At 37.9% G+C, this 144,179-nt stretch overlaps 2 protein-coding genes and 1 pseudogene across 3 annotated transcripts; 2 read left to right on the top strand and 1 right to left on the bottom strand.

The window, feature by feature from the left end:
- Window positions 1-11,898: 11,898 nt before the first annotated feature.
- On the bottom strand, window positions 11,899-12,949 carry LOC148789981 (uncharacterized). Its single transcript, XM_088893833.1, has 2 exons — window positions 12,317-12,949; window positions 11,899-12,090 (listed from the first exon to the last, which is right to left on the bottom strand). The coding sequence occupies exons 1-2, from the start codon at window positions 12,947-12,949 to the stop codon at window positions 11,899-11,901; spliced, it is 825 nt and encodes a 274-aa protein (XP_088749959.1).
- A 32,189-nt stretch (window positions 12,950-45,138) lies between these two features.
- LOC148789980 (putative U3 small nucleolar RNA-associated protein 7) lies at window positions 45,139-78,682 on the top strand. Its single transcript, XM_088893722.1, has 9 exons — window positions 45,139-45,406; window positions 58,335-58,422; window positions 60,004-60,069; window positions 60,163-60,252; window positions 61,178-61,310; window positions 64,666-64,784; window positions 75,489-75,556; window positions 77,054-77,102; window positions 77,615-78,682. Exons 2-9 carry the CDS (start codon window positions 58,366-58,368, stop codon window positions 78,629-78,631), a joined length of 1,599 nt encoding a protein of 532 aa, XP_088749848.1. The 5' UTR covers window positions 45,139-45,406; window positions 58,335-58,365; the 3' UTR covers window positions 78,632-78,682.
- A 7,557-nt stretch (window positions 78,683-86,239) lies between these two features.
- Window positions 86,240-122,820, top strand: LOC104609036 (uncharacterized; annotated as a pseudogene). The gene is made up of 13 exons (XR_016079527.1): window positions 86,240-86,803; window positions 86,952-87,092; window positions 87,216-87,320; window positions 97,471-97,556; window positions 112,330-112,446; window positions 112,601-112,710; window positions 113,794-113,912; window positions 114,049-114,146; window positions 119,767-119,854; window positions 119,940-120,074; window positions 120,160-120,265; window positions 122,016-122,146; window positions 122,622-122,820. The product of XR_016079527.1 is annotated as an uncharacterized LOC104609036 (transcript).
- Window positions 122,821-144,179: the final 21,359 nt, after the last annotated feature.

The following is a 144,179-nucleotide window of genomic DNA, read 5'->3' as shown; positions in this document are numbered from 1 at the left end:
CGTTTCAGTTGTGTTTGCATCACCAACGAAAAAGATGAAGTCACATCCTTTAACTCTTGAAAATTGTGATTTTCAGAAGCTTCACAAGAAAATGGAGTAATTTTTTAGCAGCGAGAGATCCAGCTGGTGATCACTTAATTGCCTAAAATAGTTATCGTTGTTACCAGTTCCTCCAGGACAATTGCACTGCCCAGTTGAGCAAATACCATAATTCCCACAAACAGTTGGGTAGCTATACTCTCCATCAGATAAATCTTTTGTCAGAAGATCGCCCACTTCTGTCCACCCTGAGGTCGAGTTCCACTCGTAAACTCAGATGCCCATCTGACCCGAATTTAATGTACTGCATCGAGGTTACTAGTTTCACAGGAATTGTATCATCAGGCTGGTGTGGCTCAGCGGACAATATGTAAAGAGAAAGATTTCCATTCAGGAATCTATATTATATGGCTCGGTCCTGCATTTAGAGCAAGAGCAAACAAACCATTACTAGGACACCTGTAGGGCACTTGTAGACCAGTTCGAAGAGCAAACAAACCATTACTAGGACACCTATATGGCACATGTAGACCAGTTCGAAGAGCAAACAAACCATTACTAGGACACCTATAGACTAGTTCGAAGAGCAAACAAACTAGACGGCTCCATTGCTAGTAATGAAAAGTGATAGGACACCTGTAGACCAATTCAAAGTTGAGATGCTAGTTGTGAACGTTTGCCCTTCTACTACCAGACAGATCCTTTGTTTCCATCGAAGAGCATGGGATTTCCTGTCTCCATCATGTTTAAGCCCACGACAGAGTTGCCGGTGGATGGTTTCCATCATTGTTCCCATTGGTTTTTGAAGGGGTAAAATAGGCATCTTGAAAAAAATTATTATGGGTTTAACGTTTTCCATCTTGTTCATTAACGGAAGGGAGGTTTTTATTGATTTTTTTGAAAATAAAAGGGAGGTTTTTGTTAAAGTAAAATTATAGGGGGATGTTTTTATGATTGTCAGAAATTTCAGGGAAGGTTTTTGTATTTTACCCTTTTATTATTTTTGAGAATCACATTTTTTGGGGTTCTACTTCTCACCCATAAGGGTAATTTTTGATCGTTGATATCAATAAAAATAACCTTTTTAAGTTAATATAATCCCTGGATTAAGTTAATTTTCTTGAAAAATATGAAACAAAGGAGCAGATGGTGTTCGCCTCCTTCCTCTTCTCAAACGGTGAACGGAACCAGTTATCTTTTCTCATTAATTCTCTCTCCTCTTTCTCATTAAATCCTTTAATTATCTCTTCTTATTAATTATATCATTAATTATCTCTTCACTAATGAGAGAATGATGGTTCAGCCCAAGTCATAGGCCCAAAATACAGTTGGGGTAGGTGCCAGCTCAGAATTGATGCTAATTCATGGGCGCATTGATGCATAGAGTGGGGGTAATTGACCTTTTGAAATGCTGTAGATCTGCAGTGGAAATCAGAATCCTGCAATGGGCATGTCCGTACTTCTTCGTTTCAATAACCTTTTTTCTTTATTATTTTATTAAATTGCTTAAAATTCATTAACTTTATCCATATCTATATTCATTTCAATTTAACTTTAACTTTATATACATTAAATTTATTTATATTAGATTATAACTATCAATAAAAAAATAATTATATTGAAATGGAGATATTCAATGATATATTATTAGGCTAAATAATCTACTTCAATTTAAAAGATAATGATTTTTTAAGTTAATTAATGTAATAATTCAAAATAAATATTATTTAATTCACTCAACAAGTAAAACTAATGTTTTAAAAATCAACTTGGAAGTTGAATAGTTTTCACCTCTAGGCCACGGGTCAATGGTTCAACTGTATAGGTTGAACAAATCAAACCATGGCACATCATTTAAGACCACAAAATAAGCTTTTTTTTTGTATGGTAGGTTTTAAAAATCATGAAAAGTTACCCAAAATAAAAGATCACCCCAATCAGACAATTGAACACAACGGTGAGTCCTCTAGAAGTTTTCAATACATTGTACAGGTGGAACAAATCAAACCATGGCATATCATTTAAGACCAAATAAGTTTTTTTTTTTTGTATGGTAGGTTTTAAAAATCATGAAAAGTTACCCAAAATAAAAGAAGATCACCCCAATCAAACAATTGAACACAACGGTGAGTCCTCTAGAAGTTTTCAATACATTGTATATTATAACCTATGACCCAATGATTAGATCAAAAGGGTCAATAGTTCAACCACTTAGGTTGAACGAATTTTGCCCAAATCAATGGTTTTTGACAAAACAATAGCTTTTAGGAAACATAAAATTAGAAATAGGACCGAGTGATGGTTCAAATGGTTTAACTATTTCAGTCAATGACCAATTGAAAACATTGAATAAAACATCATAAAAATTATAGTACTTTTGTATTCCATTTGAAATAATAAAAATTAAATAAGCATAGTAAAAGTAATTTATTAAATTACTTAAATAAGATAAAAATAAATTAGTAAAAGAAATAAGATAAATTAAAAACTAATATCTATTTAAAATTAATATAAGCATAATACAAGATGGTCTAACAATTGTTAGTTTTATAATTAATTTTTATTAACGAACTTAAATTCCACTGAAAAGTAAAATTTAATATAATCGATTAAATTTAATAAGGATCAATAAAAAGAAAAATTAACAAAAAATATTAACCTTAAATATAGTTTAATTGATTTAAAATCAACTTATATTCTATTTTAAAAAAGTGAAATTATAAAAACCTCCTTGGGTTTTCTAACAATCCTATGATCCTCCCCTATATATGTTTTGACCTTAACAAAAATCTCCCATATTGATTTGAAACACGGTGAAGATATTTTCCTTCTGTTAGCATTTGAATTAGAAATTGTTGATGTAATGCATTAATTTTCTATAAATACCAACTTTACCGTTAACTAACTTTATTAAAAAATAATTACAAAGAAAAATATATATTGGTAAAAGAATATTTTTACCTAGAAATATTACAGAAATAATTACAAACCATAAAATTGTAAAAGTTAATAAAAAATTTAGCACTAAAATACAAAAAATAATACAAAATCATCTAAAACATAGGAAACTAGCCACTCTTACTTTCTTAATAAAACTCATGTATTGCACAGGTCCCAACTAGTTTCTCTCTAAAAACACAATTAGGAGAGGTGAAAAAACCACTTAGAATCGTCAATTCTCATTACATATTTTTAATATAAAAAACACGTGTCACACGTGAAAATGGGGTTTTATGGTAATTATTGTTAATCCTCAAAATAATTGTCTATTTTATATAATTATTATTTTATTTAAGACATCATGCATTAACTCATTTGACCCATGTAATTGAATTATTAACTAATAACTTGATTCTTTTAATATCATGAATGAATATATAATACTAGATACATGATAGAAATAATCCTTCTTTTGGGCTTCGATCCACTATAAAGACTTCAGATTTGGCCCTAAGGTTATGTTTTAGGCCAGAGCTAAAGCCCATATCTTAGGTACTAAGCCCGTTCCAAGCTTGACCAAAATGGCTCTTAAGACATGCCTACATATTTCCTATACTTTTTGTATCTCTGTATTTTTATATATTTTAAACGTTTTATTAATGACGTTTTTTATTTTTCTATGATTTCTATTTTATTTATGACATAACAAGTTGATTCATTTTATCACTTCTAGATGGTTGACGTGCTTAATCGATTGCACTTTTATTTATGTCTAATTATATTACACGTTTTTTGTAATTTTTATAATTTTATTTTTTGTGTTATTTGTTATGACATTAATTAGCTATTTTTATATAAATTTTATTTTATTTATGATGGGCAATAATTATTATAGCTGGAATGAAATCCGAGTAATTTATTATCATGAGTTACTAATAAATGGACATTTTACCGTTGTTGAAAAACCCAAGAAAACAGATTTGAAATGGCACTCAAATGAAAATAAAACAGAGATAAAGAGAAAGCAAGCACAGAGAACACACATATTATGTGGTTCGGCTTATAACCTACGTTCACGGGGGAAGGAGGAGCATAAATCCACTATATTGTAGGTAATGGAGAAAAAATACAGAGTTGTACTTTCACAGAAAACCCTGAGCCCCAAATACACTCAATGTCTCACACATCTCTCTCAAGACTCAGACTCTTGTATACAAGAGAAAAAACTCCCGAAATACATGACTCTTTGTATTTGGTTCGGACCTATAAGATGAATACAGATCGAGTCCATATCCCCTAGCAGCCCAAGCCCTACGCATCCACCACAAACCACTATGAAATTTTGCTTTCAGATTTTTCTTAAATTAATTCGGAGCAGATTCATGAAGCAGGTCACCACAAAGAATTCAAGGCATAAATATAACATTTACAAAATCAGTTATGTTTCAAAACCAAATTACAAAAATGATAAGAAGAAGAAAGTTATTTTATTTTACCATATACTTTGGAGTTAGTCTCACTTTAATATTCGAATTTCAATAGATGTTGTTGTATTACCTGAACTCCTAAACATTTCCTCGGAAAGTCACAAATACAGAAGGTTGGAATACGGACGCATTTAACATTTCCTCGGAAAGTCACAAATACAGAAGGTTGGAATCAAAGCTTAGAGATGACCTTTACTAAAAAAACAAAGCAACAAATTATCTCAATTCCACATGACCTTTACACCAAAGCAGCAACTATCACAGTCAACCGAGGAAGTCTATAAGGCCAATAATCCCAATCTCATTTTTGTAATGTCGTAGTGGGATCACCTCAATTGATTTGGGTGCTTCGGCTTGGATTTGTTAGAGAGGGGTCCCCCAGTTGGCTCTTGACAAAGATGGTCACCAGTGGTTTGAAGTTTAGAATAAAAGGTCCAATAAAGCTTGTCTCTACTACATGGGGACTTTGTTGCAATGGAAAAGTGGGAGAACAATGGGAAGGAGAGAAAAGAAACATTGTTTTAAAATCTTAAATCTTGATGTATGAGGCATACGCCTTGAGGCAAGATGCACAGATTTTTTCTCAAGGCTTAAGCCTTTGTCAAAATGAGCATAAGCCTCAGGCCTCAAGATGTGATGTATAGCTAGAGGCGTAAAAAGGAGTAAGCCTCAATTATTAATGATTATACATCAAATAAAATAAAAGAATAAAGAAGAAAAACCAATAAGGAAAATGAAGTTCTATTAGTTTTTCTTAGTGCTTTAAGAGAGTTCAATGCAAAAAGGGTTAATGAAGTTCTTAGTTTCTTTTGGATAAATCAAGTGAGATTTTTCTTATTATTCCAAATCTAATATCCCAAGTATTTTTATTTTTCTCATTCCTTTTCCAAATGAATTATTATTATTATTATTATTATTATTATTATTTGCATAGATCAAATCAACTAATTTGTTACCTTTCTTCTAAATTAGTTGTTTGAATAGTTTGAGAAGTTTGCATTTTGAAACATGAAATATAAAATGTTTTTAATTATTAGTTGATTAATTACTAGTTTCTTTAATGCTTATAATGCCGAAGCTTATTGCTTATAAATTTTTGTTTAGGGATATGTGTACCTTCTATCATTCTAATTTAGTATATTATATGTTATTTTTTCAATGAACAACTTTAATTAATTTTTTCCCTAAACCTTAATGATTGTGCCTTGAGACTTATGCCTCACCTTTTTGGGTCATTATGCCTCGATTATGCTGCCTTTAACCTTTTAAAATCTTGAAAAGAAATGTGGGGAAGATGTAGTAAGTTCACAGCATAAGGTGGAGGGAAGAAGAAGATGATGATAGGGGAAGATAGAGAATAATAGAATAGTGAGAAGATGAACTGGTGGTGGATTTGGGGCTATTCACCGTTGTTTTGGTTTAAACTTGATTCTTGAGGAAGAAGATGATGAACCTTATCTTCTTATGAAGGGTAGTTTTGATACTTTCAAAATTTTTGAGTTGCACATGTTATCACGTGATATAGATAATTGTGCAGCATCACAATTTGAAGTTTAGGTACGTACTAAAGAGAGACTAGCCCCAAGACATGGCACGTTTTGATTCTTTTCCTCGTGCTAAATATAGGAATCAATGTCATGTTTCTCATAGTTTTATTGACTTAGTTTGTGATTTTGAACTTCAGGAGTTGTTTCCTAGAAGGGGTGGTATTTCTTGGTTTAAGTTTGTTCGTGGTTTAGGGAATCTATCTAGGAATTTAGATAGTTTTTTGCTTCATCTTCTTGACTTTCATTGTTTGCTAAGGTAGATTTAAACCCTTTAGCTATGTAGAAGCCTAAGCCTTTTAGGTTTTATAATATGTGGCTAAATGTGAAAGGTTGTAGTGTTGTTATTGAGGATGCTTGGAATTTCCAGATTAATGGTTTTGTGGCTTACAGGGTACAGTTAAACTAAATCGTATTAAAAATGATGTTAGAAGATGAATTGGAATAGCTTTGGAGGCATTAATGCTCAATTGGCTTTTATTGAGGAGATTATGGAGATTGAAGCCATGGTTTTCAAAACTGGAAGCCAGTCACCTAACTGGTTTCATTTTTCCCCAAAACCGAATTTCTCTCTAAAATCGTTGATTTTGGTCAGTGAATCGCTGGACTGGACGGTTAATCGTTCGAACAGTTTTGACTGTTTTTTATTTTTTTGAAATTTTTTAGTTTTTTATTTTTCTGTCAGAATGGGCCGAGCATTCATTTCAAACAGTCAGACTGTTTGACCCGGTAATTGGACCCCTGACCGGTTCAGTCACCGGATTGGTTTTAAAAACCATGATTGAAGCTTTAGCTAGTGATATGGATGCTAAACGGTAATTGTTTAACTTGGAAGCCAGAAGGAATACTCTTCTAAACTAGCAAGAATCTTATTGGAGGCAAAAACTATAAGCAGCTGTGGTTGGAGGAAGGAGATAGAATACCCATTTCTTTCATCGGGCTGTTACCATCAGGCAAAATAGAAATTGTATTGATTGTCTTAGAACATGGAGGATGGTGAATGGACTTGTGATCAGGAACTGATTGTTATTAATATTGTGTCTTATTTTAATAATGTGTATTCCATGAACGGTGTTCAGAATTTGGATTGTTTGGATAATCTTTTTTTTTTCCTATCACTACTGAGGAAGAGAATGCTAAACTTATCAAGGTTCCTAAGAAGGGAATGTTGAATTAATCATACTTTTATTACTTTGGTTCTTAAGGAGGAAGTAACTGCTTTCAAGTTTATGTAATGTTGCTTAAAATGTATTTCTCATTTTCAAAATGCCTTTGTCCCGGGAAGACAGTTAATCGATAATGTAATTACAGCTCAAGAGGTTTTGCATTTTATGAGGAAGTGTAAGAGAGGTGTTGTGTTCTTAGCTATAAGTAATGGAATTTTCTTATCTCTGTTATGAAAGCTTTGGGTTTTTCTAAGCATTGATGTTATTTGATTTATTTTGTATCTCTGTCGTTACTTATTCTTAGTTAATAGTTCTGTGGAGGGCGGGCATATTTCTCCTTCTTGTGGTTTAAGGCAGGGGATCCTTTTTTTTCCCATTTATTTGTTTTGGGAATGGAGGTGTTTTCTAGACTTTTGGTGGAGGAGGAGTCAGTTGGTAGAATCCATGGAATTAGGATTGCTCGTAATGTCCCTTCTATATCTCATTTATTGTTTGAAAATGATGTTTTAATTGTATTTATAAAAGCTTCTAAGGAGGAAAGAACTAATTTTTTGGATGTTCTTTATCTCTTTCAATCTATGTCAAATCAAGCTATTAATTGTAGTAAATCCAGAGTGTATTTTAGTTGTAATGTTCATCATATTTTAGTAAATCCAGAGTCTTGGTGTTCCGCTTCTTTCTCAAAAGAATAGTGTCTTGGGTTTCTTTTCTGTTGGATAAGATTCATTCCAAGTTAAATGGCTGGAAGGCTGATAAGTGATAATCTTTCTCAAGCAAGTAGCTGATTCTTTTAAAATCTACTCTCTAAGCTATCCCTAGTCATGTTATGTCTGTAATGCAACTTCCTAAGACTGTGAATGACAAAATTGATCCGATTCAAAGCAGGTTTTGGTGGAATTTTGGAGAAGGTAGCAAAGGTTTTGTCCGGGCCAATTGGGACCTTCTTTATTCTCCTATGTCTCAAGGTTGTCTTAAGGGGCGTTTGGCAAGTCTTTCTGAGTGGTCTTTCAAGCTTTTCAAAGCTTATAAAGACCTGATTTTGAGTTTTTTCATTTGGTAAATATCGCAATTTGGAGGGAGAGATAATTCTCTTTTTATTGATTTCGTAAACATTACAAAGATATATATATATATATATATATATATAGCAAATGAAGAAACAAAAAAAAAAGAAAAAAGAACAAAAAGGAAAACTGATAAATTGTAAATTACAAGTTTAGTCTTCTAATAGCCCCCCTCAAGCTGGAGCATACAAGTTTTGAATGCCCAGCTTGTAGATTGAGCTATTGAATGAGTGAGGTGGCAAGGGCTTAGTGAAGTAGTCAACTAATTGGTCTTCAGAAGTTACTGGCATCAGGTGGATCAAACTGGCTTGCAATTTTTCCCTTACAATGTGGCAATCTATGTCAATATGTTTTGTACGCTCATGAAAAACTGGATTACGAGCAATGTGAATAGCTGATTGATTGTCACAAAAAACAAGAGCAGGAGCAACTTGTGGGATCTGCAAATCTTTTAATAAATAAGTAAGCCATTGAACTTCACATGTAACAGCAGCAAGGGCACGATACTCAGTTTCAGAGGAAGATTTGGAAACAATTTGTTGCTTCTTGGATTTCCAAGATATTAGACTATCTCCCAAAAAAACACAATGGCCAATGATAGATCTCCTGGTATCAGGGCATGAAGCCCAATCTGAATCTGAGAAGGCTTTCAACTATAGAGATGATGAAGCAGAGAAGAACACTCCTTGTCCAGGACTAGCTTTTAAGTATCGAAAAATTCTATGTATGGCTTGCATATGAAGGTCTGTAGAGCAGTCCAAAAACTGAGAAAGATGTTGGACAGCAAAACAAATGGCTGGCCTTGTGCTACATAAATAAATTAGTTTGCCAACCAATTTTCTGTAAGAAGTAACATCTGTTAGAGGAGTACCACCATCTTTATCAAGTCTTTGAGAGGTAATCATAGGAGTAGATACTGGCTTGCTGTTTATAAAACCTGTTTCCTCCAAGAGATCAATCACATACTTCCTTTGGCTGAGATTAATGCCAGTCGTGGATCTGACAATTTCTAGGCCAAGAAAGAACCTAAGTTGGCCGATATCTTTAATTTTGAAAGTATCATGTAAGAACTTTTTGACCTCATTTATCAATTCAATGTTGTCACTTGCCAAAATGACATCATCAACATAAATTAGCAAGGCTATAAAATGAGAACCAGCTTGTCTTGTGAACAGAGAAGTATCAGAAATTGCCTGAGTGAATCCTTGAGACAACAAGGCATCAGTGAGTTTTTTAATCCATTGTCTACTTGCCTGCTTGAGACCATAGAGTGACTTAGTTAATCTATACACTTTTGAAGGGTCAGAAGTTTCAAAACCTTGGGGAAGAGTCATGTAAACTTCTTCATGTAAGTCACCATGCAAAAAGGCATTGTTAATATCCAGTTGCTGCAAATGCCAATCTTTAATAGCTGCAACAGCAAGTAAACATCTAATAGTTGTTATTTTTGCAACTGGAGAAAAGGTATCAAGATAACCAATGCCATTCTGTTGAGTATAGCCCTTGGCAACTAATCTTGCCTTGTATCTTTCAATGCTACCATTTGCATGATACTTAGTTTTAAAAACCCATTTGCATCCTACAGGTTGTTTTCCTGTAGGTAAATCGGTTAAATCCCAAGTATTATTTTGCTCTAATGCTTTGATCTCAAGTGCCATTGCATCCTTCCAGCATTGTGATTTTATAGCCTCATTATAGGTTCTAGGATCTTTAGTTTGGGAGATTTGAGTAGCAAAGATTCTATGAAAATAAGATAATTTGTGAGTGGAATAGGTAGAAGATATGGGGTGAGGATTGGAGGTTTTGAAAATAGAATTGGCTTTAAGATTTGGTATTTGACAGTGATATTGGTCAAGATATGAAGGAAGTGTATGAGGTCTGAATGATCTTCTAGGTTGGGTTTCAGAATGTGTACTTTGTATGGGATCTGGTGAAACATTAGTAGAAGGGGTTGGATCAATAGTGGTATTATCTGAAGTGGTAAGTGGTGTTGATTGATTAGTAGATGAAGATGTGAAAGAAGGTGGAGAGGGTTTTTCTAAAGGAACTGCATATTCTGTGGGAAGAACGAAGTCCGAATTATCTATTGAGAAAGAATTAGAATGAAAAGGAAACGAGTGTTCATAGAAATGAACATCTCTTGAGACAATGACCTTTTTAGTTCTTAAATTATACAAACGAAAATCTTTAGTAGCAGAAGGATAGCCAAGAAATACACAGGGATCGGCTCTAATATCAAACTTAGTTCTATCTGTATCAAGTATAGAAGCAAAACAAATGCATCCAAAAACTTTCAAATGATCAAATGAAGGAGCAGCATGATAAAGAAGCTGAAATGGAGTTTTGATTGAAATGATTAGGGAAGGAGTTCTATTTATTAGATAGATTGCATAAGAAATACAGTCAGACCAGAAGGAAAGGAGAAGTTGTGATTAAAACTTGAGAGCTCTGGCAACATTCAAAATATGCTGGTGTTTTCTCTCAACAATAGAATTTTGTTGAGGAGTATACACACATGTAGTTTGATGAACAATACCTCTTGAAGCATAAAAATCAGGCATGTTAAATTCCATAGCATTATCAAATCTGATACACTTTACTTTTGTAGAAAATTGAGTTTCAATCAAAAAACAAAAGTTTTGAATATGTTGTCTAGCTTCAGATTTAGTTTTCATAAGGTATATCCATGTAAATCTACTCTTGTCATCAACTATTGTCAAAAAATATTTATATCCATAAAATGAAGGAATAGAAAAAAGACCCCATGTATCAATGTGAATCAAATCAAAATAGTTGGTAGAAGTGGATTGACTGATGGGGAATGAAAGTTTTCTTTGTTTGGCATAATGACATATAGAACCATAATTTGAAGACAGTAGTGTTATAGAATGATCCAATGCTCTCAAAAGTTTCAATCGAGGATTGGTCAAATGCCCCATCCTAAAATTCCATATATCAGTTGCATTAGGCTTATTACAAAAAGGAACAGAAACAAAATTACAAGTAATGAAAGAATTACAAGAAACATAAGGTAGGATAAGCTTGTACAGGTCATTGACCTTCTTAGCTAATCCAATCATCTTCCAACATTGATGATCCTAGAGGATACAAATATTGTGTTGAAAAATGAGACAATAAGGGTATGAATCAGTAAGCTTGCTAGTAGATATAAGATTGAAAGAGAAATGAGGTATATAAAGAACATTATGAAGTACAAAATTGGAAGAGAATATAGCAGTTCCTATGTAAGAAACTAAAACATTTTGATTATTGGGTAAAATGACATGTGTATTTGTGACAGGTGTATAGGTTGAAAAATTGGATAAGCTATTGGTTATATGATCAGTGGCACCGCTATCAAGAATCCAGTGTGTTTGATGAGACTCATTATCATTAATGGTGCATGAAAGAATGAATTTACCTGACTCGTTAGCAATTGGAGTAAAGGTTGATGTTAGCTTATTGACCTGAGGTGTGGAGAAAGATGCTAATGCAAAACCAGGAGCAAGGTTGACTTGCTAAAGCAGACTCATGAGTTGATTGTATTGATCCTGAGTAATTGGAGAGGTGGCCATATTATTGGCTGAAGTGAACTCATTATGACCTCTAGATGCAGAATTAGGAATTGAAGAATCCGCAACATCTGTGTCTTCATCTACTAATTCACTGTTATAAGAAATTTGATTGGCATGCGCAGCTTTTGAACCAAATCTGCCTTTTCCTCCTCTGTAGCCAACTGGATACCCATGCTTTTTATAGCAAGTTTCAACTGTATGTCCTGGAGTGTTACAATAGCTACAGATTGGCTTGGATCCTGTATTAGCATAGGACCTTCTTGAATTAGTGGTTCCTGAACCAGAGTTAGAAGAGGAAAAAATTCTCTAAGATTGCTGTGAATTTTGTAGAACAAATGGTCTTCAATTGTAATTAGATCATTGTCCTTGGGTTAAGAACACAGAGGCTGGTTCCTCAAGTTTAATCATAGGATTATTGAATTGTCTTTCATGCTGAAGCACTAAAGAAAACAATTTGTTAATGTTGGGCAAAGGATCCATCAAGAAGATTTGTGACCTTACTGTTGCGAAATTATCATTGAGGCCTTTCAAGAATCTGATAGAATAATCATTCTGATAAGCTTTCTTAACATCTTTGAGTGCTTGACAAGAACATTGGGGCTCACAAGGGCAAACTGGAACAGATCTAAGAGTAACATATTCATCCCACAGAATCTTTAATTGTGTGTGATAATCAGTGACAGAAAGTGAGTTTTGTCGAAAGTTATAAATCTCTTCTTGTTGTTCTGACATTCTTATAGCATCTCCTTGAGAAAATTTATCATGCAAGTCCTTCCAAATATCCACAGCATTGTCTAACCACAAAATACTTTTAGCAATTGAAGGTGATAAGGAACGAACTAACCATGAATATACCATCGTGTTGCATCTTTGCCAGGCTGGATAAGTAGGATCATCCTTCGAAGGAATTAGTATGCTTCCATCAACAAAACCAAGCTTATTCTTTGAAAGTAAAGCCATTCGCATGGATTTGAACCATGAATGAAAGTTAGGCCCTGATAAAACCGGTGAAACTAACACCAGGGATGGATTCTCATTCAGATGAAGGTAGAATGGATTTGATGGTGTATCTTCAGGCCTTGCTGTAATTGCAACTTGCTGTTGCACAATAGGACGAATTTCGTTGTTTGCCATGTTGATTACAGCAGAAAAGTGATGTATGCAAGCGGAAGACTGAAAGGACGCCTACAAACAGAACAAGCAACGATAATATTTCCAATCGTTCAGTAGAACTTCAGAAGCGGAAGACCGAAGGGATACCAACAAACAGAACAAGCAACGATAATATTTCCAGTCGTTCAATAGAAATTCAGAAGCGGACAGTAATGGAGAGCCCTTCTCAGATGTTCAAACTATTCGTTAATCCAATCAGTATTGCAGAGTATGGAGGACGTTCTTGATGGATTCATGTTTCAGCTTGCTCAACAGCACTAGTAGTAGCAAGAGGAAGAAACCAGTAACAGATTTTTTGATCTGCAAAGCCCTACTGTTGCAAACCCCAATCAATGTCGTTGAAAGCCGTTCGAATCTCCATTCAAAGACAAATATTGGAAACCACAAAAAAAAAATAGAACCAATGGAACAGATCAACGTATTCTTCGTTTTATAAGAGATTAGAAAGAAAATAGATTGATGGAACAGATCTTAAGAAAAGCCAGCATTATCAAGTCAATAATCTTACCCGGCGAGATTGTGAAGCAGGACTCCCTTAAGCACTAGATCTGTCTGAACCTGCTGTTCAGTGCCGCAGAAAGACTGTGATGAAGAAAACAGATCTTGGAGAAGACCCAAAAAGAAAGAACTAATAACCTCATCCGGCGATCATCAGTGAAGCGGAGATACGTCAAGAATGCCGTTCTGTACCGTAGGATAATATATCTGCCAGCGAATCCTTCTCAGTTCAGTGCCGTTGGGAAAAGAACAACGAGATACTCCTATTTCGTCGAACACCACAAAGAAGCAAGAAAGAGGAGCGAGCAACAATGTCTCTTCGACCTAGTTCCCGAACCGACGTTCGCAAGAAATCCTACAAGATTGGCATTGATGCAGACGAGGCTTAGCGAGCAACAATCTTGTCGAGATCAGAAAGAACAAACGAGAGGACAACCTCCCAAAGAAACGCAGAAAGAAAGAAAAAAAAAAGAGAGAGAGCCTATCTTTGAAGGCGTATGTGACAATGGCGACGCCGGAAAACGCTGTAGCAGAAAATTTATGCAGCTCTGATACCATATCGCAATTTGGAGGGAGAGATAATTCTCTTTTTATTGGTTTCGTAAACATTACAAAGATATATATATATATATATATATATATATATATATAGCAAATGAAGAAAAAAAAAAGAAAAAAGAACAAAAAGAAAACTGATAAATTGTAAATTAAAAGTTTAGTCTTCTAATAGTAAACAAAAAGACAGGCCCCCAACCTTTAGGGATGTCGAGTAGTGCAATATCTAGAATGACAGAATGAATCTTCATCTTGAAACTCCTTTTCAAACGTGTTTCCACTGTCCAAAACCATACTTCTATTTAAAATTTGAAAAGCTTGTTTCCGCCGTATCAGACTAGCTCACAGAATTTGTTTCCACTTTCCAAATGAATCAACATGCAGCTCGGACCAATCCAAATTGATATCTGGAAGCTTTTAATATATTTGCATCATAATATTGGACCCGGTGTATGTCATTTTGAGCGTTGCATCAAATGTTTTTCTGTTATACTTGAGTAGGTAAAATTTTCTTGGATTTAAACAACTTCTGGACTGGTATCTATAATAAGAGTTTGCATAGCCTATTCTGAATTGGAATCCATGAAGTTGGAGCAAGGAATAACCACTTTAACCTATCATCTCATGGGATTCAAATATTATGTTCATCTCTGATTGTTAAAATTCTGGTGGCTTGAAACTCCAAGAATTTTTGGTTTCCCTTAAAGGCTTAAAACTGTTTCTATTTATCTATTTACCTATTACGTTTGTCTAATAGTTAATTCCATGTATTAATTATTGAGTCAATAATGAAACTAATAATCTGTCTAAGAGATTGTAACCATATCTAGGCTTAACAATAATGAGATATTGTAAGTATGCCTTTTAGCTGGAAGAGAGATAATGAAAGTGATAAATCCTTTATATGCTATTCTCTTATGATTTATAATCGGTTCTTTGTGTGCTTTCGAAAACTTGAAAACTTGCAGCCTTAACTATGAATTGTGGTAAACCATGCAAGTTCAAACAAAAGGAGAAGAAAAGGAAAGGAATGTTATTCAAATGTATGTGTGTGTGCAAATCTGAAAATTTTCGTGTGATTTCCTCATGAACTCGGTACTATGAATTACTTTTTCAGACCTAAAATCTCCCGTTTTGGTCTGTAACATGGCTTGGATCTTGCTCTGTTTGCATTTACGAAATACTACTATTAATTACCTTTCAAATCTAAAATTTCTCATGCTCTACTATGAGTTAAATTTTCTAGACCTAAAATCTACCATTTTGCTTTGTGATAACGAAATACTACTATTGCTTTGTAAAACTATGGTAGTACAAATGATTTGAGTGAAAATTCTGAATTATTTTTGTTTAATTCAAATTTTACCTTATTTTGTTTTATCGCAGTATAGATGAGGTAAAATAAGACCTAAAGCAATCTGTTACCAGTCATCGCCCTTGCATTCTGCAATCATTAGCTGCAACTTTGAGAAATCAAATCAAAACGTTCATCATTCTTAGTGGCTGCAACATGATTATGGGACCTCTTGGGCAGTGTTGATTCAATCTACGGATCGTGTTCCCGATTCAACATTGATTATCTGTACTTTACTAAAATTTTTTGCGTATGTACTGTTAGGAACAAAGACAAGTGGGTATTATAGCATAGGTTGGACAATACATTCAAAAAACCAACAATTTTTTTAAGGGGGAACAAACCATAAATTTCTCTTTTTTATTTTTTTGTGATACCATGTATTGGATTGTTTGTATTGAACTAATTGTTGGAAGTATTCATATTAAACTAATTTCATGTATTTAAATAATTACTTATTATGTGATGAATTATATAGGGCTCACATTGATTTTTTGCATAGGTGAATGTGTGAGTGGGGCCCATAGGTGATGACCACATATGTCAATGTATAGATGGAGACTACATTGATATCTTGCATAGTAAAATGTATGAATGAGGCCCAATTTAATATTTTGCATAGGTAAGTATGTAAGTGGAAGTGTGGAACCCACAAATACTATTTGCATGTTTGAATGTATTAGTAAGCCCCACACATGACGTTTCACATGCATGTAAGAGGGACCGGCAAGTATGTTTACCAAATACTCTTTGGATCTTTTTAACTTTTGAGAAAATCATTGGAAAAAATTACAATCAAACGGTTTTTAGTCTTTAAAGATCTATTTATGAAAGTTCATCAATCTTTGGAGGTCTTAAATTTTTGGAAGATCTTTTAAAGAAGACTTTCCAAACGCCTCCTAACTAATCTTCTATCTAGGGATTTAAAGCATCTTGTTTTCAATATAATTTATCTAAATTTATTAATACTATTAATGTCATTTATATGGAGTCTCTTGTCATTTCTTCTAATGCAGGTATAAGGGGTATAGGTCGAATAAGGGTGAGACCATCTTTTTATAGATCATTATGTGTACCCGTCTTGTGTTCTATCATGTGATGGAGGCGTTATCTCCCAATCCTGTGGTTCTTTTGGTGTGGTGGGTTATAATTCTGACGGTGTTTTCTGGTTGCTACAGGTGGGCCCTGCTTGTTCATGATGGTGCTACTGAAGATGAACTTTTTGCTACTTGGAAGGCTATGCTGTTGTCTAAGGAATGTGGCTTTTTGTCTGTTTTAATTAAATCTGTTAGTGAGGTGGTTATGAAGGCTTTGAATTCGACCCTGTCTAAGCTTCCTTGGTCTTGTTTTAAGCTTCTGAATAGGATTTTAATGTTGAAAATCTATTTTAAATATATTAAATTTGTATTTGTAAATAGATCTTTTACAATACCTAGTCATGTTATGCTAGGCAGGTAAGATGTTTCCTATGGACTTATTTTTGGGAGGGGTCTCCCCCTCGCTTCCTTTCAAACTTTTGTACTATGAATAATATATTATAATGATATTTGGTTTCTAGTGATAAAAAAAAAATGAAATTTGAAATGGCCAACCATGGAGAAGAAAAGAAAACATAGAGGAGGGAGGACAATGCTCCCCCATTAGACCTGTTTATGGGTCGGGCCGGGCTTTTGTTTTTTATTAACAAGATTTTTTCAGGTTTGAGTCCGAGCCCGGCCCTCATAAAAGCCCGAAGCCCGGGCCCGACCCTAAAGTCCGACCTAACAGAGGCTGAAATGCAGGGCGACTGAGTTCACTGGTGGTGCGGCTAGCGTCGGTGCCTGAGTTCGCCATCACCGGTGCTTGAGTTCACTGGTTCCTGAGAATATGCAACAATGTATGAGAATGAAAACTGCGAGAGAGACAAGAGAGAGAGGAATGGTGGAGAGAGAGAAGATTCACCGCCGGAGAGAGGGGCGATTGAGTTCACTCGTGGTGCGGTTGGCGCTGGTGCCTGAGTTCACTAGTTCCTGAATCCTAAGAATATGTGAGTGCGTGCGAGTGAGAATTGTGAGAGAGACAAGAGAGAGAGACAACCGGTGCCTGAGCTTGCCTATCACCCCTGAGACTGAGAACAATGGCTGCTTGCTTAGATTTGCGCTGATTATTGAGAGTGAGAATGAGGAGAGAAAGATAAAAGATGAAAAGAGGGAATAGGAAAGGTTAATTGGCTAGGGATTACAATAAAATACAAAATGTTGAGTCGGGCCGGACTTTTGTGACAAGTCCCGAGCCCGGCCCGTAAAATAGTCAGGCTCGGGCTTTTAGGCCCGAGGTCAAGCCCGCAGGCTAAAGTTCATGTGCAAGCCCATCTAAGAATCGGGCCAGGCCGGGCCGGCCCGTCGGGCTACCCAGCCCATAAACAGGTCTATCCCCCATCCATCCATGAAGAAAGAAAAGCCAAAGACACAACCCAACCACAAGAATTCCAATTGCAACTAACGACTATTCTCAATCATGAAGTGATAACTCGGAAGCCATCCGAGAGAAGAGGGAGTGATGGACTCCCGGTGTAGAAATAATTTTTTATTTGTTGTGACTCCAACAACAGGATAAGGGCTATCTGGGTAAGTTAGGGAGAAGAAAAAGGTGTTAGGAACCCTCTCTTCTTTCAATGTGAATGCCATTCCCCAAAAATGTGGTAGACCTCTTGATGAATGTAATTACTCACTTGATGGGTACGAGCTTCCTCGGATTTTGGTGAGTTTCCTAAATGTGCAAGAACTCATTTTTGGTGAGTATGAGCCGAGTCCCAAAACCTCTTCGAACTCTGATAAACTTCATAAATTTGCCAAAACTCACATCTAATGAGTACGAACCGAGTCCAAGAGCCTCTTCAAACTCTGATAAGCTTCCCAAATGTGCAAGAACTCACTTTCGGTTAATACGAACGGAGTCTGAGAGTATTTTCGGACTCTGGTAAGCTTCTTAAATGTGTAAGAACTCGATTTCAATGTGTATGAACCAAGGCTCAAAATATTGATACTCCATTATGCCTATAGGGACGTATTGGCATATCGGAAAGCCACCAGTACGACATGTATCGGCCCATATCAATACTTTGAACCTTGGTATGAACTGAGTCTGAGAATATCTTCCAATTCTGATAAGCTTTCACATGTTCAAGAACTTACTTTCGGTGAGAACAAACTGAGTCCGAGAGCCTTTTCGGACTCTGATAAGATTCCTAAATATGCAAGACTGAATATGCCTACACTGCTATCACCACCATTATTAAATTCTCTACAAGTCTACATTCATTTTATTTATTGTTCACGTTTTTGTTTGGAAGAGAAAACGTCTACTCTAATGTTGCATTCGGTAATAGAGCTTAGACAGAGCTTGAATTCTATACCTCTCAATCATTTCATCTTGTAAGAACCATTATGGGCTTATCCTTTCTACAATCCTAGAATGATTCAGGTTGGAGACCAACGAGTGCGATAGTGCTGGGGCTCCCCCTTCACGTCTCTCTTAGTACCAAGCCTCTACTTGGGTTAAATCCAAATCTGATGGGATTGTATACAGACCCAGGGGAGCGAGTTTGTGCTTTAGAACTCCTCCACTTCAAGCCAAAACCCAACGAGTGGGGCAGTAGTACCAGGGTATTAGCGTACTAGAAAGACTGTCGCTATGGAATTCCTCGCTTTTCTTCGCTTTTCTTCCGCCCGAAAAATCGTAAAGATTGTCGCTATGGCACCCAAGAGAAAGGTATTAGCGTACTAGAAAGATTGTCGCTCCCTGTCTGGATTTTTTATTTCAGCAGGTATTGACTATTGAGCATGACACCTGTTCATATTTCCTTATTTTGATGGCAAGTGAATAGATACAATGAGAACTGGCAGAAACAGTGGTATGGGGTGGGATATTTGCTAAAGGAAGAGAAGAAGTGAAACTTGACATAGTCAAGAAGCTGGAGAAGAACGTTCTGAGCAACGTAGAGAAGGCCGGATTGCTGTCTAGGGCCGAGAAATTAGGGTTTACTTTGTCTTCCATCGAGAGATTGGAGGTTTTGTCCAAGGCAGAGGAGTTTGGCTTGTTGAACTTGATTGAGAAAGCGGTGAGCTTCTCTCCGGCAACGTTAGCATTGGTGGCGTTGTTATTCTTTGTCGCCGGTGTTAATGGATGCTAAATCACTGCTGGTGGATGGAAGAGAGAGAGAGAGGGAGAAGAGAACGAGTATCTCGTCTACGACAATCACTCATGAGTGTCTCATGGGAGAAAGGAGAGGAGAGGAAAATATAACGATGTTTCGTTTTGATTAACTAACGGCGTGAAACATCTTCACATGCTTCAACCGTTTATACGATTTGAAGGACGCGTGGCATGTTTTCAAAATGCGCGAACGGCGCCCTGACTGAGGCTGCTGGACTGAAGCCAAACTCCTCCCCTAGCCTGATTCCATGCTTTCTTGGGCTCATAGCTTAGGGTAGGGGTAGTTTGGAAATTTCAAAAAGGTTTAAGGATAGGAGGGTCCAAGAATTTGATAAGTAAGGGCACTCTGGGATAAAGGAAAACTGACGGCAGCTTAGGTATTTTGAAAGTGACAATATAGATATTTTGAGAAGAGGGATGGTGATTGAGTTTTTGAGGGTTTCGGACTTGTTGGCGGGGTCCAATTGGTCCAAAGAAACTTGGATACAGGGGATTCAAGGTTTAGAGGTCCCAGTCAATAATGTGAACAGAAAAAGAATCTTGACTCCAAGATATTTTGAGGCGAAACTTGATAGGATAGGGTTTTAAGGTATGTAGAGTCTTCTAATAATGTCCAATTAATTAAATAAAGTGTCTATATGGGTGATATATGGTTTAATGGGTGAGGTGAGGTGTTCAACTTTGAGTGCTGACACTACCCATTCGAGCTCGATTCGTCCACATTCTGGTGATGAGGAGGAAGGAGTTCGGATTTTCTACTCACTTTTTTTACCACTCTCTATCCGTCTTGAATTGCAGCCACACTTTGGGTTGATAGCACGCTCCCGATCCCTTCTTCGCCCCCTACCTCGACCTCGAGCTAAATTGTTAAGGCAAAATAAGAGCAGAAACAAAGAATTTGGGAAACAGAATTCAAAGACAAGCCTTTGAAAGTTTTTTTCATCTTCCCCCTTCATTGCTCTAAAATACTGGAATTTATAATTTACAGGCCCAATAAATTTAGCAACTACTAAAAGATAGCAACTACAAAAAATAGCAACTTCTAGAAAATAGCAGTAACTAGAAAATAGAAACTAAAAGAAATAGCAACTTTAGTTCACTACAGATAGTTATTTGGACTGACTCAATAAACTAAAATAAATTAAAATTGCTGCACATGACACACACATCTCTCAATTCATAATAGAGATGTATGGCTCCAATTCACAATGGGTAAAAAGTGAATAGGAAATTCCGACTAAGGCCAAAGGCATTGGTTTTAGCAGCCTAAAAAATTTCAACCTAGTGAGCTAGACATCCATTAACACTACCCGGACCCAGAGGTCATCGTCCGGCAAATATGCATATAAACTTGCCCGGAGCTCAGACAATTGGCTTTGATCATCCTCTAACCACCTTACATACTCCTTGTTGAAAATTGCAGCTGCTGCACAAATAATCAACAAGTTACTTGCTTGTATGGACCCCAATCTAGAGATAGACAAATAACAACAGATTACCACAAAAATGAAGCAATAACTATAAAGAATTTCTATCACTTTTTTTTCTTGATTTTTGGCTTCTAATATGTTTAAAAGAATTGTGATTTCAAAAGCTACCGCAAAAAAAACCCATCGTAACTGATATTTCCTCCCATGCAGCTCCTAAAAAGAGACCATACAAATCACCAAATTCAATAGAAAAAACACACCAATGTCTTAGACATTGCACAAAGAAGTAGACAAGGAACTTTCTTTCTTCTTTGCTTCCTTCTCCATTTCAATGGCTAGACCCAGAAAAGATGAAAAAAGAAGAGATATAATAAGGGGTAATTTGGTTAAACAAAATTTCAAAATTATCATTTTGTCATGTACACTGTTTTTGCCATTTTTTGGGTAAATTGCTGAAACCTCCCTTGAAGTTTGGTAACTGCAATCATCATCTCTAAACTTTTTGGCACAGTTTCAATAGACCCCTTCTGTTAGAATCCTCTAACAAAAAGAAAGAAAATGTCCCAAAAACCCATATAATTACTACCAAAGCTAGTTTCTAAAAAAATAATACAAACTTTATAAACAACAAAAAAATAGAAAATTTAAAATTACAACTTCAACTTTGACCGATCGATATGAAAGGTTAGAAAATAATTGAATTTCAGCGAAGAGATTGGAAGGGCTTGGACTAATGAGTCATAAGAAAAGAAAATTTGGAAAATAAATATTATGACAAAAGTAACTTCATGGGTATTTTAGACATTTTCATGCCTCTTTTTAGAAAATTATAACAAAAGAGGTTTACTTGCAACTAGGGGTGGCCATGAGCCAAGCATTTCATGAGCTATGCTGAGTTCAAGCCCAATTTGCAGGCTCATTTTCCCATCGAGACAAGCTCAATCCTTATAAAGTTTGGCTTATGAGGCTCGCGAGCCTAATCGAGTTTCTACATATATGTATATATGTATACGTACATACACACATATACACATACATATATATAATATTTTTATTTTTATATATAATAATAACAATAAATAACTATTATAATTCTTGATTTTTTAAATATCAAATAAAAAATAATTTTTTATTTTTATAAAACATTTGGCTCACAGTTGAGCTCGAGCCTCATACTTTCTTGGCGAGCCAATCTCGAATAGCTAGCTACTTGGCTCGGCTCAACTTGAACCAACCCCTACTTGCAACTATGTCAAAAAATTTAAGAGAGGTGATTGCAATTATCAAACTCTATGGTGGTTTCATCACCGATCAGAAACTTCATGCAAGGTTTTAGCAATTTACCCTTTTTTATTCAAAACATAACTGATTTCAAAAGCCCCTACCCTAATAAATTGTTCCACCCTTAGAGTTTATTCCTTTATCCCCTTCCGGTGTTTATTTCGAGCACTCTTTACTACTATCCAATTTCTTTTACTTTCTAAGGTATGATGAAGAGAGCTAAGTGAGTGGTGGTTGGGATGGCATGTTAATTGGGTAATCCCAACAGAGTTGTAGATTCGTGTCCCAGTATTTTCACCTAAGGGTGGATTTGATCCAAGCCGAGCCAAATAGTACGAGGCTCAAGCTCAGCTTGAGACTTTTCTACATGGCTTGAGCTCGAGCTTCGCTTGAGTCAAAAATTCAAAAGCTTGAGCTTGGCACCATCTCGAATTTGAGAAAAAATATTTTATAAAAATAAAAAGCTATATATAAAAATATTTTTTATTTTATTATATATATATATATATAAAGTTGGCTCACAATCTGAGCTCTAGTAGGCTCAAGCTCAGCTCGTTTCATAATCAAGCCAGTGAATTGGGCTCAAGCTCGGTTGAAACCAAGCTGAGCCGAGCTCGAGCAGCTCGTGAAAAGATCAGCTCGTTGCCACCCCTATTTTCATCTATGTTGAAAAGTTAGTTTGTTGTGTTAAATACCAAAAAAAGAGTAAATTATAGATAAGTACCCTGTACTTTGGGATAGTGACAGATAGGTACTCTAAACTTTCAATTGAAACACTTGAGTATGCCAAACTCTCAAAAATAGATACTTGGGTCCATCCGTTAGTATTTCGTCAGTTAAACATGACATAATGTCAAAAATACCCTTATTGTGTATTTTTGAAACCATTCTACGAAATAAAGAATGTCATCGTTGAAAATTTTGAATCTATTATGTGTTATCCATGTGGGAATGTCGTTGGGGGAGACACGTTTGGTTACCTAAGAATGATTTTAGAAATATATGAGAATGATATTTTTGACATTATGTAATGTTTAAATGATGGAATACTAACAGATGGACCCAAGTATCTATTTTTTAGAGTTGAGGGCACTCAAGTATTGCAATTGAAAGTTCATATAAAACATATATATCTATCACTATCCCAAAAGTATAGGATACCTATATTTAATTTGCCAAAAAAAAAGTTACAATAAAAGAGGCATATATAATGGTTTACATGTACATCTTTCATCAAGGGTCCATTCGATCAATCACTTGACTAAATTTAACAAGATCTTGATGTAGGAACTGAACCACCTACATGGACAAAAAGTCCAGGTTGCATGCATCCACCATCTGATTGGAATACATTCATATCCAACAGTTTCAATTGAACCATACAAAAGGGAAAGCAACTGATTCTCATGATCCTCATGATCCTTTCAATTTCTCCACATGTCAAAATGATCAATCAGTTGATTCTCATGATCAAATAAAATCTTGGGAGAATGACGGTTCAGTTCAGTGTCAGAATTCATGGGCCCAACATACAGTTGGGGTAGATGCTAGCTCGGAATTGATGTCAATTTATGGGCGGGAATTGATGTACAGGGTAGGGGTATTTGACATTTTAAATTATTGTAGGTCTGAAGTGAAATTCAGAATTTTGCAATGAACTATAGCATACTTTTCCCTAAAATCTTTTTGATGACACTTAAAGAATATTATGAAGTTTGATTTGATATAGAAAGAGGTGACGGTTGTACCTATATCTGTTTGTGGGAATTTTTTTCACCCCAACCAGCTAATTAGTATCTATATTTCATATTCACTAGTGGGTTGGTTTTTGAAATGGATGTCATTTTTATTGAAAGATGGTGTTACGTTAATGTCACATTTTTTAGAAAAAAAAACATTTTCTTGAACCACATTGGAAATTGGGAAAGGTGTGGTATGAGAAAGTCTTTTTTTGGTGTTTTTTCATTTATATTGTGCAACAACAATATGCTTATATGGCGTTAAAAAGCATCTATGTGGAGTAATCAGCCATAGTCCCAAATTAAAAAAAAAAAAAACATTTTAAAAAAATATACATTAGCATAGCACTGTTTTCTAAAAAACACCTCTCAGGAAAAGGATATTGATTTCACCATAGTTTAATCATGGCGAATTTTGAGGGATGAACCAAGGCATTTTCTCCTTCCACTTCTCATCCTTTATTTACCTAACTCTCCCCTAGGGGTGAAAACTAATCAAGATTTTTCATGAGTTATTTCAGCTCAGTTTCAAGCCAAGTTTGAACCTGAGCTCAGTTTCAGCTCAGTTTCAAGCTCAGTTTCAAGATTCTTATTATTTAGTTAATTTGTCAATTAATTAAATAATAAGAATTATATATATATATATATATATTATACCCTTACTATTTAACTATTGTCTTAAACCACCCCTACTATTCTAATAATTGACTACATTTTCCCCAATTGTTAGTGTCTATTAATATTCCGTCAAAATCTATACACACGTGACACCATGTGACATATAATTTTTTCTAAAACTCCTAAAAACAAAACTCTGAAATATGCCCTGAACGCCTGGTATTTACTTCAACCTAGCTAATGACAAATATGGGGTAGGAGAAAACTCAGATAGATTTGAGTAAATACTAGATGTAAATACCACTCTACCCCTACCTGGTATTTACTTCGAGCTCATGATGCCCCAAAGCAAGGAGATATTCAAGATTTAGGTGGCGGTGGTGAAGGAGAGAGGATCAGAGAGATTTTTGCCATGTATTCAAGACCCTGTACCTAAAACACCACCGCCTGGTATTACCAAAATGAGTGAAAATCTCATCTGAAGATCAATTATGCTCTATTCGAGGAGAAGAAAAAATAGATGGGGCAGCTAAAAAGGGAAACAAAAATAGAAGGATAGCTCAGTTAGATTCGAGACAATCTCTTGCTTAAAGAGTATCCATGTTTCCGATTTTAGGAGGAAACAATAGATGGGGTGAAAATCCCTTACTTTAGTAAGAGTATCCAACGAGTATTATCCTCTCGATATTCTCGGCGAGGTGACTGTCGTTAGAATTCCGTTAACTTGTTTAGGGTGGAGGGTCTAGTGTGTTCCTCACTACAAGCCATTATTGACTTGGACCTTGAATTTATAGCCCAAATCATTGACAGACACAAAGGGTGGAACATGGGACAGTGCAGAGCATCCGCATCGGCTTTGCAAGTGATGCTCACCAGAGCTTGTTCACAAACCTCGCTTGTGCCAAGAGGCAAGCTTGTTCGCAACATGGACCTTTGATCACAGCTTATGCAAAGAAATGTCAAGTCTGTTGGGAATAGCTCCTGCTATGGTTACGCGCTCAACTTTTTCATCTTCTAGAACTTTTTATTAGTTGGATTTTATTTTGAAAAATTGAGGAATAGTGGAGGGTAAAATTTGACATTTCGTTTTTGTTAGTGCTTAACAATAATGTCAATTATTAGAAACAGTAAGGTACTTTAATACAAAAAAGTAAATAGTAAGGGTAGAGTTAGTTACTTAGCTAAACCATAAGGGTAGTATAAGAAATTTGCCCTTTTATTTTATATATATATATAATAATAAATAAGTTTATATGTTTAATTTTTATATTTTATAGGCTAATTGGCTCATAATTGAGCTCGACCCTAACATCGTTTTAGTGAGCAAAGATCAAATAGTCAAGTATTGGGCTCGACTCACTTAAAGTCACCCCTACTCTCCCTCCAAAACACCCTCTTTTATTAAATTCCAATAGTAAAATTCTCAAAAAACAAATCCATGATTAGCTCACTTGACCAAAGTCAAATAAGCTCACTCCTAACAAAATCAAATATCAATAAAAGGAGTTCAAATATGTGCCCCACAATGTCCCACAGATCCCCACCCTATATTGGGGACATTGTCCCGATGACAGTACCGAAAAAGATGATGTTATCATCGGGAGATGTTCCCAATACAGGGCAAGGATGTGTTGTGAGACATTGTGGGGCGCCCTCTTGTGGGGTGCAGATTTGAACTCCAATAAAAGGGGGATTAGGATTTTTCATAAATGTCATTTCTTGCATGGATTCTTCCATCTTAGAGGTATCCCTTCTAGTGTGGGATTTGGATAAAACAATGAGGGAGACTTCGGCAATTTAATGGCTTTTAGAAAAGGTATGAAAAGTTTGAGGTTCCTTTAGGCTTCTTTTGGCTTTCCCTAGAAAGACAACCCCATAGTTCTCCAATACCAAATCTTTACAAGATCCCTTTTCTTGTCTCAACTATAAAATATTTTATGTTATTTTTTTTTAATTTTCTGTTAGTTTTTTTTTTTTGCATTTTAATATTTACCTCATCTATCCATAAGAAGAAACTACAACTAATATCCCTATTATGCTACAAGAAATTGCACATGTAACTCATAAAAATCACTTACATAATAAAAGCATGCATGATACAAGTGGCCATTATTCTCTAACTTTCCATTTGTAGACTTCATAGTGATGCCTTCTCTACATCCACAAGGGCATATAATCTTCATAGGTAATGGTTGATTTTCTTTGAGGGAAAAAGAACTGATCTACATCCACATGGGCATCTTCACAGTGATGCCTTCTCTACATCCACTTGTTCCTCCTTGTTCACAATGGCATGTATAATGGATGTTTTTCATCCACATCAATTATAGCCCTATATTTTACCTTGTGTTGATGTATGCACTTCATAAGTCCAGTGAATGGGCATTGCCCTCCTTCAACTAGTCTCAACTAGCTTCTTCTTTCCACTCCAGGTTAGATCTATTATCACATGTGTCATTTACATAGAAGAATCTAGAATGAACAAATTGAGTCTGTTAAACAGTTAGAAGAAGTTTCTAGATTTTTCCAGCTATACTCTTGAATGTTGGTTATCTATCTTGCATAAATTTCCATTTGGATATTAAATAAACTATGTGTGTTATTTTGTCTTTTGGTATGAGAGTGACATCTGATCTTGTCTCTTTGCTTCTCACATGGTGACCGAAATTGACCCCTCTTCTCTATATTTTCTGAACCCATTGGATAACCCAAGAGTGGTGCTTGTTTCAAATCCTCTCACTGGCGACAACTATTTGACATGGCAACGAGCAATTTGCAATGCCTTGCAAGCAAAAAATAAATATGCTTTTGTCAGTGGTTTAATTTGTTGCCAAGACTAGAGGATTCCAAGAAGGAGCAAGCTTGGGTGAAGTGTAATTCCATCATGATCTCTTGGTTTTTCAATTCTTTGGAAAGAGAACTCTATGAAAGTTGATGAGGGCGGATTTGGCCCTCCAGTGAAATTGTGACACCTAACACCTCATGCAAACCAAGTGCAGCCTCTTGACAACTGGGTAGCTCGGCATAGCTCGCCACAGGCAGCTCGGCAGAGCTCGCCACAGGCAGCTCGGCAGAGCTCGCCACAGGCAGCTCGGCAGAGCTCGCCACAAGCAGCTTGGCATAGCTCAGGGAGCTCGGCATAGCTCCCCCCCCTAGGCAGCTCACCACTTGTAGGGTAGCTCGGTACAGAAGAGCAGTTCGGCATATCACAGGAAGATCTCCTGCTTGACAACCATACTTAACAGATCTGGAGACCTGCGCCCACGTCTCTTGTCAAGCGGCGCCGTGCTTGTCAGCCCTAAGAGCTATCCCTTGCCTAATAGAGTCGTACTCTGCTTGCACCCGCCACCTCAGCTCTGGCAGTAACAGCTGCGGCAGAGAGACAGAAGCGGTTATGCCTGACTTGACAGAGGTTGTTACTCCTGATTTGACAAGACACCACTATATAAGGACTCCGACCCCGAAAGACAACGGAGATGGAAAAAATGGAGGTAATCCCTGCTCTCTAGCTCTCTCATTTCTCCAATATCATCTTCAAGGTCTATACAATCAGAGTGCTAACTTAAGCATCAGAGATTCCCCGTCGGGTAAATACCCCCGGGTCCTCTGATTCAGTTCTCATAGGTTCCTCAGCTCCCACCGCCTACAAAGAGGAGCAAAAGATGAAGTTCTCGCAGGTCCCTCAGCTCCCGCCGCCTACAAAGAAGGGAAGATCACCTAATGCAGAGGGCAGATGGGTTGCGCTACACCAGGGAGCTCCACCATCCTCTGAGTCGTAGGCCGCCTAGGAGTAGGTCAAATGATGAGTCCACCAAGGCAGTTCGCCATCAGGGAGCTCAGCATAGCTCTCCCCCAGGCAGTTCGCCACCAGGGAGCTCCACCATCCTCTCTTGGGAGCAGGTCAAATGATGAGGTACTTAGCAAAAAATAAAAAAAAAATTGGTATGTGACCAGAACCGGTTACATCAATTGGCATCGTCTGTAGGAACACGCTACAAAAACCTAAGTTCTCATCCTACAAAAGCTAAGTTCTCATCCTACAAAGGCTAAGTTCTCATCCTACAAAAGGCTAAGTCCTCTCCTCCCGAAAAACTAAGTCCTCACTTTTTAGAAATTGAAGCTCTCGCTTTATAGTTTACATTTTTTATGAACTCAAATACTATGCAGTGAGCTAACAGACTAAATAACTTTACTTTCAATTCGGATAAAGCCTCATCAGTCCTCTTCGCAAGGTCCCGCCTACAAAGATGAGCTCTTCGTGGCTTCCGCGGGAGTTGGCGGCCAACAGACTACATAGGCGCCCTTATTGGTCGAGCCTTCCAAGGCTCCCGTGTGAGCTGGCAACCTAAAGTTAGTAGTGCTGCCCCCGAAGGTCGAGCTCCTAGTAGCTTCTTGTAGGAGTGGGTGACCGGCATTGCGAAGCCGATGCAGCGCAATCATAGCTCTAAGGCACCCACCTGGTCAGCTCGACACCTGGTCAACTCGGCGCCTCACAGGTAGCTCGGCACTCGGTCAGCCTGACACCTCACTGGTAGCTTGACACCTGGTCAGCTCGGCACCTCATCAGTAGCTTGGCACCTCGTAAGCAGCTCGGCACCTAGTCAGTTCGGCACCTCACAGGTAGCTCGGCACCCGGTCAACCTGACACCTCACAGGTAGCTCGACACCTGGTCAGCTCGGCACCTCACAGGCAAAGCCTACGGGCCACATTACTGCTTAAGACCCAGTCGCCTCTTCGGCATGGGCAAAATCAAGAAGAGTGGACTACGAGTCTCTACGGGCCACATTATTGCTAAAAACACAGTCGCTTCCTCAACATGGGCAAAATCAGCAAAAGTGAACTATAAGTTTTCCCCCCAAAGCCTAAGGGCTACACTACTGAACTGGCGGAGACCTCCTCACCTTACGAGCAGCTCGCCACTTGCAAGCAGCTCGCCACATACAAGCAGTTCCCAAAGCCTAAGGAATTGGATCAGCACTTACTAGCTCGTCAACTTACGGGCCAAAAGAAGAAATCTACTCCCTTCACTGAGTTACTCTCAGCTCGGGAGTAGGGGGCAAATGATGAGGGTGGATTTGGCCCTCCAGTGAAATTGTGACACCTGGCAACTCATGCAAACCAAGTGTAGCCTCTTGACAACTAGGCAGCTCGGGCAGCTCGACATAGCTCACCCCCCCAGGCAACTCACCATAGGCAGCTCGCCACTTGTATGGTAGCTCGGTACAGAAGAGCAGTTCGGCATATTGTAGGAAGATCTCCTGCCTGACAACCGTACCTAACAGATCCGAAGACCTGCGCCCACGTTTCTTGTCAGGCGGCGCCATTCCTGTCAGCCCTAAGAGCTGTCCCTTGCCTAGCAGAGTCGTACTTTGCTTGCACCCGCCACCTCAGCTCTGGCAGTAACAGCCACGACAGAGAGACAGAGGCGGTTATGCCTGACTTGACAGAGGTTGTTACACCTGATTTGACAAGACACCACTATATAAGGACTCCAACCCCCAAAGACAACAGAGATGGAAAAAATGGAGGTAATCCCTGCTCTCTAGCTCTCTCGTTTCTCCAATATCATCTTCAAGCTCTCTACAATCAGAGTGCTAACTTAAGCATCAGGGAGTCCCTGTCGGGTAAATACCCCCGGGTCCTCTGATTCAGTTCTCGCAGGTTCCTCAGCTCCCGCCACCTACAAAGAGGAGTAAAAGATGGAGTTCTCGTAGGTCCCTCAGCTCCCGTCGCCTACAAAGGAGGGAAGATCACCTCATGCAAAGGGCAGACGGGTTGCACTACACCAGAGAGCTCCACCATCCTCTGAGTCGCAGGCCACCTAGGAGCAGGTCAAATGACAAGTCCACCAAGGCAGTTTGCCATCAGGGAGCTCGACATAGCTCTCCCCCAAGCAGTTCACCACCAGGGAGATCCACCATCCTCTCCTGGGAGCAGGTCAAATGACGAGGTACTTAGCAAAATATAATAAAAAATTGGTACGTGACCAGAACCGGTTACATCAAAAGTGTTGTTTACAATGAAATTGCGCAAGAAATTTGGAAGGATCTTGAAGATGTTTCTCTCAAAGCAATACACCGCATATACATCAACAAAAAAAATGACATTGCTCTATTACAACAAGGCTGACAATCAGTTGTGGCTTATTTCACAAAGTTGTAGGGGCTTTGGGATGAGCTTGTGGTTTTGTAATTAACCCCTACGTGCACATGTGGTGCTACAAAGGAATTTCCTGCTGAACGTGAATGAGAGCGCCTTGTTTGACTACTCCCCTACTGAAGATCATATATGTGAAGTGTGTTACCAAGCAAAATTCACTTGGCTACCTTTTACTCTTAGCACTTCCAAGATGGTTGCACCTTTTGATTTGCTATATTGTGATATTTGGGGTGCATACCAAACCCCGTCTATAACTAGTGCTCATTTTGTAGATGACCATTCTCAGTGCACTTAGGTGTATGTGATGAAAAATAAGTCAAAAACTTTTTCTCTTTTGATTGCTTTTTGTGCTATGGTCAAAAATCAATTTGGAACCTCAGTTAGTCATCTATTTTGATAATGCCTCCGAATTCACATCTAGACCAATAATAGAGTTTTACACAACAAATGGTATTATTTATCAACATTCATGCGTTGATACCCCTCAACAAAATGGAATTGTTGAGCGAAAACATCGACACATCCTGAAAGTTGCACAAGCTCTTCGGTTTCAAGCATCATTGCCCTTACATTTTTGGGGTGAATGTGTTCTAATAGATTCATACCTCATCAACTATACACCCACATCTACATTGAATGGTTGCACACCTTATGAGACTATTTCACAAAACCCCTTCATATGATCATATCTGTGTGTTTGGATGCTTGAGCTTTGTTAGAGCTACTTTAAAACTACATGACAAGTTTGCTACAAGGGCATGAAGATGTATCTTTGTTGGTCATCCTTTTGCTCAATAAGATTATTGTTTAAATGATCTTAACACCCATCAAATATTTGCCTCACGAGACATCACATTTCATGAATTTTCTTTCTCATTTGCTACCATCTCAGATCAAGATACTCACATTCAGTTTCTAGTTGTGCCATTACCTAGCCTTGATGATGACCTACCTATAGTTTCTCACCCTCCATCTAAACCAATTACCAATTCTCATATGGAATCCTCAATAGCGCCACTACCCACTTCCAATCCTACACTTGTCATCCCTATTGAACCCATTAATCAACCTACTAAATCTAGGCCCACACGTGCTCTATGGACATTGTCTCATATTCAAGATTATATTTGTTCTCTTCTTGCTTCCTTAATTCAGCCTTTCATGCCCATATCTCCTCTCAAATTGAACCCCAAAACTACCATCAAGTAGCCAAACATCCTAAATGGAAGCAAGCTATGGCAATTAAAATAGATGCTTTGTTACGCAACAATACTTGGAATATAGTAGATTTACCCCTAGGGAAGCATGCCATGGGCTCAAAATGGGTGTACAAAATCAAAAATAAAGCAGATGGATTTGTTGAGCGCTATAAAACCCGGCTTGTAGCAAAGGGTTACAACCAAGTTGAAGGGTTAGACTATCATGACACTTATGCTCCTATAGCCAAATTGGTCACCATACGGGCTCTTCTTGTTATTGCAGCTAAACACTGGGATTTGCATAAATTAGATATAAGTAATGTTTGTTTACATGGTGATTTACATGAACATGTTTACATAACTATTCCTCAAGGATTTGAACAAGGTCAACCTAATAAAGTTTGCAAAATACATAACTATTCCTTGCTTAAAAAGGAATGCGCCTCGCCTTGTGAGGCGCAAATTGGCCCTTGCGCTTTTAAAACACTAGGTCTCCAATCCTAAGTGTACGGTGTACCCTGATTTGCACACCTATTATTAAATTTGCATAGCATATATTATGCTATAGTCCTACCTATTTTAAAACATCCTGTTTCTAAGTTATTTGTTGTCAAACTTAATTTCACATTTAACCGTTCATTAGTTTATCAATTAAAACAATGTCATCATCAGACAACATACACCATGGGACCTCCTCCTGAACATGTTTAGTCAATTGATCAATGCTAAACAAGGGCTAATTGTTGAACCTTGGTGAAGACCCACCTTAACTGTAAAATAAGAAAATTGGAAAATAAATGGACCAAAGTAATGGTGGTCTTGATGTGAGGCTAAGTCAAGCATCAGCATTATATAGTAAGGATTTTACTTCAGACATACATTTATAAGTACATAGGTACAGAGGTTCTGTGTGTGCATTATTCACATTGAGTTTGAACTCTTGACATTGTTAAAATCTCTAGCACAATCTCAATTTTTCTACCATATAATTCAGAGCTAATAACGGGACTAAGTCTTAATAATTTCTTGTAAATAGCTATATATTCATGCATGCCTATGTTTTATGCATGGATACCCACTCACCAACATGTATCCAAAAGAATGTTCTGGTTCTGATAATGGATTGAACATGATTAGTTAATGATGATGCAGATAACGTTGGTGAAGATGGTGAAGATATGAAAGCAGTTCATTGGAAGAGGGAGAAAACAGGTTCTCAGCGAAAGATTAAGAGGGAGGAACCTGGTACAAAGTTGAAGAAGAAAGCAAGGGTGATTATTGAGGTATATATCTATCACATTCTTGTTATCCCACATCCATGCACATGAAAAGCTACTTTCACTGTATTGCACAAGCATGCAAAAAGGCATGGTTCACCCATGCACACATGCATCACATATCTCACTACTAAGGAACAAAAAGAAGAATCAAAGGGAAAAGGTGGTCATCAACCTGACTCTGAAGGAGTATATCAATTATTGATTGAGGTCCTCTTGGAAATGTATGCAAATGTGTTATACTACAGAGCTTTCTCCCATAAATGAGAAATAAAAAGTTTGTGTTAGTGGCCAACTTGGTTAAATGACCTACTTGAGAGAAATATGCAATCTATTCACCAGGAAACCCTATAGCTATGCATCTGGAAGGTGGACACCACGGTGCAATTGATGGGCAATCACTTATTTTATACTGTTTTTACCGTTAAGAAATCCCTGCTAACCAAACTAAAATCTAAAATTTTTGTTTTGTCATTGTCAGGTTGAACATGAAGATGCTGGTGCAAGGCAAAAGGAAGTCCAATGAAAGAGTCTACGAAGAACATCTGAAATTAAGCTACCAAGAACAAGTGGTTATTGAGCCATATACAAGTTGTATCGTCTCATGGCTCGCTTGAGGGTGGAGAAATGCTTAGCATCAGATTTTCTATTTAGTTTTGACCGTGATATATAGTCACATCAGATTTTGATCTTTGAAGATAACAACAAAGGCAAAATGTTCATGAGATCTGTTACACAACATTTATGAATGGAGGTTTTGATTTGTATATTGCTCTCTCTCTCTCTCTCTCACTCACTCTCTCTCATGATATTTGATTTAATACAGAACTCATTTTCACCCAACACACTCAATCGTTGTTGCTGTTTCAGACCTCTTGATGTAATCTTGTTATGTTAGGATGACAAATTAAGCTCAATTCCCTACAGGTTGCAGCTTATGCAACCAGACATGAAACAAACTGTATACAAGATAATTAATTAGCTGGTAGTTAAACAATAGTGTTAAAAGGATTAAATAAAGCCTAAATTTTCTTTTCTGCAAACACAAGGCGTAATACATACTGTAAACAGAAAACAACCCTGCATCGTGGACAGTCCCAAGGAAAGTGCAAATTGCAAGATCTAAATTGCCTGAGACCATAGGGAATAAAAACAAATTGAATAAGGCATGGTAAGCAACCGTGACAAGGAGATTAGGAACCATTGATATCACTCCAATACTATCCATCTATGATGAGTTGATGACTAGGAGACCAGTCTTGTAGGTGAATGGTTGGTTTGGTACATTCCAGGGAGTAAGCAATAGGATCGCACAACGGCACAAGAATCCATTGTCAGACATTGGGGAAGTTGAAGGACGTGGATTGTGGAACACAATCACCAATGGTTAAGAGACACTGAGCTGGGGAGTGATTGGTGAGGGAGGGACTTTAAATTTCTTGAATTGGATTTTTTAAGTTGGATCTATCACCAGAGAGCATTGTTTAACCATAAAGAATAATTTGGCCTTCTTTATAAGCAACCTCCGAAAGATTGGACCCTGACTTCACATTGAAGGTCAATGAGATCAACTATTATATTTTTTGATAAATAAGTGGTATTTTATTAAGCATAGAACAGAAAAGTATACAATCCAAGGATGCAAATGGATTGGATCGGATTTGAATTAGGGTATATCTGAATCTGATCTAATACTGTTCATGACGGATTCAATCTGATCCAAAATTCTGATTGGATCTGATAGGCAAGGATCTGAATTTGAATCCAATTGGGAAGTCAGACCTTCGGATCTGATCCAATCCAATTTGTTTTCTTTAAAATTAATAAATCATTAAGAGAAAAATAAAATAAACCAATTTAAATAAAGAAAAACAAAAGATACAAGTATTTTTTTAATTATTTTCATCATATATACATGTTTTAAAAAAATAAAAATATATAAATTTACAAAAATACAATATAAATAATATATTTATAAACAAATAACATATATATGTATTATATATTTATATAGATAAATATATAACATATATCGGATTGCATCTTCTCGGATCAGATAGGGGCGATCCGAATCCGATCTAAAGATCCAAATAGGGGTCATCCCTAAGGCTGTGTTTGGTTTGAATGAAAAAGTAGGAAAAGGTAGGGAACCTTTACAAACCTTGCATAGGTTCCCTGCCTTTCCCTTCCTATCCCTACCTTTTCCTTCAAACCAAACATAGCCTAAAGGATCTTAATGACAGATGTAGAATGGCATAAGTAGTCCTTTTAACAATTTACATATATACTGAATCCTTATGAATACCAACTCTGGCTCAATTCGTATTTTATCAATATTGGCCCTCACCTTCATGTTTAATATATGATCATCCAAAAGCAAAATGACACTTTCAAATTCAATCTATTTAATTTTAAGGTTATTCTACTTGAGCTTAATGCCCTATTGATAAATAAATTACAGATGGAACTATCTATCTAAACATCTTGATTCCTAGCAATATATCAAAAAGGGCATTTTACATGCAAAAGTTTTGGTGATTCTAGAAGGTTTAAGACATGGTTTTCAAAACCAGACTGGACCGGACGGTCAGACTGGAAAAATCGGGAACCAGTTTGGTGATCGGTTTCATTTTACCTCAAAACCGATGATTTGATCAGAAAACTGTTGACTCGGGCAATTGAATCGTTCAAACCATTCAACGATTTGGCCAGTTTTTATTTCTTTATTTTTTTTGTCAGAATGGGTCATCCGTTCGGTTCAAACTGTTAGACCATTTGACTTGGTAACCGGACCCTGACTGATTCATTGGCCGAATTGGTTTTAAAAACCTTAGTTTAAGAAATCTTAAAAAAAGACCCTTGTCCAAAGTTATCGTAATTGGTTGATTGTTTGCAAAAAGGAAATTGTGTTCCTCGAAAAAAAAGTTGGGTTCCTGTTAGAGAACATTAAGATTCCACATAAGATTGCTTGTGAAATCTTGGAAGTCTCTTTTCTTTTTATCCCTAGAAGTTTCAATAGGTCAACTCACTTGTTGGTTAGTTATGGTTTTGTGTATTTTTTGTGAGTTTGAGGGTGTTCTTCCTGTTTTGTTGTCCAAGTCTTTAGAAGATGTAGGTTACAACTTACAACATGATTTTCAAAACCAGACCGGATTATAGACAATCTGATCAGAAAAATTAGGAACTGGTCAGATAATTGGTTTTGTTTCACCCCAAAAGCACTTTTCGGCCAAAAAACCATTGATTTTGTCAACAAACCGCTGATTTGGGCGGTTGAACCATTGACCCAAACAATGCTTTTTGGCAGTTTTTTTTTTTATTTTTTAAATCATAATGGGTCATCCATTCAAATAAGAGTATTGGACTATTCACCCCAGAAACCAGTCCCCATAATGGTTCCCTGTCCGATCTAGTTTTAAAAACTTTGGGTTACAAGCTTTGTCTGAATAAGGTTAGTTCTTTTAAGTTTGTTTGCCTTCGATTTGTGTGCTTCGATTAGTGTGATTTCCACTTAGTCTTGTGTCATTTTTTCTTTTATAATGAATATATATTTTCCCACCAAAAAAAGTAGTGTATTTATGATCATCTAAATTAGGGTTATAATTTATAACTTCTCTTCACTTTTCTATTAAAAATGGTTTACTATCAGCCATTATTACTTTTCAATGGCAAAAAATAACCCAGTCTCATCAATATACATTCTATCGATCTATCCTATTAAACTTGTATTTTATTTCTCTCTCCTATTCCACCTACTGTTGTACACTAGTCTCACAACCCACTTACCAAAAAAATATCTCACAACCCAACCAACAATTCAATTCGGGTGAATGTATGAGCCTATTTCCAAAATTTTGGTTCAAAAGGGATAAGGTTGAAGAGAGGGGTATCACTGTAATCTTGCAAATATATTTGTGTATTTAGTCCACCAAAAAACAGGTACTATTTGTTATAATAGAGAAATGTTTGATTAAAGGAATTTGTCCAGACTTGGCCCATTGCAGATCTCACAAAATGATTTGCAACTGGTTTTGGGTTTGTGATTTTGTCCCGATGATTCGGAATTGGTTCTACATTGATCTAACCCAGACTCAATCCGTTAAGAACCCTATTTCAAATGTGACATTACCTTATTATATTGATCTCTCAACCAATGGTCAAATTTAAAAATAAATGGTCTTCTTTTTTTTCTGATGATTCTCCGTTGGTATTTTGGTTATACACCGAATCTCCCACAACGGCAATTTGAATAGTGCAGCACCACACTAATAACCATGATTTTCAAAATTGGACTGGACCGGATGGTAGATCAGAAAAATTGGGAATCAGTCAGGTAACCGGCTTCGGTTTTTTCTCAAAATTGGACTGGACCGGATGGTAGATCAGAAAAATTGGGAATCAGTCAGGTAACCGGCTTCGGTTTTTTCTCAAAATTGGATTTTCTTCAAAAACTATTGATTTTGGTCAGCAAACCGTTGACCTGGTAACCATTCGAATGGTTTTGACCGTTTTTTTATTTTTTAAATTTTTTTTGTCAGAATTGGTCGATCATTCAGTTCGAATCGTCCGACCATTTCACCCAATAATCGGACCTCTGACTGATTTGATCTCCGGATTGGTTTTAAAAACCATGCTAATAACTCCCTTCCCAAAAGTCAATGGTTGTAGTAATCAAATTCATATCTCTACTGAGAACAAACCTGCTAATATACCAATTGAGTCATCCCTCAAATTGGCACTTTTTCTAATAATTGGTTCATTTTTACACATGGATTAACATATAGACTTAGATTTAATTTGTTTAGATTGGATTTTCAGATTGGGCTTAAAAGTGGAATTATTTATCTACTTTGTTTATATGATTGGATGCCCATGCCTTAATCTTAACCCATCTTGAAGTTAGGGTTCGTACTTTTTAACCTTAACCTAAGGCTCCGTTTGCTTTTTAGTAAGTTGGTTATTTAGGTAAGTGTTTATTGGGAAACATTTGTCCAGGTAAGTGCATTTACCCATATTTTTTTGTTTTCCAGGTAAATAAAATAATGATCACTTTAGCCATAAAAATTCAATTATCAAAAGGGCATTTTTGTCCCATCAAAGTGTTGGCAACTTTCCCTCAAGTGAGAAAGTTATTTACCCACTTGGTAGATGGTTGTCACTTACGTAATTGATACCCAGGAAAATAAAATTTCCCTAATCCCCACATAAATCTGAAAAAAAAAACATATGTTCCTTTCAAAATCCCCCCCCCCCCCAAAAAAAAACCTACTTCAAACCCAACTTTTAAATACGCTACATAAAACTTTGCCTAACCTCCATTCTCCCTCGCATGTGAATGTTGTGTTGTGGGTAGGGTAGTTAATGGGTTGATTAACCCAATAGTCCCAAACTAATTGGGTCAGTTCCGTTTCTTGATATATTGTCTCGATTCCTTTTGGTTTGGAATTGGTCTCACCTAGTCCCAAATCGATTTAAACTCGACTCAAGTTATATTAATTGAATATATATATATATATATATATATATATAACATTTTTAGTAGGATTATTATAATTAAGCCCAATCAGGTCAAACCCGATTGTCCTAAAAACCAATTGATTCAATTATGGGTCTAAAATTACAGACCCTATTAGGTCTGGTTCAGTTATGGGTCTTTATCGTTTCTTATAGGCCGGTTCCAAATCTATTTGGATCTGACCCCTAATTGTTGTAGGGGTGGGGGTTTGCAATTTTTAAAATTTGTCGATTTGCATGAAAAGGAGTCAACCTCTAGTTCGGTTTTTAAAACAATGGCCAAGGTTTTAAAAACCAGACTAGACAGAATTGTTATGGGGACCATTCCTAGGTTGAACGGTCCAACCATCTGGTTCGAATGGACAACCCGTTCTAACTTAAAAAATAAATAAAATAAAAATGCTCAAAAACCATTGTCCGAGTCAATTTGATTGGTCGGGTCAGTATGTCACTGATCAAATCAATGGTTTTTGGCCAGAAGTAGTTTTAGGGTGAAACGAAACCAATAATCTAACTGTTCCCAATCAACCGGTTTGACTGTTTGATTCGGTTTTCAAAACCATGACATTCGCAAAGAGTCGACCTCCGACTCAGATTTTAAAATGTTAATGACGCAATAACATCCTTAGGGGTAGTGGTGCAAATGAGCCAAACTTTTTACGAGTTATTCGAACTTGAGTCGACTCAGACCAAGTTGAACTTCGAACCGAATTCGAGCTCAGTTCGAATAAGATATGGCTTGGCTCGTTAAGCTCGCGAGCCTAATCGAGCCTCTGTGTACGGTGGCCCCATTCACATTCTAAAAGCAATTACCAAATATGAAATCAAAGAGAGAGAGGGAAAAAAATCAATCGAACAAGCCAAAACCCTTTCAGTTTCAACCCTCCCTCTCCCTGCGAACGCAACTGCAACTCTGCGAGACTGTGAGGTGCGGCCTGCGACCCTACCTCACCCTCAAGTTCTCTCACTCTCAGACTCAGTCGAGTCGACGCCCGACGGTATTGTTACTTCACAGTCTCAGTCTCTTAGATTTTTCTTCTTCTTCTTCTTCCTGATTTTGGGTTTCTCTTTGTCCTTTCTACAACTCTGAGAGTTCGAAGTTGGAAGGACTAATTGGCTCCCAATCTCCCATCAACTACTCTGTAATCAGCCGTTCAACATTCAAAGGTAACAATCAATCCCAGAACCACAAAGACCACCGCACAGGAAATATAGAACACTTGATAGGAAATATAGAAAGAAGAGAGTTCCCTCGTCGTTTTTGTTGGTTTGTTCTTTGGCCCCTTCTTGTAGTATAGCTCTGCGACAACCTATCTCTTGGACTCAGGTAATTATTGTCCTTCTTAATTCGTTTATGTTTCCTTGTGTAGGATTACCTTGTGCTTCTGCAACTTCTTTTTATTTGCATCTTTTTTTGAAGTGATTGTTTTTTTTTTTATGAATAATAATAAGTTTATTGATTCATAAGCAAATTAGAGTGAGTTCATACATCATCCCAACGAGAGGCACGAGCTGCAACCCCTCCTTGAAACTTACAAGTAAACTAGGAAAGAAAAACAAGAATCATAACTGAGCCCAAAATAATTTTCCCTATTTACCCCTTGCTTAGCTAACACATTTGACAAGGTATTTGCTGATATCCCCACTCACTGTACAGTGACCAACATATTCCTTGTCAACCAACTAAATTTCTTCATTTCATACTTGTATCGCCACATAGCCTCTTCAGAAATTTTCAACCAACCCACCACCACTTTGGAATCCCCCTCGATTATTAGGTGTTGTACCCCCAGCTGGTTTGCAAATTGGACCCCTTGTATAGCAGCTAAAAGTTCTGCCCTGATGGAATTCCCAATTCCCAAGGGACCTGAGTAGAGCAACAAAATCTCTCCCTTCTCATTTCTCAAAGCACCCCCCACTCCGGATAATCGTGGATTACCCATGCTACTTCCATCAAAGTTCAACTTTATTGAGCCTTCGGGTGGAGGAGACCAGCTTGTAATTGATTTGCCCTTTAGAGATGAACACCTTGCTACTGCTGACAAATTTCTCCAAATGTCATTAAAGGAGAATTGATGAAAGACTTCCAAGGTCTTCAGCCAATGTATTGCCTTGTTTAATACATAGTCTTTCAAATCTTGGTTGTTCCTTTCCTTATCTTGAAAAATTCTGAGATTCCTTTCTTCCCAAAGAGTCCAAGTCAAGGCAGCACGAGCATATCTCCACATAATTCTCCATATTTTTGTAGGCCAATAAAAGGTAGAATGGTTGAAGAGCATGTGAACTTCTGCTAGTAGATTCCAACTACCCCCAAACAACGAAAGTAGCCAAGCCCAAAGGTCTGCAGAAAAGGGACAAGATACTAATAGATGGTAACAATCCTCACCATGATCTCTACAGGGGATACACCAATTAGGAGAAATACAGAGAAAATGTCTTCTCTTTTGTAGGTTGTCTAAAGTGTTTATTTTCCCATGGAAAACTTCCCAACAAAAAGCCATAATTTTTGGGGGAACTGGCCTACACCAAATTTCTTTTGACGGAAAGGGTTGGTGAGTAGAAAGTTGAGAGATGGACTTGAAGAAATAAGCACAAGTGAAGGTTCCATTGGGTCTAGGAGTCCAAACCCTCTTATCTGGCTTGGAGGGATCCAAACAAACTTGATTAAGACAACCAAGCAAAATAGAAAGAGACTTAATTTCAGCATCCCTAAGTCCTCTACGAAACCCAAAATCTCAAGTAGGATCTAAGGGTGTTCCCAAAGGTGAGACAAATTTTGAGACCACCTCTTTTTTGTACAAAGAAATAGAAAAAAAAGCGAAGGGAACAAATCCTTTAACGATGAGTCTCTTACCCAAATATCCTCCCAAAAAAGGATAGAATTGCCAGAACAAACTTCATACCTGATAAAATTGAGGAATTGAGGAAGGGTGTTGTGAATAGCCTTCCAAGGTGCTGATAGGTTAGCTTGCCTCGATACACCAGCATCCCATCCATTCTCTGACCTCCCATGAATGCTTCCCACCACCTCATGCCACAATCTCTCTCTTTCCAAAGGCCATTTCCACAACCATTTCCCTAATAGAGCTTGATTCTTTCTAGTTACCATCTCAATTCCCAAACCCCCATCTTCTTTAATTCTGCACACAGTTTCCCAATTAACCAAGTGATCCTTTTTTTCTTGTCCCGGCTCCCATAAGAAATCTCTCATCAACTTCTCCAATTTCCTAGCTTCCCTAACTGGTATCCTAAAGATAGACAAATAATAGGTAGGTAAGTTAGCCAATGTAGCTTTTATTACGATAATTCTCCCTCTTAAAGAGATATAGTTTCTCTTCCATGAGACTAATCTCTTCTCAAACTTTTCTAACATTGGGGTCCAAAATCTACTGTCCTTAGGATTTGCCCCTAAAGGAAGCCCTAAATATGACATAGGCCAAGCAGAGGTAGAACACTCAAGACACTCCGCAATAGCCTCGACCTCTCCTACCTCCAAATTTATACCTACTATGCTGCTTTTTTCCAGATTTATTCTTAAATTAGAGACACTTTCAAATCCTTTTATTAGCTCCTTTAGGTTTGCTACCTTTTCACTAAGACCTCATTTACAAAAAATCATTAGGTCGTCTGCAAACTGAAGGTGGGTGACGGGGACTTGGTTCAGGTTTTGCTACTCCAATTGAACTTACAAGTTGAAGAGACAAGAGTTTTATTATTAAAGACCTATTAAATTCGGTTAGTTCTTGGAATGTTGATAAAGCCATGTAGTATTTTGATGTTTTTTGGGCAGATCTTATTTTGAATACTAATGTCTTTAGGAGTGTGCCTAGTGTTCCTTTTATTTGGATTTTGTCTAGATTAGGGACTTTTTTAGTTAATTAAGGCTATTGTTAATAGAATTTGGGCCAGTCATGCTAATTATCTTTATTTTGAGGTTAGGAGTTTGAATCGAAAGGTGTGGAAGCTAAAGGTGTTACCTAGATTTAAGTTGTTTCTTTGGAGTGACGATTAGAGGTTTTGTTTCTGTGTCTTCGGTTATGCTCAATAAAGGGTTTATGGTAGGTCAACACTGTGTATTTTGTTGTCATAAGGATGAATCTTTAGTTCATCTTTTCTTTCTCCATCCTTTTTGTTAGGTCTATTTAGTTTGCTTTCCCCTTAAATTTTCGTTGCAAGTATATGAACTTTGGTTCTGTAAACATTATTTTGTTTGTGTTGTATTCCATTCATTCTATGGAAGAGAAAAATATGTTTCTCAGTTGGTTGTCTGTTATTTGTTACCATATTTGGCGTTTAAGGAATGCAATTATTTTTAGAGAAGAGCTTGTGGACTTCCACAAATTGTTCTTCAAAACTCATTATTTAGTGTTTGAATGTAGCTCTAGTATGAACCTTGAATATCTCTTTCCTTCTCTTGCTTTGGGTCTCCTCATCTTTCTTATCTCTCTAATAATTAGATGTCTAACTCTACGATCATTTTTTGTGATGGTGGTGTTATTAATGAGTTTACTGGTTCTTTGTGATGGAGGTCGAGCTTTTTGCTATTAAACATGCACTTTAATGGGTGTGGATAAAGGTTATTGTTCGATGGTGGTGAAGTTTGACTCAGTGCTGGCTATTTTGGCTTTGAATGGAGTTTCTTCTATGATTCCTTGGTCTTGTAGTTTTCTCTTGAATGCATGGTGTGGGGTTTGTTTCTTCTAACTTGGGTAATGTTGTTTTCTATCATGTTGATAGAGATCTTTAACTTGTAAGCATAGTTTTAAAAACTAACCTTGAAATGGTTTGGCCACTAGTTTTCATATCAAATGGTCCAACCGTCTGGTCCAAACCTTAGACGGTTTTTGGGTCCAAAACCAAACCCAGAGCCATAATCGGTAACCGTTCAGTTTTCGAAATCATGCTTGTAAGGCTAATCTTTTTTGGAGAAGTGTATATTGTTGTCTCCTCTTTGTTTGTTGAACTTAAATAGTAGTAATCTTTGAGCTCGGATTTCTATACTCATTTTGGTATATGTTGGCGTGCAGTCTCAATTAGGTCATTGCATGTCAACATGTGTGAGATTATTAAACGATTAGTTTGTCTTGTTGATTTTTCATGTTTTATTTTTTTAAATTTAAATAAAAAATAAAAAATGTGAATAAAGAAAGTTTAACCATGCAGTTCGTGAGACGGGATAAAACAAGCAAAATTGAAAAGAAAAAAAAAATTGCAGACCAAATCCTGACTGAATATAAGCTCGTGGTCTTGAATGACATGAAATATAAGTTTGATTGAATCAATTGTGGGCCGCACTTTAGGATAAAGTAAACAAAATAAATAGGCCCATGGGCCAGCACGACATGATTCGCATTTTACACGGGTCGCATATATGTCATGTCGTGCCAGCTTAGCATGGCCCAATTTACACCTCTAGCCCTTTAGGTGATATAGATAATAGTTAATTGGTCAGAAGTTTCAATGGGTCATAAAACAATTGTTGAGACTTCACAGTTTTATACATACTAGATCTGCTATAAATGTTAATCTTTTTCCATACACGCCTATACATGAAACAATCTTCTTCACCATCGCACTATTAGTCGGAAGTTGTAGTGGCAACCATTGTAGGCAAGGTTTTCGAACCGTCGTTGACTCGGATGGTTGGACCATTCGGCCCGTGAGGCAATCGGTTCTGTTTTACCTAAAACCCGATTTTGGTAAAGAATCATTGAAAAGTCAACAAACTGTTGATCTGGGTGGTCAAATCGTCAACCCGTTCAACGGTTTTTGACATTTTTTATTTTTAATTTGTTTGTTAGAATGGGCCATCCGTTCCAATCGGACGCTTGGACTGTCGGCCCAGAAATCGGTGGTCAGAACGATTTCGTTTTTGGGTCGTTTTTTAAAACATTGATTGTAGGTAACGGAGTTTTTCCTTTCCTTTTGAAATATGATTTGATGGATGGGTAAAATTGACATTTCGTTATTTTTATCAGCCTTAATGACAATGACAATTGTAAAAAAATTTGGGGTACTTTAAGATAATATGTAAACAATAAGGGTAGATTTAGTTAATTTACTAAGTACTTTAAGAAATTTACCCAAAAATAAATTAACACCACTAACAATTAATTGACCCGGACGGTCAAACCGTCCAAACCATCACCTGGTCACCTTTCTGGGTCCGGTTTCATCAAAACCCCGTTGTTTTGCAAAAAAACCATTGATTGAGTCAACAAACCGTCGACTCAGATGGTTGAACCGTCGAACCGGACGACCTGATTAGCGGGTGACGGTTTTTTTACATTACAAATGTTTAATAATTCGAAAATGACGTCGTGTCCAAACTCCCTGCTTAAGCCCGATCCCTCTTTTATTTTACGTTTTGTTTCGTTTAGGGTTTCAAGTTTTCAAACTTTCAGAGAAACAACGAAAGAGAAACAGGGTTCAATTCTTGCGCTTGAGATTTGAGAAGTAGAATTCAAGTTTAAAACAGAGATTTAATGCCGGCGACTCCAGTCCAGTGATTAACGCTGGCGACTGTAATCCGTTTCTGAGTTTTTCACATTAACGTCGGCGGCTGTAAGCAACTAAGCATTGGGTGATTCAAACAGTCCGTAAGTTTCTCATTTAGTTTTGAGTTTTCTTTTTAATTTCTCACTTTCTAGAAATCAAAATATCAAACGATTCAGACATCTGAAACTCTGTAATTAGAAAACTTTAATTTTCGTTTTGGATTTTTGGTTAGACTTTTCTAGAACGATATTCTGGCATTCATTCTAAATTTCTAATATATCTTCTAGTATATTTTCTTTTCATTCATTTTAATATATTTTCTAATTTTTTAAATGGCTACAACTTGTCAACCCTTTTGAAGAGGTAATATTTTATTTTTATTTTCATGTAATTTTCTTATTTCTGAAATTCGATTATGAATCTTAATATATATTTTTTTCTTTTCCACCAATTGACAAATGGCAATTGCTTTCATATTTCTGTTATGAATATTATGATTATTGATATATTTTTTTATTTTTATAATGATATATTTTTTATTTCCATTAAATCTGAATCTCTTAAATGTTAAGGTATGAAAATATATTTATGTTTTGATTAGTGAATGTTAGATGCTTTGCAATTTTATGATTTTTTTTTGCATTTTTATGTATTTTTTGGTTATATATATTGTAAATTGCAGACATTTTTGGCTAATTATACAGGTATCATATATATTACATTTTATTTTTAATTATTTTAATTATGATGTCATGTGTTGTCCCGTTTGACCCAGATGATCAACCCATTCACCTGCGATCCAGAGGCAAAAACGGTTCAGCCTCCGGGTCGGTTTTTAAAACATTGGCAGTAACTATTTGGTTATTAAAAGAGTAAGGTTTGGGAGACTGACCAAATGATGCCCTAGTCATATGATTTGAGACACCTGAATCAATAATCTACATATGGCTAGTTGCTAGCTGAGAAACAGATGTGAGGAGACTAACTAGATAGGTTTGTAGCAGAAAAAGTAGAAAAAAAGGCTGATGACATAAGCTGCCGGCCTGCCGTATATTATCCTCAGTTAAAGTGCTAGAAGATTCCTCTTTTGAAGCTGAAGTTAAGGATGAAGTACTATCTGATGATTCTGCAACAGTCTAGAAAGCCTTATGTTGATCCTTGTTGGAGGATGGGTAGGGCATTTAGTAATGATATGCCCTTCCTGTTGACAATATGTGCAAAAGTTTTTCGCTTTGGGGTGAGAGACAACATGTCTAAGTTCTTTGCATTCATAACACTGAATATTTGAAAAGCCTCCATCCCCTTTGATTTGTTAGCAAGTAACACAAGGCAATAAGGTACATTTCTGGGAAGATGTTTGGTTAGGGGACACTCCTTTTAAAAACAGATTTCCCCTCTATCTACTCCCTTTCACTCAATAAGGAAAGATTAATTTCATCTGTATGGATTTGAAAATTCATGGGGCTTTGGGTTGAGGAGAGGTTTAAGGAATTCTGAATTGGGTTTGGTAGATGATCTTATCTCTCCCTTCTAAATACTATGTTTTTGGATCACTCCTGTTCAGATAGCAAAATATGGTCGCCATCCCCTTCTAGGTTCTTTGCGTGTTCCCCCCTTTTCACTGTTTTTTGATGAATAATAATAAGTTTATTGTTTCAGAAGCAAATTAGATTGAGTTCATACATCATCCCAACGAGAGGCGCGAGCTGCAGCCCCTCCTTGAAACTTACAAGTAAACTAGGAAAGAAAAACAAGAATCACAACTGAGCCCAAAATAATTCTTCCCTATTTACCCCTTGCTTAGCTAACACGTCTGACAAGGTATTTGCTGATCTCCCCACCCACTGTACAGTGACTAACATATTCCTTGTTAACCAACTAAATTTCTTCATTTCATTCTTGTATCGCCACATAGACTCTTCAGAAATTTTCAACCAACCCACCACCACTTTGGAATCCCCCTCGATTATTAGGTGTTGTACCCCCAGCTAGTTTGCAGACCCCTTGTACAACAACTAAAAGTTCTGCCCTGATGGAATTCCCAATTCCCAAGGGACCTGAGTAGAGCAACAAAATCTCTCCCTTCTCATTTCTCAAAGCACCCCCCACTCCGGATAATCCTGGATTACCCATGCTGCTTCCATCAAAGTTCAACTTTATTGAGCCTTCGGGTGGAGGAGACCAGCTTGTAATTGATTTGTCATTTAGAGATGAACACCTTGCTACTATTGACCAATTTCTCCAAATGTCATTAAAGGAGAATTGATGAAAGATTTCCAAGGTCTTCAACCAATGTATTGCCCTGTTTAACACACAGTCTTTCAAATCTTGGTTGTTCCTTTCCTTATTTTGAAAAATTATGAGATTCCTTTCTTCCCAAAGAGTCCAAGTCAAGGTAGCACGAGCACATCTCCACATAATTCTCCCTATTTTTGTAGGCCAATAAAAGGTAGAATGGTTGAAGAGCATGTGAACTTCTGCTGGTAGACTCCAACTACCCCCAAACAACGAAAGTAGCCAAGCCCAAAGGTGGGTGACGGGGACTTGGTGTCTCCCTATTCTCCAACCCCTAATGGCATTTTCACTGTCAGCCTTAGTAATGATCCTATTAATCACATCAGCTACTAAGGTAAAAAGGAAGGGTGAAAGTGGATCCCCTTGCCTGACACCCCTGCAAGTTGGAAAAAGGTCCCTCACCGTACCATTAGCAGAATAGAGTAGTGACAAGTACTGATACACCCAAAGATCCAACTACACCACTTGTCCCCAAATCATTTCGCATAACCTCTAATAGAAACTCCCAGTCCACCAAATCATAGGCCTTTTCAAGATCCAATTTACAAATGAATCATTTCCTACTAGACCTTTTCATTTCCTCCACACACTCATTCGCAATTAAGATCTGATCTGTTATTTGTCGCCCTTGAATGAAAGCCCTCTGGGTTTCACTAATGGTGGTAGGGAGGACTGTTTTGATCCTCAATGAGAGCACTTTAGCCAGAATTTTATAGATGCTTGTCACCAGACTAATAGGCCTATAATCTTTTGGGTGGTTGGCATCATTCTTCTTAGGTATCAAGGCCAAAAAGGTGGCATTAATTCCAGGGCTTATAGTGTGATTATCTGCAAATTCCTTAAAGACTTCAGTTAGATCCTCTTTCAACACCTCTCAACAGTCTTGATAAAAACCCATTGTAAAGCCATTTGGACTCGGAGCCTTGGATCTATCCATTAGACAGACAACTTTCTTAATCTCTTCTTCCTCGAAATCCCTTTCTAGCCACCTTGCCACTCCTAAATCAATTCTTGGCTAATTCACCCTTTCCATGACTGTTCTCTCACTCAAAGGCCTTCTATAAATCGATTTGAAGTGGTCCACAAATTTTCTGGCTATGTCATCTTGGTTGGTAATCACCTCCTCTCCTATCTCTAGCTTGGTCACAAAATTCTTTCTTCGTCTTCCATTTGCCAAATCATGGAAGAATCTAGTGTTCCCATTGCCTTTTTTAATCCACTTGTGTCTAGATTTTTGTCTCCAACTGATTTCTTCCCTCAATAACATTTTTTCCAAATCCTTTTTTAATTGTCTCCTTAACACTCTGTCCTCCTCGGTCAGCCCATTGTGAGATTCCTTTACATCCAAATTCTCTATTCGAGAGATTAGGCCCAATTTTTGCTCCTCAATTCTACCAAACTGATCTCTATTCCACTCTTTTATTTTGGCTCTCAACCTTTTTAATTTCTTATGGAACTTGATCCCCTTCCATCTTACCCCCCTCTCCTCACCCCACCACTCCTTCACTTTTTTTCACAAAATCTGGATGGGTAAGCCACATATTTTCGAATCTAAAAGGTTTGGGTCCTATAGGAAAAGACTCAGTTCCTATTTGGATGGGACAGTGATCGGAGGTGACCCTGGGTAACGCCTTAGCAACCAAGTTTTCCAAACTATTCTCCCAAGCAAGGTTAAATAAGAATCTATCCAACTTCGAGCACAAAGGGGTTTCATGAAGGTTGGACCAAGTGTAATTGGCTTGCAGCAGAGGTATTTCCTTCAGTTCACAATCTTCAATAAAACCATTAAATTTCCTCATGCTTGTTGAGATTACCTTTTGGGGATTACTGGTTTCATCAGAGAATCTAATGACGTTAAAATCTCCGCCCAGGCACCAAGGACCATCCCATAGCCCCTTGATTGCATATAGTTCCTCCCACATTTCATTCCTCTCTCTATAGGAATTAGGGCCATAAACATTGGTTAAGACCTATACACACCCATTTTCTACATTCTTGCACTTAATGGAAACTGAGAATTTGCCTATCAATTCTTCCACTACTTCCACCACATCCTCCCTCCACAGTGTTACAATCCCCCCCGAGGCTTCCCAAGAAGGAGACGAGCTCCAACCTAAACCTCTAGACCTCCAAAAACTCCTCATCCATCTCCCATCTAATTCCATCAGTTTGGATTCTTGTAACAGCACAATATCAGGTTTTTCCCTTCGGAGTAGGTCTTTGATCGCCCTTCTCTTCCTTGCACTCCCTAACCCTCTTACATTCCAGTTAATAATTTTCATCGATACAAAATAGTAAAGGAACCCAATAAGAGGCCATATTCTCCTCATTTTAGGCCTTTTGCTCCTATCCCCTCTATCACTGAATTCTAAATCCCCCTCAATGTCTGAAATTAGCCTTTCCACTTCAAATATTTTTTTCTTATTTGTTCCTCTTTTCCCCCCCTTCACAATACAGCAATCATCCTTTTTCTTTTCTCCATCATTTTTCTTTTCTCCATCCTTTCCAGCCAATGTTTGAGAAAGAATTTTACCCTTCTTACACTTATTTTGGCTACAACATCTTTTTACGTGTCCTTCCTTTTTATTTTGTTCCTCCATCATTGTACAGATCAACTCCCAAATTCTATCTGCCTCCTCCTTACTACTTCCTTCCAACACCCTCTCTCCTTCCACTATCACCCTCTCTCTTGCAACAGAACCTCCTGGATGGGAAGCTGGGATATCTGTTATAGGCATAGCAAACAAGTCGGTACCTAAAACAGAATTGACACCCATACCTGATAGAACGGGGGTAGGACTAGAATCACTGGAAATGATTTGCTGACAGGCGGCAAATGGTTTTAAAGCCTTTCCCCTTTTTGGACAAGGTTGTGAAGTAGACAAGGCGAAAGAATCACTTCCTGACGACCTACCCACTTGGAAAACCTTTCTCTGTGTTTCCGACACTGGAATACCCGCATCCATCCTCACGGCTGATTCTTGTCCCTCTCCACCAACATCTTGTAATTCATTAGACTCAGGGTCCAGCTCCCTCGACGAAGGGAGGAGGAGTTTTCACAGCTTTAGAACCATTTTCTTCACCATTTCTAGTCTTCCCGCCACCTGCCTCTTCAGTCTCTTCCTCTAAAAACAACAGCTCTGTATGCAAACTTTCTATTTCAAGAAAATCATTGTTGCTTTTCGGAGACAGACTTCCAAGACTTAGCGTTTCGTCTCTATCAGAATCGTCATTGCTGTTTTGTTCACTCAACCAATCTTCAAGCCCTGTTCTGTTCTCATCACTAGGTTTCAGGTATCTCGGGTTGTGCCTATCTGGTGAGAGACGGTTCGCCAGGTTGGATGGGACCCACTGTAGAGAGCCTCGAGACTGGGAGTCTTGAGATTTTTTTGCGTCTGATCTGTTCGATCGAGAGGAGGGGTTCGAGGTTGAAGAAGATAGGCGCTTTATCTCGTCTATCAGATCATCCCTCCTCCTAGTCACGTGCTTACTTAACGTGTCCCTCGGCCCATCTGTCTTGTAATGGGCCTTGGGCTCAAGACTATAGGAGCCCAACTTTAAGGCCTTTACTTGAGATGCCTTCTGGTGAGATACCGCTCACCTCGGAAGCCCCTTCGAGGGTGGCTTAACCTCCTGAAACAGAAAATGGGGAGGAAGAAGAGAAGGGAAGGTAGGAAAAGAGGGATGCAGTGAAAGAGAAAAACAGGGGATATTCATTCATTCCTTCTTTAAAAGAGTAGGGCCTTATATATCTGGCCTACAGGTGTAATCATAGAGGGAATATCCTCTGATTGGCAGAATAACTAACTGATAACAAACTCTGGGAAATATCATGGAGGGAATATCTTCTGTCGACAGAATCACCCTCTCTGTGTGTAACTAATTCTGAGGCTTTGTTGCCTATCCCTGAGGCTCTGTCGCCTGCCCTTTCTGCTTCCTTGAGTACTGCTGATGGGTAGTGGCCTGCTCCACTCCCTGTGTTGGGTTAGGGGAAGGTATTTGGGTCCCAACAATTCCTCCCTCCTTAGCATTGACCTTGCCCTCAAGGTCTATGTTTGGGAACCTCTCATTCAGCCTTAGATAAGGTTCCCAAGTGGCAACTTCTGGGGGCAGCCCGACCCATTCTACCTTGGCTTCTGGTACAACCTGCCCACCTCGTCGGACCCATTGAAAATCCACAATATTGATGGGCTCTGTGTAAATGTCCCCTTCTTCAGTGAATTGGGGTAAGCTAGATGAGGTAGGAGTATGATTTCCCACATCCTTCTTGAGAAGAGAGACGTGAAACACTGGATGAAGCTTCGAGGTAGTAGGGAGGTCCAATCTGTAAGCAACAAGGCCCACTCTTTCCAGCACCTTGTAGGGCCCATAATACTTGGGAGCTAGCTTGTGCCAAGCCCGTCTTACCACTGAGACCTGGCGGTACGGTTGGAGCTTAAGGTAGACAAAATCACCCACCTGAAACTCTAATGGGCGGTGGTGAGAGTCATAGCTGATCTTCATTCGTTGCTGGGCCTTTGTCAAATTGGCCTTGAGCAGTCTAAGAATCTCGTCTCTTTCTAGTAGGCGAGTCTCTACTTCTGCCACCTTGGACGACCCATATTCATGGGGTAATATGGGAGGGGGTTCTCTGCCATATAGGGCCTTGAAAGGTGTCATTCCTGCAGCTGACTGATAAGTTGAGTTGTACCAGTATTCTGCCCACGGAAGCCAGTGAGCCCATTGTCTAGGCTTCTCCCCTATGGAGCATCTAAGGTAGGCTTCTAAGCATCGATTAATGACTTCAGTCTGTCCATCAGTTTGCGGGTGATGGCTGGTGGATGGGTGTAGTCGGGTTCCTTGCAATCTGAAGTACTCCTTCCAAAATGAACTTAGGAAGGTAGGGTCACAGTCCGAGACAATGGATCTTGGTGTTCCATGCAGTTTCGCCACGTCCCGTATGAAAATGTCGGCCACCATCGCTGCAGTGTAAGGGTGAGGCAAAGCAGAGAAATGGCTATACTTGGTGAGGCGGTCAACCACTACCATGATGACCTCTTTTCCTGCAGAACGAGGGAGTCCTGTGATGAAATCCATGGAGAGGTCTTCCCACACTTGCTCTGGAATCTTGAGGGGTTGTAGAAGGCCCGCGGGTGACTGTGAGGAGTATTTCTATTGTTGGCAAGTTGGGCATTCTGATACATAGTGCAACACATCCTTGTGCATTCCTACCCAATGGTAGTGGCTGCTGAGTCTTTTTAGGGTCCGTAGCACCCCTGAATGTCCTCCCAATGCGGAATCATGAAACAACCTTAGCAGTTCAGTTTTGTGGGTGGAATTTGGAGCAACCACAAACCTACCATTGAAGAAAAGATCAAGCCCCACAATTTGGTAACCCGGAACTTGAGAAGGGTCACTTTTCCACCTTTCCCTGATGTCTTGTAGCTGTGGATCAGATCTGGCTTCTTGCCGTATAGCTTCAAATAAAGGGAAAACTGAGCTGAGAGCAGGTTAGTTGGGTCAGCTCTCCTACCCGTGATAAGGCATCAGCTACTTTGTTGGCAGGCCCAGGTTTATACTCGATGTGGTAGTCAAATCCCATTAGTTTACTAAGCCATTTTTGCTGCTCCGGGGTGTGCACCCTTTGTTCTGCTATGTACTTCAAACTTCTTTGGCCTGTCCTGATGATAAATTGGCGTCCCAATAGGTATGCACGCCATTTCTGTACTGCCATTACCACGACCATCATTTTCTTGACATAGGTGGACTGATTTTGGTGGGCTGCTGAGAGAGCTTTGCTGAAATAAGCAATGGGTTGCCCCTTCTACATCAGAACGGCCCCCACTCCGACACCCGATGCATCATACTCTATCTCAAAGGGTTGAGAGAAATCTGGAAGAGTGAGGACTAGAGGGCTAGAGACTGTTGTCTTCAAGTCTTCAAAGGCCCGTTGGGCATCATCAGCCCACCCAAACGAATCCTTCTTTAACAGGCGTGTTAGAGGGGCGGCCATAAGCCCATACCCCTTAATGAAGCGCCTATAATAACCGGTAAGCCCAAGAAAACCCCTGAGAGCCTTTACAGTGGTGGGCTTGGGCCAATTTTGGATGGCACCTATCTTTTCTGGGTCTGCCATGACCTGGCCTGCAGCAACCACATGGCCTAAGTACCGAATCTGTCTTTGTCCAAAGGAGCACTTTGCCAATTTGGCATGCAACTGGTGCTCTCTCAGAATTATGAGGGTACGTTTGAGATGTTTCATATGGGTACCCCAATCCTTGCTGTAAACCAAGATGTCATCGAAAAATACCAGAATAAATTGCCTTAAGAAAGGCCTGAAGATGTCATTCATGAGGGCCTGAAAGGTGGAGGGGGTGTTGGTAAGACCAAATGGCATAACCAGAAACTCATAGTGGCCATCGTGGGTCCTAAAGGCTGTCTTGTGGATATCAGCCTAGTGAGCCCGGATCTGATGATACCCGGACCGCAGGTCCAGTTTGGAGAACACTTGTGCTTCCCCTAACTCGTCCAGCAGTTCGTCAATGAGAGGTATTGGGAACTTGTCCTTCATTGTAATCTGGTTCAGGGCCTGGTAATCTACGCAAAACCGCCAACTACCATCTTTCTTCTTCACTAGGAGTACGAGGGATGAAAACGGGCTGGTGCTGGTCTGTATATGCCCCTTGTCCAGTAGCTCTTCTACTGCCTTCTCAATTTCCAGCTTTTGGAAATAAGGGTATCTATATGGCCTCACATTGGCTGGTTTGGATTCGGGTAAGAGGGGTATCTGATGGTCATGGGCCCGGGGTGGAGGTAACTGGTTCGGTTCCTTGAATATGTCACCAAACTGATCGAGGATCGATCTTAGGCTCTGGTGTTGGGCTTCAGTAGGTTGGTCACAGTCCTGATTGTTTAAAATTGGAACTGTGGGCCGAATGCCCAAATGCATAAACAAGGGCTGTTCAGTATCCTTGGAGGCCCGTATTATAGAGGCTAAGGTATCACCTTGGGGACTAGGGGGCCGCACCCCTTGCAAATGGCAGGTCTGTCCATTTTGGCAAAAATCCATTGTCATTCTGGCCCAATCACACAGTGCAGGACCTAGGCCACATAACCAATGGATTCCCAAAATGATATCAGCCCCCAAGAATTCCAATGGGTGAAGATCTACCACGAAATTATGGCCCTGTACGAGGAGTTGCTTTGCCAAACGACAAGTGATGAAATTCAAAGTAGAGCCACTGTCAATCAAAACCATCACAGATCGGCCACCCAATCTTCCTTCTACTCGCATGGACTGGAGAGGGTTGAGGCCCATGAGAGCGTGTAGAGAGATCTCGGCTCCAACCGGTTCTGGTTCGCCTGATATCAGCTCACAGTCTTCGAGGTGCTCTGGTTCTGTCCCCTCCGGTTCTCCCTCTGTTTGAAGGAGGAATACTCGCTGGACCCAGCACTTATGGCCCGGCCCAAACTTATCATCACAGTTGTAACAGAGGCCCTTCTCGCGTCTGGCTTGCATCTCAGCCCACGAGAGGCGCTTGAAAGGCACAGTGGGCTTGGGCAAAATGGGCTTCTGAGGATCCCCAACTTGGTTTTGGGGTTGCTGTTCGGCCCGCTGGAGAGCCCTCACATTCGGATAGGATGGCTTGCTAGTCCTGCGCATGCTATCAATCTTTTCTTCTTGCAAGCAAGCCATGCCCACCGCCGCCATGACTGTCGCTGGTCGAAGAGCTCTCACTTCCAGACGGATGTCTTCTCTGAGACCTCCCACAAAACACCCAACCAAGGCCTTCTCCGGCCATCCGTGTACTCTGGTCGCCATTCTTTCGAACTCGAGCTGGTAGTCTGCTACTGTCCCTGTTTGTTTTAATCGAGTGAGAAGTTCGTCATAATCCACGAACGCCGTCGGCCCAAAACGGATGCACAGAGCTTCCGTGAACTCCGCCCAAGCTACCTGAGGATGGGTTTGTCGATACCACTGAAGCCAGAGAATAGCGTCTCCTTCAAGGTGAATGGAGGCGATGGCGACGCGCTGGTGTGTAGGGGTTTCATGGTACTCGAAGAATCTCTCTGCTCTGAAGATCCAAGGAATGGGATCTCCACCGGAATAGTTGGGAAAATTGATTTTAGTAACCTTTCCGAGGCGAGGTTAGAGATGACCACCTTGAGATCCCTGAGTTCGCTTAGTACTTGGTGGAACCCAATCTCAAGTTGGTTGACTCTGTCTTCCATGGTAGAGGATCTTGTCTGCAGCATAGCTGGTCTACAACCTTGCTCTGATACCAACTTGGTGAGATACCGCTCACCTAGGAAGCCCCTTCGAGGGTGGCTTAACCTCCTGAAACAGAAAATGGGGAGGAAGAAGAGAAGGGAAGGTAGGAAAAGAGGGATGCAGTGAAAGAGAAAAACAGGGGATATTCATTCATTCCTTCTTTAAAAGAGTAGGGCCTTATATATCTGGCCTACAGGTGTAATCATAGAGGGAATATCCTCTGATTGGCAGAATAACTAACTGATAACAAACTCTGGGAAATATCATGGAGGGAATATCTTCTGTCGACAGAATCACCCTCTCTGTGTGTAACTAATTCTGAGGCTCTGTTGCCTGTCCCTGAGGCTCTGTCGCCTGTCCTTTTTGCTTCCTTGAGTACTGCTGATGGGTAGTGGCCTGCTTCACTCCCTGTGTTGGGTTAGGGGAAGGTATTTGGGTCCCAACACCTTCTCCGGCCCACCATAAAAGGGATCCACTCGATTGGGCCCTTCTTTTCGTCCCACGTGACCACTTAAAGAGTCATGCCCCCCTGTTTTAATGGTCGAACCATCAACCTTCCCTGTCTGAGGTTGCTGGTTCAGCCCTCTCCCTTTCAACACTAGAAAATTTTTGTTTGTTTCCCCTGACACCACCTGCGCAAAGGATCTGCCATTTGTCATAACCTTTTCTTGCTTTCTCCAGGTTTGACCTTCCAACTGCCCCAAAGCTTTTTGGCTTCCCAAAATTTGTTGGCCCTTTTTAGTGAAGCGTCCCTTCCCATTTGATTTACCCAATCTCACAAGTCCACGTAGTGCTTCTTCTTCCTCCTTCTCCCTCCTACCATACGAGCCTCCTTCCACAACCCTGCTTCAATGGAGGAAGCTAACCACACAGAGACAAAGCTCCTCTCTGTTCGTACCTCTACCTTTCGTGGAATTTCTTCTAGCTTCACACCACTTAGCAGGATTGCTACTGAATAGAGATCGCCCCAGAAAGCACCTTTCAAGATTCCTCCACACAACACAGCTATAGACTCTGCTATTTCTTGTTTCCATAGATGGAATGGCAAGCCTATTACACGCACCACCACACCATCTTCGACAAAAAAATCCTTGGAGTTGGATGTTGGATTCCATTTGAAGACTGTGAATGATCCGAACTCAGCCTGAACATTGATAGCTGATATTTCCAAATCATTCTCTATGGATCTAGGATGGCTTTACAGTTATCGAAGGGGGTTACTATGAAAACACTCTTCAACTTCAACCTGGTTGCCAGTAAGTCAGCTACCCTCCAATCATTAACCTTTTCCTTGGCTTGTATCACAAACTTACTATCCCACTCCTCTCTCTCTAGACCTCCCACCATTCTGCAATGACCTTTTGTTTTTGCCATGACCACTGGCCCTTGTTCTACCCTTCTGTTGCTGAGATATGCCTTCTCCTCCCTTATGGAGGCTTTTTTCTCATTTGCTACTCTTTGAGCTAGGAACTCTTTGAGCAACCATTCAACTTCCCCCCAACCTTGGTTCTGTTTTCCTGCTGGTAGACACACCAGTTGCCTTTGTCCCTTGCCAAAAAATTCAGCCAAAGCTATGAAGAACCCCTTTCTATTCCTCTTATATTCAACAACATATCTTCTCCCTTCTAGTGTACTAAAATCCTGCCAGTTTATCTGCTTACCTTTTGAACAGGCTCCAGCTATGAACTCTCTTAGCCACTCGATCACTTCTAATCCTTCCAGCAATATTGTACCCTTTTTCGCTTCCCTTACCTTCAGGCTTACCTTCCCCTTGATTCTCATCTCTTCGAACAGGAGATTTTTTGCTTCTATCTTCAAGGATCTCCTCCACTGACCTGCCTGCACGAACTCCATCCCATCCCTCTTCACCATTTCTAGTCTTCCAACTTCCTTAATTCATTTTGGTAGCTTAGGCGTATAGCTTTTTGTTAGGATCTAGCATAAGTGATTGTTCCATTTAAATATTTGAGATTGTGTAACTTTCATTATTTTTTATATGAATACAGTTTATGTGAAGGCTTGACTATATCAGACTTGCACCCATCTGTTGTTTGAAAAAATCCCTCAAAGAAACGATTTGTTTTTAGAGGAAAGATTTGTGATTTATTACACTAATTTGCATACTATTTAATTTTTGTCACGTATCCCTTTTAACTTTGAATCTTTGATTTTGTTTATTCAATAATTTTAGTTTGCAACTGTGTTACGCAAGAGCCAATAGTGAATGCAAAGCATTAGAAAGTCAGTTAGGTTGTTCTGCTTTTTTTTTTCCCACTTAACATAGTTTTCCCCCCAAAATAAACACCGAGGTGATCCAGAGCAGTGGACCTCGCTGGTCACTCAGTGCCTATGTAGTCCATGTAGGTTACCAGCTCAATGCATTGCAAAGCATACATGGCAGTATGGATATCTGATGTTCTATTGTTATTATTATTATTATTTTTGATCGATATCTGATGTTCTATTATCTGAATATACTGCAGCGTTTGCATTCTAAAACGGTGAAGAATCAAGATGGGGGTGGAACAAGAAAATGGGACTTCTGACAAAAATATGCCTCTAGTTGAAGAGGTAAGATATTTCCCTTCATAGTTTTCTGTAAAAATTATTTCTGGTTAGATGGTGGTTCTAAGACCTTTTGTTGGGTTCAAAATTGAAATCCCAAGAGGTTGAGGGCTCAGGGGAACATCATCCAACTTGAACATCTGAATGCAACAAAATGATCCCTTTGTATATACTGGCTAAAATTTTAGGTTGGAGGTGCTGCCCAAAACTCCACATGGACTTATTTGGGCTTGCCTCAAGGATTTCCTAGGGTTAGGAATTCCAGATGTTTAACATCACACTAGCTACTTGAAGTAACATTGCTAAGAGACAAACAAACACCTTAAAAGTCTTACATACACGGATCATTGAGTGCTTGAAGAACTTTTCTATGATCCGTGTGTGCTTACTTTTACTTCCACATTGAAAATGTGGCTGACCCCATTAAACAGAATAGAATGGTGAAACGGGATTCATGTAGCCGATCCCATATAGTTGGGGATTGGGATAAGGGATGATGATGATATGTTTTATATGTTATATACTTATGTATTTTAATTTGTTCCAATAGTTTTTTTTTTTAAATATTTTGGTTTCTTTTTAGGTTCATGTTTGCATTCTAATTTATTATTAATATTTATTTATTTTTTGAAGTTTAAAAAAAGTTGCACCTTTCTTTGAAAAGGTGTGCACCTTGCCTTGTGCTTTTGCACCATCGGTGTTAAAACTTAAAAGGCCCTTGTACTCTTAAACTACTGTTTGTTATACATATCTGTAGTTTGTATATACTTATTTGATATTGCAAATATCTTGATAGAACATATTTTTTTAGTCAACCAGTCAGTGCCTAACCGCATTGCCTAGGAAAACCAAATGACTAATCATTGCCTCATTGCATTGGCAATAAATTCACATCATGCCCCACAGGGGGCGCCCCACAATGCTCTACAGCACATCCCAACCATGTATTGGGAACTTCTCCCGATGACAAGTACGGGAGATGTTCCCAATGCACGCTGAGATGTGCATGTGGGGCACTGTGATGATCTCATTGACAATACTGATATTTATTGGTAGAAATAAATCTTGTCGGAAACATGCTAATTAACTATGTAAAAAAACATGTTAAGTCTTTTTTAACATGTAATATTGTTACTCGGGAAGCATCCAGTCCAATCTAACTAGGGTTCAGAAAGGATCATAATTTGTTGGTCTTCAAAATATAGTTGTGGTAGATGATTCATAAACAGTTGTAAGGTGGTTAAAGAAACCATAATAAAATTCTATTGTTACCTATCTGTGAAAAGGTGCACACCTTTTCGAAGATATTTATTTTCAGCTTGGGTTGATGTAAAAATATGTTCATAAACAGTTATTAGGCAGTGACTAGTTGTAAGGTGGTTAAAGAAACCATAATAAAATTCTATAATTATCTATTTGTTATAAAACATAATAGCTCCTTTAGCAGTGCCTAATAACTTGTTATTGATAAATTTATTGTACTAACAACTTAAATATGGACCTTTTGTGTAGCTATTGATAAAATTTATCTGTTTTCTTCTATTTTATACCCACTAATTGAAATTTCCAATAACAATTATTCTTCAGGATATTTCCAATGAGTTAGATTTGAAAGTAAAGAAGTATCTCCGAGGTGATGGTGCTAATTTGGAGGTATGCTATTTCTGATGATACCCATGGTGTTTTCTGTTTCATGATTACCATATTTGGTATCATTAATACATTGCAATCTCTACATGTTTGTAGGTTTTACAAGATAAGAAGCTGAAAGGTCAACTTGCTGTTAGAGAAAAGTTATATGGGATATCTGCAAAAGCTGCTGCCAAGGCTGAAAAGGTGCTAGTTGTATATGCTTTTTTTGTTTTTTTATTCCTAAAAGCTCAAGGGTCAAATGGTTATCCCACGTTTTTTTTTTGCCTATGTATCCCTTTCCTATTTATGCACCTGGAACTTTTTAGAACCACTAAGACAGGTTTCTGTTGATTAGATAACATAGTGATCATTCTACTGCTATGATATAGTCTTTAATAGGAGATATGTGGTATTTCCATAGGGTGGTGATATTCATTTAATAGAAGCAAATTATTTGGTGTATAGTGGAGTGCAGCAACCATGACAAGTGCAATCAAAACAAATAGTTTTACTATTTTGTTTTTGTAATGGAAACATTACACTTTTGGCTGACTGCAACATATCACTTCAGTAACATATCCCAAGTTTTTCTGTAATTGGTCTCTTTCCCCTCGTGTTTGTGCCATTTTCCTGAAGAATGGGAAAATACCTACCATCTCCTTTTACATTGCTCCTATGCTTCATGGGTGTGGCAGCATTTCTTTTTTTAGTCGGAAAGATTGGGTGGCACCTCTTGAAGTGGAAGATTGGTTTAGAGCAGATTAGCAGAGGTGATGAATGGTTCAGCACTAACGCAAAATCTGTTTTGCAAAGCAGTCTTATGGGGACTGGTGTGTGAGAGAAATGCTAGGATATTTGAAGAAAAGCACAAGTAGGTTGAGGTTTTGATTGAACTCACTAGGTGATTTGGTTGAGCATGAAAAATCTATATTACCAATTAAGAGCACTGCAGTTTGGCTTTCAAGAAAGAGGAAATTTTACTGGCTGCCAAGATACAATGCGTTTTACCTTGGCTCAATTTCATTATTTTTGCTAGAACTAGAATGTCTCTTTCATTCTTCTATTTCAATCTTGATATGTTTCTACTATATGAATTATCTTGGAGTTAACTAATTCTGAATATGTTCAGTGGCTTATGCCAAGTGAGGAAGGCTATTTGGAGGCTGAAGGCATAGAGAAGACATGGAGGATCAAACAGGAAGCAATTGTCCGTGAAGTAGATATTTTGAGCTCAAGGAAGGCATTTGATCTAGTCTTACCAGGTTGATGTCAACATTTTCCTTTCTGTGTGCGGCATATATGCTTCCTGTATATGAAGGATGACTTGACCATTAAGTAATTTATTACATTTGTTCATATATTTTCCTTTCATTGCCTCTATTTTTGATGTTAGTGGAATAGATATCTGACTGGGTGAGAGCATAGTTTCAAGGTACCAAGTTGAGGCTAGGTGACAAGGGGCGCCTTGTCACCTTGTCACGTGCCTACGCAATGGATTTTTTATTTTTTTTTTTAAGACATATATCCTAGGTTAGTTCCCTAGGTTCCATAGCCATATTTCCTTAATAATTATCCATAATTTTCGTAAGAAAACTATTAACTTCATGTTCAAGTATAGAAAATCAACTTATTCTGCTTCAAAGAAAAAAATAAAGAAAAGAAAATTCAAAAAAATAGGAGCTGAACTCCCATTTTTATTATAGGAAAGGAAGAAAAGAAAAGGTGGAAGAAGAATGTGTTGATTAGAAAAAATTTTAAGTTCTTCCTTATTGGTTCAGGTTTTGAAGTCTTTGAGGGTTCAATACTGCAGTTAGCAATGTCTGTGTTGATTAAGCCCTAGCAAATAAGAAAATAATAAAAAGAAACTAGCATATAAACACACAAAATGAATATTTTAGTTTAATTATGTTTATTTTTTTATCAATTTTAATAATGTGTATTTTATAATTATAATCTAAAAAAATTAAGAATAAAAGTATTTTATAACACAATATACAAAACTGCTTGGTGATTAGGTGAGGCCAGCCTCCAAGGGCACCTTGTTGCATGGGCGTTGCCTTGACAACTATGGGTGAGAGTACTCTTAATGTGGAAACTAAGTGGTCTCATATGGAATTTGATATTCTATGTATTATTTTTTTAGATAGTAGAGGTATTTTGGCCATTTTATGTGCTATCTGTGAGTCTAGTGTAAAGGTTTGATTTGTCTAGTAAGAGGTCATTAGTCAAGTGGTTTAGGATTTATTGAGTTTTCTTGTGATAATGGTAAGTCCGTAATTTTTGTTTTCCCTAGTTCTAGTAGGATTGGCTACCCCCATAGTGTCTACAACTACTCGTAAAGTGCAAAAATGTTGAAGGGATGAATGATTGGAGTTTATATGAGTTTTCACTTTTCACAGCTTATGCTATGTGTGGTGAGTGATTTTTTTGATAGTAAAATACAAATATTATTAAAAGAAAAAAGAAGATTACAAGAAAGGTGACAAGAAGCCACTTGAGAGAAGATAGCAAAACCCTTCACCCTCACAAAACTGTGTCCAATACTCCTCATCTCAAACCCATCAATACCCACCAAAAACACGAAGAAACCTAATCAAAGGAAAGACTGAACACATCCACCAGGCCCAACTGCACAAACAAAGAGAAATCCACAATCTAAACCTTCACTGTAAACCTGAATCACCAGTCAAGTCTTCGTATGACCTCTTCGAATGCTTGTTTTACAACATCGAAAATCTTAATGATTCAAGGCTGGACCTTTAGATTTTTTTTTTTTTTTTGATAAATGAGTGAAATTTTATTAAACCAGCAAATAGGAATTACATGCAACCCGTGGAAAGGCACGAGATGCGACCCTTCCTTTAAAGCTAATTACGGAATTATAAGTACAAAAGAAATTACACTGAACCCCAAAATAAAGTATCCCGGGAAACCCCTTGTTTTGCATGTGAATCAGCCAATGAGTTTGCTGATCTGCCTACCCACTAAACTCTGATTGTCATATTCCTTGTTAACCATTTAACCTTTTTGAGAAGATCTCTAAAACCCCAAATCACAGTGTATGGATCCTTCAGCCAACCCACTATCACCTGGGAGTCCCCATCAATAATCAGATGCTGTATGCCTAGCTGATTTGCAAGCTGGATTCCTTGTACAGCAGCCAGTAATTCGTCCCTTAAAGAGTCTCCCACACCCGCAGGATCTGAGTACAAAGATATCACGTTACTATCTTTGTTTCTTAGCTCTTCTCCTATGCCTGAAGGTCCTGGATTTCATTGGCTATTTCCATCAAAGTTCAGCTTGATAAACTCCTCCCCTGGTGGCATCCATTCAACCCCATGTCTGTCCTTCCTGGTGGAAGTATTAGCCACTGCTAACCAATTTCTCCATAGGCTGGACCTTGAGATTTTGTGAACCAAGATCAATACCATGTAAAATGTTTGAATAGTAGGGGTGCAAGTCAGGTATCTGATTCAAAGAATATACACTGTATAATGCTTGGGTTGGGTTGGGTTGGGTTCATTCAAATTTCAAAAGATTTCCAACCTGAGCTCACCCAGGTTGCACCCCTATTGAATAGAAAAGCAGGGTAAGTTCTGCTAGTGTAGATTATGCACAATTCCTTAATGACTTACACCTGAGTCTGAATTTTATTGATCTTTTTAACCCTTTGTGTTTAAGTTTTTAACCTACCCCGATTCTTGACTTTCAAGTGCTTATTCTTTACTATTTTGTTATTTTTTGCTCTGTGTTGTAATGAGAATACACAAAAGCAATGTCAAAGGAAAAAAAATCATGATGAGCCCCCTGACAACTCCCAAGTAGACCAAAATCTGATCCAAATGATTCCCTCTGAAAATTGTCAAATTCTGATAGCACCAATATCCAGTCCAAGATAGTATTTCCTAATACTGAACAAAATCTTTCACGTCTCCTTTATTTCCCAGAAGAGATGTGGTTTCGAGCCCTGTTATTGACTCCCACCATCTTTGGAGAAGAGTTATTAGATTGTTGCTGAAAAGTGCTGTACTGTGTTTGTGAAAAAATGAATTTCAGCCCCTATGGGGGGCACAAGGCGTGTTATTCAATACCAAAAAACTATTGTGTTTTATTCATTATCGTTGTCATCTGTTTTTTTTACCTTCCCTGAATATTGGAGGTCTCATATACTTTGAGGCTGTATTTGGATTGTGGATTGGATTGAAGTGGAATTGCAGGTTGGTAATATGGAGTTATTAACACCTTCACTATGCATTCCAGAATCTGCTAAAGTGGAGGAAAATAACATTGAAATCTGCTAATTTCAGTTTCCATTCCACTCAAAGCCAAAGGTGGAATGTGGAAAATACTAAACTTAGCAATGTTTTTTCCTTTCCACATTTTCCATTTCTGCCCAATCCAAACACAGCCTTTGAGTTTTCTGTTTCTTTTGTATATAAGGAGAATGATTTATTTTTTTTGATAAATAAGAATAATTTATTTTTAACTATGAAGTTGCTATTATTTAATAAGGTTTTTGATATTCTAAATCTATTTAGTTATTCTCTCCCATTTAAAATTGTATTAAAAATTTGAATTTATATACATCACTTTTTTTTGGGGGTTTATGATGTGCAGAACTTGGTCCATACACACTGGACTATACTTTGAGTGGCCGCTACATGGCTGTTGCAGGACGGAAAGGTCATCTGGCAATCATGGACATGAAAAACATGGCCCTAATAAAAGAATTCCAGGTTTGATCTCTTCCTGTAAAGTTGAGTAAATACCTTGGTAATATAGGTAAAAGTGTACAGCTCCTGAACCCCTTCCAATTTGGAAAGAGCTGTGGGAACACAGTGGTTGATCTGACATAAAATCATGCAATATGGAAAACAATACAGAGATTCACCATCGATAGTAGTTTGCCCAAAAGAGTTATATAATGCTTATGGTAACTATGGTTGATACCTTTCGCCTATGATATCCAGATATAGATACATTTATGCACATGCCTAGCATACTGGTATATACTGGTCTTCTAGATGTATTCTATAGCATCAGCATTTTTTTTTTCAATTTTTGATGAAACAGAAAATATTTCATTGAAAGAAGCCACCGTACTGCCCAAAAAGACAGGTGGCGTGGGCATTTCCATTCTGAAACAGAAAACAGAAGAGACAACATACAGCTTTTACAAATTACAGCCTGACCCTGGGCACCCCCATTCTGAAACTTCTCTCCAACCCCACCTCTAGCCAAAGAATCTGCCAACATATTAGCACTCCTAGGCACCCAATTGAATTAGAAGAGTTCAAAGAAGCACCTAGGGAGTGAGACAGCCTCACCCATGGCCTGAATTCCTAAGAGATCTGATCTTGCATATGCTTAGTCAATTCTTCTACGAGTAGCACAAACAAACAAGGACCAAATGTTGAGCCTTGGTGAAGCCCCTATTGTAATTCGAATTTTTGGTACCCTCTCCCACGAGTGTTCTAACACTAGGATTTTACAAATCAATGATAGAAAACAAGAACAAGGAAAAAAAAATATTAGATGAAGAAGTTGGGCCTCATTGGGTGTGATGGGAAACAATAGTGGCAATCTATCATCTTCTCCATAAGAACTGCAATGGTGTGGAGATCGAAAAAGCCTAGGTAAACAAAAATCTTTGAAGCAAATTTTCCAGTGGGTTCTAGATGTCTAGTCGCTAAATCCAAAGAAGGGACCAGGGTAGAATGGGTCCAATGGGAGAAGATTGCCCAAATCCAAGATATTCTACGGTTAGGAGAGAGGAGATTTTAGAGAGGACAATGGATGGGTAAACTGCAATTCCTCAGAGGACCACTTTGAACCAGGGTTGGAGACAGAGCGATAGCTTGGGGGAGGATACAGAGGAAAAAGAGGAGGTGGAAGACACGTTTAGTACATCCATTCTATCCTCTGAGGAACATGAAGATGTTACCTCTGTTCTAAGATTTTCTGCTGAGTGTGGAATGTTAAATGAAGCTGAGTGCATCTTGGATGATAAGGGGGAAAACTGAACATTGGGTAGAGGATTATCAAGTCAGAATTTGAGCAATGGGCAGGGTACCTGTGCGAAGTTAGCGGTTGATCACCAAACTTCACAGAAGGACACTACAGGCGGGGATGAACGACAGAGCAATGGAAGTAATTTTGAGTGTAAATTGATTTTAGGAAGCTACTTGCAAAACTCTATTCTGGAAATGAATTGTGAAACCTAGCCAGTTGAGCCTCTCTCAAACTCAGATCCAGGTACATTTGTGATTTTGGGTTTTGGTACTAATCCTTCCCTGTCGCTTGCCCATGGGCTGGAAGTCGATAGAGAAGGTGGTGTAGCTGAGACACAGGAGGGAGAGGAGGGAGGGGAGAGAGTGTGGAACCTCATAGTTGAAGAGATCAATGAGGTGACAAGAGCTGAATTAGAGAAGGAGAAGGAAAATGGGAGGAAGGAAAGTGGGAATAAAGTAGCTGGAGATGGGGTGGAGTCTGGAAAGATGAGTGAAGGGCCTAGAGAAGAGGAAAAAGAGAAGTTTGAAAAAGAAGGAAAAGAAGAATCATTGGCTGAATTTGTAGTAAAGTTAGGCTGTAAAATAAAAAAAACCCAAATGACCTAAAAGCGTACTTGAAGAATAAAAAGAGGAAGGGAAGATGAGAAAAAGTAAGTTAAGTGAAGCCGAGAGGTTGAAGTTGGATCTGGAGGGGGACAAAGAATTCAGTGAAAGAAAGGGTAGGGGAAGGAAAGGAGGAAGGTAGTAGTAGAAGGATCAGGGGGTAGGGGGCATGTTAAGTTGGAGAAATGAAGATAGTGAGAGGCTTGATATATGTAAGAAAGAGAGATTTAATAAAGGGGGTCCTAAGAAAAGAAAACCCGGATATACTACTAATTTAGGAGTTTAAGATCATGACCTTTGACAATGGGTGAGATAGAAGTGTGTGGAGAGCAAATGGTCTTAGCTGGGCACATAGTTTTCAAGGCATCTAGGCGATTCTGGGTGACACTGGGGTGCCTAGTCGCCTAGCTGCCCACCCATTGTCAAAGGTCCTGAGCTTAGACTCCTAAATTAGTAGTATATCTGGGTTTTCTTTTCTTAGGACTTGCCTAGTCGCCTAGGTGCCTAGGCGATAAAAATTTTATAATATAAAAACTGACTTTTGGCTAGTTTCCTAGTTTTATATACCATTCAGCATGTATGTTAATTGAAAAAATAGCAATTCTCTTTATTAAGAACATTAAATTTCCTCTAAAAATGTGGCAAATCATCACATGTAAAAGATAAAGATCTTTTACATATATTAATTTCATTATGTTCAAAAATAACACTACTATAATAAGTATTTAATAGAGCAAATTCATATTAATTAGCAGATAAAGAAGGTTATTAACTTTATATGATAAACATTCAAGATGGAAAGTAAGATAGAAAAAAAAACAAGGGTGTAGTTTCTGTTTTATTTAATTAGAGAGAGAATAGAAAAAAAGAACTTTATTATTCTATTCTTTCTCTCTTTCTTTTTCTTTTCTCAAAACCCTTTGATCTTTTAAATTTCAATAGTAAAACATTAAAACAAAGGATAATCGATGTATAACATATAATAAAATGTATTAACACATACATTAATAACATACAACAATACAAATGCTATTATAAAAGGCACCACCTTGTCATTTTTGTTGCCTAGGTGGACGCCTAGTTGCTAAAAGTCAAGGCGTTTGGGCGAGCGCCTAGTCGCCTAGGCGACACCTTGACAACTATGGATGGGCAATGAGCCCCTCTTGGGGATCCTTAGGAGGGATGGTAACATTGTAGAAGGATGAGGTTGTAGAGGGAGTCGAAGAATTAGTTGGATGATTTCAGTTTTTGTCAAATTCAAATGGGTGGCTGATGTGTTTGAATGGGTCCTAACTAATGTTTATGGCCCTAATGGCCACAAGCAGAGGAATGAGTTGTGGGAAGAAGTGGGAGATATTAGAGGGCAGTGGGAAGGTCCTTGGTGTATAGGAGGGGACATGTAATTAGATTCACTGAGGAGTGTAATAATGTGCGGTAGAGAAATACCACAAGTATGGGAAAATTCAATGAGTTTATCAATACTTTTGTGCACAAGGAACTGAATCTGTTACATTATAGTTTCACCTAGTCTAATCTCCAAGTTGAACCAAGTTGTTCAAAACTAGATAGATTTCTTTTAACTGCTTATTGGGAAGAACATTGGGGAGATTTGGTGTCAAGGACATTACCTAGAGTCACCTCTAATCATTGGCCAATATTGATAAGTAAGTTTGAGTTTGGAAATAGAGGACCTACCCCTTTCAAATTTGAGAATATGTGGCTGTACCACTTAGACTTTAAGAAGTGGTTAGGAAGTAACCCAAGGGTTAATTGGGAAGGTATGAAATTCCATTGGAAGTTAAAAGAGTTGAAAATTAAAATCAAGGAATGGAATATTCTTCATTTTGGGAGGTTAGAAGAAAGAAAACATCAGATGATTAACTAGATTGAGGAATTAGATGCAAAGGAAGAATTGGGTTCTTTTAGGGAAGGGATAAATAGTTAAGGTGGGAGCTGGGGAAAAACTTGGAGGATATCTTATTCAAAGAAGAAATCAGTTGGAGGCAAAAGTCTAGACATAAGTGGGTGAAGGAATGAGACAAGAATACAAAAATTTTTCATGCTATAGCTAATGGTAGGAGGAAGAAGAATTTCATCTCTAAGCTTGTGGTTGATGGTATAACCTTAACTCATCAGAGTGAGATTGAAGGGGCTTTTGTGGACCACTTCAAATTGCCATTATTCCACTTTGGTGAATGTTAAGGTGGTAGACCACTTCTCGGCTACTAGATGTATCAAGCAAGGGGACCCCCTTTCTCCTTTCCTATTTACCTTGGCTGTTGAAGTCTTGGCCTAGGCGCACAAGCAAGGCGCATTTTAGGGTAGGCGCCTAGCCCAGGTCCTAGGCACAACCCATTCAAAAGGCGCACGCCTAGTGCGCCTTGTGCCTTAGCCCAGGCGTGCGCCTTTTGAAAATTTGCCGCTTTTTCCTTTTTTTGAGTCTGGCGGCTGGGCAGAGCTTCGAGAACTCCCTATTTGGTAATGTTGTTCATTCATTCATCCTAATAATATATTTTCTTAAAAGCAATTAAGACTATAAAATCATTATTTTTTGTGTGAAAACTAAGAATTTAAGACCCTAACATGGACTTGTTTGGGCTTGTCTTTAGGGGTGTGGCACAAAGGCGGCTCATAGAATTAGGAATGTAATATGCCACATTAGCTACTTGATGCAATTGAGAAAAAAAGAGATTGTGGGTTTTATATGCTTGAAAATGTTTTATATGTTTGATTTTATTTTTAAATTCTCATTTGAATATGCTTTACATATTATGTTTATGTATTTTAATTTTAGATAATAGGTTTTTTAAAGCTTATGTTTTATAATTTTTTTATTTTTTTTTGAATTTTTAGCTTTTTTTTTTTAACTTGTGTGCCTTGCCTAAAAAAGGCGCGTGCCTCGCCTTGTGCCTCAGGAGCAAAATGGCTCTTGTGCCTTGCGCTTTTAAAACACTGAGTCTTGGGGAGGCTTATTGAGAGGGCAAATTCTAGGAGCTTGGTGAAAGGTTGGAGAATAGGGAGGAATAGGGTCCCAATAATCCATTTACAATTTGTGGATGATACAATTCTTTTTTGTGCGGGGATGAGGTTAGGTGGGTTAGTAATTTAAAGCTAGTAATAAATTGTGTTTGAACAAATGACTAACCTCAAAGTTAATTTTGACAAAAGTTTGTGATTGGCATCAATTTGAGTGATCCAAAAGTGGAGGAAAGGGCCCAAATTTTGGACTGTGTGATTGCTCAGAGATTTTGAATTGAAGGGTTCTTAGAGATTTTGAATTGAACACTATTTCTGATCTGCTCAAAATCCTGGAAGAGGTGGTTTATTGATCTCTCTAGGAGGGATAGTTAGGATTTGGGTCCCTTCTCCTACGGGTGTCTTCTCTTTCTCTTCCTTTTTCAAAGAGTTGACTCATACCCCACCTGTCTTTGGACACCCTTTCCCAGTCAGAAGTTTGGGGTAGGCCGATCCCTCCCAGAATTGGTGTTTTTTGTTGGGAAGCCTTCCTAGAAAAGTGTAACACTTGAGATTTACTTCAAAGAAAAAGGCCTAATTGGTGTTTATCCCTGCACTGGTGCATCCTGTGTAAGGAGAATGGTGAGAGCTGCCATCACTTATTGATTTCTTGCTCCTTTGTTTCAGAGATCTGGTGTTGTTTTTTCTCTCTTTTTGGTTGCAGGTGGATCTCTCCTCCAAATGTGCAAGCTTGTTCATTTCTACTTCAGTTAGGGGGTTAGAGAGGAAAGGTAAAATTCTGTGGAGATGCGTAAGGACAGCTATCTGTTGGACAGTTTGGGAGGAAAGGAATCGGAGTACCTTCCATGAAAAAGAAAGAAACAAGGATGCCATCATTGATTTAATTTCTATTAGGGTGGCTCATTGTGTTAAGACTATGAAACCCTTTGAAGACTACTTAGCAGGAGATAATAGGAATTGGAAGGGAGTGGCATGGTCAGCTCCATTAAAAACTGCCCCTAACCCAGTTTGGTCTCCTCCAGCTATGAGGTTCACTAAATTGAACTTTAATGGTAGCAATGAAAGAAATCCAGGCCCTTCATGTATAGAAGTTTTCAGGGATGAAGAAGGTCGGATTATTGCCATGTATTCTGGTTGTATTGGATGGGGGGATTCTCTAAGAGCTGAAATATTGGCTTTCTTGGAAGGGGTAAAAAGAGCTCGGGAGAGCAATATCAAAAAACTGATGGTGGAAGGTGATTCTAAGCTGGTTATTAGTTGGCTACAGAAGGAAGAGTTCAGTTTGTGGAAATACTCAAATGAGAAAAAGAAAGTTAAACAGTTCTCGCAAAACATGGAAATCAAGTTTCAGTGGACCAAGAGGAGTGCCAATTCTTTGGCAGATTCACTGGCCAAACAAGGGGTTGGAAGAGTCGACCTTTTCTGGGCAATGTTGTAATTTGAAATGTACTTTTAGGGAGGGTTAAGAGATTTTACCCCTCCCTCCTCTTGTATCTTATTCTCTTTCTCTTCTTGATAAAAGTTTCTGTTATTTATCAAAAAAAAAAATTAAGATAAGAAGAGCAAGACAATAGAAAAGAAGAATAGAAGAAAACGGGTGCTAAAAGATATGCAGTAACCCCCTTACATAGTATTAAAAGTATGTACATAGACCAATATACCCCTGGCTACTCCAATAATACAAAAGAGAACAAATCATCGATACTAAAGAATATAAAAACATAATATATATATATATATCATTCCCAACTTGCTTAAGTCACGTTTTAGCTTTTCTTTTTCTTTTTTTTATCAGCGTGTCCCAGCTTGTTTTTAGCAATTCCTCTAGTAAAGATGTCAGCCAACTGCATACTACATCTAACATATGACAAACAAACTTCACTAAAAGATACCCTTACTTTAATGAGGTGTTGATCAACCTTAATGTGCTTGGTCCTACCATGTTGAAAAGGATTATGTGCAATATGAATGACAACCTGATTGTCACAATACAACATCAAAGGCTGCTCACTCAATCCCAAGCTCTCCAAGTAAGGACTGAATCTAAAAGCTCAAACACACCTTAAGCCAAGGATCTATACTCAGCCTTTGCAATAGAATGAACAACTACAGTCTTTCTTACTCTTCCAAGATACCAAATTTCTCCCAATAAAAATACAAAAGTTAGATGTAGATTGATCATCAGCGAAGGAATCTGCCCAGTTTGCATCTGTATGGGTTTCCACTGTCATGTTGCCATTATCAAGTTGCTTTTTCAGATAAGCAAGAATCTTGTCAATAGTAGCCACATGCATGCATATATTGGTTCACCACACCTGCATATGAAATATCAGGTTTGTTGATGCACAAATGAAGCAGTCAACTAACTAATCTCTGATAACTCCAAACATCCTTAAGCAACTCCCCTTAGAACCATTTTTACTTTGATCAATAATCCTATGGTTTTGATCAATAGGTGTATTAGTTGGCTTAATACTCAACTTACCAGTCTCCTTTAGTAAGTATATAACATACTTACATTGGAAAATAAAAAGTCCATGTCTAAGCCTAGCCATCTTAATCCCCAAAAAATATCGGAGCTTCCCAAGATTCTTAATTTCAAATTCCTAATGAAGAAACTTCTTCAATCCATCAATCTTAGTCGAATCATTCCTTGTAAAATTGATGTCATCTACATAAATAAGGAACCTCTCCTCTTCATAAAGAGGGTATGATTTGATTGTGTTTGCATAAAGCCAAATCAAACCAAAGCTTGTTTAAACCTGTCAAACTATTCTCTGGGTGATTGCTAGAGCTGTTAATGGGTCAGGTCTGCCTGATATAATTGAGCTGAGTGAACCGGTTATATGGATTCTGGTTCTATGGTTTTGTCCCAATTAATAGTTGGGTTGGGGCTGGTTCTTGCTGTTCCTAACTGATTCAGACCCAAATTGATTATATAGTTACAAATCTATAAAGGCTTCCTAGTTTTCTTGTAATATTTGTTAGGTTTCATGTCCAAAAGAGTAAATTCCATAGGTAGTATTATAAGATAATTTTGGTTAAAAACATTTGTTTTATCAACAATATAAACAGTTTACTATTTTATTGTCATCTTTATTAAGGTTATATTATCAAAAATTTTTAAGTTATTATTTTAGGTAATTATAGATCTCAAGTAGTTAGACTTGATTGTTCCGATTCATAATTGGGATGGTGGTTCTAGGGTCTATCATATGGAAGCGATCATCTCCCAACTTATTATGTGGTCTTTCCTAGTCTCTCCTGGCTCCAAAAGGAAATCCCCCATAATTTTTCCATTTTCTTTTCTTCCCTTGGTGGAATCTTAAAAATGGAGAGGAAGTAGTTGGGTAGGTTAGCCAAAGTTGATCTTATCAGAGTACTCCTACCTCCCAAAGAGAGAAACTTCTCTTCCAAGCGGCCAATCTCTTTTTACATCTTTCTATAGTTGGGTTCCAAAAATTGCTTTCCTTAGGGTTTGCATCTAGAGGTAGCCCTAGATAGGTAAAAGGCCACATGGTGATATGATATTCTAAGCAATTCACTACCAAATCTTGGACATTCTCCTCCATATTAATCTCTGTTATGCAACTCTTATCTATGTTGATTTTCATATTTGATACTTTTTAAAACTTCTTAATCAGATCTTTCAATCTCGTCAGCCTCTTAACATCTCCCCCATCACAGAATATTATGATATTGTTTGCAAATTGGAGATGATTAATTGGAACATTGCCTCTACTCACTCTCCAACCCCTGAAATCATATTCCCTATCTGCCTTGGTGAGGAGTCTACTAAAGACACCACACTAAAGTAAAATGGAAAGGTGAGAGGGGATCACCTTGCCTTAACCCTCTACAAGCTGGGAAGATGTCTTTCACCACACCATTAACAAGGACAGAGAAATGACAAGACCGTAGACAACCAAGCATCCAATTGCACCATCCCTCCCCAAACCCCCATTGCTGCAATACTTCTAACAGAAATTTCCAGTCTACCATGTTGTAGGCCTTTTCCAAGTCCAATTTGCACACAAATCCCTCCTTTCTAGATGTCTTTATTTCCTCTCACATTCATTAGCTAGCAGGATTTGATCAATTATTTGTCTTCCTTGAGCAAATGCTCCTTGAAACTATCTAATGAGAGGGGAGTATTGCTTTTATCCTCAATGGTAGGACCTTAGCAATTATCTTGTACACGCTAGTCACTAGACTAATGGGTCAAGGTTCAAAGTATTGATACTTATCGGTAGGGGGGTAAACGGATCGAATTCGAATCGGATCAGGCAATATCTGAATCCGAATCCGATATCCAAATTTGATTCAATATCCAGTGGATATTGAAAATTAATATCCGAATTCAAATTCGATTAAATATTCGAATATTCGATTCAATTCGAATTCGATTAGTTAATTATTTTAGATAATTAATAAATATATAAAATAAATATTTTATTGATATAAAATATATAAATATATAAATTATTTATATAGCTTAATTATTATATATAAATATATAAAATATTTTATATATTATATATAAGAATTAAATAATCGGTCGAATTCAGATATTTATCGAATCGAATCAGGTCATATCCGAATTCGAATCCGATTAACTATTCAGTAAGAATAGGATATCCGAATTTGACCGGTTAGACATTCGAATTATTCGAATTCGATTCGATTATGTCGAATATCAAATTCGAAATCAGATTTTCGAATACCGTTGACACCCCTACGTATCGACCGATATGTATCATTCCCGGACCTCTCCGATACGCCCCTACAGTGGGTGTATCGGGGGTCTGACTGGTTCAGGGGGTGGAGCCCTAAACCGGCCCCCCTGAACCAGTTTTGAAAAAAACAAATAAAAAAAGTAAAAAAAAAAAGGTATTGATATTTTGAACCTTGTAATGGGTTGGAAGTGGCTAGCGTCAAGTAATTTTTTTTGGGAAAAATCTGAAGTTTCTGGCTTTTTTGTTGTACCAGTTATGTACCCTAATTTATCTCTTCCACCAATGGCCATATGAGCAGATTGGGCCCATTCAAGGTATTTGTTCCATCAAGCTTAACTATGGTGATTTGGGTACTAGGTACCTCTCCCATTCTTCCCAGAGATATGCTTACCTCTCCCTCGACTTGTGTTCAGTTCTAGAATCTTCCATTGATTTCAATCACGCCAAACTACAAAAAAACAGTAAACAGAGAAAGCCAATCAACTAAAAAAAGTGTATTATAGCTCCTAAAGCCACAAAACATGAAACAAGGCTCTGGGAAAACAAGGGGTCCTAGGTCGATCTCACTACAGCCACAAAGATCCAACTGTGCGGTAGCTTCTCGGTTCTCCTAACCTTTTTTTCTTAATTGTGGTGTTACAAATTATGTGTTTGTAACATGATGTGAAATTCTTTAATGCACTAGCATGATGTAAATCTCTGCCTTTCTTCTTTTCCATATTTGCAAGCTTATAAATTGCACTTGTAATTTTTCTTTATTTTCAAATTTATCTGTTGGTTGGTGGGGAGAGAAGATCAGTGTGTCCTCAAAAAAGACTTATCTAGATCGTCATAAATTTGTGAAGATAAAATAAATTGAGCAAAAATGGAAATTTTCTTATTCTTTGAGGGCTTGTTATTCTTTTAATTTGCCTTCGGCTATGATATTGGAAAGACATGATCTGGAAAAACTTGTAACCAATCAACTGGTATCATCATAAAAGTGGTAATCAATGAGAAATTCATGGTGGTTTTGATTGGTCAAAGCTCTTCCAGTATCATGTTTTTCTGGCAGCATAGATTTTATCAAACAACTTCGACAAAGAACCTTACAGTTTCTTGTCCTTGTACTCAGGTTAGGGAAACAGTACGTGATGTTGTGTTCTTGCACAATGAGCTATTTTTTGCAGTGGCCCAGAAAAAGTAAGATGTCCTATTGCTAATAGTGGACAAATGTTTTACATTATATGGCTAAGCATTATCTTTCATATGTAACACTCAAGAAGCTATATGCATGTCAACAGAATATCAATACATATTTGGCCTCCATTCAGCAGGGTTTTTACTTAACATGTGAGGGATCTGACCCAGATTTTTGAAGAAGTGTTTAAACAATGTGATTGGTATTGTTCACTATAATCCATTCTGGAACTCAAGGTATAGTGTATGGCCTTGTTGAAAACTTATGAATCTTGTTCCAAACTGAAAACAGGTCCATAAACATTGCCATGGATTGGTAATACACTTGGACCATGGAGATACAGACACAATATCAGGGAAGTAAAACTTTTGGCTGGTAGACTCGATGCATCTTTCAATTGGGTATTCTGGCAGATGACTCAGATCAGTCAATTCTGTAGCTGAAAAGCTGGCAAGGGAGTCAGCTGTACTTAGCTGCTGTGGGGGGCTTAATCTTGTTATCCATTAAGCCATTTTCCTTAAGATGGGGAGTTAAATGAAGGGAGAGGAGCCAAAGGGACCTTGATTATATTATATTTCTTGACCAATCTGAGTCACAGGTACTACTACTCTATCTTGTTTCATTCATTCTATTCTCAAGCATGAATAAAACTACTTAACCTCTTACCAATCAAGGAGAAAAAAACCAATGCCATGGATTGGACATGGACAGTTACAGTGTCCTCTGCAATCCGCATCTTGGGAAGATGCACCAACATTAGGTAGCGGCTATCTTGATTCAGATTAATATAAGTTCTTACAAGTAGTTGGAAGTTTCCTGTAAGCATCTTAGTGCTTTGCATAATCTTCATAGAAGTCAGTCATGAAAGAATGCACATTTTGACTTTGTTGTTCTATGTATATATTTCACAGAAGGTACATTGTTGCTGTTTCTTGAGCATGCATCTTTTGGGATGTTAAAAAGGATCCTGAACCATTACAAAACATTTGTTAGTATCTACAAATGTTAAAACATTCCTTTTTTTCCTTTATCCATTTTGATACTTGCCTCAGTGCAACACCACTAGGGATGTTTCGTGGTAGAACAATTTGGAAAACCCTTTTTAACTCTCTAGCAGGAAAGGTCATACAGGTTAATCAATCTCACATCAACTGCAGAATGGCACTTTTCCTCTTGGTTCCGTGATACCTTTTTTTTATTCTCTGAAGATCTCATTTTTATCCAAGTTGGTTAGTAATGATTACATATTTTCAACTGGTTACGAATTTAGATGAGACGAAGATAAGCTTTTGGTGAATATGTGATTGGCTTGTTTTACAGCTAGAGAGTGGGAAAGTTGTTCCAATTTAATCTGTTATATATACTTACTTCATGTACTAAGCAAACAGTAGAGCATATTTCATTACCTTCATTATTGATGGCATTGTTTATCACTTTGTAAATCAGGGCAATGGCTATCACTATCTATATGTTTTAACTGGTACTCTTTTCTTTGACAGGTATCCATATATATATGACAGAAATGGTATAGAATTGCACTGTCTTAAGGTTAGCATTCTGCCGCCAAATAAATTGCGTTGAGTCCTTTTGGGCACCGTAGAGGTTCATTTAGTCTTGTGTCCCAAAGTCTCTCCATAATCTAGTTAAATGGGTTATGTACCAAAAAAAATCTAGTTAAATGGGTTAGTTGTCAGACAAGCAGATCTTTTCTTTTCTTTTCTTTGTTGTGTTGCATCCATGTGGTAAATGTAGTTGATCTTCCTGGCACATACAGTATACATGGCATACCCGTATACCTTAGTCATCCTTTGAAAAGAAAGTGGGCCATCAAACAATTAAGCAATCGTAGTACTATTTCTCATTTTATGCTAGTAATGGTTAATCACTGTTTCATGGGTTGTGAGGATTGGCTGAATATGTTTTATCTTTCCTAGGATTTTGGGGTTATCTGACATATGTAAACGAGCCATGGTAGTTCTCGAAGGATTATTTTTTCCCTCAATGTCTCAATTGTTGCTGCAAATGTATGATTAGGACCTAACATTCCAAATGTCTTTCAGGAACATGGTGCAGTAGTAAAGCTCCAATTTCTGAAAAACCATTTCCTTTTGGCATCTATAAACAAATTTGGGCAGCTTCATTATCAGGATGTTACTACAGGGCAGATGGTGGGCAATTATAGGACTGGTCTTGGTCGTTGCCATGTATTGCAGGTTAATCCCTTCAATGCAGTGACGGGTCTGGGTCATTCTGGTGGCAAGGTAACCATGTGGAAGCCCACCAGTTCTGCTCCCCTTGTCAAGATGCTCTGTCATCATGGTCCCATCTCAGCAATTGCATTCCACCCTGGAGGTAATCTTATGGCTACGGCAGGCATGGAGAGGAAGATCAAGCTGTGGGATTTGAGGAAATTTGAGGTTCTTCACACCTATCCCGGCCATGCAAAGACCATGAATTTTAGTCAGAAAGGACTGCTTGCTATTGGAAATGGTTCCTTTGTTCAGATATGGAAAGATAACTCTGGAGCTCAGGATTATGGACAATACATGAACCACTCAATGGTGAAATGTTATCAGGTTGGGGATGTGTTGTTCCGACCTTATGAGGATATTTTGGGTCTTGGGCACTCCATGGGTGTATCTTCTATTCTTGTCCCAGGATCTGGGGAGCCAAACTTTGATTCTTGGGTGGCAAATCCATATGAAACACCTAAACAGCGTGGAGAGAAGGAGGTGCACTCTCTTCTTGATAAGCTTCCACCTGAAGCAATCATGCTGAACCCCTCAAAGATAGGTACTGTGAGACCATCGAGGAAGAAAGAAAAGCCAACATCGCAGGAGAAAGAAGCGGAGATGATTGCTGCTGTTAAGAGCCTTCCCATGAAGAAGAAAACGAAGGGCAGAAACAAACCAAGTAAAAGGGAGAAGAAGAAGCAGGAGGGTATTGTAAGAGCCAAGAGGCCTTTCTTGGAACAGGCAATGAAGGTAGAACAGCAACCATCAAAGAAGCAGAGAATAAGTGAGGAAGCTGAGCTCCCAAAGTCTCTGCAGCGCTTTGCTCGCAAGAAGTCCATGTAACGCTAAATATATACAATCAACAAGTGTTTTTATTTTTTTATTTTTTTCCTTTTTCTTTTATTTGTTTTTTTTGGGTGGGTGGGGGGGTTGAGAGAAGAAATTCCGGCTTACTTGGTAGAATGTCTTGCAAAATTTTGAGTTATTCTCTTTATAGTTATTTTCTAATTTAAAAGCAGTTTTGTCTGTTTTTGATGTGGTAAACATCAATAATCACACTTTTCAAAGATACAATAGTTCACTTATTTTACGTCGACACGGAAAACAAGTACAGCCTTAACCTACCTCTCTCTCTCTCTCTCTCTCTCTCTCCAAACCACATCCCTTTCCCTTTAATTTGTGACTTATCCAAAAGCTCAGATGCTATGATAGGCCCAACACATGATCATTTATTTCCCTTGCCCATTACACCTACGACTATAAAATGGGTCGAACTTTGAATCGGTTAATAAAAGGGGAAATCTAAATTTGACCCAAAATCCAAGTGGACTTGAAGATCACAAATTGGACTCAAATCGTATGGAAATAGGATCGTATTCAAAATTAGCCGATTTCTCTTCATTTTTAAAAAATAAGGAAAAAAGTAATTACTTTTTTTAACTTGTATATAACAAATAAATATCAAATATTGAATATACTATATAAATTTATATAGTATAATATACACAACTATATTACATAAGTTTTATATATTAAAATCAAATAATCAATATATATTATCGGGTAAATCTCTTAAACTACCTTTGGATATTGGGAAATGGACTAATTGAACCCTTACTATTTACATATTGTTATAAAGTACCCCGGAGTTTTCTGACAATTGATATCACCACTAAACATTAAACATTGATGGAAAATATTGAAGTGTCTATTTTACCTTCATTGTTCTTCAAATATTCAAATACATACCATGCCTTTTACAAGCTTCCGTTTCAAGCAAATACTTTTGGAGACCACACCTATCCTACGAGTTCCACATCAGGCAACTCGTTTGAGATATGACTGTGGCGGCATCCTTCTCAATTGACTACCCAAGATTCGATATGATCCTCTTGCTTCTAGGCAAAGACGGTCATGTTGCCTCCATGTTTCCTCACCACTTGGCCTTGGAGGTGGAGTCTCAGTACAATGCACATGGAGAAAGTGTCCCCATCACCCTCCCAGTTAAAGAATTGGGATAAGTAGACTACACTCCACCTCAGAATTCTGAATTCCTCTGCAGACCTACAACAATTCAAAATTTCAAACAATTCCACCTATAACACCAATACCTGCCCACATGGTTTTCAAAACTGGATTGGACTAGATGGCCGGACCAAAAAAACTGGGAATTGGTCTGATCGATTCCGTTTTACCCCATAACTATCTTTTTGGCAAAAAACCATTGGTTTGGTTAGCAAACCATTGACCTGGGCGGTCGAACCGTTTGAATTGTTCAATGTTTTTTTGGCTGTTTTTTATTTTTTAAAATGTTTTATTTCTTTTGTCAGAACAGGTCGTCCATTTGGTTCAAATGGTCAGACTGTTCAACCTGGGAACTGAACCCCTGAACAGTTGGTTGTCCGATTCAGTTTTAAAATCCTTGCCCGCCCATATATTGACATCAATTCCAGAGCTAAGATTTGTTGGGGTGGATTGAACAGTAAAAGCCCCTTAACAATTTTGCTACCAACATCGCCATCGGCACTGGGTGGCCTCAGCCCTGATGTCAGCTCTCAGGGCCCCACTCCCGTGGGTCCCACCTGGCGAAACCGGTTTCACCCACTGAAGGTAACCTCGTCTGATTTGCTGATGCTTATGCTGCCTCCCATCTCTCTTAAGAGGAATGGAAAGTCTTTCACTCTTCAGTCTTCACTCAATTCGGTAGCCTTCATGCCGATAGGCTTCTTCCTAATTTTTGGTATTTTCTTTTCCCTGTCTTGGTTTCCTTTTCTTTCCTTTTTTTCCCTTTAAAGTGGTGGGTATTCAGTGGCCATTACCCAATGTTGGTCCTAGCTGCTATTTGGGCCTGATGGGTCCGAAGTACAAGCTATAAAAGTTAAAACCATTGTGTTGGTTGTTGATCAATGAGGAATTTGGAGACAGGATTCCGATTCGATAGAGGAATATGGAATCAATGGGTTCCTTGTATTTTGAACACTTGCACAAATCCCCTTACCATATAAGTATATATCCAAAATAAAAGAATTCTATCATACATTTTCAATTATTTGAACTTGTATACACACACACACAAAAGTGAGAGGTTTCACCATTTTTCTAGGTGAGCATCCAGGATGGAGATACAACAGTGGTGTGTTAAGGCATTCTTCCAGAGGAGGAGATCGGGAGAACCGTGAGCAATGGAGAGAGGGTCATGGAGGTGAAAGAGAGAGAAGGTCATGGAGAGAGAGAGAGAGAGAGAGAGATGCCAAATAATTAAGAGATAGAGCAATAATGACTCTTTTCCATCATCTCCGTTATGGTGGGATGTTTTAAAAAGTTAAAACAGTCACATGCAATCACGATTTGGCAGAATATGATGGTGTTATAACTGTAAGGGTACAGTTAGTCAATTGTTAGAAAACTTAAGGGTACCCATAAGGAATATGCAAACAGTAGGGGTATACTTAATCAATTTTGTAAAACTCAAGTGTACAAGTGTAAGCAATTTCCAATTCAACTGAGCTTTGCGATGACAATAAATAAATAATCCCACAGGTAAGCATTTATCTATCAGAATACATCTTTTCACATGAACAATTAATTATACAATATTTTATTAAAAGTAATATCTTCTTCAGCAAAAAAAAAAAAAAAAGAAAAAAAAAAAGAACTACTCATCTAACCTGAATAGCCAAGTAAGAAGAAAGGAACTTTCAAAAAGTATATAGTATACAAAGAAGTTCTAATCGTAAATATCATCTGAACCTTCATCAATCTATAAGTTACATTCATGTTTTTTAGACAACAAAACTAGTGACATCACAAGGCAATGCTACTTATACGTTATCACATAAAACTCTTTTAAGTTTTAAAATTTATTCCCAATTGGTTACCCACCACCATGAATTAACACATTTCAAATGTTTGTATAGAATTAGACCTATTCATGGGCCAGGTTGGGTCGGGTTTTGTCTTTTTATTAATGGCTTCAGGCTCAGCCTGAGCTCAGCCTAACCATTGGGCCTAGGTTTTGAGCCCGAGACCGACCAAAAATTTGAAAAAAAAAAGATTTTTTTCTTTTTTATTCAATAAAAAACTATTAGATTTATATTAAAGACCTCAAAACCCAAAAATAATGAAATATCCGTGAGCAAAGAGCAAAGGGACAAAGAGAAAAATATGTATATATTTACATTATATAAAATATATTTTTGTTTATATAATATTTTTTGAGTTGGGCTTAGGCTCGGGTAGAGCTTTTTTGAGAAAGTTTAAGTCTAGCCTAAAAAAAGTTGGGCCTAGTGTTTTGGGCCCAAGCCCATAGGATAAATTCATGTCCAAGCTTGACTTACAACGGGTTGGACCCAACCTAGCCCATCGGGCTACTTGACCCATGAACAAGTCTATATAGAATGGACAAAGAACTAGAATATGTCTTCAACTCACTTTGATACAAGTTGGACTATAAAGGCATTTATCTTATATAAAGGGATAATTATTAGTTACAACAATCATAGAGAAGCTAAAAAGAAATTCAAAGCTATACTACTTAATGAATAAGTATCCATACACATCTTGTATATTTTTCCAATAAATAAAAATGATATTAATAATTAATTTTTCCATTGCAAGGTATACAAATCCAAGCCATATTATTTAACTCAATAGTAGAAAAATTTGCCAATACATTGCTCTAAAACAAAACATATTTAATCATCACTAGATAATTAAAAAGCATCAATCCATTATACAAGAATATCTACAAACATAATGACCTCTACATCATTGACTTAACCACACTCATTGAAGCAAAAGTTCTAATCAACTCTACTAAGTTAAACTACAATTTCATCAACCTTAATGACTTATGTGAGTACATAACAAGCAAATGTGTGCTTGGTAAAGAATACATTTATCACAACCATACTATCAATTTTTAAGATAAAATAATAACAGAATAAACCACACTAAAAAAATTCCATTTCTATATAGATGTACTTGTAGTCTTAATTGATGTAAGTACAATATACAAATTTAAATATAAAGGACATTCCATGAAGAGAGAGTCACTATATGGACATCTCATTAAGTTGAAAAAACCATATGGAATTGTTAGTTTTTTATTCAATAAAAATTAACTATTTAAAATTTTCTTTTAATCTTTGATTAGTTTAATTGGGTAATTGAATCAAAGACTAGCCACTTTAATTAAAATATTTTAAATGTTCAAATAAATTAATTGATAAAACATCAATAATATGGGTCCCACTTTCAAATGTATAACAGAAAATTATTGATGGATTGAAATTTTAGAGGGTCAATTGATCGCTTTTTCAAATTTTAATAATAGAAAAGCAAAATACTTTGTCTCACTTGATTAAGACTTCAAAGGGTTGATCTATCATGTTTTTTTTTTTAATTTTTTAATTTTTTGTTAGTTCTATATGAACTATTTTTTAATTTTTTAGGATAGCTTTTGCCTTTTGGACTTTTTAGGTTTTGGATTTTAGTGGGCAAGGACAAAGATGTTAGAGGGTTAGAGGTAGGGGAGGAGCCAAGTACCTTAAGCACAAATTATGAAAGAAGCATATATACATTAATTAGATCTAAATAATTACACTAGTTAATATTTAATACAAAATATGCTTTACAAAACAATGGACTAATACATGCAAAATAAACTTGTTAAAACAATAGAAGGAATCTAAAATAATAAAAAAATAAAAAAAAAACATAATAGAGAGGTCGTGCTTCAAGGTAAATATAACATCATAATATCATATAACTACTAAAATGTAATACTATTATTTCCACTTGAAGAAAAATTTTTGTGATACATCACATTCAAAATGCACACAACTTGTTATTCAATCAATGCAATCATCATAGATATAATCAGTCTGCATGAACCATTTTGTTTAGAGTTATTTGCATAATTTTACCACGAAAACTTATATAATACTATTATTTAAAATATCCTCTATCTCCATCTTATCAAAAATTCAAACTACACTATTTTGCTTTAGAAACTATAATATTATAACTATTGTACTATTAATGGAATCCAAACAATAACAAAAAAGATTTCTATTTCCTTTAAGTTGAAAATATTTTAATCCGTTTATATATCCTTTCAAACTTATGCTACTTTCACTTTTTTCTTTTGCTTTTTTAAGCAAAAAAAAAAAATTATTCATTTACTCCGTGGGTGATATTTTGAACTTTGTAGGATCAGTTTGGAAAGAGTACAAATATAGATGTAAAACCTTGAATTTATTCTCTAAATACTTGTAGGTTTGCTCTTCCCAAATTGAGCCTAACGATTTTGGGATGAATATATTGTCAATCCAATGGATCACTTATCTAACTTCTGGCTTAGATTGACAATTTGATTTGTATCCCTGCCTCCTCATGGGTTCATGGAAGGAAAATCCCTACTTGATCCAGTTAGAGAGAATTGAAAAGTGCCTCAGTAGTGGAGTTCAAAGCATATTTCATTGGTGATACTTCCATCAATTTTGTGGAAGAATGGTCAGCTTAGTGTTGGGAATTGGGGTTATTAAAATTTGGAGGAGAAGTTCTGAGGTGTGTCTAAAGATATTGTCTTTAAAACGTTATTTGCCCCCACTCAGTTCTACTGAGTTTGCTATTGGGTTATAGGCAAATCTGTTTTCAGGATACAACAAAGCATTGGGCGAGAATCTACCACTAGCAAAGTTGAAGAATTTCCGAAGAAACATTTTGTGAGATAGTAACAGACTGGACTGAGAGAGACAAAATGATTTTTGAAATTGTGTGTGTAAAATTCTTGATTCACACTCCTTAAATAATCTAAGAAGAGTTATGGAGCAGAGGAAAGTGTTGGTTCAAAAAAAGGCTCCTTGAAATTGTGACTGTTAAAATGTATTTAATAGTTAATTACTGTTAACTTTGAATAGTGTCTCTTAATCACACCCGATCAAATCGTGGACGTTGAAACAACAATGGTCAAGTGCGAGCAAAGTGTGCCTCTAAAGCGCCTCATTGCACCGCATACACGCACATGCACACATTGTGCAGTAGCAAGCCTCCATACTCTCCTCTTTATTTTGAAGGAGTGTGAGTAAGCTATTATTTAAAAATCTTAAAACAAGTCTTGAATTTTCTAATGTGGGGCAAGTTAAAAACTGATTTTTTGTAAGAGAAATTTATTTTTCAAGACGTGTGTAAGTGTGTTTTTCATGTAATTGATCAATCAAACTCCATTGGATTTAATCTCTAATGAAATTAAAACCCAACACTTGGGAAGCCCAAAGCCCATTACATGGCTTTAAATTACAGGAATCATCCAATCTCTAATAAAAAATCACATCTACGCCTCATTGGAGGCACCCCCACAAATGCCTCACATGCACATCTAAGCATGCATTATGGGAGATGTTAACTCAGCTAACCAAGTTGCAGACTCTCCTCTTTCTTTTTATAATGACAATCTTTCCTATATTTAGCTGCTATTTGTTGGAGTGATTGTGTGGCCTTGTGGGATCAAGCTATGTCATGTGAGTGAGATGGGGATGCTCACGTGAGTGGCGCTAAGGAGTCCTCATTGAACAGATTAGACCTATTCATGGGCCGGGCTTGGGTCGGGCTTTTACTGTGTATTAACAAATTTTTTTAAGGCCCGAGCCTGAGCCCGGCCCGACCATCGGGCCTACAACTTGGGCCCGAGCCCGGCCCTCTTAAAAAGCCCGAAGCCCGAACCTGTGCCCGGGCCCGAAATTTAGCCTATACTATTACTATTATTAATGTTGAAGCGACTAAATAGAGAGAGAAAGATTAAAATTATAAAGAAAAGAATAAAATATATATATATATATATATTAAATTATAAATATATATTTTAATAAATATTATATTATTTATATATTTTATATAAATATATAAAATACATATTATATATTTTATAAAATATATAATATTGAGTGAAGTCAGGCCGGGCTTTTTTGACAAATCCCGAGCCCGGCCCGAAACACAGTCGAGCTTACTATGTTAGGCCCAAGGTCAAGCCCGCGGACCTAATTATATGACCAAGCCCTAGTACAATTTTTGTGGGACCCACCTTCATCTGCTTGTTGGGCGTACCCGCTAATCAATGTCATACAAACAACCAAACAAACAAACATCTCTCTTTTATAGTTGTAGTCTTGTCGGCCCGTTGCTCTACTGTCAACCTCACACACAGTGGATTTTGGGGATTGGGACAGAACAAACAGAACACAAGGATCAAAGCTGGACAGAGAGCCCAGTCCAGCTTGCTCCGGGCTTAGATTCCTAGTTCCTTCTATATCTAGCTTTGAACATTTGGTATGGCCCATAGTAAAGCCCACGTCATAAACTAAATTTAGCCCACTAGGGCCGCTTCCCCTTCGCTTATTATTAGAGGTGTAAAAAGTACAGCACTGCAAGGTCCGTTCGAATATAGCTTTATAGGTTAGCGTGGCATTGGAATATCTCCCACGAAATAAAGCATATAAAGTAGAGAGATATTCTAAGGCTGTAAATTCTGTTCGAACGGCTTTTGCACTCACCGAAGCCGATCTCTTCTCATCTATCTCTATGAGACAGTCGGTAGTCACAGACGACGCAGAAGAGAAGGAATACAGTACAGAAAAGGAAGACACGAGAAGAAAGAAAGGGCTGAGAAAATCATGAGCATCGGACTTGGGAGTTGGATCGTCCGCATGTTTTCACTTGAGGGCTTCATATCATCACCACCACCGGTCTAGGCTCTCCGCCGTTGCCCTTCGGCGGCGCGCCGGGATTCCACTACTTGAGCCTGCTTTTCTTCGTGTGAAGCGAGGTGGTTGTTGGGCTACAGACCTCACCGCCTCCTCATCCTCGTTTTTCAGGGCCCCGCGCGCGCTGTTCCATTTCCATGTCGACCATGGCGCACTTTTGCAGGACGCCGGTGCCACCATGCTCGTTACTGCCGGCGCTTATGCTCTCGTTCTCGCTTTCGATAAGCTTACCATGCTAAATGTAGTCGAACAGGTCTGAGTTCGAATTTTATTCCCCAATTCCACCACTTTCTTCATTTACTGTAGGCATGGTTTCTTAGGCTACATATTTCGTGAAGTTACATGATTTCGAATCTTGATAGGAGGACATGCACTGATTGCATTTCAGTTTATCTTCATAGGTTGCACTTCTCTGATATCTCAATTTCCGATATTTTTTTTGGGCAATTTCAACTTCCAATAACTCGAGGGAGTGGCCTAGAAATAACATCCTATCCTGAAAAGCGCGGGGGCTGAAACTGAGCTTTACAAAAGAATTGGAGGTTTCTGACATTATGTTTATGCCTGCTGAATCAATTTCAATCTATATAATTGTGGAGGGACATTTAATATATAACATTCATATTTTCGGGCCTCTCTGAGTTTATTAATATCTGATGTTGTAGTCTGCAGAATTTTTGCAGCAGATTGAGTATTCTGAACTCTGAAGTCAGAACCATTTTTGTGGGGCTGTACTAGCACGGGACCTGACCAGGAGAGCATCCGAGCAGGTTAATATAATGGAAGGGAACTGATTATTTTTTATTTTGTTTTTTTTAAGGGATTGGTAGGGAACTGGGCAATTGCTTATAGGTGTCGAGTCTAGGCTTAGCAAGTCTCTTCTTTGTATTTTAACTGTTTTCCCCTTTAATATTTTAATTACTTCATAGGCATTATGATGAACCTCTCATCAAACAGATGGTTCCAGGTAGTTTCAGACTGGTTTTGGAGTAACCTCTGACCTGGTAACTAGAAGCCTAAGATGATAAGTCAAATAATCCACATAATGGCTGTTTCACCTACATGTGATGGGCAATAAACTCAATATGGTTTCTATAAGGTCTTAAATAACCCAAATAAATCATTTTCTAGTATGGGTTTTAGAACAAGTCTCCCCTGACAAAATTGAAAGAAAAAAAAAAGAAATGCCAAAAGTAGAGAACTAATTCGTAATTGAATTGATTCAAATTGCATGAATTATACAAATTGTAAGATTTTTGTAGACAAGGATCCAAACGTCAGATTCAAAATCATATCGTAAGTTGTAAGATTTTGAGAACTATGCTGTTTGGCATCAAATTATTCACCCGACAAAGCTTCCGCTCAGATAAATTTATGAAATGAGAAGATTCCTTGGTGCTTCAGGAATGAACTTAAAAACTTTAGGAGCTTGTCAAGGGGTTTACAGAGAGCATTGTTTCTGGGCTGAATCGTAAAATAACCTAAAGTTTTCTGTTGTTGAATGTTTCTGTATTAAGTATGTAAGGGGGTAGCTGAGGCTACTAAAAGCTGTAACTCTTCAGTCTTCACTTAATTAATAAAGTTTCTGTTGCTGATAAAAAATGATATGTCTTTTGTTTCTAGCAATTGTTTTATGTCATCAATATGGATTTTTTCTGCCAAGATTTTTGCTTAGGCATTTCAGGATAGTTTTAAACATTGTTAGAATAGTTTAAGACTAAGGTTTGGGTCACAATTGAATGCTTGACCAATTACCAGGGCAGGTTGCAGGGCATTAGGGATTGAATGGAAGATGTAGGTGAGATCGACCTGTCGCTGTAAAATGAATAGAAAAGAAAAAGACTAATTGCCAAGATTTGAATAGAAAAGAAAAAGACCAGGGCAGGTTGCAGGGCATTAGGCAATTACCAATTGCCAAGATTTGAATAGAAAAGAAAAAGACCAAGAAGAAATACCTGTCGCTGTAAAATGAAGAAGCGGTCTGCCGTCCACCGGTGACGAAGGTGCCGAAAGGTGTTCTCTTCAGTTTGACTGTCTCAGAGTCAGCTACATGCGACAGTGGGGACTGAGAAAGGAACGAAGATTAGGGCAGCATTGCATTGAAGATAGCTCTAATTTCAAGCGTAAAGACATATTTGCCCCCACTCACGTGTAACTATTGTACATGTATGAAAACTTTTAATCCAAATCTTCAAGTGTCTGACACTTGGTTTCTTTTCGGTCCAAAGTTCGTATGGAGTTTCCGGAACCGATTTGGTTGGAACCCAATTCAGCATGTAGATTACAGTCTCTAATGCATATCCCCAAAAGGATGTGGGTAATTCAGAGCGTGTGAGAAGTGACCGGATCATGTCTAACAATGGATTGTCCTAAAAACCGATTGATTCAATTATGGGTCTAAAATTACAGACCCTTTCAGGTCTGGTTCAATTATGGGTCTTTATCGTTTCTTATTGGCCGGTTCCAAATCTATTTGGATCTGACCCCTAGTTGTTGTAGGGGTGGGGGTTGGCGATTTTTAAAATTTGCCGATTTGTATGAAAAGGAGTCAACCTCCAGTTCGGTTTTTAAAACATTGGCCAAGGTTTTAAAAACTAGACTAGACAGAATTGTTATTGGGACCATTCCTAGGTTGAACGGTTCAACCATTTGGTTCGAATGGACAACCTGTTCTGACTTAAAAAATAAATAAAATAAAAATGGTCAAAAACCATTGTCCGAGTCAATCTAATTGGTCGGGTCAGTAGGTCACTGATCAAAATCAATGGTTTTTGGCCAAAAAGTAGTTTTAGGGTGAAACGGAACCAATAATCTGATTGTTCCTAGTCAACCGGTCAGATTGTTCGATCCGGTTTTCAAAACCATGACATTCGCAAAGAGTCGACCTCCGGCTTAGTTTTTAAAATGTTAACGACGCAATAACATCGTTAAGGGTAGGGGTGGAAATGAGCCAAACTTTTTACGAGTTATTCGAACTCGAGTCGACTCAGACCAAGTTGAACTTCAAACCGAATTCGAGCTCGGTTTGAATAAGATACGGCCCGGCTCGTTAAGCTTGCGAGCCTAGTCGAGCCTCTGTGTATGGTGGCCCCATTCACATTCTAAAAGAAATTACGAAATAAGAAATCAAAGAGAGGGAAAAAAAATCAATCGAACAAGCCAAAACCCTTTTAGTTTCAACCCTCCCTCTCCTAGCGAATGCAGCTGCAACTCTGCAAGACTGCGAGGTGCGGCCTGCGACCCTACCTCACCCTCAAGCTTTCTCACTCTCAGACTCAATCGAGTCGACGCCCGATGGTATTGTTACCTCACAGTCTCAGTCTCTTAGATTCTTCTTCTTCTTGATTTTGGGTTTTTCTTTGTCCTTTCTACAGCTCTGAGAATTCGAAGTTGGAAGGATTGGTTGGCTCCCAATCTCCCATCAACTACTCTGTAACCAGCTGTTCAACATTCAAAGGTAACAATCAATCCCAGAACCACAAAGACCACCACACCGTCCATGTTAACTTGCAGTATTTGTAAAAAATTTCATTACATGCTAACTTGTAGTATTTGTTTTGATGCTATTACTAAAGTAAAAAATTTCATTATATGCTGATTTGATTCTATGTTGCTTGTGGAGAATTCTCTTAGGCAATCAGGATAAATTGATTTGAACTTTGAAGCATTATTACAATTTATAAAATTAGGGATATTTTTTAATTTTTTATTGCTGCACAAATTCGACAACAAGCAAGTGAATATATTGTTGTTCAAATTTTTTATTTCCGGACTTAAGAGTTCCGGAAACACTAGATGGGACAAATGCCCCCCAAAAAAGTCCTTTCAGATAGAATCGATCAAGGCTCCACCCTTCTCCAGAATGGAAAAATGTTATGTTGTATGATATTGTGATCGAACATTGGTGAAGATATTAGAGTTGAAGAAAAAAAAGTCACTGTGAGAGATGGAGACAGATACCTGAACATTGACAAGAGCTCCATTAGAATTTTCTCATTTAGCTCCTAGAAAGCGACTTATTAAAGATTTATAGACAGCTGAACAAAGAGAAAGCATTGCCTATCAAAAGAAAGGAGAAAAAAAAAGAGGTGAAGAGAGAATGTACAGTACAACTAGAGCTACCTGTCAATGGGTCAAGTTCCAAACCAATAGAACTCATTTCCAACCCAAACCCTATAAGGAAGTACATCAACAATCCCCTCACCCAAAGTATTAAAAAAAAAAGAGCAAGAAGTCAAATTGTGGTGACTTAAATTTCATTTCCACTTAATAGAACTAGAGGATATTATTGGCTTGGACTGATTTAAATATAAAGACAGATTGAAAGGTCAAGCACTAGTTCAGGATCTATGCTTCTGAGAAAGCAAAAGATTTGCCTCTTTGAAAAACAAGTAAAACATCAAAGTTCTCTGAAATGTACCTGAGGATGCATTTCTGGATTCATATTAGAAGACCATCCATCCTCTGATGGTTCTAGAGCATCAAAGAAATCATCAGACATATCATTAAGTACCAGAAGACTTGCAGATTTTGAAGATTCTTTTTCCACCTCTTCTTTCATCAAATCAACTTCCTTGGTCATAATATTCTCTGATGATGTCTGGACTTCAACCTTGAGATCCTCTTTTTCATTATGAGGCAATCCTATACATTGTGTCAACTCTCCTGATGAGAACTCTGTGGAGGGGTAATTTCCTACTTTGGCTTTGAAGAATTCCCTCAGTGTTGCAGGCACAAAAATCATGATGCAACTCAAGTAATGCCCTGAAACTTCATGAGCCAAAAACCCAGAGGCTAGGGAGAATGAAAAGTGGAACTGTGCTTCATTAATAAAGAAGAACAAGAACAGTACCAACAACTCTAGTCTCCTAAGCATTCAGATGGTTATTGACCTTGCAAATGATGTGCGTATATAACACTTCCAGAACCTCCAGTCAATGGCAAGCTTGTGCTTACAACAGATTGTTTCCCTTGGTTCATTGGAGAAATTACGTATCCTCCATCTTCTACAGATTCATTAAAGCTCGAGCAGGCTTGGTTTATTATCGAGCTCGAGCCGAATCGTGCTCGAATATATAGTTTTTTCATTCGAGCTGAACTCGAGTCTGTATTTCCAGTTTGAATCAAGCTTGAGCCTTGTAATGTTATACCGAGCTGAGCTCGAATACTCAAATATTTGCCTCGGTTCGGCTCAAATCCACCCCTAGTTGGGGGGCTCTGTCTAAACAAAAAAACCTACTACGTCAGGAGTGGCATAGACGTTGGTCGGTCACAGGAAATAAATCTTGAGTCCACTAGAACACTTGGTAGGAAATATAGAAAGAAGAGAGTTCCCTCGTCGTTTTTGTTGGTTTGTTCTTTGGCCCCTTCTTGCAGTATAGCTCTGCGACAACCTATCTCTTGGACTCTGGTAATTATTGCCCTTCTTAATTCATTTATGTTTCCTCGTATAGGATTACCTTGTGCTTTTGCAACTTCTTTTTATTTGTATCTTTTTTTGAAGTGATTTTTCCATTTAAATATTTGAGTTTGTGTAACTTTCATTATTTTTTATATGACTACAGTTTATGTGAAGGCTTGACTATATCGGACTTGCACCCATCTGTTGTTTGAAAAATTCCCTCAAAGAAACAATTTGTTTTTAGAGGAAAAATTTGTGATTTATTACACTAATTTGCATACTATTTAATTTTTGTCACGTATCCCTTTTAACTTTGAATCTTTGAATGCAGAACATTAGAAAGTCAGTTAGGTTGTTCTGCTTATTTTTTTTCCCACTTAACATAGTTTTTCCCCCCAAAATAAACACCTAGGTGATCCAGAGCAGTGGATCACTTAACATGGTTGTTCTGCTTCATCTAATATTTTTTTTCCTTGTTCTTGTTTTCTATCATTGATTTGTAAAATCCTAGTGTTAGAACACTCGTGGGAGAGGGTACCAAAAATTCGAATTACAATAGGAGCTTCACCCGGGCTCAACATTTGGCCCTTGTTTGTCTGTGCTACTCGTAGAAGAATTGACTAAGCATATGCAAGATCAGATCTCTTAGGAATTTAGGCCATGGGTGAGGCTGTCTCACTCCCTAGGTGCTTCTTTGAACTCTTCTCATTCAATTGGGTGCCTAGGAGTGCTAATATTGGCAGATTCTTTGGCTAGAGGTAGGACTGGATAGAAGTTTCAGAATGGGGGTGCCCAGGGTTCGGCTATAATTTGTAAAAGCTGTATGTTTGTCTCTTCTGTTTTCTGTTTCACAATTTTATAAATTGTAATAATGCTTCAAAGTTCAAATCAATTTATCCTGATTGCCTAAGAGAATTCTCCACAAGCGACATAGAATCAAATCAACATGTAATGAAATTTTTTACTTTAGTAATAGCATCAAAACAAATACTGCAAGTTAGCATGTAATGAAATTTTTTACAAATACTGCAAGTTAACATGGACGGTGTGGTGGTCTTTGTGGTTCTGGGATTGATTGTTACCTTTGAATGTTGAACGGCTGGTTACAGAGTAGTTGATGGGAGATTGGGAGCCAACCAGTCCTTCTAACTTCAAACTCTTAGAGCTGTAGAAAGGACAAAGAAAAACCCAAAATCAGGAAGAAGAAGAAGAATCTAGGAGACTGAGACTGTGAGGTAACAATACCGTCGGGCGTCGACTTGACTGAGTCTGAGAGTGAGAGAGCTTGAGGGTGAGGTAGGGTCGCAGGCCGCACCTCGCAGTCTTGCAGAGTTGCAGCTGCATTCGTTGGGAGAGGGAGGGTTGAAACTAAAAGGGTTTTGGCTTGTTCGATTGATTTTTTTCCCTCTCTTTGATTTCTTATTTGGTAATTTCTTTTAGAATGTGAATGGGGCCACCATACACAGAGGCTCAACTAGGCTCGCAAGCTTAACGAGCCAAGCCGTATCTTATTAAAATCGAGCTCGAATTCGGTTCGAAGTTCAACTTGGTCTGAGTCGACTCGAGTTCGAATAACTCGTAAAAAGTTTGGCTCATTTCCACCCCTACCCCTAACGATGTTATTGCGTCGTTAACATTTTAAAAACTAAGCCGGAGGTCGACTCTTTGCGAATGTCATGGTTTTGAAAACCGGATCGAACAGTCTGACCGGTTGACTAGGAACAGTTAGATTATTGGTTCTGTTTCACCCTAAAACTAATTTTTGGCCAAAAACCATTGATTTGATCAGTGACTTACTGACCCGACCAATCAAATTGACTCGGACAATGGTTTTTGACCATTTTTATTTTATTTATTTTTTAAGTCAGAACGGGTTGTCCATTCGAACCAAATGGTTGGACCGTTCAACCTAGGAATGGTCCCCATAATAATTCTGTTTAGTCTAGTTTTTAAAACCTTGGCCAATGTTTTAAAAACCAAACTGGAGGTTGACTCCTTTTCATGCAAATCGGCAAATTTTAAAAATCGCCAACCCTCACCCCTACAACAACTAGGGGTCAAGATCCCAATAGATTTGGAACCGGCCAATAAGAAATGATAAAGACCCATAACTGAATTGGACCTGATAGGGTCTGTAATTATAGACTCATAATTGAATCAATCGGTTTTTAGGACAATCCATTGTTAGACTGTTAGGCAGTTTTATGCCCTTAGCTTCAATCAGAAATATGAACATTATGAATTTATTGTAAATGAATAAAGTACACATTTGATTCATGTTCCTGTGGTGTGTTTCTGTGTAATACTCTTAAACTGGACACTTAATGAGACTTGTGTTAGTTTAGAATGTTCACAGCCATTGGGTAAGTCTGGGGAGATTTATCCTGCCAAGGCTGACATTGGTGTGCTGCCAACTGTTGGAGTGGCTTGTCTCAGCTACCAGGGTGAGACCCGAAGCACATGCAGTGTGGGATTAATAGAACCTTTGAACCGGACCAGATTTCCAGTATTGCCCTGGGCCTTGGAGATAGATGGGCAAAACTGGAAAGTTGCACCTGACCCCTAGACTCGATTATGATACTACACTAGGTGTCGGATTGGGCTGTCTTTGATGTACCAATCAGTGAGATCCTTAGCGGGGGTTAAAACCTGGGTATGTTGGGACAGTCCGAGAATTCATCTGAGTGGGTGATCATAGTGACATGATCAACCCCTTTGTCGGACAAAGGTAATGATTGGGGATGCACTCTCTCTGATGGAAACCAAGACTGCCGGTAGCCGATTTCAATTGTTGAGATTTTGTTTTGCAAAATATATTTATATAAAGATATATATATATATATATATATGTATATATATATATGTTATGGTTTTGAAATGATTTGCAAAAGGTTTTAATTCCCGGGATCCATGTAAGAAGAGAGTGCAACACTGTTCCTTGCAGTCGAGGGAGAGGTCCTCCCTTGTCGGGTAGTGTTTGATCATTATGGGCTGAGAGGTTAAGTGTAAGACCATTGAGGACAATACCTGATGGGCTAATCTTGCATCTGCCCACAGTCCCTAGGTGTTACAAGGTGGCTTGGCCCAGGGACCACTTAGGGTAAGTGTTGGGCCCATAGAGCCCATAAGATGGGTTTCAGGGGGTGCACTGTCCATAGCAGTGTATTCGGCCAGGCCTTGTAACAAAGGCTGGGCTGAACCCATGTGGCTGATGTGTAGATCAATGTTTGGGTCCCACGCCATACAAAGAAGCCCAATTGGGTAGCAGTTTGGAAGGCTAAGTGAGTACATAACCTTAAATGGGCCTTAAGCCCATTTCGAACTGGGCTGATTTGATCAGTCAATTAAAGGGGGCGAATTCTGAGATGGATTAGCTGATAGGATTGGGCCTAGACCCTATCCACTTAGAGAGTCCAAGATCTAAATAAGATTTAGATCTGGAAGCCTCCTAATTAGATTAGGAGATGGCTGATCTGATCTGCAGATAAGATAAGGGTTCTCCCTTATCACTTAAAGGGACTTCTAATCCAAATATAATTTGGATCAGCAGCTCCTATTAGGATTAGGAGCTGATCCCTTTAAATCTATAAAAGGAGGAGGGGGCAGCAGCCTTTAGACATGCAACCTAAGACTCTTGTCTTCAGAGCTGAAATCACAGAAGAGAGATTTCTGCAACCTCTGCAAAATCTCTCTTGTTGCCTCCTTCCTGCCGCCGCCATTACCTTCAAGTTCGATCTCCAGTTCTTGGGAGAAATCAAGATCTGATCTTGATACCAATCTTTTGGGAAAAGATTGATCGAAGCTGTACTCACAAGCCATCTAGTTGATTCTTGCGAAGGGTCAAGTTCTTTTGAAGGACATTGCTGATTCTTCTCCATCCTGCACTGCGCCATCTTCAGTGGGAGCAGTCTTTGGATCCTTCCTTGGGTGTGAACACCTCCATTGGGAGATACTAATTCTCCGTATCGGGTACATTCTCCCTCCTACTCCTTTTGGTTCAGATCTGGTTTGGTTCATGGTTCAAGATTGATCATTGAAAAATATATTTTCTAAAATAGGGAATTTGATTCCCTGCAAAGATGGGAGAAATTTTTGAAATTTGCCCAGTCCATACTCCTTTTGGTTCAGATCTGGTTTGGTTCATGGTTCAAGATTGATCATTGAAAAATATATTTTCTAAAATAGGGAATTCGATTCCCTACAAAGATGGGAGAAATTTTTGAAATTTGCCTAGTCCATTCCGCAAGACTTGGGCGTCCATGTGATGGATATCCCATCCCTTCATAGACATGGTCCGGTCACTTCTCACACGCTCGGAATTACCCACATTCTTTTGGGGATATGCATTAGAGACTGCAATCTACGTGTTGAATCGGGTTCCAACCAAATCGGTTCCGAAAACTCCATATGAACTTTTGACCGGAAAGAAACCAAGTGTCAAACACTTGAAGATTTGGGGTTGTCCTGCGCACGTTAAAAGAACGAGTGCGGACAAGTTGGAATCCAAGACCAGCCGTTGCCTATTTGTAGGCTACCCAAAGGTATTGGAATCCAATACCTTTAGTTTTTTAAAAACACCGAACCGATCGATTTGATTAACCGATTTTTTGGTTCGTTTTCGGTCGGTTTGTTTTTATTTTCTCACCCCTAAATCACCAAAGATAGCCTATATGGACTACGGGCCTACGGGGTGCTAGTGTAGCGCGTTATACTTGGATTAAAAGTTTTTTCATACGTGTACAATTGTTACACGTGAGAGTCGGGGCAATTATGTCTTTACGCTTGAAATTAGAGCTCTCCTCAATGCAACGCTGCCCTAATCTTCGTTCCTTTCTCAGTCCCCACCGTTGCATTTAGCTGACTCTGAGACAGTCGAACTGAAGAGAACACCTTTCGGCACCTTCGTCACCGGTGGACGGCAGACCGCTTCTTCATTTTACAGCGACAGGTATTTCTTCTTGGTCTTTTTCTTTTCTGTTCAAATTGGTTAGGCTCAGATTCAGAAACCTGTATGAACAATTTCTGTTTAGAACCACTCTTACAAGTTACAAGTTACAATGTTCTCGTGTTCCTATTTTCCTTCTCCCTACGACTCTCATTTCTCCTTCAAAACCTCCCGTGTTTCTGTTACTCTTACAGATAGAATAAACCATGGTGATCTTGTCTGAATCATGTTTGAACAAGCTTCCTCTCGTAAAAACCTCCGAACCAACTATTTTCTTCCCTGAAAGCAAAGAGTCTCCTTGTTATGGCTTGTTAAGACTTAAGACTTGGGGTTCTTCAAGATAATCCACCAAGGTTTTCCAATGGACTTCGTCTCCAGAATTATATGCATTACATGATGATAAAGTTATATGCAAAACTTTCTATACTAAATACCTATATCGTGTCTCCTTATGCATGTCTTTTCATCTTGCCGAGTCAGACTTCCTGTGAATGGATTGGGTTCTACTTCTGTTTGACATGTAGCTTTGAGGCCAGGTTCTGACTGTATTATATCTCTTATTCTATATTTGCAGATAAGGAAAGGGAATTAGGAGAGGCGCAAACGGAGATCAAGGCACTGAAGTATTCTGAACGTCTCAAAGAAAAGGCTGTTGAGGAGGTAACTACATGAAATAACAAGATGCCAATTATGTATAAATGTTTGGAAATGTCAAAAGACCATTTCCCAATGAGATCTCTTAAAGGGATTTTAATCGATGTGTATTTAACAAATAACATGGTGAGCAGATACTTAACAAATCAATCACAATCCAGTGATCCACCTTCTAGACTGGCCAGCATGGGGGTTCTCTGAATCTTATCTTCTAGACGTTTTAGTTCAAAATGACCCTATTTCTATTTGTATTTTCTATATATAACAATTTTTATTACAGCTAGTTCTTGGTACACTCACTCAACTGCAACTTCAGTAGTACACAGGGATGATTAGTGCATCAAAGTGATTGGTTGTGATCCTAAAACATGAATTTACTAGGTCTCAATTTGGATGTCCTGCATCAAAAATATTTTTAGCTGAATGAGTGCTCTAATGGTGCCTTGACATTCGATAGTAGACCAGCAAGATCTTGTTCTGAATGGTTTGTTTCACATAGAAATGATCTAAAGAATTTACATGATCAAATCAAACATCATTCTCATTATGTGAATGAGAAATATAGTTTTTTGCGTCATTTTACCAAATACTTCATATTCTTTTTTTTGAAAATTGGAACTTCAGAGAAATGATTCCTAAAAGAATAATTCTGAAAATTAGAAACACACAAAATTGATGCCAAACATGACCTAAATGTTTTTATCACTTATTTTTATCTTGTAGTGTCACTACAGAGCTCTAGGTTAGGCTTCTATCTTTGTTTGGGTGCAGATGGGATATGCTAACAGAAGTAAGTACAATCTTTAACCCTTCTATGTTCTATAGGCCCCATAAAAGAGGAAGGAAAATGTGGAGGTGTGCATGAGCAGCCTTGTTATGGACAGTTTGGGAAGAAAGGAATGCCAGGATCTTCCAGGAAAAGGGGGGTAGTCAGGCCATGAAGGATTTCATTTTGTATAGGGCAATGCATTGGTTAAAGACTCTGGATTTGTTTGATCATTTCTCCTTTACTGACTGTTGGAGGGATTGGTTATCAGTAACAAGTTGTTCCTCCTCAAAGATAAAGGTAATGACAAGCTGGGTGTCCCCTCCTCACAGTTCTTTGAAGCTGAATTTTGATGGAAGTAGCCAGGGCAACCTGGGTCCCTCTGGTTTGGGAGGTGCACTGAGGAATGAGGCTGGAGATGCTGTCTTACTATACTCTGGCCCTTTAGGTATTGGTAACTCTATTAGGGCAGAGCTGTTGGCTGCAATATAAGGAATAATTCTTGCAAAAGAAATGGGTGTGGAGCAGCTTCTGGTTGAAGGGGACTCTAAGACAGTGGTGAACTGGTTAAATAATTCGGAGAATGTCACGTGGGACTGCAAGAATGAGATAAAAAAATTCAAATGGCTAACAAGGAATATGTCTGTAACAACACAGTGGGTTAGGAAATCAGCTAATGCATTTGCTGATGTCTTGGCAAAACAAGGGACAAACAGGGAAACATTGTTATGGGTGCAAGTGTAATTTGTGACTAACAGTCATGCACTTTTTGATGTAGTTTTTGTTTTTTTCTATATGGAGAAGCAGCACCTCGCGCCTCTTTGATGGGATTTTCATGTAACCGATCTTTGAATTAATGGAATATGACTCTTTACTTGTAAAAAAAAATACGACCTAAATTTTTTAGCTTCAAAGAATGATTTCTTAGAATGAGTTTTGGACATAAAAAAAATTTAGTCCAACTACCTTTATAAATCCAAGCTTAAGAGTGATTCTTAGAATCACAAAATTCATCAGAATTTTGGTAGTAAGTGGAGGAGAAGGATCAATGTTTGTACTTTGCTTTACCACCCCTACATTCGTTATTCTTATGAATGGTGCCCCAACTGGTTACTTCAGGAATTATAGGGGTCTGAGGCAGGGAGACCCCTTCTCTCCTCTTTTGTTCATTTGTGTAACTGAGGCTCTGGATGCACTTTCTAAGAAAGCTATGGTGGGTGGGTTTATTTCAGGTTTTGAAATGTGTAGGAATGACCAAAATACTTGCCTTCTAGAATTTTTTGACATCACCTTATTTTTTCTTAATGCTTCTATTCCGTAGTTGCAAAACCTTCTGTGGGTTCTAAGATGGCTAGAGATTGTATTGGGTCTTAGAATAAATCTGGAAAAAGCTCCCTAGTTTTCTGTTAACCGAGCTCCTAATTTTGACAAATTGGCTAGGGCTGTAAGGTGAACCACCTACCAATCTCTTATTTAGGGCTGCCTTTCAGAGCCAATTGTACTTCCTCCTGCTTCATTTGTGAACCAGTTATTGAGAGGTTTCACAAGAATTCATCTGGGAAGGCAAGGTACTTCCCTAAGGGAGGTAAACTAACACTAATCAAAAGTACCATGTTCTTAGATCTGCAAGTAAAAGTGAACATGTGGAAAGAGGAAAGCTTCAATACAGAACTTCTGTTCTTAGAAGAGGACTCGGTAGGAGGTGGCGATGTCAAAGGGGACTGCGGGAAGTTGACAGTGACTTCAGGAGATGGGCTTGTTTCACCTCTTTCAAGTGAGGGAATCATTCTAAATACAGAAGCAGACCTTGAAAACAAAGTGGCAGATACCACGTTTGTGCTTGATAAAGAACAAAGAAGGCCAGGTACAACCCCTGATTTGATGCTGTCTAAGGAATTGGAGAAGTTAAAAACTGCTGAGAGCGATTTGGTCAGTAGGGGTGTTATTATGGAATCAAATGGGGAACAACCTAACCAAGTCTTGGACAAAGAGCAAGATTTTGGTGAGCTGGTAGGAGATGTTCACTACCAGCCAGTCTTTGAGGACCAATTCAGAGATAGCTACAGAGCCTTAGGAGTTCGCTGAAAGAGAATTCTTTGGCAGGAAGAGCTTTCCAACCTGTAGTTCCCATTATGGAATTTGGTTAACCCAGAGTACTGGTCTCTTAGCTGAGAGGGAAACCCTTCACTCTTCCATTGATCTTGTCCTGGTTTCCACCCAAGGTATGGCTATGACTTTCCATTTTGGTACTAACTCCTTGTCTTTGTTTCTGTCCCAGACTCCCAGCCAGCCATATTGCTACATCTGCATCCTATTGTAGGGGTGAATAATGGAGGGAAAATTGCTTCACAAGAAGAAGAGGAGGTAGGAGAGAAAATTTGGAAGCCGATAGAAACTTTTCTAGAAGAAATGAAAAGGAAAGAAGCTGAGAGAAGAAGTTGGGGTAGGATTCTAGAGGATGAGAGAGCAGTTGAAAACGTGTAGATAGGGGAGGTAGAGAAAGAGGTGAGTAATGAGGAAGAGGAGAGAGGAGGACCAAATGAAACTGATAAGGAGGTCTCGGTTGCATAGTTTGTTGAGCAAATGGGCTGTAAAATAAAGGATCCAAATGAGTTGAAGGTATTTTTGAGGAAAGGAAAGGTAGAGAGAAAACCAAGGATGAGAAAGTTGAGTGAGTTAGAAAGGCTAAGGCGAGATGTAGAAGAAGATAAGGAATTCAGTGAGAGAAAGGGCAGAAGAAGAGGGACCAATTGAAAAGAGGACAGGTAAGGGTTTTTTTAGAAAGTGGTGATGAAGATTCTCAGTTGGAATGTTAGGGGGGCTAGGTAAAGGCCTTCAACAAAATAAGTAATAAGAGAGAGGATCCAGATTTGGTGCTGATTCAGGAGTCTAAGCTGATGGAGTTTGATAGGAGATGGGCTAGATCGGTGTGGAAAGTAAGGGGCATCAATTGGGCTTTTTGTCCTTCGTGGGGAAGGTCAGGAGGTTTAGTGACAATGTGGAAAGAAGAGGTTTTTGAGGGAGTGGAGAAGCTGATTGGGAAGTTTATTGTTTCTATCAAGTTAAGACACAAGGTAGATGGATTTGAGTGGGTATCAACTAATGTGTATGGTCCAACTAGTTATAGAGAAAAAAGTGAACTTTGGGAGGAATTAGGAGACATTAGAGGACTTTGGGAAGGCCCTTGGTGTTTAGGAAGAGATTTCAATGTCATTAGATTCATAGAGGAGACTAATAGGGTGAGGAGAGGTGGTAGCACTAGCATGAGAAGGTTTAACAGCTTCATAAACAGTTTTGAGTTGAAAGAGGTTTCTCTACTACATGGTCTATTTACTTGGTCCAATCTCCAAGAGAACCCTATATGCTCTAAGTTGGATAGATTTTTATTCACAATAGATTGGGAGGAGCACTAGGGGGACTATTATTTCTAGAGCATTGCCTAGGGTAACATCAGATTGTTGGCCTATTACCTTAATGAGAGAGGATCTCGGTACTAGAGGGCCCACTCCTTTCGGATTTGAGAACATGTGGCTATCTCACCCTAGGTTTATTGAGTTGGTGGAAAATTGGTGGAATGACACTAACCCAAGTGCTATTTGGGAGGGGATGAAATTTCATTGGAAGTTGAAGGAGTTAAAAAGGAAGATTAAGGTGTGGAATATTCTACAGTTTGGAAGGATTGAAGAGAGAAAACATGAAGTGATCAATCAAATTGAGGAGTTAGATGCCAAAGAAAGGGGAGGCAATTTTGAAGTGAGAGACAAACAAGAAAGATGGAAGCTCAGGAAGCAACTAGAAGGCATCCTATTCAAAGAGGAAGTCTGTTGGAGGCAAAAGTCTAGACATAACTGGGTGAAAGGTGATAGAAACACCAAATTTTTTCATGCAATGGCCAATGGTAGAAGAAGGAAAAATCTGATATCTATATTGGAGATAGATGGGGTGTCAGTATCTTAACAGGATGAGATAGCTAGGGCCTTTGTGGAGCATTTTAAGTCTATATTTAGAAGGCCTTTAAACTAGAGAATCTGGGTGGAAGGGTTAAGATTGGCTAAAATTGTTTGAGTAGAAGATGTGGCTTGAAAGAAATTTTGAGTTGGAGGAAATAAGGGAAGCAGTTTTTTCAATGGGTCAAGCTAAAGCACCAGGACCAAATGGCTTTACCATGGCTTTTTACCAAGACTGTTGGGAGATATTAAAGGAGGATATCCTTAAAGTGTTTTTTGAATTTTCCCAGAGGGAAGTAATAAATCCGGGGCTGAACTCAACTTTTATTGCTTTAGTCCCAAAGAAAGTGGGAGCAAGTCATCCAAGAGACTTTAGACCCATTAATTTGGCTAATAGCTTGTATAAAATCATTGCGAAGGTTTTGTCTTGAAGAATTAGAGAGGCGCTTCCGGAGCTAATCTCACAGAATCAAGGGGCTTTTGTTGGGAATAGGCGCTTCCGGATCAAATTCTAATTGCCAATGAGTGTGTGGAGGATATGCAGAGAATGAGGAGGGAAGGGATTGTGTGCAAGTTGGATTTAGAGAAGGCTTACAATATGGTTGATTGCTCTTTTTTGATGCATGTGTTAGATGTCTTTGGTTTTGGGGAGAAATGGTGTAAATGGATCCTAGGTTGTATAGAGACTTGTCATTATTCCATCCTGGTAAATGGAAAGGTAGTGGATCACTTCCCGACTTTTCTAGGAATTAGACAAGGGGACCTCCTCTCTCCATATCTTTTCACCTTGATTGCTGAAGTGTTGGGGAGGCTAATTGAGAAAGCAGATTCAAGAAGTCTTGCGAGGGGATGGAGAGTTGGAAAAGACAACATTTCTATCACCCACTTAATTGAGAATGCATATTCAATACTGTTTTATGAGGGGGAGGATGTGAGATGGGCCAAAAACTTGGAAGTTGGTGATTCAAGTGCTTGAACAAATGTCAAATATGAAGGTGAATTTCGACAAGAGTTGTGTGGTGGGGATCAATATGGAAGAAAGACCTATATTGGAGAGGGCTGAAGCTTTGGGTTGTACGGTGTCTCAACTCTCAATGGCTGCTGAACTATTTGGGGATGCCCTTGGGGGATAACCCGAGGAAAGAGAGCTTTTGGAGCCCTGTAATTGATAGATATGCTAAGAATCTAGCCTCTTGGAAGAACTATTTATCTCTGGGTGGTAGAATCACTTTGATCAAGTCTACACTAACTAGTTTGCCTGTGTATTACTTATTGGTTTTTAGGACCCAGTGAAGATAAGTAGGAGTTTGGAGAAGTTAATGAGAGACTTCTTGTGGGAACCAGGGAAGGAGAGGGGAAGGATCATAGGGTGAATGGGGAACTAGTCTCTAGGAGTAGGGCTGACGGAGGGTTAGGTTTAAGTAGCATTCGGAGGAAAAATGAAGCCTTGTTGGGGAAATGGTTGTGGAGGTTGAGAGGCGAGAAGGATAAACTATGGATGAGGGTAATTTTAAGTATTCACGGTCAGGCAGATGATGGCTGGGATGTTGAGACTTTGGCAAGGTCTGTTGGTGCCTCTCCTTGGAAATCTTTACATGCCATTCTTCCTTTTTGCAGCACATCAGATATGACCTCGGCTCTGGGAAACAGGTAAAGTTTTGGGAGCACATTTGGGTCGGTGAGATACCTTTGAAAGACCAATTCCCTTGTTTTCACTCTCCTGATTTAAGGGCAAGGTTGTGTCCAGTTTTCTAGTTCCTTCTCAGTCTAATTTTGGGTTTGATTGGGATGTGGGGCTTAGAAGAGGCTTAAGGGATGTAGAGGTTGAAAATGCCATGAGTCTGGTTCAGATCTTAGACCGGGTGGTGTTGGATCCCTTTGAGAGGGATAAGAGACTGTGGACCCTAACTCCCTCTGGAACCTTCTCTTGTGCCTCTTTCTTCAAGTCCCTACTGCCTTTATCCAGTCCATTTGCACAAAACTTTCCAGTTAAGGATGTTTGGGGTGAACCGATTCCTCCAAGGATTGGAGCCTTTTGTTGGGAAGCCTTCCTTGGAAGATGTAATACATGTGACGTACTCTGAATTGGTGCATTCTTTGCAAGGCTAATGGTGAAAGCTCCTACCACTTATTAGCTTCTTGCCCCTTTGCTACTGATCTTTGGGAATGGTTTCTTTCCTCTTTTGGTTGCAGGTGGACCCCACCACCAAACATTCAAAGTTTGTTTAGCCCCTCATTCTTTGGTTGGCCAAACAAAAGGGAAGGATAATGTGGAGATGTGTGAGGGCTGCTGTTTGCTGGACTCTTTGGGAGGAAAGGAACACCAGAATTTTCTTTGAAATTGAAAGAAGTAAAGAATGCCTTATTGAAGTTGTAACAGTGAGGGTGGTACATTGGCTGAAATCCTTGGACCTGTTTGTTGATATTTCTACGAATATATTGCTGAATAGCTGGCTGGAGGTGGCAAATTCTGCTCCTGCTCGCTCTTTAGTTTTTCCTTTGTGGTCACCACCAGGAAGTGGACTTATAAAGCTAAACTTTGATGGAAGTAGTGAAAATCCAGGTCCATCAGGTGTAGGAGGGGTTTTCAGAGATGAGGATGAGAAGGTGCTTGCTTTGTATTCAGGTTCCATTGGGTTTGGAGTCCACTTGCATCCAAAGAAGAGGAAAACCAATTCCCAAAGAAGGCCAAACTATTGCCTCACCCCTGTTTATCTCTCTTTGGAGCACTGTAACTAAATTCTTTTAATCTAATGAATTCCAATTATTGATAAAAAAAAGTTACTATGTGGAGGAATGAGGTGCTAGAGGGGATTGAAGAGCTCATTGGAAATTTTACAATCTCTGTAAAGTTTAAACAATTAGAGGATGGGTTTGAGTGGGTGCTCACCAATGTCAATGGACCTAATGATTATCAGGAAAGGAGGAAATTATGGGAAGAATTGGGGGATATCAGAGGGCTGTGGGAGGGACCTGGTGTATTGGAGGAGATTTTAATGTATTCTGGTTCACGACTGAAACTAATAACTCCAGACAAAGGGTGACAACCAACATGAGGAGGCTTAATAGTTTGGTGGACACCCTCCAACTCAAAGAGATCCCTTTAATGCATAGTAACTTCACTTGGTCGAACCTCCAAGCTAACCCAGTTTGTTCCAAATTGGATAGATTATTGTTTTCTTTAGATTGGGAAGAACATTGGGGTAGATTGATCTTGAGACACTAAGGAGTGCTGGCCCTACTCCGTTATGGTTTGAAAACATGTGGCTAACACACCCGGATTTTGTTCAAAAGATTAAGGGTGGAGGGAGAGTAACCCTAGAGTAGAGTGGAAAGGAATGAGGTTCCATAAGAAGCTTCAATACTTGAAAGAGAGACTTAAGGAATGGAATTTGGTAGAGTTTGGGAGGATAGAGGATAGGAAGGATACTCTTGTGGACTAAATTGAGGAGATTGATTGAAAAGAAGAAGATGGGAGTATAAAGGAAAGAGATAGGAAACATAGATGGAATTTAAGCAAGCAGTACTTGAAAGAGAGACTTAAGGAATGGAATTTGGTAGAGTTTGGGAGGATAGAGGAGAGGAAGGATACTCTTGTGGACTAAATTGAGGAGATTGATTGAAAAGAAGAAGATGGGAGTATAAAGGAAAGAGATAGGAAACAAAGATGGAATTTAAGCAAGCAGTTTGAGGATATCTTGTTTAAAGAGGAGATTAGATGGAAGCAAAAATTGAGGTGTAAGTGGATCAATGTTGGGACACAAACAAAGGGAATACAAGTGTACAAGAAAAGGCCACGTCAGCCTTTAAAGAATATAACTAACAGCCAACCACTAGAACAAATTAAATAACAAACTAGACAAGTGGACTTCAAGAAGCTTTGCATGGAAGGAGAACAGTATTATAACAGAAGGAATTATTGATTTGGAGAACAGAATCGGCTACATGGAAAGAGAAATGCAAAGAATATCAGCTGATGTCAAAGAAATCAAAGAAAGCTTTGCATCCTTGCTGGAATTCAAGAAGAGCGCAGTGACACCAGTCATCGAAGTGGATCAAGAACAGCAAGAATTGAGTTTCCCATCTTCGTAGGGGGAGATCCCACTTCCTGGCTTTTGCGAACAGAAAGATACTTCAATTACCACGACACACAAGGACCTGATTGTGTTCCACTAGCTTCTGCACACCTGGAAGGAGAGGCGATTGTCTGGTACCAGTGGTACTGGTGACAACACCCAAGGGCCACATGGGCAGACTTCACCGATGCCTTAACCATGCGATTTGGAGTCTCGGCTTTTGAGAACTATGATGAAAGCCTCGCTAAGCTACGACAGACCGGCTCCGTTCAAGATTATCAGATGGTGTTTGAAAGATTGGCGGTGCACGTGCAAGGCTGGCCAGAAAACGCGCTTGGCGGCAGTTTTGTTGGTGGACTCAGGGAAGAATTGCGGCTGGAGGTAAAAGCCATGCAGCCCACCACCGTTCTTGAAGCAGCAACATTAGCTCGACTACATGAAGACAAAATGAGCCGGGCAAGAAGGATTAGCTGACCTCTGGGAGCTGCGATCAGACCAGGTATACCAAACCAAGAACCTCGAATCTTGGGTAAACCAGAGCCCAGATCAGGAGTAGGAATCACAGGCAAGGATGCCAACTCTGGTTCAGGCCCCGGCTCAGCCAAGAGGTTAACCTGGCTGAGATGCAAGCCCGACGAGAAAAGGGCCTTTGCTACGCATGAGGAGACAAATTTGGGCCGGGCCATCGCTGTAAGGTCCCCCAAGTTTTCTTCCTTCAACCTGAAACTGAATATGTCGAGCAACTAGCTGACATTGAGGAACCAAGGGACAACCAAGAATGGGTACAAGGGACAAAGGAATACCCGAAAGTATCCCTGCAAGCCTTGACCGGTCTTGCTTCTTCTCAAACTATGAGAGTAACCAGACTGATACAAGGGCGCCATGTGTTGGTTCTGATAGACAGTGGCAACACCCTCAATTTCATCACCCAAACATTGGTTAGACAACTAGGGGTTCCAGTCCAACCATGTGCAGCCTTTCGGGTGCACGTAGCTAATGGGAGCAACCTGGTATGTGACAGTACGTGCACAAAATTAAAGATAAGGATACAAGGACATGAGTTCGAGGTGGATCTGCACCCCCTGGAAATCAGTGGAGCAGATGTAGTTCTCGGAGTCCAATGGTTAAGGCAACTAGGGCCGGTGATATGTGATTGGGCCCGCCTCACCATGGATTTCCAAATGGGCAGCTCACAGGTGCATATTCAAGGGCAGCGGTCCAAGGGTCCAGGACCTATTAGCCTCGCCTCCCTAAGGAAACAAGCAGCAGACCCAACCCACATCGTTTTAATGCAGATAGACTCCCACAAAAACGGCCCCATTCTAGCCCCAGAAAGCAGATCCGAAGAGGGCCGCACACATCTACAACAGATACTTCAGAAGTTCTCAGTGATCTTCCAAGAACCTAAGGAACTACCACCGAACCGTGCCCATGATCATCGCATTCCATTGCTGCCCGAGGCTGCACCTACAAATGTAAGGCCCTATCGTTACCCCTATTTTCAGAAACTAGAGATTGAGAGAAAAGTGCAAGATATGCTTGACAGAAAAATCATACAACCCAGCCAAAGCCCATTCTCCTCGCCAGTATTACTTGTGAAAAAGAAGGATGGGACGTGGCGGTTTTGTATAGACTATAGGGCCCTGAACAACATCACTGTGAAGGATCGATTCCCCATACCAGTAATCAATGAACTACTAGATGAACTTGGCAGGGCCACCATATTCTCTAAACTAGACCCGAGATCCACAAGACTGCCTTTCGTACATACAAAGGTCATTATGAATTTCTGGTTATGCCGTTTGGGTTGACCAATGCGACAGCTACATTCCAAGCCCTTATGAATGACATATTTCGACCCCATTTGCGCAAATTTATACTCGTATTTTTTGATGATATACTTGTATATAGCGCTACATGGGACAAACACCTAGTACATCTACAAATCACCTTGGAATTGCTAAGGACTCATAAGCTCTTTGCAAAGGAGTCAAAGTGCACATTTGGACAAACACAAGTACACTATTTAGGGCACGTGGTCGAGAATGGCATTGTAGCAGCAGACCCGGAAAAGATCTCAAGCATGATAAATTGGCCTCGACCTCAAAATGTGAAGGAGTTACGAGGCTTCTTGGGTTTAACAGGATACTATCGGCGATTCATTAGAGGGTATGGACTGATTGCTGCCCCCTTGACAAGTTTACTTAAGAAAGATGGGTTCTGCTGGACTAGGGAGGCCCAACAGGCCTTCGAGATACTCAAGACAACTGTCTCATCACCACCAACGCTCGCACTTCCAGACTTCTCAAAGGACTTCATCATTGAATGTGATGCGTCAAGCCAAGGAGTTGGTGCAGTCCTCACACAAGAAGAAAGATCACTAGCGTTTTTCAGCAAGGTAATGACAGCACAGAAATGGGCCAAATCAGTATATGAATGCGAATTGATAGCAATTGTTCTCGCAGTTCAGAGGTGGCAGCCCTACCTCCTAGGAAGGAGGTTCATCATACGAACTGACCACCAAAGCCTGAAATTTCTGTTGGAGCAGTCCGTACTATCCCCGGAACAGCAGCGATGGATAGCCAAATTACTTGGCTACGATTATGTCATTAAATACAAGGTTGGGCACGCTAACAAGGTGGCAGATGCACTGTCACGCCAGCCACAACTATTTCCATTACTTCTCACGGGCCCTGCATGTTCCATCATGGGTCAGCTAAGGGATGAAGCTGAAGGGCACCCACAACTGCGCAAGCTGCATTCACAGATCCAACAAGACCCTACTAGCCACCCAGGGTACACAGTGGAGAATAACTTGCTACTGTATAAACGCCGAATGGTGATACCACAAGATTCAGCCCATATTCAGCAGCTTCTGGAATTGTTCCACTCATCCCCAGCAGGAGGGCACTCAGGGATCCTACGCACTTACAAAAGACTAGCCACCCAATTCCATTGGAAAGGCATGAGAAATTTGGTCCAAAAATTCATAGCCGAATACGTCATTTTCCAGAAAAATAAGGCGGATACCTAGTCTCCAGCGGGACTGCTACAACCACTCCCAATCCCTACATAGGTGTGGGCAGATATATCCATGGACTTTATAACGGGACTCCCCCTTTCCTATGGCAGGTCCGTCATTCTCGTAGTAATTGATAGATTCACCAAATACTGCCATTTTCTCCCTCTGCCCCACCCCTTTACAGCCTCCATGGTGGCTGAGATTTTTACTAAGGAGGTGGCACGACTGCACGGTACCCCCAACTCTATTATCTCAGACCGCGACCCTATTTTTATGAGTCATTTCTGGGCAGAACTTTTTCGACTACAGGGAGTGAAACTCTTCAAATCTACCAGCTACCACCCTCAAACAGATGGACAGACTGAGGTGGTCAACCGGAGTTTGGAAACCTACCTAAGGTGCTACGCAGGGGAAAGACCACGTCAGTGGCTCAAGTGGCTTCATTGGGCAGAATGGTGGTACAATACCACGTATCACAGTGCAGCCAGAATGACTCCCTTCCGGGCTCTATATGGACGGGACCCACCTCCCCTACTTCCATATGAGAAAGGGTCTACAGCAGTAGCCACAGTAGAAAACCAACTCCTCCAGCGAGATAGGGTGTTACAAGATCTCAAGTCCCACCTCCAGCGAGCCCAACAATGGATGGCGGACTCTTACAACAAAAGACAGAGACTTGCCCAGCACCAGATTGGGGAGCAAGTCTTCCTTAAATTACAACCATACAAGCAGGTTTCAGTAGCAGGCCACCGGTGGAACAAACTGAGCCCAAGGTACTTCGGCCCATTTCGGATTGTGGAGGGCATCGGGTCGGTGGCATACAGGCTGGACCTCCCAGCAACATCAAAATTACACCCTGTATTCCATGTATCCCTATTGAAGAAATGGCCAAAAACAGGAGCAATAACAACAACCACCCACCCATCATTCTCGAAAGAGGGCCAAGTTCAAACGGAGCCCACTCAGATAACAGATTTCAGGTGGATACGCAAAGGGAATCACATCGAACCAGAGGCCTTGGTGGTATGGTCAGGTCTCCCAATTCAGGATGCAACTTGGGAACCTTACTTGGAGTTACAGAATAGATTCCCACATCTTAACCTTGAGGGCAAGGTCGAATTCAAGGGAGGAGGGACTGTTGGGACACAAACAAAGGGAATACAAGTGTACAAGAAAAGGCCACGTCAGCCTTTAAAGAATATAACTAACAGCCAACCACTAGAACAAATTAAATAACAAACCAGACAAGTGGACTGGACAAGTGGAGAGGCTGATACAACAGAATAACAAACTAGACAAGTGGACTGGACAAGTGGAGAGGCTGGTATAACTGAATAGTACTTTGGCTCCTCTTAATATTCTAAAAGGTATTTCCTTAGATTCCTCTAAATCAGATAGAAGGGTCTGGACTTTATCAATCTCTGGAATTTTTTCTTGTGCTTCTTACTTCAAAGCTCTAGCTCATCCATTGGGTCAGTTAGGGCAGCCTTTTCTGGTAAAGGAAGTCTGGTGCAAACTGATTCCTCCGAAGTTTGGGAGTTTCTGTTGGGATGCAATCCTGGAAAGAGTAAACACTTGTGATCTTCTTCAGAAAAAGAGGCCTACAAGTTGTTTATCTCCCCACAGGTGTGTTCTATGCAAGGCTGAAGGTGAGACTGGTTGTCATTTACTGATTTCCTGCTCTGTTACTAATCACATTTGGGAGTGGTGTTCATCTTTGTTTGGGTGCAGATGATGTACAAAGACTTTTTGCTCTATCCTTGTTTATCTGGTTGAAAAAAAGAGGAAGAGTTATGTAGAGATATCTCAGGGCTGCTGTTTGTTGGACTATTTGGGAAGAAAGAAATGAGAGGATTTTCTCAGATAGGGAAAGAAGACTGCTAGAAATTCTGGAGCTGATTCAGATCAGAGTGGTACATTGGCTGAAGTCTTTGGCTCTTTTTAAAGACTTTTCAGTGGATGATTTGTTCAGAAATTGGAAGGAAATTGCAAGTTCAGCTCCAGTTAAAGACACATCCTTACCCTCTCGGACTCCTAGTGGTTTTATCAAACTTAATTGATGGAAGTAGCATGGGTAATCCGGGTCCATCAGGTATTGGGGGTGTCTTAAGAAATGAGGAGGGAGTGACAATTGCTCTCTTTCCGGGGCCAATTAGATTGGGTGATTCTCTTAAAGCTGAGATTTCAGCTGTTATTGAGGGAACTCAAAGGGCAATCGAACTGAATATCACCAAATTGGTCATAGAAGGTGGTTCTAAACTGGTAGTGGATTGGCTGAGAAATGATACTGCTAATTTTTGGAACTACAGCAATGAGAAGAGGAAATTTAATTGGTTAACCAAGAATATTGAGGTGAAGATTAGTTGGGTTAAAAGAAGTGCCAACTCCTTTGCTGATGGGTTAGCTAAACAAGGGGCATCTAGGGACTCTTTGTTCTGGGCTATCTTGTAATTCTTCTCTTTCTTGTTGTTTTGGTTAGGTGAGATAAGTGAGTTTATCTCCCTCTTCTTGTACCTGTGTTTTTTCTCTCTAATTTTAATAAAATCTGCGAGTTATTGATCAACACACAGGAGATGGAGGCCAGTCTGACTTTCAATGAATAAACACTATTTTTGTTGTTAAAATTTAACAAATAAAAATAAAATTAAAAAGAAAAAAAGGACTTGCACATAAAACACCGGTTAAGCATTAGCCACCTTTAAAGTGACAACATGTGGTATGGACTAAAACAAAAATCCCTTCTTATCCAAACTCACTGGATTCAAATAGTGGGAAATCCAGCTCACAATCCTTTTCTATTGAAATCATAAAGAGGTGTTTGGTGTGTTATTTATATGTTTGAGCTGATTCCAGGCATACTATGATATTTGGGCATTTTCAAATGATTTTTGGTTCTGATTCAGCTATCTATGTTTCCAGAATTCAAAATATCATGATGTTTTTTTAACACGTTTTTTTTATTTTCCAGCTTCTGTGCATATTTTTAATTGAAGTAGAAGGGAGAGGCAACAAGAGATTCCGAGATGCAGCATGATGAAGTTATATGGCAAGTCATCAGACACAACCACTGTAGTTTTATGGCCAAGTAAGTTTATAAACTATTCTCTTGGGCTCTCAGTTCAACCCAGACAATGAAAAAATAAATGAATGAAAGAAGAAAAAGCTATTAGCTTTATTTAATTACTTGTCTAGGTGTTATTCAATTTACTCTTTACCATCTCACTTGGGTTGGTTATCAGGATCACGACTGGGAATTTTTGTCGGAACCCATATAATGTGACTGGAATTTGCAATCGAAGCTCTTGTCCACTTGCCAATAGTCGCTATGCCACCATACGGGACCATGATGGTATCAATTTGATTATCTTTCTATCATCTATAAAAAAATTGATTTTCTTTCTATGAATATTTCTTTCCGGTCCCCCCTTTGCATTCAACTTATTTAGGTGGAATTTCTGAAGATGTTGAATTCAATCTTGCAGAAACCACCTGAAGTACTGGTAAACAACATGGAGTTCTCTATCCTATATTCCCATTGCTCTTGTTCAAAGAGTTGATTATCTCACTTCCCCTCCTGAGAGCACTTGAAAAATGGGGGATGGGAGGGATCTAAATAGACCTCAGCTTGAATCATATGTATGCACAAGTGTTAAATGACTCACCTTATGCACATGGATGTGCAAAACATCAAACTGTGGAGTGGGCTGCAGCTCTAATCCATGTTTCAATAAGGTCATTGTAACTGATGAGGCTGCATAATATTGTTTGATCCCACCTAAGTGCTTTCCAAGGAAATGCATTCACTGGTAGATGGACGGGCTAGGAGGTTTTGTCAAATAGAAGCTTCACTTTATTGCAATTCTACTACCCAATCCTGCTACCCGAGTTCTTTTTTGAACTCTGCCATTTTCAAAACATGCTTCTCTTAATGATTTGTCTGACTCTTTGCTAAGGGTCAATCTTGGTGCAATGGTGAAACCTCAGGCCGAGAGAAGTTACTTTATGCAAAAATATGCCAAAGAGAAAAGGTTAGGTTCATGTCAAGTTCACCCTCCCAAGACCCTGGATCACAGGGACCAGCATTGGGTAATAGCCCATATTTATTTGACCCTTTGCTATTGTGTTCTCTATAAAGAAGTTCTTTTGGTATTAAATTAGTATCTAGCAGAAGCTGCTTGGTTCATGAATGGACTTTACATTAATGTTCTTTACATGTATTTTAGTTGCTATATTTCATTTTTATATTTTGTATTATGTGCCATTATGTTTTCTACTTGTACACTTTTTTTCTATGTGGAAATTGCTTTCTCTGTTTTTTTCCTTTTATGTAATCCCTTCTGTGGTTACCAAGATTTGGATGATGAAGGCTTCTTTTTGATATTGCAGTTGCTATGCCTCCCTTCTCATGTTGAGCCATTTATGCACTGTGCAGGAATCTTTTATTTATATATGAAAACTATAGAGAGGGCTCATATGCCAAATAAATTATGGGAAAGAGTTAAGTTGCCAAGAAACTATGAGAAGGCACTTGAAATCATTGATAAGTATCTGGTATTCCCCTTCACCTAAAACTTCGCCCCTTTGCTTTTCTTTCTTTGTCTTGCACTTGGCTTAAAATACCTACTATTTCATAATTTTCATTAAGTTTACATTGCTTACTTTTTTACATTCATTTTTGACATGACAGATGTATTGGCCTAAGTTCCTTGTACACAAAACAAAGCAACGGCTCACCAAAATGACTCAAATGCGGATACGCATGAGGAAGCTTGCACTGAAAACAAGGTATGCAGTTTCCCATGTAATCAACTATCTTTAGATTTTAAAATTAGTCACCTATAGATTTTATAACCATGATTTCCACCTATAGTAATATGATTCTTAAGCATGCTAAGCAATCCAGCACATGGCCACTTATGCATTTTTTTTTGTTTTATTAGTCACCTTTTTAAGAGATATATATTTTTTTTGTTTTATTAGTCCATAATTTTATATCAAATTTTAAAGGAGATAGACTATCAAGTACCAACAGCTCCGCCAATGGGCCAGATACTCAATTTAGTATCGGAATTCAGAAGTATTAATTAATAAGATCATAAACAATTGCCACACAAATTGAGGTTTAAGGGGTGGTCTTTGGCCATCGGATCAGCCAAATAGCTACAGTGTTGTGTCATGTATCTGGGCATCTCCATGTGACTGCCTGCCCTGCGGGCTGCAGCATTCTTCTTCTCCTACTCCACTATCCTCTCTTCCTCTCTGCTTCTTAAATCTTAGCATCTCGTGAGGGTTCCAACTTCATTGACGAAAATGGGGACTCACAAGCCCATCAACCCACACTTCCTGTGCTTTGAAAACCCAAGGCTCCGCCAAGCCTACATTGCCTTGCAGACATGGAAGACAGCCATCTTCTCTGACCCTTTCAACTTCACGGAATGTCCCCGGTGTCTGCTCCTACAGTGGCATCTTGTGTTCTCCATCCTTCTTCAATTCCTCCGTCACAGTAGTCTCTGGCATCGATCTCAACCACGCTGACATTGCTGGTTATCTCCCACCCAAGCTTGGCCTCTTAACAGATCTAGCTATTTTCCACCTCAATTCCAAACGTTTCTGCGGCATCGTCCCAGATACTTTACTGCATTTCAAGTTGCTCTATGAGCTCAACCTCAGCAACAACCGTTTCTGCGGCATCGTCCCATTGCTCAAATACTTGAATCTTCGCTTCAATGACTTCGAGGGCTCCACCCTTCCAGTCTCTTTGACAAGGACCTCAATACCTTCCTTTTTAAGAAGTATTACGAATGATGAATCATTAAAATGTTTTCTTTGATGGGAAAATATATATTTTTTCCAAATTCCCAGTCGCTTTTGGGCATCCTGCTCAGCCTATGCTTGACTGGAATTCTAGTTTAGTATTCTTCTATCGTTGGTTATTCACTTCTGCAAGTTGGATGTGGAGTATCATGGAAGAAACTTAGATTGTAAAATATGTCCTTTTTTATATTAATGAAGCATTGATTTACATACATGGTTGATGGTGAGAAAGATTACATAGCTAGCTAATATAGATTATCCCATGCCATTTTTAACAAGTAATCTGCATTTCATGTTTTCAAAATTATCTGTACCTGTAAATTATATGTTAAAATGACCTAGTTCCACTTGAAAGCTTATTTAGTTACTTCAGGTTTGAGTTTGGAGTCTGACATTAGACACCGTCTACATTAAACATGCAGCAAGTGTTGTGATAAAGAACTTGAGTTTATGGATCTGAAACAAACTATGACCCTTCCAATCCAACCATATCTAACGTTAAGACTTTGCAAGGGTTCCATCTTGCAAGATAGGATATATTATCGGATGCTGAATGTTCATTTATGGAGAAAGAAAATATGGCAATGCGCATACAATTACGGTTTAAAATGTTGGTTTTGTTGGGATTTGGAAAGGTTACCACTTAAAGATAAGAAATATGTCAGAAGTATCAGAAATTGTGTGGATTTATTGTAAAAATTTTAGGGCTTTTTGCATAAAAAATGATCAAGTTTGGTCATTTAACAATTTTGGTTACGTTTTGAAACTAAAAGCAAAAACAGTAAGCAGGAGATGTTTTGGTCTTTTCTGGACAAAAATACCCTTAAGTAAATGGCTGGTCTATGAGACCTTATTTAAGTACTCAGCGCGAGATGTTTTGGGCTTTTTTTATTCTTGCTTTGTTAGGACTCTCATCTCTCCCTCTTCTCATCGTATTCATAAGACCTTATTTCTCCTCTCCTGGTTTCTCTAACTTGTTTTTTTTCCTCTTCTAACAGAGTTCATCTTTTCTCAGTACTCAGCTAAACTTATTGGCTTTTAGTTGGGTTATGGTTTAAAGCAAGATAACGAGAGCAAGTTTTTACTAGGCAACTCAGATCTGAGTTATGACTCCACTAACAAGCCTCTCCCTTCTCTGTAGCAAAAACTAAATGTGAATTTATGTTTCTTTTAGGAATCTTGTGTAGCAAAAACTAAACGCTAAAACATTAGTCAAGTAGGAATCTTAAAAGCACAAGGGCCAATTTGTGCTTGAGGCGCAAGGTGAGGCGTGCGCCTTTTTGAAGCAAGGCGAAAAATTACAGAAAACAAGCTAAAAAATAAAAAAGTCAGAAAATTCAAAAAATGCCAAAAAAATTAAAAAATGCAAATAAATATTAAACATAATGTTAATAAAAAATATAAACTTAAATTTAAAAAAAACATGTTATCTAAAATTAAAATACATAAACGTAACATGTAAAGCGTATTCAAATGAAAATTTAAAAATAAAAGCAAACATATAAAGCATTTTCAAGCATTTAAACCCACAATCTCTTTTTTTCCTCAAGTGCATTACTTCAAGAAGCTAATGTTATGTAAAACGTATTGCATTCTTGGTTCTATGAGTCGCCTTTGTCCCACACCCCTCGAGGCAAGTCCAAACAAGAAGGCTGTCCTCATCATCATAGTCTAGAGAGAAAGACGAAACTACTCTCCCTCTTCTCACCATCCTCACCATCCTCACCATCATAGTTTGGAGAGAAAGACAAAACTCTTTTCTCTCTTTACACGGTCTTCTTCATCATAGTTTGGAGAAAAAGACAAAACTGCTCTCCCTTTCCTCCCACCATTGCTGATATCTAGGTTTTGTCACAGAGAGAGAGAGAGAGAGAGAGAGAGTTCCACCGTCATTGGAACTTGGAAATCAGAACCAAAGAGTGAAAGGAGTGTTGAAGAGAAGAATGGAATGCTCTTTAAATCAGGGGCATTTTGGTTCCACTAAAGACATTTTCTTGCCATTCACTATGTTTGCAATTTTTTTTGCAAATGTATCCAATTTTGTCAATATGCAAAACTTTATTAATTTTTATGCAAAATCCCAAAATTCTATGGCAGTTTAAATTTTAATCCATAAAAATATTTGTTAATATATATGTTTTTTAAATTTTAAAAAGACATGCTCTTGTGAATAGTATATTGTTATAAAATGATAAAAAAAAGATGCTTTTGGCATGATTACAATGTTTAAATATGGTCTCTTCACCCACTTGGGATAAATTTTACGGTTTTAAAATTATTATATAGTAGTTGCATATGTTTTGTTTATAAATATTATTTTGTTATGTTTATTTAATATAGAAGTTGTAATTTACATATTGTTGGTGTGAAAATTTTAATAAATTCTCATGCAACATAATTCACTCAATCAAGTTATTGAGTTTTTATTATTTTGGGTAAGGTCCATTCAGGGAATCATATGGATTGTTCCCCTTAATTACATCTCCACAAGAAAGTAGAGAACACATTTTGATTCTGGCTTGGAGAAATGAATGCATAGAACAAAAGAAAAGAACAATAGGGTACTTAAAAGGAACTTTTCATTTGCTTTTCTTTTACATCAAGTGTACAGGAATGAGAAGAAAGAAAAAGAAAATACAAATGAGAAACTATACAGCAATACATTTCTCTTTTCTTTTTAATACAAGGAAAATTTCCTTCTCACTCCTTTCTTCACAATAAACTGTAATCAATCAGATGAAATTCTGATTGTAGACAGCCTTAATTGTTGGAATTTTGCATACCAAAAGGGAACTGTAGTCAATCAAATTGAATATTTGATTGTAGACAATTTTCATCCCTTTGCTTTTCATTTTCATTTGAAGGGAACCATAATTAGCTTTCGAGAATTAGACTGTAGATGGTTTAATCCCTAACTTTGTCTTGAAAGAGGGACCATAATCAACCAAGTAGAGGCACCTGGTTGTAGATGGTTTATTCCCCTCTACTCTTCATTTTCATTTGAAGGGAACCATAATCAGCCTTCGAGACTTAGACCGTAGATGGTTTAATCCCTAACTTTTCCTTGAAAGATGAACCATAATCAACCAAGTAGAGGCACCTGATTGTAGATGGTTTATTTCCCTCTATTCCCTTTCTCAAAAGAGAAAATAAAAGAGAGGAAGAAGGATACATAGCAGATATATATATATAGGAAGTATTCACAGAGAGGACTTTCTTTTTTCTACCTGTATTGGTGAGACTTTTCCTTCCTTGTGAAGAGTCTCTCTGTCTGTTTCTAGCTTCCCCTTAAGGAGCTTAAATAGGGAGTGGGGTAGTTATGTAACTACCCCCTCCAATGTGAAGGACACCTGTCCCTCCCACTTAAAGAGAGGGAACTCCCCACTTAAAGAGGGGGAACTCCCATACGGGATACTTTTTTTATAGTTTTAATGATTTGGCTAGCAGACTAGCTAACCACTTATTTGAGTTCTAATTTATTTAAATATTATTTGGATTAAAAAATGCCCTCAACACATATGGATATATATTTTTTTGATTGATTGATTACATATGAAAATTCTTCTTATTCTATTAATGATAAGTTTGAAAGAAACCATGAGTTTGAAGAAAAAAAACAAATTATTTGAATGATTTCTATGTACAAGTAAATTGAGAACTTTACATTTAATATAAATTTTTGATAAGTAGGACAATTTCATTAAGTGAAAAGAGAAAACCTTAACAAGCAGCAAGGACAAGAGACAATCAGCATTTCATGTTGATAACTTGATACTCATGTAATGGAAACATTTTGTGGCAATACTAGGAAATATTTAGACATTTTAAACCATTCATACAAGATGAGGGTTTTGAATGGTGGGAAAGTTAATTATTCATGGGTGTTCAGCTATCAATATGGTTTAGCACATCATTAATGAGGGTTTTGAACTAAGGTAGAGCAAAAGATCAGAAATGGTGGTGGTTGCATAACCAGTGTTTAGAAAACCAGACCGAACCGTCCGGTCGAACTGGTTAAACCATGACCCAGGGCCCTGACAAGTTTGGTCACACCCCAAAAACCGGACTTGCTCAAAACCCAATGAAACCCGGCTGACTGTCTGGCTTAACCGGAAAGCTGGTGAGCCGGTCCCAGTTTCATGAAACAGCCCGGGTCTATACATAAGTGAAATTTTAAAATGTTGTTAACAAGATTTGAACAAAGGACCTCTTATTTTCATGGATTACTTAATTACCACTAGTCCACCTCTTTACTTATGCTAATTAATGACTATTTATTGTACAAATTACATTATTATGCACGTATTTTAAAGAAAATGCAAGTTAAAAGGCTTGAACCCTAGTCATTTGCTTTAAAAATCAAGAAGCTTACCATCCATCCACAATATTTAAGTACATTAAAAGTTGTAAAATATATTATATATAATATTTATGTGACCCGTAGTATATATATGTATATGCCATGTCATCACGGTTCGACCTCCGGTTTGATCCGACTATGCCTGGTCCATTTCTCTAAACATTCTTTATAACTAAACTTCTCCTGCCCCTTCTTAACCCCTTTGACTGCTGATTCTTTTCTGTTTTGTAGAGAAAAGATAATGACAACACCAAGAAAGGAGAAAAAGAGAGAGGCTAGGAGAGTGGAAAAGGCCGAAAAGGCTGCACTGTTGGATAAGGTCATCATCTTTGCCTTGTGATTGTGGTTCATTACTTGGTTTAATCTACATTTCAGCTGTTGCTAAAATGTTTTATCTTTTACAGAGTATTGAGAAAGAATTGTTAGAACGTCTTAAGAAAGGAGTTTATGGTGACATATACAACTATCCTCTTAAGGAATATAATAAAGTTCTTGATATGGAAGGACTACAGGCTGCTAGTGAGGATGAAGAGGAGGAGGTATGGCCATCACAAGTTTCTTCTGGTTTTTCCTATTCATGATCTATAATGTGAATACCATTGTGTCCTATGCTGACATGAGCAGGAACCAGAGATAGAATATGTAGAAGGCTATGAGGAACTTGAAGAAGAAGATATGGAAGATTTTGGTGGCCCTGCAATTGATGAGTCTTTGAAGGATGATGATTCTGGTAATGCAACATCTTTTATTCTTATTGCCGATCTCATCATCATTCAAGCATTAGCCTAACTATATGTGATCCATTGTTAAATTATGAGTGCTTAAACCATTTCTTGCTACTTGGACCTATGTCCTTTTTGGTCTACTACCCCTAGCCCTTCTAGCCCATTCAACTTGAAGCAGATCACTTCTTATGGGTGTTGTCAATGGTCTTATGCACATGACAGCCATTGTAAGTCTACTTTCTCTCATTTTGTCACCTATTGGAGCCACTTTTGGGTTCCTTTGAATGACTTCATTTCTGACCCTATTCTTTCTAGTTTTTCCACTCAGCCATCTCTGCATACACGTTTGCCCAACATTTTACTCCACATAGCATACCCAGCCTTACAACAATTTTTAGAATTTTCCTTTTAATCTAAGTGATATTCATCTATCACATAAGACTTCGGATGCAGCCTTCCATTTTTTTCCCATCATGCTCTAATTCCATTGTTGTTCATCCATTCATTGCAATAAAATATCTTCTTATAAGGCAATGAAAGTTATACAATCATTATTTTTTATACGAGAATTAAGAATTTCAGACCCTAACATAAACTTGTTCGGGGTTGCCTCGAGGGGTGTGGTACAAAGGCGACTCATAGAATCAAGAATGCAGTATGTTTTACATCACATTTTTTCTACTTGAAGCAATGCAATTAAGGAAAAAAGAGGCAGTGGGTTTCACATCCTTGAAAATGCTTTATATGTTTGCTTTTATTTTTAAATTTTCATTTGAATACGCTTTGCATGCTATATTTATGTATTTTTATTTTAGATAATAGTTTTTTTTAAACATTTATTTTAAAATTTAAGTTTATATTTTTTATTAACATTACGTTTAATATTTTTTGAATTTTTTGCTTTTTTTTTAAAATTTGGCACTTTTTTGAATTTTCTGACCTTTTTTTTTGTAATTTTGTGCCTTGCTTAAAAAGGAATGCGCCTCGCCTTGTGAGGCGCAAGTTGGCCCTTGCGCCTCAGGCGCAAATTGCCCCTTGCGCTTTTAACTTGCGCCTCAGGCGCAAATTGCCCCTTGCGCTTTTAAAACACTGGGTCTCCAATCCTAAGTGTACGGTGTACCCTGATTTGCACACTTATTATTAAATTTACATAGCATATATTATGTTATAGTCCTACTTATTTTAAAACATCCTGTTTCTAAGTTATTTGTTGTCAAACTTAATTTCACATTTAACCGTTCATTAGTTTATCAATTTAAACAATGTCATCATCAGACAACATACACCATGGGACCTCCTCCTGAACATGTTTAGTCAATTGATCAGTGCTAAACAAGAGCTAATTGTTGAACCTTGGTGAAGACCCATCTTAACTGCAAAATAAGAGAATTGGAAAATAAATGGACCAAAGTAATGGTGGTCTTGATGTGAGGCTAAGTCAAGCATCATCATTATATAGTAAGGATTTTACTTCAGACATGCATTTATAAGTACATAGGTACAGAGGTTCTGTGTGTGCATTATTCATATTGAGTTTGAACTCTTGACAATGTTAAACTCTCTAGCACAATCTCAATTTTTCTACCATATAATTCAGAGCTAATAACGGGACTAAGTCTTAATATTTTCTTGTAAATAGCTATATATTCGTGCATGTCCATGTTTTATGCATGGATACCCACTCACCAACATGTATCCAAAAGAATGTTCTGGTTCTGATAATGGATTGAACATGATTAGTTAATGATGATGCAGATGACGTTGGTGAAGATGGTGAAGATATGAAAGCAGTTCATTGGAAGAGGGAGAGAACAGGTTCTCAGCGAAAGATTGAGAGGGAGGAACTTGGTACAAAGTTGAAGAAGAAAGCAAGGGTGATTATTGAGGTATATATCTATCACATTCTTGTTATCCCACATCCATGCACATGAAAAGCTACTTTCACTGTATTGCACAAGCATGCAAAAAGACATGGTTCACCCACGCACACATGCATCATATCTCACTACTAAGGAACAAAAAGAAGAATCAAAGGGAAAAGGTGGTCATCAACCTGACTCTGAAGGAGTATATCAATTATTGATTGAGGTTCTCTTGGAAATGTATGCAACTTTGAAGTGTTATACTATAGAGGTTTCTCCCATAAATGAGAAATAACAAGTTTGTGTTAGTGGCCAACTTGGTTAAATGACCTACTTGAGACAAATATGCAATCTATTCACTAGGCAACCCTATAGCTATGCATGTGGAAGGTGGACACCACGGTGCAATTGATGGGCAACCACTTCTTTTCTACTGTTTTTACCGTTAAGAAACCCTGCTAACCAAACTAAAATCTGAAATTTTTGTTGTCATTGTCAGGTTGAACATGAAATGCTGGTGCAAGGCAAAAGGAAGTCCAATGAAAGAGTCTACGAAATCCCTCACCTTCATGTTTAATATATGTTCATCCAAAATCAAAATGATACTTTCATATTCAATCTATTTAATTTTAAGGTTCTTATACTTGAGCTTAATGCCCTATTGATAAATAAATTATAGATGGAACTATCTATCTAAATATCTTGATTCCTAGCAATATATCAAAAAGGGCATTTTGCATGCAAAAGTTTTGGCGATTCTGGAAAGTTCAAAACATGGTTTTCAAAACCAAACTGGACCTGACGGTCAGACTGGAAAAACCGGGAACCAGTTTGGTGACTGGTTTCATTTTACCTCAAAACCGTTATTTCACCAATTGATTTGATCAGAAAATTGTTGATTCGGGCGATTGAATCGTTCAAACCATTCAATGATTTGGCCAGTTTTTTTTTTTTTTTTTTGTCAGAATGGGTCATCCGTTCGGTTCAAATTGTTAGGCCATTTGACCCGGGAACCAGACCCCTAACTGATTCATTGTCCGAATTGGTTTTAAAAACCTTGGTTTAAGAAATCTTCAAAAAAGACCCTTGTCCAAAGTTATTGTAATTGGTTGATTGTTTGCAAAAAAGAAATTGTGTTCCTCCAAAAAAAGTTGGGTTCCTGTTAGACATTAAGATTCCACATAAGATTGCTTGTGGAATCTTGGAAGTCTGTTTTCTTTTTATCCCTAGAAGTTTCAATAGGTCAACTCACTTGTTGGTTAGTTATGGCTTTCTGTATTTTTTTTGTGAATTTGAGGGTGTTCTTCCTGTTTTGTTGTCCAAGTCTTTAGAAGACGTAGGTTACAACTTACAACATGGTTTTCAAAACCAGACCAGATTATAGACAGTCGGATCAGAAAAATCAGGAACTGGTCAGATAACCGGTTCTATTTCACCCCAAAAGCACTTTTCGGCCAAAAAACCGTTGATTTTGTCAATAAATCGCTGATCTGGGCGGTTGAAGCTCTGACCCAAACAATGCTTTTTGGCAGTTTTTTTTTTTTAAATCATAATGGGTTGTCCATTCAAATATGAGTATTGGACCATTCACCCCGGAAACCAGTCCCCAAAATGGTTCACTGTCCAATCCGGTTTTAAAAACTTTGGGTTACAAGCTTTGTGTGAGTTAGGTTAGTTTTTTTAAGTTTGCTTGCCTTCGATTTGTATGCTTTCGACTTAGTCTTGTGTCATTTTTCTTTTATAATGAATATATATCTTCCCATAAAAAAAGTAGTGTATTTATGATAATCTAAATTAGGGTTATAATTTATAACTTCTCTTCACTTTTCTATTAAAAATGGTTTACTATCAGCCATTGTTACTTTTCAATGCCCAAAAATAACCTTGTCTCATCAATCTACATTCTATCGATTTATCCTATTAATTTGTTTATATAACAAAAATACTTGTATTTTATTTCTCTCTCCTATTCCACCTACTGTTGTACACTAGTCTCACAACCCACTTACCAAAAAAATATCTCACAGCCCACCAACAATTCAATTCGGGTGAATGGATGAGCCTATTTCCAAAATTTTGGTTCAAAAGGGATAAGGTTGAAGAGAGGGGTATCACTGTAATCTTGCAAATATATTTGTGTATTTTGTCCACCAAAAAACAGGTACTATTTGTTATAATAGAAAATGTCTGATTAGAGGAATTTGTCCAAACTTGGCCCATTGCAGATCTCATAAAATGATTTGCAACTTGTTTTGGGTTTGTGATTTTGTCCCAATGATTCGGAATTGGTTCTACATTGATCTAATCCAGACTCAATCCGTTAACAACCCTATTTCAAATGTGACATCACCTTATTATATTGATCTCTCAACCAATGGTCAAATTTAAAAATAAATGGTTTTCTTTTTTTCTTGATGATTCTCCTTTGGTATTTTATTTATACACCGAATCTCCCACAGGGGCAATTTGAATAGTGCAACACCACACTAATAATCATGGTTTTCAAAATCGGACCGGACCGGATGGTTAGACCAGAAAATTCGAGAATCGGTTAGGTAACTGGTTTTGGTTTTTTCCCAAAATTGGATTTTCTTCAAAAATTATTGATTTTGGTCAGCAAACCGTCGACCTGGGAAGTTAACCATTCGAACCGTTCGAATGGTTTTGACCATTTTTTATTTTTTTTTTAATTTTTTTGTTAGAATAGGCCGATCGTTCAGTTCGAATCATTCAACCATTCGACCCGATAACCAGACCTCTGACTGATTTGATCTCTGGATTGGTTTTAAGAACCATGCTAATAACTCCCTTCCCAAAAGTCAATGGTTGTAGTAATCAAATCTATATCTCTACTGAGAACAAACCGGCTAATATACCAATTGAGTCATCCCTCAAATTGGCGCTTTTTCTAATAATTGGTTCATTTTTACACATGGATTAACATATAGAATTAGATTTAATTTGTTTAGATTGGATTTTCAGATTGAGCTTAAAAGTGGAATTAATTATCTACTTTGTTTATTTGATTGGATGCCCATGCCTCAATCTTAACCCATCCTGAAGTTAGGGTTCGTACTTTTTAACTTTAACCTAAAGCTCCGTTTGCTTTTTGGTAAGTTGGTTATTTAGGTAAGTGTTTCTTGGGAAACATTTGTCCAGGTATAAGTGCATTTATCCATATTTTTTTGTTTTCTAGGTAAATAAAATAACGACCACTTTAGTCATAAAAATTCAATTATCAAAAAGGGCATTTTTGTCCCATCAAAGTGTTGGCAACTTTTCCTCAAGTGAGAAAGTTATTTACCCACTTGGTAGATGGCTATCACTTACGTAAGTGATACCCAGGAAAATAAACTTTTCCTAATCCCCACATAAATCTGAATAAAAAAAGAACATATGTTCCTTTCAAAATCCCCAAAAAAAAACCTACTTCAAACCCAACTTTTAAATACGCTATAGAAAACTTTGCCTAACCTCCATTCTCCCTCACATGTGAATGTTGTGTTGTGGGTAGGGTAGTCAATGGGTTGATTAACCCAATAGACCCAAACTAATTGGATCAGTTCCGTTTCTTGATATATTGTCTCGATTCTTATTGGTTTGAAATTGGTCTCACCTAGTCCCAAACCGATTCAATCCCAAATCAAGTTATATTATATATATATATATATATATATATAACATTTTTAGTAGGATTATTATAATTAAGTCCAATTGGGTCAAACCCCGATTGTCCTAAAAACCGATTGATTCAATTATGGGTCTAAAATTACAGACCCTATCAGGTCCGGTTCAGTTATGGGTCTTTATCGTTTCTTATTAGCCAGTTCCAAATCTATTTGGATCTGACCCCTAGTTGTTGTAGGGGTGGGGGTTGGCGATTTTTAAAATTTGTCGATTTGCATGAAAAGGAGTCAACCTCTAGTTCGGTTTTTAAAACATTGGCCAAGGTTTTAAAAACTAGACTAGACAGAATTGTTATGGGGACCATTCCTAGGTGGAACGGTCCAACCATTTAGTTTGAATGGACAACCCGTTCTGACTTAAAAAATAAATAAAATAAAAATGTTCCAAAGCCATTGTCCGAGTTAATTTGATTGGTCGGGTCAGTAGGTCACTGATCAAATCAATGGTTTTTGGCTAAAAAGTAGTTTTAGGGTGAAACGGAACCAATAATTTGATTGTTCCTAGTCAACCGGTCTGACTATTCGATCCGGTTTTCAAAACCATGACATTCACAAAGAGTCGACCTCCGGCTCGGTTTTTAAAATGGTAACGACGCAATAACATCGTTAGGGGTAGGGGTGGAAATGATTCAAACTTTTTACGAGTTATTCGAACTCAAGTCGACTCAGACCAAGTTGAACTTCGAACCAAATTCGAGCTCGGTTTGAATAAGATACAGCTCGGCTTGTTAAGCTCGCGAGCCTAGTCGAGCCTCTGTGTATGGTGGCCCCATTCACATTCTAAAAGCAATTACCAAATACGAAATCAAAGAGAGAGAGAGAGAGGGAAAAAAATCAATCGAACAGCCAAAATCCTTTTAGTTTCAACCCTCCCTCTCCTAGCAAACGCAGCTGCAACTCTGCGAGACTACGAGGTGCAGCCTGCGACCCTACCTCACCCTCAAGCTTTCTCACTCTTAGACTCAGTCGAGTCGACGCCCGATGGTATTGTTACCTCACAGTCTCAGTCTCTTAGATTCTTCTTCTTCTTGATTTTGGGTTTTTCTTTGTCCTTTCTACAGCTCTGAGAGTTCGAAGTTGGAAGGACTGGTTGGCTCCCAATCTCCCATCAACTACTCTGTAACCAGCCGTTCAACATTCAAAGGTAACAATCAATCCCAGAACCACAAAGACCACCGCACCGTCCATGTTAATTTGCAGTATTTGTAAAAAAATTTCATTACATGCTAACTTGCAGTATTTGTTTTGATGCTATTACTAAAGTAAAAAATTTCATTACAAGTTGATTTGATTCTATGTCGCTTGTGGAGAATTATCTTACGCAATTAGGATAAATTGATTTGAACTTTTGAAACATTATTACAATTTATAAAATTAGGGATAATTTTTAATTTTTTATTACTGCACAAATTCGACAACCAGCAAGTGAATATATTGCTGTTCAAATTTTTTATTTTTGGACTTAAGAGTTCTGGAAACACTAGATGGGACAAATGCCCCCCAAAAATGTCCTTTCAGATAGAATCGATCAAGGCTCCAGCCTTCCCCAGAATGGAAAAAGGTTATGTTGTATGATATTGTGATCGAAAATTGGTGAAGATATTGGAGTTGAAAAAAAAAAGTCACTGTGAGAGATGGAGACATATACCTGAACATTGACAATCAATCCCAGAACCACAAAGACCACCGCACCGTCCATGTTAATTTGCAGTATTTGTAAAAAATTTCATTACATGCTAACTTGCAGTATTTGTTTTGGTGCTATTACTAATGTAAAAAATTTCATTACATGCTGATTTGATTCTATGTCGCTTGTGGAGAATTATCTTACGCAATTAGGATAAATTGATTTGAACTTTTGAAGCATTCTTACAATTTATAAAATTAGGGATTATTTTTAATTTTTTATTACTGCACAAATTCGACAACAAGCAAGTGAATATATTGCTGTTCAAATTTTTTATTTTCGGACTTAAGAGTTCTAGAAACACTAGATGGGACAAATGCCCCCCAAAAAAGTCCTTTCAGATAGAATTGATCAAGGGTCCACCCTTCCCCAGAACGGAAAAAGGTTATGCTGTATGATATTGTGATTGAACATTGGTGAAGATATTGGAGTTGAATAAAAAAAAGTCACTGTGAGAGATGGAGACATATACCTGAACATTGACAAGAGCTCCATTAGAGATTTCTCATTTAGTTCCTAGAAAGCAACTTATTAAAGATTTGATGTAAAAATATGTTCATAAACAGTTATTAGGCAATGACTAGTTGTAAGGTGGTTAAAGAAACCATAATATCTCCATTAGAAGTGCCTAATAACTTGTTATTGATAAATTTATTGTACTAACAACTTAAATATGGAACTTTTGTGTAGCTATTGATAAAATTTGTCTGTTTTCTTTATTTTATACCCACTAATTGAAATTTCCAATAACAATTATTGTTCAGGATATTTCCAATGAGTTAGATTTGAAAGTAAAGAAGTATCTCCGAGGTGATGGTGCTAATTTGGAGGTATGCTATTTCTGATGATACCCATGGTGTTTTCTGTTTCATGGTTACCATATTTTGTATCATTAATACATTGCAATCTCTACATGTTTGTAGGTTTTACAAGATAAGAAGTTGAAAGGTCAACTTGCTGTTAGAGAAAAGTTATATGGGAAATATGCAAAAGCTGCTGCCAAGGCTGAAAAGGTGCTATTTGTATATGCTTTTCTTGTTTTTTTTTTATTCCTAAAAGCTTAAGGGTCAAATGGTTATCCCACGTTTTTTTTTGCCTATGTATCCCTTTCCTATTTATGCACCTGGAACTTTTTAGAACCACTAAGACAGGTTTCTGTTGATTAGATAACATAGTGATCATTCTACTGCTATGATATAGTCTTTAATAGGAGATATGTGGTATTTCCATAGGGTGGTAATATTCATTTAATAGAAACAAATTATTTGGTGTATAGTGGAGTGCAGCAACCATGACAAGTGCAATCAAAACATGTAGTTTTACTATTTTGTTTTTGTAATGGAAACATTACACTTTTGGCTGACTGCAACATATCACTTCAGTAACATATCCTAAGTTTTTCTGTAATTGGTCTCTTTCCCCTCGTATTTGTGCCCTTTGCCTGAAGAATGGAGAAAATACCTACCATCTCCTCTCCTATGCTTCATGGGTGTGGCAGCATTTCTTTTTTCTAGTTGGAAAGATTGGGTGGCACCTCTTGAAGTGGCAGATTGGTTTAAAGCAGATTAGTAGAGGTGATGAATGGTTCAGCACTAACGCAAAATCTGTTTTGCAAAGCAATATTATGGGGACTGGTGTGTGAGAGAAAATGCTAGGATATTTGAAAAAAAGCACAAGCAAGTTGAGGTTTTGATTGAACTCACTAGGTGATTTGGTTGAGCATGAAAAATCTATATTACCAATTAAGAGCATTGCAGTTTGGCTTTCAAGAAAGAGGAAATTTTACTGGCTGCCAAAATACAATGTGTAGTATTTACCTTGGCTCAATTTCATTATTTTTGCTAGAACTAGAATGTCTCTTTCATTCTTCTATTTCAACCTTGATATGTTTCTACTATATGAATTATCTTAGAGTTAACTAATTGTGAATATGTTCGGTGGCTTATGCCAAGTGAGGAAGGCTATTTGGAGGCTGAAGGCATAGAGAAGACCACTGCATCGTCAGTTCATATTAATTTGCAGTATTTGTAAAAAATTTCATTACATGCTAACTTGTAGTATTTGTTTTGATGCTATTACTAAAGTAAAAAATTTCATTGCATGTTGATTTGATTCTATGTCGCTTGTGGAGAATTATTTTACGCAATCAGGATAAATTGATTTGAACTTTTGAAGCATTATTACAATTAGGGATAATTTTTAATTTTTTATTACTGCACAAATTCAACAACAAGCAAGTGAATATATTGTTGTTCAAATTTTTTATTTCCGGACGTAAGAGTTCTGGAAACACTAGATGGGACAAATGCCCCCCAAAAAGTCCTTTCAGATAGAATCGATCAAGGCTCCAGCCTTCCCCTGAATGGAAAAAGGTTATGTTGTATGATATTGTGATCGAACATTGGTGAAGATATTAGAATTGAAGAAAAAAAGTCACTATGAGAGATGGAGACATATACCTGAACATTGACAATCAATCCCAGAACCACAAAGACCACCGCATCGTCCATGTTAATTTGCAGTATTTGTAAAAAAATTTCATTACATGCTAACTTGCAGTATTTGTTTTGATGCTATTACTAAAGTAAAAAATTTCATTACATGCTGATTTGATTCTATGTCGGTTGTGGAGAATTATCTTACGCAATTAAGATAAATTGATTTGAACTTTTGAAGCATTATTACAATTTATAAAATTAGGGATTATTTTTAATTTTTTATTACTGCACAAATTCGACAACAAGCAAGTGAATATATTGCTGTTCAAATTTTTTATTTCTGAACTTAAGAGTTCTGCAAACACTAGATGAGACAAATGCCCCCCAGAAGAGTCCTTTTAGATAGAATTGATCAAGGCTCCACCCTTCCCTAGAATGAAAAAAGGTTATGCTATATGATATTGTGATCGAACGTTGGTGAAGATATTGGAGTTGAAGAAAAAAAAGTCACTGTGAGAGATGGAGACATATACCTGAACATTGACAAGAGCTCCATTAAAATTTTCTCATTTAGTTCCTAGAAAGCGATTTATTAAAGATTTGATGTAAAAATATGTTCATAAACAATTTTTAGGCAATGACTAGTTGTAAGTTTGTTAAAGATACTATAATAAAATTATATAATTATCTATCTGTTATAAAACATAATAGCTCCTTTAGCAGTGCCTAATAACTTGTTATTGATAAATTTATTGTACTAACAACTTAAATATGGACCTTTTGTGTAGCTATTGAAAAAAATTGTCTGTTTTCTTCTATTTTATACCCACTAATTGAAATTTCCAATAACAATTATTGTTCAGGATATTTCCAATGAGTTAGATTTGAGAGTAAAGAAGTATCTCCGAGGTGATGGTGCTAATTTGGAGGTATGCTATTTCTGATGATACCCATGGTGTTTTCTATTTCATGGTTACCATATTTGGTATCATTAATACATTGCAATCTCTACATGTTTGTAGGTTTTACAAGATAAGAAGTTGAAAGGTCAACTTGCTGTTAGAGAAAAGTTATATGGGAAATCTGCAAAAGTTGCTGCCAAGGCTGAAAAGGTGTTAGTTGTATATGCTTTTCTTGTTTTTTTATTTCTAAAAGCTTCAGGGTCAAATGGTTATCCCACGTGTTTTTTTTTTTTTTTTGCCTATGTATCCCTTTCCTATTTATGCACCTGGAACTTTTTAGAACCACTAAGACAGGTTTCTGTTGATTAGATAACATAGTGATCATTCTACTGCTATCAACAATCTCTCAATGATTATTCTCTCTTCACTCTTCATTGTGATGGGCATTTCACTAGTGCCCTTGTGTATGTGGATGACCTCACTATCACTAGAGACTCTTCCTCGTGTATTGATGGTCTCAAGAACCATCTTCAATCATGCTTTCCTCTTAAAGATCTTGGTTAGTTGACTTATTTTCTTGGTATTGAAGTCAACATCACTCAACAGGGTATTTTCCTTCACCAACCAAAATACATACATGACATTCTCCAAGAAACTCACATGCTAGAGTTGGCCCAATCATATTCCAATGGAGCAACAAGAGTATTTTTATGATGATAGCAACTCATTACTTCTAGATCTAGCCCAATATTGATGCCTTGTTGATCGCTTAGTATATCTTATAGTCACATGACCATATTTATGTTATTCAGTGCACACCTTAAGTTAGTTCATGCATCAACCACGCCAGGAACACATGGATGTTTCCATGAAAATTGTTTGTTACCTTCGTGCCTCCCCCAATATGGGCCTCTTTTTCTCATCTAATAATGACTTATGTTTTACTGGATACAACGATTCGGATTGGGTAAGTTGTCCCATCACTTGGTGTTCCACCACTAGTTACCATTCTTGGTACATCAGCTATATCTTGGAAAACCAATAAACTTCAATTAAAGCTGAATACCGGGCTATAGCATCCACTACAACTGAGTTGATATGGCTAAAACGCCTCTTACAAGAACTTACAATTTCATTCAATCATCCCATCGAACTTTACTGTGACAGTCAATATATTCTCTATATTGCCACCAATCCGGTTTTTCATCATGATTATACCAAACACATTGAATTAGACTGTTTGAGAGCAAATCCTCAATAGAATTATTCATACTTCTCATTTGCAAAGCAAGCAACAAACTAATGATCTTCTTACAAAGGCTCTTGGCACAATCAATTCCATTTCCTAAGAAGCAAGTTGGGCATTCAATCTCTTCCTGCTCCAACTTGAGGGGGTGTACCCTTAATGTCAGTTATCTATCTTGTATACATTTCCATTTGGATATTGAATAAAGTGCAGGTATTGATTTCGATTTAAGATCCAATGGTAAGGAACTTCCGTAGCTTCCTTGAACTGTGAAACACACCCAATTAGATGATTTGGAAAGGTTGGGTTCTTTTGAAGCTTGGTTATTTTCTTGTATACGTTGTAGACTTGGCTTTAGTGCCGATGAAGAGAAACTGCCACTAATAGACTTGTGACAACCAATCCCAAAGTGTTTGTTACCAAACAAACCATATTCTAAGAGGTCGAAGGGTATTTTCGATCACAAAAGGGCAGTTTAGGAATTTAGGAAAATATAAATGTCATGTGGTGTCATGCTAGTGGATTCTAAGAGTGATTTTGTCTATTTTCAAAAAATCTAGGGATACTTTAAATAATTTTTGAATCAATAGGGTAAGTTTTAGTCCATTTGTTAAACCATATAGGTACTTAAGTATTTTACTATACAATTTATTAGCTTTACATTGTTATACATCCCATGGCGACCCAAAAGCAAACACTTACCAAAGGAATCCTAATTTACATTTTACAATTGTAAGCCATAAAGAGCAGCTCTTGATATCCAAAATGAAGACAGAGTTGCATCAACGGCATACATTTTCCAAGCCCCAATAGATACAACTCTGATCAAGTATATCAAAATAAAAGGGAATGTGCCAAGCTGGCACATTTTTGCTTTTTTGGTTATTTTTGAAAGGTACTTATTTATTTTTTAGTTTTTATGAATTTTTCTAATTTTAAAATTGAACAAAACAACTCAAATGACCTATCAGCTTTAAGGTTTTATTCTCCTCTCATTAAGTCACCATTAACTCTCTCTCTCCTGACTGAACCACCATCTCTCCAACTTACGGCGACCACCAATCAAAACTGAAAATGGGCGGTAAACATTTTTGCTTCTAACAATAGTGTTTATCTATTTTTGCTTTTAACAATAGTGTTTATCTATTTTTGCTTTTAACAATAAGTTAACGGGCGGTAAACATTTTGGTGATGTGGTTTTTGGTTTGAGCAGAGGTTTTATCTCATTGAGAGCAACGATCGAAACAAACGATTCTTCTGAGTTTTGAAGATAGACAGATGTGAGCCTGCGGAACTCAAGATAGACAGATGTGAGCCTGTGGCTCATCTGATGAAATCCTGTACAAATACCTTTTCATACACTTGGATCCTCGACTGTACCATGTAACTGTTTAAAATTCACTCGGATTAAAAAATAGCTTCTAAATCTCTATATAATCTTCTTGATCTCGACTTGAAATATGCTGACGAAATTACTGATGAGCTCCCAGTCCTATAGAACCTTTTTTTTATAATATATATATATATATTTTCAGAACAAGGAAAAAGAGATGAAAAGAGGTGGTGCGTAATAGTATCAATGCTGGAGTCTTGGACAATACATCAATAAAGATTCATTTTTCTTATATATGGCTATTGCGAATCATACTCATCTCACCTAATAGTGTTGTCCATGATTTCATGAACTATGAGTAAGGATAGCATCCTCTTAGAGGCTGTTCTTTTTTTAGATTTGGAGAGGGGGGAAAATTGATAAATGGGATTTTGATTCTTAATGACTAAAAATTCAATGCTCTTTTTTTAGCTTTATGTGGGGAATAGGGAAAATTTATTTTCCTAGGTACAACTTACCCAAAAAAGTAATACACATCTTTTAGGTTGGTAAATAACTTTTCCATATAGGGGGAAAGTTGCCAATACTTGCATGAGACAAAATACCCCTTTTAATAATGGATTTCTATGGCTAAAATGGTCATTGACTTATTTACCTGGATAAGGTAATTGCATTTACCCGAATAAATAACTTACCAAAAAACAAACAAAGCCTTAGTTCCTTGTACAAATTCTTATTTATCTTAATGGTGCTTTAACCTTATTTTGCCAAAAAAATTGTAAATAACAATGGATTTATAGTTGAAAGAATTCAAAACATATTTTAAGTTGAAGTCCTAATTAATCTTGAAGGGCAAGGCTAGAGGCTAAAGATTTTTTTTTTTAATTATTTTCTTGAAAAATAACATTAACAAAGGAAGTGACTAAGTATAATGCATTGGGTAAAGTTGTATAAGATCTAGAGGAAAATCAGAAAATTGACTTGTTTTCCTATTGATTAATGTTTGAGGGATTGAGGTAGATGTACATAGACAATATAGCTAAGCCTAGGACTGCTAAGGGTATGATGGGGTATATCATACCCAATTAGGAATCACCTTCCATAAAATTTACTTGCTTCTAAAAAATATTACCAAATTTGTTTGGAGCCAAGCCATTCCCACTCAAATCATGTATTAGTCCTTCTCCTTTAAGCTTTGAATTTGGGCATTTGTCCATGTTTTAGTAGACATCAACTTTGCATCTCGAAATCTGTCTTGGTTTCCGAAACTCCAACTGTTGAAATTTGGAGTTTATCAAATTAAAAATATGGGTCATGGTCTATAGAAGCTTCCAATTGCCGTGTTAGGTTGTGCCGCATGGGATTATGCTTCCAAGTTCAACCCATTTGTTGCATGATGTCAAGCACCCATGACTCACTAAAATTAACTTGCAGGGCATGAAAAGGTTTTTTCTTGAAGGCAGAAGGTCATCCAACAAAATACTGAAGCCAATTCATTAACGAATCTGCTCAAAACTACAATCAGATAACAAGGTCTCAAGAAGAAAATCAGGAGGAGTCGACCATGTATACAAATGAGCAAGACGGAGAGCATGTTTGGCCAATTTGAGAGAATGTATACAAATGAGCAGGGCATGGAGAGGTTATTGGAATGAAAAGATTGCTTTAAGAAATTTTTAGGTAATTTAAAACTAAACTTCTGAAAGACATCAAAATCATACCCTTTTCCTTGGTTTCTTGACTTGGTATACTATTTACCATCTGCATCCTCTTCAACTCCAGTCCTATGCATTGACCCTGGTAGCATTTCTCATAAACTTCTCAAGTGACAGATCTACTTAGTTTTAATTAGCATTGTTAAACAACTCTATTGTTTTTATGATAGCTAAGTTAATTGAGATTTTATGGTTCAAGTGGCTGCTTGGTTAAAAGTAAATAATGCAAATCTTATTGTTTGGAACAAGCCAGCTGCTTTAATTTGTCAAAGCAGTACTGATGGGGAAAATCTACTACTTTTGAATCTTTATTTGATCCTTCTTTTAAACCCTTATATCTATTGGTATTGGTTCTGTTCAACTATGTTTCTGAGCAGAATTAGGAAACTAATGGATTGTTATTAGTGTTTGGGTACGAGAAAGATAAACATGATCCAAATTGAATGGTGATGCTCTCGTTTTTGTAAAGAAAAACAATCTATTAAATTCTGCACATAAAGATATTTATAGAATAAGGAATTTTTGTAGATTTACTTTGCAAGGAATTCTTCTATCTGAATCTTGGACTCTTTGAATGACTTGTCAGTATTCCATTCAGGATCACCAGTTGAATGGAGTACTAGAAGCATTAATTGATGAGCAATGTGCATAGTATAATAGAATACAACAATTAGGTCTTTTGCAGATAGAGAACATTCCTATACAGATAAAAGGAAAAAGTGGAATCTGTCAGTATTCCATTCAGGTCCTTTCTGAAAATTTCTTTTTCTGCATGCGTGGGACGTAGAAGGGGACAATCTTGTGGGGTTGATTTGAACTCCATGCAGCAAAGGTACATTCAAGAATCAGTGACGAAAGTGCTACCCAGGTCAAGAGCATTTCCTAAAATTAAGGTGATTGCTAAAAGAAAGAAGGCTTTCTCAAATGTTATGTATATCTTCTTTCTGGTCTTATTTTCTTGATCCACATTCTAAGTGAAATACATATTATCATTCTTGTTTCTTTTTTGTCCATTATGTTATTGGGTTTTTGATGGGGCTATACCCTCAATGAGTCAATTGCAAGTGAAATCCAAAGAGGGAATAATAGATAGGGTGTGCATATATGTTATCCCAGTAATTAATAAACTTAATTTGTTACAAGGGAAGACGAGCGAGAGAAGTTGCTGATACAACCAAGTAAGATCTTAACCTTTTCTTTCCAATAATTTAGTTCAACTAGGATGTCTGGTTTGATTAAAGCATGGTTTTCAAAACCGGACTGGACCGGATGGTCAGACTGGAAAAATTGGTAACCAGTCGGGTCCGGTTTTACTAGAAATCGGAAAATTGAAAAAAAACGTTAAAAAGTCAATAAACCATTGACCCGGGTGGTCGGACCGTTAAACTGTTTGACCTAGGCAGCAGTTCACAGGTTAATATTTTTACTTTTAATGTTTTAAATAAAAAACAAAAAATAAAATACCTATTATATCCCAACCAGTTCGAATCCCTTATTAGGTTTTCCCTTTACCTTTAGGGTTATTTCCCATTTTCTCGAGTTCCCTCCTCACTCCTCAGTCCTCTCAACCCTCACACCCTACCGACCGGTCACCTGCGGCGGCCATCACCTCCGGCATCTAACGGCGATACACACCAATGGCGACCGGTGAGCTTGCAGCGGCGAAAAGTCATCCTCACCCTAGCACTTGCAGTGGCGTCCAACGGCAAGAAGATCCAACACTTGTAGCGGCAGATGGCGAGCTTGCAATGGCGGATGGCGAGCTTGCAGCAGCACTCGGCACTCGGCAGCAGCACTCAGCACTCGGCATTGGGCACTGGCGAGCCCAAGCTGGACTTGCAGGCTTGTAGCGATAGCGAATCCACTCGGCACTCACCACTTGCAAGCTTGCAGCAACAACTTGCTTGCGACCAAGCCCGACTACCCGAGCCCACCGATGGCGAATCCACTGTCACACCACCATTACCGGCACTCGGCAATGAAACCCTAAAGGTATAATTTTTTTTATTAGTTTTTTGTGATTTAATTGATTTTTTGAATTTCTTTTTATTCATTTGGTTCATCAGCCCCTGTTTGTTCGTCATTTGGTTCATCATTTTGCTTTGGACCTGCTAGGCAGAGACTTTTAGTGAATAGTTTATAGTTTATAATTAGGAGTAGTAGACGATAAGTTGATAGATTTACTAGTAGAAAGTTGTTGTTTGTATTTTTGTATTAGTTTCTTATTGATTATATACCTTGTTGAACTCTCAAACTTCATTTGATGATCAAATGCTTAGTTCTTTGTTTAATTAATCTTGCTTAATTTGTTTTTAATTTTCATATGCATATTTTGCTTAATTTTCATATGATGATCATATGCTGAAAGTTTTGCTTAAATTTTTTCAAGCGATTTACTCTCATTTATAATGGAGTGATTTTACATTTTGGTTAATTATTTGCTTAATGTTTTGGTTAAGTATTTGCTTAATTATTTTTTGCTTATATGGAGCGATTTTACATTTTGGTTGGTTCTTTTAGTCAATGCAAGGTTTTAAATTTTATATTTTGTGTTGGTATGAAGAGATTTATTTTTGAGTTGGATTTCTTTGATTGAACTAAGATGATGAAATCTCAAAGTCCAAATGCTAATGCATCTGATCCACCTACATCACAAGAGCCCATTTCATCAAATGTTAGGGAAAAAACTGATTCTGCTTGAGAGCATGTTTCCCTTAAAGTTGACCCTCTTAATGAATCAAAGTTAATGACATGTCTTTATTGTCAAAAAACTTGTAAAGGGGGAGGGATTAATAGGATGAAACAACATCTTGCCTAAAGGAAATGTGAGATTGCAATTTGTCATAAAGTACCCCATGATGTAAGGTTCAAAATGGAGCAATCGTTGAATGAAATCAATGACAAAAAAAGAAGTGAAAAGCAACCAATGAATTTTGTTGCCACTAGAGTACAATGTAGAAGAAATGATAATGATGATGGTATTGAGATTAGAGAAATAGATCCACCTAGTACACATGATACTTATTAAGGGAAAAAACCAACTACATCATCGGGAAAGGAAATATCATCTTCAGGGCTAATAACTAGCCATTTTGCTCCATGGACCATTCCAGGTGCACAACTTGGAATTAAGAGTGTATTGGCATCTAAGGGAATAATTAATCATGTGGGTCATGCTGTTATGAAGTGGTTATGTGATGTTTATATTCCCTTGAATGCTTTGCGTTCAAGATATTTTCAGCCTATGTTGGATGCCCTTGCTACTATTGATCCAGGGTACAAAGCTCCTTCATATCATAATTGTAGGACTAATTTGTTAAAGGATTTAGTTCAGGAAGTGCAAATGTCAGTTGATAAACTCCGTAAGGATTGGGCTACATATGGTTGCACTATAATGGCTGAGGGTTGGGCAGATACACGTAGCCAAACATTGATTAATTTTTTAGTGTATTGTCCTACAGGAACTGTATTTGTGAAGTCTATAGATTCTTCTGAAACATTCAAGAGTGCAGAGGATTTATTTCTTTTGTTTAATGAAGTTATTGAATGGGTAAAAGTAGAAAATGTTGTTTAGGTGGTTATGACAATGTTGCAAATTATGTAGCTGCATGAAGATTGTTGGAAGTAGAATTTTCAAGGATATATTGGTCACCTTGTGCAGCACATTGTCTAAATTTGATGATAAAGGAAATTGGGGAAATGGATTATGTTGCAAATGTGGTTCAACGTGCATCTAGAATTACCAAATTTGTCTACAATCATATTTTTATACTCTTAATGCTAAGGAAGAGACTTGGTTGGAGTGAGATAGTACGTCTTGGAGCCACTCGTTTCGCAACTAATTTCATTGCATTGGATAGCATTTTAAAGCACATGCATGATTTGCAAAATTTGGTGACAAATCGGAGTTTTATTGATTCTAGGTATGCAAAAGATGCAAAGGGGAAGGAAGTAATACAAATAGTTTTGGATTCTGAATTTTCGGCACAATGCAAAATGATTGTGGGTTTCACATCACCTCTTGTTAGTGCATTGAGACTTGCAGATTTTGAGTTTAAACCAGCAATGGGGTATATGTATCATGTAATGTTGAAAGCAAAAGAATCACTGAAAAAGTTTTTTAATTATAAGAAAGCTGAATATGACCCAATCATGGACATTATTGATAGAAGATGGAATAGACAAATGGGTCAGAGGCTTCATCTTGTAGGGTATTATTATGATCCGAAATCAAAAGTTAAATCCCTGGTCGTTATGTCTGCAGTTTTTTATGTCATTGAAAAGCTTGCAATCAAATTAGGTGATGTGGAGATAAAGCTGAACAAAGAGCTTACTCTTTTTGAAAATTGTTGTGGTAATTTTGGAAGACCTTTCTCAGTGAAGACATTTAAGTCAATGCCTCCAAGTAATAAATATTTTTTTTCCTATAACATGTTTATTATTTCAATTTTCAATTTTATTTTATAAATTAAATCAACTTTATTTCATTGTATATAGGTGAGTGGTGGTCAAGATTTGGTTGTGACACTCAAAATTTGAAAAGGATTGTTGTACGGATCTTTAGTCAGATGTGTAACTCATCTGGATGTGAACGCAATTGGAGTGTTTTTGAACATATACACACGAAGAGAAGGAATATGTTAGAACACCAGAGGCTAAATGACCTAGCATATGTTCATTATAACCTGCATGTGAAGGATGGGTAAGTGTTTTAACTTTTATGTTTTATGATTGCTTTTTTTTAATGCTTGCATTGCATCTAATGTATCATTTATTGATTTGTAGGAAAAAAAATGAAAGTCTTAACCCAATTGGGCATGAACATGTTGATGTTATAGAAGATTGGATAGTGCACAATGATGAAGATCCTCCATTACTTGATGGTAATGAGAATGATGATATGTTTAAAGCTGATGAGACAACATTTTCAATAATGGAATCACCATCAAGAAAAAAAGCTAGGACTGATGGTAACTATATTACCTCAAATGACATTTCCATACTTAATTATTTTAGCTATTTTTTGAATTCTAATTTCTATTTTTGTTCTTTAAGTGATGATGAATTTTTCATTGAGTAATGTGGAATCATGAAGGAAAATGCAGCCAACACCTAAGTTGGAGATATAGATTTAACACAACCTCTCAAAGATGAAGATGAAGATGATGGTAAAATACCACCTGGCTTTGGTTGGTAGTTGGTACCATTGAGAAGTGGGGCCAACATATCTGGAGAATTTGGATGATTAGATTAGTGAACCAAACTCTATGTTGAACTTAAAGTTTTGATTTGTGTTTAATACTTGGTGAACTTGGTTTTTTATCTCTTTATTACTTGTGTTTATGATCTTTTTATTTTTGAGTATCTAAGTATTATGTTTGATGAATTAAGAATGCACGATCTTATAGCAATATGTATAGAATGTTTTGCGAAATTTCTTTTCTTGTCTTCTTAGTGTTTTTGAATAGGAAGTCCAAAAGAAACTTTGAAAGACTTGACCATCTAAAGGGGTCCCTTTCCATAAGGTGAAAGAAATTACTCCTTTTATAGTTTGCATTGCCTAGTAGAAGTTTTTCTTACCTTTTTCTTTGTATATTGGAAAACAATTAAAAGGGCTTGTCAGAAACTCAAGGAAAGTAGAAGCTGAAAACCTGAAATAGCTAATGGTAAGGTGCATTGAGTTGTTATAATGGGTATTTCTCAATGAATGATTTTGTTTCTCAATTATAAGTTATAATTTTTTTCTGTTAATTACAAATTTTATTTATCTAACTAATGGTAAGGTGCATTGAGCTGTTATAATGGGTATTTTCTAATAAGTAGGGGAAGAGGACTTAATGGAAAAAATAGAAGAAAAAGAAGAGGAAGAACATGTGTTTGTAATGACTGATGAATGGATGGAATTCTTTGCAAAATTTGAAGCAAAAAGGAGACAAGGTGGTTGTTCAACCCTCTTCTTGAACATACAAAATCTATTGAATGAGTTCTTGACAATTATATGTGATTTTAATGCACAGAGAAGAAGCAAGCAAATAACAAAGGCAAAAAGTGATAGACATTTTGAAGCAAACAAGGGCTAAAGGTGACCATGGGAGATAGGTAAAATCCATTTCTGTATTCTAGAGTCATGATCAAGGATACTAATCTCATGGGAATTTTATCCTGTAGGATGTTGGCAAAGCTCTGATAAATTTCATTTTCGAGTTCTTGTGGTTGCACTATTCAATCCATTTGGGTATAAGCAAAAGACGCCAACAGAGGCCGACGGGGGATGTAGATGGTTATAGGGAAGGGGAGAAAACTCAACTCCCAATATTCATCTGTACTGGGCATATCATATTTGTATCCAAACTCATGAAAACCCATGGATACACTGATACAAAAAGGGGTATGGAGGTTTTCAAAGTCATGAAAACCCAGGTACAGTATATTGTATACCCATTCAAAGTAAGCTTAGATAGAATATTGGTCACTACAAGTTACAAATACACCCACCAAACCTTTTTTTCAAATGCTTAGTTTGGAAAAAGTATAAATGCAAATATGTAGAGTGCAAAACCTTATATTTTGTATTATTCTATATGTATTTGTACTATACATATTTGTATTTGTACTCTTTCCAAATTAAGCTAAACTATCATTGGATTTGGATATTGTAGTACAAAAAGGAAAAAAAAAGAAATGAATCCCAATTTACAAATGAGCATAGTACAAGTTCAATCGGTATGATTATGTGACAGGAAAATATGAAAATTGAAAGGGAACCCCACACCCATGGTGGCCATGTCTCAGTTTGAATCTGGATCTGTTGTGTCCCTACAATTTGTACCATGTCCACGCTCTGCTTAAGACTCGATTGTTTCCTTAGTAGACTATAACAAAAGCCAAGATCGTATTTAATACCTTTTGTTAGAGTTGGTCGAGTAAGGGTAGATTAGTCTTTTCATCATGTTTAAGTTATATTCTGATGTGGCAATTCTGATATTACTTATGTACTTCTCTTGTCCCATACTTAAGTGGGGGTAGTTTTGTCCTTGTACACTAATTACAACATAATACACATTATTGTCGACTAGTAGGGTTTAGTCTCTCTTGTTCGACTGTTTCTTCTTCTTCTTCTTCTCTCTCTCCTTCCTTTTCTACTGATTTGAACTGTTGAAACATGGTATCAGAGTGCTAAACGAAGGAGAAGAAGGCTGCGGCTTCAAGTTTTATGACCTGCGATCTCTCCTTTTCTTTTCTCCTTCTCTGGGTTGCGAAATCTAAGGTACACAACTTGCTAGCTATGGCACTATTTTATTTTTTTTAGGACTGCCACAATCCCTATTACAAGTGTTAGGAAGGTGCGGCAGCCCTAGGATATCAGTCTAATACTGTTGTCACCATGAGTGGCAGCCCTAGTCACGTGGTGGTGTTTGTATTGTTTACTCTCTATTGAGCAGTTTCAAGAGGGTTTGTGTGGTTGTTTGAATTGTTGAGTTGCTCTCATGGTGATTAATTGTCAGTAGTGATGTGAAAAGTAAAAAAAATATTTTTTTTGCTGAAAGGAGTGGTCGAATATCTCTAAATGGTAGTTTACATCAATGTTTTTGATCCAAATGGTAGTCGAATCTATCTGAATGGTAGTTTACATCAAGTTCTTAATCTGAATGTCAGATTACACCAAGTTTGTTGATTGTGACTGGTTGTGAGATTGTTATAAGTGATTTGGAGACTAATGTAGTGTTGCCTTGACAGCAGTATTTGTTTGGTGGTTGAAAATTCAGCACTAGAAATAGCATTGGGGGAGATTCAAATCTAGTCTAATCGAAGAATAGTACAGCATATGCAGTAGCAGGTGTCTTACAGTCCAATACTCTCATGCTTTCAGAGAAACAAATTTTGCTGCAGATTGGTTGACTAATGCAGGGCATGTCTCGTCTTCAAATGATCATCTCAAGTTTTCTGTTTTCGTCTTCAAATGATCATCTCTGATGTGTGTGTGTGTGCATGGCCTGGCTTTTTTTTCTTGCTTTCTGTTTTATATAATAAGAATATGAACACATATTATACACAGTGAGGGGTTGAATGATTGTGAGTTTTATGTATTTTATGATCAGTTTGGAGCCTTTATTAATGGTTTCACAACCTGCTGAACATCCATTAATCCTATCTCCTATTTAGTTTGATAGAATATAAGAGATAAATAGAAAGTTGAGAAAAAATTGTCAAGGAATTCAGCTAAATTTTGTAACCTATTCTTTCCCTCTCCCTTACGTTCAATTGAACTAAAGAAGTTATGTTCTTTAAATCCATCGAACTTGAGGCACAATTTGGAAGGAGTACAAATGCAAATTTGTAGAGTGCAAAATTTCCAGAGTTTATCTTGTTTATTGGGGTGGAATGCTTTTATTGTTTGTTGGGTTAATTGGCTAAATGTCCTGAGATGGAGATAATGTTGGCATTGGAAAGCACTAAGTTGCAGCAGCGCAGAGTGATAATGGAGGATGATAGGGGATGCTAAAGTTTCTTTGTATGATTAATGACCTTATACAAAGAGGATCCACTCAACTAGGAGGATGGAGTAAATTTACCCCATATCACAATGAAAAAGTAGTCAGGGGCACAGAGCTCTTTATTGATGCAAAATAAGCCATTTGTCAACCTAAGATGGCCAAACATATGGGGTGATCATCATTTCAAAATGGGCTGCTGTCTAATGGCAAATAAGACATAATTCACTCAAAGACACTGAGCATTATGAAATCAACATCAAAAACATAGCATGGGAGCTTGCTTATGACATGCATGTTCCATTATTATTACTCTTAGTAAGCCAAAAACACAACTCAGCAATCATGTTATTTCTGGATTTGATAAAACAACACAAATGAAAGAAACACCTCATTCCATCTGCTCTTTGAGGCCAAGAGGATGATTCCAACAAGCTTGGATTATGTAGAGGTTGTTGTTGAAAAAGGGGTCACTGTAACTTTGGAGGAGAAGCTCTGAGGCGCGTTTGAGGACACTGTCTTTAGAACGTTATTTGCCCCCACTCAGTTTTACTGAGT

Source organism: Nelumbo nucifera, chromosome 8 (genome assembly GCF_055504915.1).
Source record: "Nelumbo nucifera cultivar China Antique chromosome 8, China Antique-T2T, whole genome shotgun sequence".
Lineage (NCBI taxonomy): Eukaryota > Viridiplantae > Streptophyta > Magnoliopsida > Proteales > Nelumbonaceae > Nelumbo > Nelumbo nucifera.
Note: the sequence above shows the minus strand (reverse complement) of the source record. Positions and strands in the feature narration are given on the sequence as shown.

Bases quoted from the DNA above. Each gene is read 5' to 3' on its own strand.
- LOC148789981 (XM_088893833.1), bottom strand. From the start codon at position 12,949: ATGGCAAACAACGAAATTCGTCCTATTGTGCAACAGCAAGTTGCAATT. The intron at 12,091-12,316 runs GTAAGGTCACAA...ACTCTGGTTCAG, and splicing joins TCAATGATAATTTCGCAACA to GAACCACTAATTCAAGAAGG.
- LOC148789980 (XM_088893722.1), top strand. From the start codon at position 58,366: ATGGGGGTGGAACAAGAAAATGGGACTTCTGACAAAAATATGCCTCTA. The intron at 60,070-60,162 runs GTATGCTATTTC...ACATGTTTGTAG, and splicing joins GTGATGGTGCTAATTTGGAG to GTTTTACAAGATAAGAAGCT. The intron at 75,557-77,053 runs GTAAGATGTCCT...TTTCTTTGACAG, and splicing joins TTTGCAGTGGCCCAGAAAAA to GTATCCATATATATATGACA.